The sequence below is a fragment of the Lissotriton helveticus genome, chromosome 9 (assembly GCF_964261635.1).
Source record: "Lissotriton helveticus chromosome 9, aLisHel1.1, whole genome shotgun sequence".
Lineage (NCBI taxonomy): Eukaryota > Metazoa > Chordata > Amphibia > Caudata > Salamandridae > Lissotriton > Lissotriton helveticus.
In genome coordinates this window covers 1,033,085-1,177,263 of record NC_136070.1, presented here as the reverse complement: position 1 = coordinate 1,177,263, position 144,179 = coordinate 1,033,085, and the positions used below count along the sequence as shown (strand labels likewise).

The window sequence follows — 144,179 nt, the reverse complement described above, 5'->3', positions numbered from 1 at the left end:
TTTGGTACTCTCCCTAGGTTAGGGAGGATCCCAAAATCATCACATCTCCCACTGCTTGCCAATTTTTCAGTTTCACCATTGTGAAAGTACTGTATGCCCTTTAGCATATAAATGTAGAAAAACTAATTTTCTCATATCTGGTCATGTACAGGAATCTTTTTGCAATTTTAGCACAGTACAGACAAGTACGTAGTATCTTTACGCAGACAACGTGCATGAATATTCTTAATGAAATTGTGTGATTTATGGTTTTACCTAATGTTTGTTATTGTAATGCTCCATCCTATGTAGCACACAAGGTAGCATTGAGGAAAGCGAAGATTAGTTATGTTTTCTAATATTGACACTAATTTATGTGTTATCAATTTTCTTATTTTAAAGGTTATAGCTAAAAGACTTTTTTTGAAAAACAGTTTTTGTACTTTGATATTTTGCGAATTTGTTTTGTTGTGTTTGGTATTACGTGTGTACAATTTACGTTACCATAATGTTATTTTATGTTATGAATTAATAACCCACCCCAAAGATCTGACCAGAGAAGATGTAGCAGCGAGTGAATTGAAAGGTACGTTTCTTTTTATGTATTGCGAAAAAGGAATCCCATTGCATGCCTATATCACAAACAGGAGTAATAAAGACATAGCAACAAGAGATGAGGAAGGAAAGATTTGGTTTTGAACGTTGGTTGTACTTTGAGTTTACTGTAATGTATTGACTATTTTATATCTCTGTATTGTATATGTGCACCTCTTTGTACAGAGTTGAGAAGACTGGACAGCATATGACCAGAAAGGTACGCTTTTATATTTATTGTTGCTTCTATTTTATGTATTTCATCACATTCTATTGTATGTGTCAAGTCTTTCATAAGGCGGTGACATCAGAGGACAGCATGCAACCAGAAAGGTATGCTTTGATATTGATGTAGTTTATCTTTTTGTTTTATATATGTTTACCTGTTTCTTTACCACTAGGAAGAGAGGATGGCATGGGAGCAGAAAGGTATGCTTCGATATTTAATGTTACCTCCACTTGAATGTGGTTGTATATTATTGTAACAATTTATTTATGGTACTATGAAGATCCATCCCTCTATCGCTCTCTTCCATCCCTCCTATCTCTTCTATCCCTCCATCCCTCTATCTTCTGCAATTGTTGGTGTGTGCATGCTTTCGTAGAGGTAGTATTTTCTCTAATTCTGGTTCTTGCGATTTACTGCAAGTTATACATTTGTCTATAAATGTAATGACTTGTGGTAACTTTGCTATTCCATATAATGGTGCATTTTCAATACATAATAATGTGGTGAAACTCTTTGTCGGAATTCAACCCTGTAAAACAAGTCTTGTAATTTTCCAATAGGGTTTGTTTTGTCCATTATCACGCAATTAAATCATTTTCTTACTTGAAAGTCAAAATGCCTTCCACAGGTGATTGGATCTTCAAGTATTAATTTACATTTTGTTTCCCAGGAAATTTCTTTAAATTGTTCTTCAGTGCAATCATGTAGATTTTGCACTCGTAATAATATATTAATTAAGTGTTGCCATTTAGTTTCTGCGGCAGATACAGTGAGGAAAAATGTTCGTATTCCAAGTTGCCTTATCATTGCAAAGAGATCTTTTTTGCAGTGCTCTCAATATGGTGGTGAACTGCAAATAGTTTTTAATATTTTGTACCCTTCATTATATTTAAAGATGCTTTCTAAGTTATGTTTTGTTTTTTGGCAGTAATACATTCACCATTGTTGAAAAATGTCATTAAAGAAATATTTACTTTCCCTTGTATTTGTTTTAAGTGCAATCATGTAAATTTTGCACTCGTAATAATATATTAATTAAGTGTTGCTATTTAGTTTCTGCGGCAGATACAGTGAGGAAAAATGTTCGTATTCCAAGTTGCCTTATCATTGCAAAGAGATCTTTTTTGCAGTGCTCTCAATATGGTGGTGAACTGCAAATAGTTTTTTAATATTTTGTACCCTTCATTATATTTAAAGATGCTTTCTAAGTTATGTTTTGTCTTTGGCAGTAATACATTCACCATTGTTGAAAAATGTCATTAAAGAAATATTTACTTTCCCTTGTATTTGTTTTAAGTGCAAATTTTTTAGTTGAATGAAAATATTTGTAATAGATTTGGACACTCTTCTATCATAGCTCCTTAATTCCCCTTGGCATATTGTACTATAATGTACAGGTACATGTCTTTCATTATTATTAGGTCTTCGAGGGCCAAAAAATATGGTTGGAAAAGCTAAAAATTCTGAATCTTTGTCTTCATATAAACCTCTAGGTGTGTTTTGTTCAGCAGGTGCTAAACATAATACATTTTATTTATTATTTTATATATATTCTTACATAGCGCTTGACTCGACCCCCGAAGGGGTATCTCCGCGCTTGTGCCTCTAGAAGAATATAACTTATGCTGGTCCATGGTCAGAGGGATTTATTAGACTTCTGATTTAAGTTAGTTACATATTATTGAATAGATGAGTTTTAAGAGACTTTCGGAAGGTTAAATGGTTGGTGATTTGTCTCAGCATATGAGGCAGTGAGTTCCAGAGGACAAGTCCCGTGTGGGCGAGGGCACGGCCTCCCTGTCTAGATCTTTTAATTCTGGGTACCTGTATTAACTGCAAATTGCTGGAACGTAAAGAACGTCCAGGAACATAGGGTAAGAAATTTTTTGTCAGATACTTGGGGCCAGTACCTGTCAGACATTTGTGAATTGTACATAGGATTTGAAACTTAATGCGTTGCCGCACTGGAAGCCAGTGAAGTCTAGTCAGCAAAGGGCGGGAGGGAGTCCTACGTGGAGCATTCAGGACAAGCCTCGCCGCAGTATTTTGGACTATCTGCAATTTGTTAAGATGTTTTTCATTCGCTGACAAGAGAAGACCGTTGCAATAGTCCAATCTACTGATGACTAACGCCTGGACCAATGTCTTCCTATGACTGTCAGGTAAGTATGGAAAGACCCTTCTCAGCAGACCAATGACACGAAAACAGGTGCCGGCCACTTGGTCCACATGATCTTTAAGTGTTAGTGCTTGATCTAGTAGCACCCCCAAGTTTTTAACTGTCTGTTTAGGGCTGGGGACAGGTCCCAGTTCCAGAGGCCACCACTCGGGGGACCACAATATCGTTGCTTCCCCAAACAACATAACTTCAGTTTTTCCTACATTACATTGTAGGCAGTTCTTAGCCATCCATTCTGATACTGCCCTCATTCCATCTGCAAACGATTTTTTTAGTGCAGGCGTGAAGGTCTTAAGAGGGAACAGGAGTTGTGTGTCGTCAGCATACGACACCGGGGTGAACCCAAAAGATCTTACTAGGTCATCCAAGGGGGCCACATACACATTAAATAATGTGGGGCTTAGGCATGAGCCCTGTGGCACTCCCTTGGTGAGCTCCCTGGAGATGGATTTGTGGGAGCCCAACCTGACTTCTTGAGAGCGGCCTGAGAGAAAACTCTCCATCCAGGACAGGGCCACACCCCCCAGTCCCACCTCCCTCAGACGACCGAGAAGCACCTTGTGTGACACCGTATCGAAAGCAGCGGATAGATCCAACAGCACCAGAATCATAGACTCCCCTCCATCCAGCGTCATCCTGATGTTGTCGATCACTGTTAGGAGGGCTGATTCGGTGGTGTGATTGGGCCTGAACCCAGATTGTGAACAGTCCAGGCCCCCCGTTTCTTCGATATGTTTGGATAGGTGGGTGTTCACGTGCTTCTCGGTCATTTTACCGATGTATGGCAGGAGGGAGATGGGCCGAAGATGCGAAAGATCTGTCCATGGGAATGCCGTTTTTTTCCTTATTGGGTTCACCACCGCTTTCTTCCATTCCATAGGGACCTGTCCTTCTCTAAGTGAGATGTGTATCACAGACTGAATAGGAGGTCCTAAAAGGGTGATCAAAGGGGAAACCATTTTGGCAGGAAGGAAGTCATTGGGGGATCCAGATTTTATATGGCTGATAAGAAGGGGAAGATCTATGTCACGGATTGCCGGGAAGGATAACAATTGGTTTTCGTTTCGTATGGATGAATTAGATGGGAGCAGGTTCTTGTTCCCAGCACTACTAGAGGCCATTATTTTATTATAGATGAGATTTATTTTGTTTTCAAAGAACACTGAGATCTCATCACAGAGGGTCTAAGAGAATTCTTTCTGAGAGATTATTTATATTATTTATTCATTCATTGGGACTATCGGTTGTGATTGTTTCATTTATTAATAAAGTATCTAAATGTCCTGCTTGTATGTTGTCTGAGGAGCTTGTTGAATTATGATCTTCAGATGTTTCACTGCAATAGTTTATTTCTTGTGGTATATATTCCCAATCCGGATTAACAGTGACTCCATATTCTTTAAACATGTCAATGTTTGTTGCTAGCCATAGTGCTGCTCTTTTCACTATGTTTGGTCTAACATTTTCAAAATGGGTAAATGATTCGAAAGCTAACTTTCTTTTTAGTTTGATTGGATTTGTCATTTCATCATTGATTTGCCTTGGTAAAATTGTGACTGTTGTCATATCATCTGCAGGTACATTAACAACAGCCCCTGATGACTTTTGAGAGCCATGAGGTAATGTTCAAATTTGCGCAAAAGGAATTCGTGGAGAAAGTCATCTTTCTTCTAAATTATGCAATTGTAATTGTATTGGTATAAGTTCAAGTTTCATTCCATTTATATATGAGCATGGTGGTATTTTATCTTTGTTAATGTCTATAGCAAGTGCTACATATATAGTTTGTTTTATTTAGACTAATGTTACATTGGATAAATCTTGGATTTTCAGCAAAACTGTTGGTATTTTTTAGTGATTGCTTATGGAATAATTGGTAGCAAATAGTATTTTTTTTGTTACAGCTATCTTTGTTAACTGTTTTTTCTATTGTAAATGTTATTGCTTAAGAAAACATATAGATTTAAGTATTTATTTATGCAGTATTTTAGTGTGTTGCGAATCTGGTCGGTAGTGATTGATAATTTTCGCGTGTTATTTAGCATAACTTTTGATGCTGATGTCATTGTTCTGATGCTTCACTTGACAGACCGGAGCTGAAAAGCGAGGAAAGAGAGAGGTAAGAGTTTTTTTAACGTTGCCTGTACTTGTGTATTACCTATGTGAATACTGTTAATGTTAATGGTTGATTTACAGTTTTATTGAATGTTTGTTATTGTTGTTATGCTCCATACCATGCACCTCACGTGGTAGCAGCGACCAAAGCGAAAGTAAATTGTGTTTGTGATATTGACAGTACTTTATGTGTTATCCGTTTTTCTATTGTAAATGCTATAGTTAAAAGAATTCTTTGTCTTACATATTTCAAAATATTTTGGTATTTTAATATGTTGCGAATCTGTTTTGTTGTGTTTGGGATTACGCGTGTATGATTTACATAAAAAAAAGTTATGCTGTGTTTGTGATGCCCTATAGCATGGATTGGATGTGATAAGACTGCACCCTTAGGGATATAAAAGTTAAAAATGTATTATGTAGATTTCTTTGTGTTAACTAGGTTTGTATTGTAAATATTAGTGTTTGAAAAAATATTTGATGTAACTATTTATTAAAAATGTTTTTTTATTTTGTTTCGAATGTGCTCTGTATTTTTTGTTAATGCGTTTGTGTAGTTGGCGGTACCTGCTAATGTTTATGCTATTTTTGTAATCTTTTCTTTACTGCGTGGACGTCAGAAGATGGAACAGCAAGGTAAGTAATAATGTAATATTGTATTCTATTTTTGCATTACTTTGTGTTTATATTTTTCGTAAAATAAGTATTTGTGTTTAAATAGTTGTTTTGGCAACTATTTATTAATAATGCATATATTACTATGTTGCAAATCTGCTGTGTAATGTTTCATAATGCGCACGTGTACTGTACAGGGATTTCCAATGTTTATGCTAATTTTGTGATACTCCACCTCCGTAACCGGTCGTGAGAAAGAAGGCACAGCGAGCGAAGCAAAAGGTAAGGTTCGTTTTCTTTTGTGGTTACATCTTTTTGTGTTTACTGTTTTTCCTATTGTAAATGTTATGGCTAGAAAAAACATAGATTTTATTATTTATGTAGCATTTTAGTGTGTTGCGAAACTACTGGATAGTGTTTGATAATACGCGTGTGTTATTTAGCATAACTATTAATACTGATATCATTGTTCTAATGCTTCATTAGACAGACCGTAGCTGAAAAGAAGAGAGAGCAGCGAGGAAAGAGAAAGATAATATATGTATATTAACCCTGGACCTAAAACTTTGCTAGGTAGCGTAGCATCTAAATGAACAATATTCTCAGATGCTTTGGAAAAACAATTCTACATGCTTAACATCATATAACCAATTCACAAAAATGACCTTCTACAATGAAAACATTAGGTAATGAGAGAGCTGATGATTTTGGGCCCCCCCTAACCTAGGGGGAGCACCAAGCAGATGCCTTGAACACAAAGAGCATAAACAAAAAGCACATTTTGTTGAACTTCAGTGGTGATCCCATCATTTTTGGACCACCCCAAGCACAGTTATTGGCAAAAAACAATCCCAACCAAAGGCCCTGCAAAGCATTATGGGACAAGATTAGCAGTGAATATTATAGTATCCAATATCAAAATAATTCTACAAAGAGCTGCAGTTCTACTGGTCGTCCCTAGATGTCCCTCACAAGTGAGATGCAAAGCATTGAAATTATCCTTACATCAAGCTGCAGTTCCACTGGTCGTACCTAGATGTCCCTCACGAGTGAAATGCAAAACCATTGAAACCCTTTCATCAAGCATTTGCATTTGACTCGTGAGGGACATCTAGGGACGACCAGTGGAACTGCAGCTCTTTGTAGAATTTTTTTGATATTGTATACTATATAATATTCACTGCCCACTGCTAATTTCATCCCATAATGCTTTGCAGGGCCTTTTTTCCAATAACTGTGTTTGGGTTTGTCCTAGTAGGATGGGACCACAACTAAATCGTTCAATAAGGTGTGCTTTTTTATTTTCAAGGCATCTATTTGGTACTCTCCCTAGGTTAGGGAGGATCCCAAAATCATCACATCTCCAACTGCTTGCCAATTTTTCAGTTTCACCATTGTGAAAGTACTATATGCACTTTAGCATATAAAGATAGAAAAACTAATTTTCTCATATCTGGTCATGTACAGGAAGTTTTTTGCGATTTTAGCACAGTACAGACAAGTACACAGTGTCTTCAGCTACGCTACGCAAACTACTGGTTTTACATAATGTTTGTTATTGTTATGCTCCATCCTATGTAGCGCACAAGTTAGCATTGAGGAAAGCGTAGATTAGTTGTGTTTTCTAATATTGACACTAATTTATGTGTTATCCATTTTCTTATTTTAAAGGATTTAGCTCAAAGACTTTTTTTGCAAAACAGTTTTTATACTTTGATATTTTGCAAATTTGTTTTGTTGTGTTTGGTATTATGTGTGTATAATTTACGTTACCATAATGTTATTTTATGTTATGAATTAATAACCCACCCCAAAGACCTGACCAGAGAAGATATAGCAGCAAGTGAAGTGAAAGGTACGTTTCTTTTTATGTATTGCGAAAATAGAAACCCATTGCAACTAACAATATTGATAGTGTTTTTGCGATGCCTATCTCACAAACAGGAGTAATAAAGACGTAGCAACAAGAGAAGAGGAAGGAAAGATTTGGTTTTGAACGTTGGCTGTACTTTGAGTTTACTGTAATGTATTGACTATTTTATATCTCTGTATTGTATATGTGCGCCTCTTTGTACAGAGTTGAGAAGACTGGACAGCATGTGACCAGAAAGGTACGCTTCAATATTTAATGTTGCTTCTATTTTATGTATTTCATCACATTCAATTGTATGTGTCCAGTCTTTCATAAGGCGGTGACAACAGAGGACAGCATGCAAACAGAAAGGTATGCTTTGATATTGAATGTTTTCTGTAATTGATGTAGTTTATTTATATGTTTACCTGTTTCTTTACCGCTAGGAAGAAAGGATGGCATGTGAGCAGAAAGGTATGCTTCGATATTTAATGTTACCTCTACTTGATGTGTTCATTTCAGTGTATTATATATATTTGTATGAAAAAAACTATTATTTGCTATTATTTTTAATTGTTGTGTATTTTACTAGGCTTGGCATCTCTTTTGTACTGTTTGTTACTAACTGCTTGCAATTTAGGGACCTGTCAAAGATTATGGGGCAGATTTATGAAGGCCTTGCGCCGCCGGTGCGTCACTTTTTCCCATGTTAAAAATGACGCACCGACGGCGCAAGGCCTTCATAAATCTGCCCCTATTTATTTTTCTGATGCCTTACTTTGCTGAACGGAGTGAAAAAATGGAGCAGCAACTAATAGAAAGGTAAAATGTATAGGCATTTATATAGCGCACTACTTACCCGTAGGGTCCCAAGGCGCTTCGACCGCTGCGAAACCCTTCCTGGCTTCCCTGAGAGATGGTCCCTTAATGGGTATCTCCAGGGTGAGACCAGGCATCCCCAGCGGTCTGGTGGGGCCGTTAGTGAAGATGAGGCAAGCTAATGCCCAGAGTTGCCGAGTGTGATCGCTGATCAGAGTGGGCACCGAGGCGAGAGAATTATCGAGTCCGCTGACCCTGGTCCAGAAACCTGCCGCGCCGGGAATCGAACCCTGGTCCCGGGCCGTCCTCTGCTCTCGGGTCTGCCGCCTCTAACCAGTGAGCCACACTACTTCTCTAGTGTGTGTAATAGTTAGTGTACTTATATGTGATCGTGGTTATATATTATTGTAACAATTTATGTACGGTACTATGAAGATCCATCCCTCTATCCCTCCCTTCCATCCCTCCCATCCCTCTCTTCCATCCCTCTATCCCTCCCTTCCATCCCTCCCTCCATCCCTCCCAACAGGGCTGGAACAGAGTGTTACCTTCCCTCCTTTCCCTTCCATGTGTTAGGTACATAGCTTCAGGGTTAGGTACATAGCTTCAGACTTAGGTATATAGCTTTAGGCTTAGGTATATAGCTTTAGGCTTAGGTATATAGCTTTAGGCTTAGGTATATAGCTTCAGGGTTAGGTATATAGCTAAATGGTTAGGTATAACCCTATACACATCCCTCTATCCCTCACTCCCTCCCTTCCATTTCTCCCACCAGGGCTGGAACAGAGTGTTACCTTCCGTCCTATCTCTTCCATCCCTCCATCCCTCTATCTTCTGTAAATTTTATAGCTAAAAGACTTTTTGCAAATCAATTTTTATACTTTGATATTTCGCGAATTTGTTTTGTTGTGTTTGGTATTACCTGTGTATAATTTACGTTACCATAGTGTTATTTTATGTTATGAACTAATAACCCTCCCCAAAGTCCTGATCGGAGAAGATGTAGCAGCGAGTGAAGTGAAAGGTACATTTCTTTTTATGTATTGCGAAAATAGAATCCCATTGCAACTAACAATATTGATAGTGTTTTTGCGATGCCTATATCACAAACAGGAGTAATAAAGACATAGCAACAAGAGAAGAGGAAGGAAAGATTTGGTTTTGAACGTTGGCTGTACTTTGAGTTTACTGTAATGTATTGACTATTTTATATCTCTGTATTGTATATGTGCACCTCTTTGTACAGAGTTGAGAAGACTGGACAGCATGCGACCAGAAAGGAACGCTTTAATATTTATTGTTGCTTCTATTTTATGTATTTCATCACATTCTATTGTATTTGTCAAGTCTTTAATAAGGCGGTGACAACAGAGGACAGCATGCAACCAGAAAGGTATGCTTTGATATTGATGTAGTTTATCTTTTTGTTTTATATATGTTTACCTGTTTCCTTACCGCTAGGAAGAGAGGATGGCATGGGAGCAGAAAGGTAGGCTTTGATATTTAATGTTACCTCCACTTGAATGTGGTTGTATATTATTGTAACAATTTATTTACGGTACTATGAAGATCCATCCCTCTATCGCTCTCTTCCAACCCCTTCTATCTCTTCCATTCCTCCATCCCTCTATCTTCTGCAATTGTTGGTGTGTGCATGCTTTCGTAGAGGAAGTAATTTATCTAATTCTGGTTCTTGCGATTTACTGCAAGTTATACATTTGTCTATAAATGTAATGACTTGTGGTAATTTTGCTATTCCATATAATGGTGCATTTTCAATCCATAATAATACGTGTATATGTGGTGAAACTCTGTCGGAATTCAACCCTGTAAAACAAATCTTGTAATTTTCCAATAGGGTTTGTTTTGTCCATTATCATGCAATTAAATCATTTTCTTACTTGAAAGTCAAAATGCCTTGCACAGGTGATTGGATCTTCAAGTATTAATTTACATTTTGTTTCCCAGGACATTTCTTTAAATTGTTCTTCAGTGCAATCATGTAGATTTTGCACTCGTAATAATATATTAATTAAGTGTTGCCATTTAGTTTCTGCGGCAGATACAGTGAGGAAAAATGTTCGTATTCCAAGTTGCCTTATCATTGTAAAGAGATCTTTTTTGCAGTGCTCTCAATATGGTGGTGAACTGCAAATAGTTTTAATATTTTGTACCCTTCATTATATTTAAAGATGCTTTCTAAGTTATGTTTTGTCTTTGGCAGTAATACATTCACCATTGTTGAAAAATGTCATTAAAGAAATATTTACTTTCCCTTGTATTTGTTTTAAGTGCAAATTTTTTAGTTTAAAGAAAATATTTGTAATAGATTTGGACATTCTTCTATCATAGCTCCTTAATTCCCCTTGGCATATTGTACTATATTGTACAGGTACATGTTTATCATTATTATTAGGTCTTCGAGGGCTAACAAATATGGTTGGAAAAGCTGAAAATTCTGAATCATTGTCTTCATATACACCTCTAGGTGTGTTATGTTCAGCAGGTGCTAAACATAATACATTGGGACTATCGGTTGTGATTGTTTCATTTATTAATAACGTATCTAAATTTCCTGCTTGTATGTTGTCTGAGGAGCTTGTTGAATTATGATCTTCAGATGTTTTACTGCAATAGTTTATTTCTTGTGGTATATATTCCCAATCTAGAGTAACAGTGACTCCATATTCTTTAAACATGTCACTGTTTGTTGCTAGCCATAGTGCTGCTCTTTTCACTATGTTTGGTCTAACATTTTCAAAATGGGTAAATGATTTGAAAGCTAACTTTCATTTTGGTTTGATTGGAATTGTCATTTCATCATTGATTTGCCTTGGTAAAATTGTGACTGTTGTCATATCATCTGCAGGTACATTAACAACAGCCCCTGATGACTTTTGAGAGCCATGTGGTAATGTTCAAATTTGCGCAAAAGGAATTCGTGGAGAAAGTCATCTTTCTTCTAAATTATGCAATTGTAATTGTATTGGTATATGTTCAAATTTCATTCCATTTATATATGAGCATGGTGGTATTTTATCTTTGCTAATGTCTATAGCAAGTGCTACATATATAGTTTGTTTTATTTAGACTAATGTTACATTGGATAAATTTTGGATTTTCAGCAAAACTGTTGGTATTTTTTAGTGATTGCTTATGCAATAATTGGTAGCAAATAGTACAAGGCGCAGGCAGCGATGTAAAAAGTATGTTTTTTTGTTTTTTTGTTACAGCTTTCTGTGTTAACTGTTTTTTCTATTGTAAATGTTATTGCTTAAGAAAACATATTGATTTAAGTATTTATTTATGCAGTATTTTAGTGTGTTGCGAATCTGCTCGGTAGTGATTGATAATTTTCGCGTGTTATTTAGCATAACTTTTAATGCTGATGTCATTGTTCTGATGCTTCACTTGACAGACCGGAGCTGAAAAGCGAGGAAAGAGAGAGGTAAGAGTTTTTTTAATGTTGCCTGTACTTGTGTATTACCTATGTGAATACTGTTAATGTTAATGGTTGATTTACAGTTTTATTGAATGTTTGTTATTGTTGTTATGCTCCATACCATGCATCGCACGTGGTAGCAGCGACCAAAGCGAAAGTAAATTGTGTTTGTGATATTGACAGTAATATTTTGGTATTTTAATATGTTGCGAATCTGTTTTGTTGTGTTTGGGATTACGCGTGTATGATTTACATAAAAAAATGTTATGCTGTGTTTGTGATGCCCTATAACATGGATTGGATGTGATAAGACTGCAAGCTTAGGGATATAAAAGTTAAAAATGTATCATGTAGATTTCTTTGTGTTAACTAGGTTTGTATTGTAAATATTAGTGTTTGAAAAAATATTTGATGTAACTATTTATTAAAAATGTTTTTTTATTTTGTTTCGAATGTGCTCTGTATTTTTTGTGAATGGGTTTGTGTAGTTGACGGTACCTGCTAATGTTTATGCTATTTTTTTAATATTTTCTTTACTGCGTGGGCGTCAGAAGATGGAACAGCAAGGTAAGTAATAATGTAATATTGTATTCTATTTTTGCATTACTTTGTGTTTATATTTTTCGTAAAATAAGTATTTGTGTTTAAATAGTTGTTTTGGCAACTATTTATTAATAATGCATATATTACTATGTTGCAAATCTGCTGTGTAATGTGTCATAATGCGCACGTGTACTGTACAGGGATTTCCAATGTTTATGCTAATTTTGTGATACTCCACCTCCGTAACCGGTCGCAAGAAAGAAGCCACAGCGAGCGAAGCAAAAGGTAAGTTTTGTTTTCTTTTGTGGTTACATCTTTTTGTGTTTACTGTTTTTCCTATTGTAAATGTTATGGCTAGAGAAAACATATAGATTTTATTATTTATGTAGCATTTTAGTGTGTTGCGAAACTGCGTAGCAGTGAGGAAAGAGAAAGGTAAGATGCATTTTTTTACATTTTCGAATGAACAATATTCTCAAATGCTTTGACAAAACGATTTTACATGCTAAACAGCATATTACCAATTCACAAAAATGAACTTTTACAATGAAAACATTAGGTAATGAGAGAGCTGATGATTTTGGGCCCCCCCTAACCTAGGGGGAGCACCAAGCAGATGCCTTGAACACAAAGAGCATAAACAAAAAGCAAATTTTGTTGAACTTCAGTGGTGATCCCATCATTTTAGGACCACCCCAAGCACAGTTATTGGCAAAAAACAATCCCAACCAAAGGCCTTGCAAAGCATTATGGGACAAGATTAGCAGTGGCAGTGAATATTATAGTATCCAATATCAAAATAATTCTACAAAGAGCTGCAGTTCTACTGGTCGTCCCTAGATGTCTCTCACAAGTGAGATGCAAAGCTTTGAAATTATTCTTACATCAAGCTGCAGTTCCACTGGTCGTCCCTAGATGTCCCTCACGAGTGAAATGCAAAACCATTGAAACCCTTTCATCAAGCATTTGCATTTGACTCGTGAGGGACATCTATGGACGACCAGTGGAACTGCAGCTCTTTGTAAAATTCTTTTGATATTGTATACTATATAATATTCACTGCCCACTGCTAATTTCATCCCATAATGCTTTGCAGGGCCTTTGGTTAGGTATTCTTTTCCAATAACTGTGTTTGGGTTTGTCCTAAGAGGATGGGACCACAACTAAATCCTTCAATAAGATGTGCTTTTTTATTTTCAAGGCATCTGTTTGGTACTCTCCCTAGGTTAGGGAGGATCCCAAAATCATCACATCTCCCACTGCTTGCCAATTTTTCAGTTTCACCATTGTGAAAGTACTGTATGCCCTTTAGCATATAAATGTAGAAAAACTAATTTTCTCATATCTGGTCATGTACAGGAATCTTTTTGCAATTTTAGCACAGTACAGACAAGTACGTACAACGTGCATGAATATTCTTAATGTAATTTAGTTATGTTTTCTAAAATTGACACTAATTTATGTGTTATCCATTTTCTTATTTTAAAGGTTATAGCTAAAAGACTTTTTTTGCAAAACAGTTTTTGTACTTTGATATTTTGCGAATTTGTTTTGTTGTGTTTGGTATTACGTGTGTATAATTTAAGTTACCATAATGTTATTTTATGTTATGAATTAATAACCCACCCCAAAGATCTGACCAGAGAAGATGTAGCAGCGAGTGAATTGAAAGGTAAGTTTCTTTTTATGTATTGCGAAAAAGGAATCCCATTGCAACTAACAATATTGATAGTGTTTTTGCGATGCCTATATCACAAACAGGAGTAATAAAGACATAGCAACAAGAGAAGAGGAAGGAAAGATTTGGTTTTGAACGTTGGTTGTACTTTGAGTTTACTGTAATGTATTGACTATTTTATATCTCTGTATTGTATATGTGCACCTCTTTGTACAGAGTTGAGAAGACTGGACAGCATATGACCAGAAAGGTACGCTTTTATATTTATTGTTGCTTCTATTTTATGTATTTCATCACATTCTATTGTGTGTCAAGTCTTTCATAAGGCGGTGACATCAGAGGACAGCATGCAACCAGAAAGGTATGCTTTGATATTGATGTAGTTTATCTTTTTGTTTTATATATGTTTACCTGTTTCTTTACCGCTAGGAAGAGAGGATGGCATGGGAGCAGAAAGGTATGCTTCGATATTTAATGTTACCTCCACTTGAATGTGGTTGTATATTATTGTAACAATTTATTTATGGTACTATGAAGATCCATCCCTCTATCGCTCTCTTCCATCCCTCCTATCTCTTCTATCCCTCCATCCCTCTATCTTCTGCAATTGTTGGTGTGTGCATGCTTTCGTAGAGGTAGTATTTTCTCTAATTCTGGTTCTTGCGATTTACTGCAAGTTATACATTTGTCTATAAATGTAATGACTTGTGGTAACTTTGCTATTCCATATAATGGTGCATTTTCAATACATAATAATGCGTGTATATGTGGTGAAACTCTTTGTCGGAATTCAACCCTGTAAAACAAGTCTTGTAATTTTCCAATAGGGTTTGTTTTGTCCATTATCACGCAATTAAATCATTTTCTTACTTGAAAGTCAAAATGCCTTCCACAGGTGATTGGATCTTCAAGTATTAATTTACATTTTGTTTCCCAGGAAATTTCTTTAAATTGTTCTTCAGTGCAATCATGTAGATTTTGCACTCGTAATAATATATTAATTAAGTGTTGCCATTTAGTTTCTGCGGCAGATACAGTGAGGAAAAATGTTCGTATTCCAAGTTGCCTTATCATTGCAAAGAGATCTTTTTTGCAGTGCTCTCAATATGGTGGTGAACTGCAAATAGTTTTTAATATTTTGTACCCTTCATTATATTTAAAGATGCTTTCTAAGTTATGTTTTGTTTTTGGCAGTAATACATTCACCATTGTTGAAAAATGTCATTAAAGAAATATTTACTTTCCCTTGTATTTGTTTTAAGTGCAATCATGTAAATTTTGCACTCGTAATAATATATTAATTAAGTGTTGCTATTTAGTTTCTGCGGCAGATACAGTGAGGAAAAATGTTCGTATTCCAAGTTGCCTTATCATTGCAAAGAGATCTTTTTTGCAGTGCTCTCAATATGGTGGTGAACTGCAAATAGTTTTTAATATTTTGTACCCTTCATTATATTTAAAGATGCTTTCTAAGTTATGTTTTGTCTTTGGCAGTAATACATTCACCATTGTTGAAAAATGTCATTAAAGAAATATTTACTTTCCCTTGTATTTGTTTTAAGTGCAAATTTTTTAGTTGAATGAAAATATTTGTAATAGATTTGGACACTCTTCTATCATAGCTCCTTAATTCCCCTTGGCATATTGTACTATAATGTACAGGCACATGTCTATCATTATTATTAGGTCTTCGAGGGCCAAAAAATATGGTTGGAAAAGCTAAAAATTCTGAATCTTTGTCTTCATATAAACCTCTAGGTGTGTTTTGTTCAGCAGGTGCTAAACATAATACATTTTATTTATTATTTTATATATATTCTTACATAGCGCCTGACTCGACCCCCGAAGGGGTATCTCCGCGCTTGTGCCTCTAGAAGAATATAACTTATGCTGGTCCATGGTCAGAGGGATTTATTAGACTTCTGATTTAAGTTAGTTACATATTATTGAATAGATGAGTTTTAAGAGACTTTCGGAAGGTTAAATGGTTGGTGATTTGTCTCAGCATATGAGGCAGTGAGTTCCAGAGGACAAGTCCCGTGTGGGCGAGGGCACGGCCTCCCTGTCTAGATCTTTTAATTCTGGGTACCTGTATTAACTGCAAATTGCTGGAACGTAAAGAACGTCCAGGAACATAGGGTAAGAAATTTTTTGTCAGATACTTGGGGCCAGTACCTGTCAGACATTTGTGAATTGTACATAGGATTTTAAACTTAATGCGTTGCCGCACTGGAAGCCAGTGAAGTCTAGTCAGCAAAGGGCGGGAGGGAGTCCTAGGTGGAGCATTCAGGACAAGCCTCGCTGCAGTATTTTGGACTATCTGCAATTTGTTAAGATGTTTTTCATTCGCTGACAAGAGAAGACCGTTGCAATAGTCCAATCTACTGATGACTAACGCCTGGACCAATGTCTTCCTATGACTGTCAGGTAAGTATGGAAAGACCCTTCTCAGCAGACCAATGACACGAAAACAGGTGCCGGCCACTTGGTCCACATGATCTTTAAGTGTTAGTGCTTGATCTAGTAACACCCCCAAGTTTTTAACAGTCTGTTTAGGGCTGGGGACAGGTCCCAGTTCCAGAGGCCACCACTCGGGGGACCACAATATCGTTGCTTCCCCAAACAACATAACTTCAGTTTTTCCTACATTACATTGTAGGCAGTTCTTAGCCATCCATTCTGATACTGCCCTCATTCCATCTGCAAACGATTTTTTTAGTGCAGGCGTGAAGGTCTTAAGAGGGAACAGGAGTTGTGTGTCGTCAGCATACGACACCGGGGTGAACCCAAAAGATCTTACTAGGTCATCCAAGGGGGCCACATACACATTAAATAATGTGGGGCTTAGGCATGAGCCCTGTGGCACTCCCTTGGTGAGCTCCCTGGAGATGGATTTGTGGGAGCCCAACCTGACTTCTTGAGAGCGGCCTGAGAGAAAACTCTCCATCCAGGACAGGGCCACACCCCCCTGTCCCACCTCCCTCAGACAACCGAGAAGCACCTCGCGTGACACCGTATCGAAAGCAGCGGATAGATCCAACAGCACCTGAATCATAGACCCCCCTCCATCCAGCATCATCCTGATGTTGTCGATCACTGTTAGGAGGGCTGATTCGGTGCTGTGATTGGGCCTGAACCCAGATTGTGAATAGTCCAGGCCCCCCGTTGCTTCGATATGTTTGGATAGGTGGGTGTTCACGCGCTTCTCGGTCATTTTACCGATGTATGGCAGGAGGGAGATGGGCCGAAGATTCGAAAGATCTGTCCATGGGAATGCCGCTTTTTTCCTTATTGGGTTCACCACCGCTTTCTTCCATTCCATAGGGACCTGTCCTTCTCTAAGTGAGATGTTTATCGCAGACTGAATAGGAGGTCCTAAAAGGGTGATCAAAGGGGCAACCATTTTGGCAGGAAGGAAGTCATTGGGGGATCCAGATTTTATATGGCTGATAAGAAGGGGAAGATCTATGTCATGGATTGCCGGGAAGGATAACAATTGGTTTTCGTTTCGTATGGATGAATTAGATGGGAGCAGGTTCTTGTTCCCAGCACTAGTAGAGGCCATTATTTTATCATAGATAAGATTTATTTTGTTTTCAAAGAACACTGAGATCTCATCACAGAGGGTCTAAGAGAATTCTTTCTGCGAGATTATTTATATTATTTATTCATTCATTGGGACTATCGGTTGTGATTGTTTCATTTATTAATAAAGTATCTAAATGTCCTGCTTGTATGTTGTCTGAGGTGCTTGTTGAATTATGATTAGGGCTCCCGGTTTTATGGTATTTTTTTTTTGCCATTTCCGTCTGTATTTATCCATATTTATTTTTCGGGCATTTTTTCTGTATTTATCCACATTTATTTTTGCCACAAGCAAAAGATGACGCTACAGCTAGTATTTTTCCACATTTATTTAAATTGACAATGCAACGCGAGGAGCTTGTAAATAAGCCCCAATCTGTGATCTCTGTTGAAGGCCTTGAGGCAGGCAGGACACAGGTCATGTTGGGTCATTAGATTCCTGCTTGGGGAGAAAGGAAGATTGCTGTTGGGTAGAACTTAACCCCCACTCTTTGTTCCTGTTTAAAAGATGTAAGCCTATTGGCTTGAATTCCCATGATACAAACGTGCAGAGCTGTGTTCAGTGAATAACCACAGCGTCCGTTGAGATTGATGCAGATCCAGCGCGCGTTCATTAGCCCTGGGTCTGTGTGTCATGCTGCGCCTGGGACTACTCACTGGACTGGCGCAAGCCTAGAGGGATCCTATCACTGATACGCCTTGACAAACCCCTGAATTATGGTAGCCTGCGGTGGCTCGCGGCTGAATTCATGAGCCTGCAGCCACTGCCTTGCAGACAGATGCTGCTTTAGTAATTAATTGAATTGAATTGTGTGTCTTGTAAAGCGCACTGCTACCCGCACCGCAGGCCTCGTAGCGCTATAGACCGCTGGGGAACCCGTCCTGGCTTTCCCTGTGAATGGAGCCGTCCTCGCCACACTCCAAGTTGGGACTCTGCTTCCGGCCCCGGACCAAGTAAGTACCAGCTTCTGTAAGCTTCCCTTCCTCCCATTCCCTCACTCCCCTTCCCTCACTCCCCTTCTCTCCCTCCCCTCACTCCCCTTCCCTCTCTCCCTCCGTCACTCGTCTTCTTTCACTACCTCCCTCACATTGCCTCACTCCTTCCCTCACTCCCTCCCTCACTCCCCTTCCCTCACTCCCCTCCCCTCACTCCCCTTCCCTCACTCCCTCCCTCACTCCCATTCTCTCCCTCCCCTCCCCTCACTCCCCTTCCCTCACTCCCTCCCTCACTCCCCTTCTCTCACTCCCTCCCTCACCTTGCCTCACTCCCTCCTTAACTCCCCTTCTCTCACTCCTTCCCTCACTCCCCTTCCCTCACTCCCCTCCCCTCACTCTCCTTGCCTCACTCCCTCCCTCACTCACCTTCTCTTCCTCCCCTCCCCTCACTCCCCTTCTCTCACTCCCTCCCTCACCTTGCCTCACTCCTTCCCTCATTCCCTCCCTCACTTCCCTTCCCTCACTCCCCTCACTCCCCTCACTCCCTTTCCCTCTGTCTCCCTCCCTCTGCCTCCCTCTGTCATCTCACCCTGCCTGTGTGTCAGCCCAGGCTGCTTCCCGGGCGCACACACAGCCGCCCGAGCACTTCACAGGTCTTTAAAAGACCATTTGCATGTTAATGGGGCTTTTGTATTTCACCTCTTCTTAGGCCCCCACAAAGCAGCAGAGTCTCCCAGAGTTGCGCTCCGCTCTGGTTGCAGTCTTTAAAAAAAAATGTTCAGCTCCATCCTGACATTGTTAGAATCCATTAAAAACCTTTGACAGGGCAAAATGTTCTGTGTGACACCCGATCTTATTTGTAAGATGTTAGTGTGATTATTGGAGGCGTTTAGAGCTCAATGAGGTTGTGTTATCTTTGCTGCATTGTGCGGCCAGCCAAGAATGTCACCTGGGTAAAATAACTAAAATGTGTAATATCGGTTCCAAGCTCTGCAATACTCATCCCTTTGCCACGCTCTTATCCTGCATTGCTGAAAAGCAGGAAACTTCTCAAAACTAAAATGAAAAAGCAACAAAAAAAAAGTTTTTTGTTACGGCCTGTTCAGCTGCAGCGTCTAAGGAAGGTGAGACACCAGACGGCAGCACAGCAAAATATACTAGTATTTTCCCGTTTTTTATATATAAATACAGATAAAGGAAAACTTGTTTTCCGTCTGTATTTATATGTAAAAATCCGTAAAAACGGAAAACCGGGAGCCCTAATTATGATCTTCAGATGTTTCAGTGGAGAAGTGTGGCTCACTGGTTAGAGGAGGCAGACCTGGAAGCAGAGGTCAGCCCTGGACCAGGGTTCAATTCCCGGTTCGGTGGGGTCTTGAGTCCTAAAATGTCCATGGACTTGACAATTCTCGCTCCGGTGCCTACTCGATTCACGGGTTCACACTCTGCGACTCTGGGCAATAGCTTGCTTAATCTCCACAACGGCCCCTCGCGGCGGGATCCCTGGCTTTCACCTTGCGGATACCCTGCCAGGGTTATCTCACAGGGGAATACCAGGACGGGTTCCCTAAGCAAGCGCTTAGAAACCGCTCGGTGATTTGCGCTATATAAATTCCTGTACATGTACATTTACATTTCACTGCAATAGTTTATTTCTTGTGGTATATATTCCCAATCTGGATTAACAGTGACTTCATATTCTTTAAACATGTGACTGTTTGTTGCTAGCCATAGTGCTGCTCTTTTCACTATGTTTGGTCTAACATTTTCAAAATGGGTAAATGATTTGAAAGCTAACTTTCTTTTTAGTTTGATTGGAATTGTCATTTCATCATTGATTTGCCTTGGTAAAATTGTGACTGTTGTCATATCATCTGCAGGTACATTAACAACAGCTCCTGATGACTTTTGAGAGCCATGAGGTAATGTTCAAATTTGCGCAAAAGGAATTCGTGGAGAAAGTCATCTTTCTTCGAAATTATGCAATTGTAATTGTATTGGTATATGTTCAACTGTCATTCCATTTATATATGAGTATGGTGGTATTTTATCTTTGCTAATGTCTATAGCAAGTGCTACATATATAGGGGCTCATTAGGATGGCGGACGGAAGAGCCACCGCGGCCCTGGAGTAGGCGGAAAAAGCCTTTTCCGTGTCCGCCTGCCGCGCATACTCCGTCCACCATATCAGGATAGGAAAACGTGTCAAATTTCCGTCCGCGTCGGAAAAGCACGCACCGCCGCCGAACTACACACGACCACGTGGCGGACGGAACACATCCGGAGGCCCCGCCGTACGTACTGACGTCTAAGACCATCCCCCAAATCAAGATGGCGGAAAACACACATAAAACCGCAGCGGAAAAACAACCTGTCTGAACACGGCGGAATCCCCACAGCGAACATAGGTGACATAGCAGAGATACCCACCGCAAGCTGACCACCACCATGGACCCAGCGCTACACGCTTTCCCGATGCTCTTCGCGATCCACCACGTCCTAGTCATGGCCCACTATGGACGATGACGCAGGTAAGGCACAAACCATTGGCTGTCTGGAGGGGAATACCAGCAAGGGACGTGACGTAGGGAGGGGGAGTGTCATGTTACCGAAACCACTGATGAGAAGCATATACGAATACACATTTGTAGTACGCAAGCAGGAATGGCAACGACAGACCACGAGACTTGATAGACTACCTTTATTGTACAAAATAGGGGTATAATCACAGTGTATGCGTGAGCATGGGCAAAGTGGACACCAGAGCAGCCACATCATTGGCAGTTAACGAGAGGGCAGAATGCAGTATCAGAGCTTCAACAGGGCATTGTGCAGTACAGAGCAGGTCCATCATTGGCAGTAAACGAGAGGGCAGAATGCAGTATCAGAGCATCAACAGGGCATTGTGGAGTACAGAGCAGCTACATCAGAGGCAGCACGTGAGAGGGGCTAAGTGCATCAACAGTCCATTGCACTGGACAGGTTGATCAGAGGCAGCACATGAGAGTGCAGAATGCAGTATCAGAGCATCAACAGGGCATTGTGCAGTACAGAGCAGGTACATCATAGGCAGGTAACGAGAGGGCAGTATGCAGTATCAGAGCATCAACAGGGCATTGTGGAGTACAGAGCAGGTACATCATAGGCAGGTAACGAGAGGGCAGTATGCAGTATCAGAGCATCAACAGGGCATTGTGCAGTACAGAGCAGGTACATCATAGGCAGGTAACGAGAGGGCAGTATGCAGTATCAGAGCATCAACAGGGCATTGTGCAGTACAGAGCAGGTACATCATAGGCAGGTAACGAGAGGGCAGTATGCAGTATCAGAGCATCAACAGGGCATTGTGCAGTACAGAGCAGGTACATCATAGGCAGGTAACGAGAGGGCAGTATGCAGTATCAGAGCATCAACAGGGCATTGTAGAGTACAGAGCAGGTACATCATAGGCAGGTAACGAGAGGGCAGTATGCAGTATCAGAGCATCAACAGGGCATTGTAGAGTACAGAGCAGGTACATCATAGGCAGGTAACGAGAGGGCAGTATGCAGTATCAGAGCATCAACAGGGCATTGTAGAGTACAGAGCAGGTACATCATAGGCAGGTAACGAGAGGGCAGTATGCAGTATCAGAGCATCAACAGGGCATTGTAGAGTACAGAGCAGGTACATCATAGGCTGCACAAGTACGTGTCCCTACCAACCCGTCACAGGAACCACAAGAGTGCCACGCAGTTCTCAATGGACACACCATGTGAAATAACATTTGAGTGAAGTGTTCAGCACCTCACATCACAGAATCAGGGGGACTGCGTGAACTACCTGCCTCGGACACACTGGCAGCACCAGCAACAGGAGTGTGAGACACAGCCACAGCCCGAGTGACACACACATGGGCCACGGACCCAGACATACTGGCAGCACCAGCTACAGGAGTGTGAGACACAGCCACAGCCCGAGTGACACACACATGGGCCACGGATCCAGACACACTGGCAGCACCAGCAACAGGAGTGTGAGACACAGCCACAGCCCGAGTGACACACACATGGGCCACGGACCCAGACACACTGGCAGCACCAGCAACAGGAGTGTGAGACACAGCCACAGCCCGAGTGACACACACATGGGCCACAGACCCAGACACACTGGCAGCACCAGCAACAGGAGTGTGAGACACAGCCACAGATGTAGTCACTGACACGTGAGCCACTGACCCAGACAGACTGCCAGCACCAGAAACAGGAGTGTGCAACACAGCCACAGATCTTCTAACTGACACGTGAGCCATAGACCCAGATACACTGCCAGGACCTGCAACAGGAGAGGGCACAACTGACACTGTGCCACCATCTGATACATGAGAGTCAACTGCACCAGCGCCACTGGGACAACTGAAATGATGAGCCACAGGGCTGTATGGGCCAGGAGGCAGGGTGGGCCTGGGAGCTGGGGATAGCTGACCTAGAGCCAAATCGGGGTTGGCAGGTGTCAATGGTGTGTGTCTGCGTTTCTTAGGGATGTGTGAGTGCACCCTGGACAGGACAGGACTGCCAAGTGGTGGGGACTCCAAAGAATCACCACCCACCATAGGTGGAGCATCTGCTGCCGGGGATCTGGTTTCTGGGGACGTGCTGGAGCCTGCTTGTCGTTTGCTCTGTGCCTGCCGCCTGGACTCGGAATCATGTGTAATGGGGGATGCAACTACAGGGGACACCCTCCTCTGCTTCTTACTGGCCTGGATGGGAGTGGAGGTATGGGGGGACTCCGCCGCGGAGACATCAGTTTGGCGTTTAGTAGAAAACATCAGCCTCAGTGCAGCCAGGGGTGAAGTATGCCTGTCCTTGATTGCGCCATTGTCCATGCTAGATGCCTTGTCCGTAGGATGTGCCTTATCCTTAGGTGGAGTGTTGTCTCTGGATGTAGCCTGTGCCCTGGTCGCCGCCCTGTTCCTGCCAGCAGACTTGTCGTCTGTGGTGCACCTGTCTCCAGTAGACACCTGCTCTCTGTGTGTGTCCCTGCCCTTGGGAGATGGACCTTGCTCTGCTGTGGGCCTGCCCTTGGGAGTCTCCCAGCTCTTAGTAGGTGCCTTTGTCTTGTCCCTGCCCTTGGGAGTGTCCCTTTCCTCTGCTGTGGGCCTGCCCTTGGGAGTCTCCCTGCTCTTAGTAGGTGCCTTTGTCTTGTCCCTGCCCTTGGGAGTGTCCCTTTCCTCTGCTGTGGGCCTGCCCTTGGGAGTCTCCCTGCTCTTAGTAGGTGCCTTTGTCTTCTCACTGTCCTTGGGAGTGTCCCTTTCCTCTGCTGTGGGCCTGCCCTTGGGAGTCTCCCTGCTCTTAGTAGGTGCCTTTGTCTTCTCACTGTCCTTGGGAGTGTCCCTTTCCTCTGCTGTGGGCCTGCCCTTGGGAGTCTCCCTGCTCTTAGTAGGTGCCTTTGTCTTCTCACTGTCCTTGGGAGTGTCCCTTTCCTCTGCTGTGGGCCTGCCCTTGGGAGTCTCCCTGCTCTTAGTAGGTGCCTTTGTCTTCTCACTGGCCTTGTCCAAGGTACAGTCCATGGACATGTGAGTATCCCTTGCCTTGGGAGTACCTTTTGTGTTGAATGCCTGTGTAGCTCCTGAAGGCATGTCCCCCAACAACACTTGTGGATCCTGTGTGTGTACTCCAGTGTATCTGATGTCGTCTACGTGAACAGATTTAGCTGATCTAGGGGATGGGGTCTGTGCCCTGCGTGCCCTGACGTGCTGTCTGACGCTACTTCTAGTGCAATAACCTGTATTTGAGTCCTGCTCAGAATAATCACTACCCCCTGAGACATCCAGTGGTGTAGATGGGGAAACAGAAGTAGCACCCTGTTCATGCGACTGTACTATTGCAGACGACACACTGCTTGCCAATGACTGCACTGTCCTGTGTAGACCTGCAAGATCGCCATGCATCCCTTCCATGAATGCCACCACCTGCCCCAACTTCCTATCATGGTCCTGGAAAGCATTTGTCATATTGGTCTGCCCCACACACAGCTGTCGCAGCAGATCAACGGCCTCAGCACACAGTGCATTTTGGCTCACCGTGGCAGGGGCAGCGGTGCCTGCACCGAACGCCACTCTGCTCCCCTTACTCCTCCGGCCACGAACAGTACATGGTGCAGTTGGCGGAAGTGTGGGCCCTGTGTGCTGTCTTCCGACAGAAGGTGATGAGTGCCCACTCCCAGTCTGTGACAACAGTGCAGGCTCACCAAGAGTGTCCGACGAGGAGGACGATGGTGTCTCCACATGCGAGTCCTCAGGGACGGTCCTGTCCCCCTCTCCGGCGCTGGCCTCCTCTGTGTCAGTCTGCATGTGTGCGAAGTCAGAGCCGGACTCATTTCCTCGACTACTCTCCACCGTCTGTGGCTGAGTGTCCTCTGTCATAGCTGAAATGCACATAAAAGATGTGTGAGTCATGGGCAGACTGACGTACAGAAGGAACAGGATTGCCAAATTACATAGCTGACAAAGATTTTGTAGCCCTCATCCTGCACATGGCCCACCTCTACCAGTCATCCTCACATTTCCTGCCATGGGGCCATGGACCACTAGGGGATGTGCTTCAACACTCAACTACTATGCAAGTGGCGTGTCAACATGGCGGACCTGGATGTCAAATGAGAACCACCCAATGGGACAAAAATGGCATCACAGACATACATACGCAACACGGAACTCAATAGTGTGTCTGTGCACCAATACATGCATAGCACTCACAGGTTTCCTACACAGACAGTATGCTCACCGCTAGTTTGCTGTTGATCGGCACTCAGACGTTCGGCCAGTTCAGGATACGTCACTGCAATGATACGGTGCATGAGAGGGGTCATGGAGCGCCGGGCCAGACGGGGCGTCCTTGGAATCAGGCCCAGTGTTACTTCCGCTACATTCTTGCTCAGCCTGGAAATGTCGTCCCAGCGTTTGTGGCAGTGTGTATGTCGTCTGTTGCACACCCCCAATGCCCGTACTTCCCGTGCTATGCTCCTCCACAGGTCCTTGCGAAGGTGCAGCTTGACCTACCATGATGGGAGACAAAAGGGTTTAAGTCAGTGGACAGGTGGCCTGTCACACACATAGGGGCAAGACGTAACTGTCAGCAGCCATGCACAATCAGGAACATATGTCTAGCCCACACTACACAGCTAAGATAGAAATAGGCCAGATTATTTGGCCCCCTCATGCACACCAACATGTCCCACACTGCACTTACCACCCGTCCTGGTGCGCCGTAGCAGCGTCCATAGTTGCGGAGTACACCGTCCACGAGGACATCAAGCTCCGCGGCGGTGAAGGGTCGAGACCGGATCTCTTTGCCTCTCGACATGGCAAGATCACGGAGTATGGCACTAGAGCAGCAGTCGGTGGTCAGCTCAGCAGCAGCAGCAGGTCGAGGTGATGGTCACAGGCAGCAGTCGGTGGTCAGCTCAGCAGCAGCAGCAGGTCGAGGTGATGGTCACAGGCAGCAGTCGGTGGTCAGCTCAGCAGCAGCAGCAGGTCGAGGTGAACAGGCAGCACTGGTCCCCAGGGTAGGAAGTGTCATTTTGGCCAACACACATATATAGGGCCCTCAGCACATGTCAGTGGCATACGTCGCCAGCAATTGGTCAGCCCTGGAAGCATGATCGTGAAATGGGCCAATGACTGGCCCTGTTGTTGCGGTGCACTGCTTCCGCTACTTGCGATTGGCCATATGCGGCCAGCGTCCCTCTTCCCATTGGCTGCATGTGCAGGGACCGTCACGGGCACACATCGGCAACCGCACGTGCAAGCCTCAGGCACGGATGCTTCAGTTGCAACAATGTTCTATCACTGGCGCCTCCATGGCGGTGCACGTACTCAGCGGGGGAGGTGCAGGCTTATACACCCTGTAGATGTACTCAATGGACATACCAGTTCATGACCCCCCTTACAGTCACCTTGCATCATCCACCGTACACCGGCCGGAGCGGCCGGGCCTAGGACAGCCGTGCCCGGCCATGAACACAACCGCCGTGCCAGGCCATGTACACAACCGCCGTGCCAGGCCATGTACACAACCGCCGTGCCCGGCCATGAACACAACCGCCGTGCCCGGCCATGTACACAACCGCCGTGCCCGGCCATGAACACAACCGCCGTGCCAGGCCATGTACACAACCGCCGTGCCAGGCCATGTACACAACCGCCGTGCCCGGCCATGTACACAACCGCCGTGCCCGGCCATGTACACAACCGCCGTGCCCGGCCATGTACACAACCGCCGTGCCCGGCCATGTACACAACCGCCGTGCCCGGCCATGTACACAACCGCCGTGCCCGGCCATGTACACAACCGCCGTGCCCGGCCATGTACACAACCGCCGTGCCAGGCCATGTACACAACCGCCGTGCCAGGCCATGTACACAACCACATGGCCTGGCACGGCGGTTGTGTACATGGCAAGGTGACTGTAAGGGGGGTCATGAACTGGCATGTCCATTGAGTACATCTACAGGGTGTATAGGCCTGCACCTCCCCCGCTGAGTACGTGCACCGCCATGGAGGCGCCAGTGATAGAACATTGTTGCAACTGAAGCATCCGTGCCTGAGGCTTGCACGTGCGGTTGCCGATGTGTGCCCGTGACGGTCCCTGCACATGCAGCCAATGGGAAGAGGGCCGCTGGCCGCGTATGGCCTTTGGGAAGTAGCGGAAGTTGAGCACCGCCATGGCGGCGCCAATTATGTTATCTTGTCAGACGCTGCACCGTGATGTGTTGTGTGCAGTTGCGTCATGAGGGATGTGAGCGTGATAGGGAAAGGTCATATGTCATACAATATAGCATGTGTGTCCATACAATGCCCATCGGTCGGCACACAATGGGCAACAGATGTGCATTTGTACGTGTTGACGTCGGGTGTGACCCTACAGACGTTCTTACATCTTCACAACTACACAGTAAATCACGGCTGTGTGGCCAAATTATGCATCTGTTGTCAGTGTCTTGTTCTGGCGAGGTGACTACAGTGGTGGTGGTACACCTGCATTCCGTGTATGTGTTTTGTACGTTATGTCACCATGCATGTAATTACCGTATGCACATCATTATTGGTGTTGGCATTTGTGCTTGATGACATGGCGTGTGTATAATTATCGTTTGTGTGCATGCAGTTGCATGTGTGTCTGTGATGTGGCTACTAAACATTAGGGTGAAGACTGAAGTTTTGTCAGTTAGGTTCACATGTGATGGAGTTGTACACGTATGCGTCGTTTGTAAGTTGACCTAAGTTACATCTCTCTCCCACACAGGAGGGCTCCAAATGTGCATCGGCCATACACTGTGCTGGAGGATATGGTTGACGAGGAGGTGATTCGGAAATTCCGGCTGGATCGACGTCGGTTGCTGGAGCTTGTGGCTCAATTGTCTCCTCATCTGCAGCCACGTAGGACGTATCCTGGGTCGATTACACCCACTGCAAAGGTCATGGCGGTACTACATTTCTTCGCTACTGGCACATTTCAGTACACAGTTGGACATGCCGGGGGGATGTCACAGGCCATGTTCAGCACGGTTCTTCGGGATGTCTTAACAGCTATGATGCTGTACAAGAATGACTACATACATTTCCCACGGCCGGAAGAGTTGCCAGCTGTCAAAGCTGATTTCTATGCACTGGGCCACATACCTCACGTTGTGGGCTCAATTGATGGCACACACATCGCTATCATTCCACCACGGGCACGGGAACAAGTGTTCAGGAATCGCAAACACTTCCATTCGCTGAACGTGCAGGTGGTGTGCCTGGCAAACAACATCATCTCCCATGTGTGTGCAAGATTTCCTGGATCCGCACATGACGCCCACATCATGCGGAGCAGCATTGTCCCACGACTCATGGCAAATCTGCGACCCGGTCAAGCGTGGCTTGTTGGTGAGTGTGCAGTGGGGACTCTTGTGATCTCTGTGTTGCATGGGGTACCCACCATATCTTGTTGTGATGTTTGTCTCTGTCATCCCCCTACATAGGCGACTCAGCTTACCCAAACCGGCCCTGGCTCCTCAGTCCCCTACGTAATCCGAGAACAGCGGGTGAAATGCGGTACAATGAAGCACATGGAAGGACACGGAGAGTCATCGAACGTACCTTTGGACTGCTAAAGTCTAGGTTTCGGTGCCTCGATAAGACTGGAGGGGCCCTGCCTTACTCACCAGGAAAAGTATGCAGGATCGTGATTGCCTGCTGCATGCTCCACAACCTGGCAGTACGCAATGACATTGAACTGCTGTTGGACCCTGAAGACGAAGGAGTTCCTCGGCCTCCCATCCCACCCATGTCGACTGATGAGGATAGTGGTGAGGAGGAAGGTGTGGACCAGAGGCGCCAGCTCATAGATCGCTACTTCCCTTGAATGTGAGTAACTACCTCTAGTGGCGGTTGACAATGCCTCATGTATGTTCGCTGGTGTTGTGTGGATGTGGGGTTAATCAGCTGTGTGTTGTTTGTGATGGTTGCATATGTGTGTCTTCATGTCTTTGGACATACAAGTCTCCATGATGTGTGTGCTCTCATCCCATGCTTTTGTGATGGTTGTCGTTTGTGTAATGTTGCTGTGCATTGTGTTGTGATGTGTGTGAATCTGTTTCCTGACGTGTGTTTGCTGTCTCTGATTTTCTCTAGGTCACTCCCGCAGCGCCATGATCATGTACGACTGTGATCCCTGAACCTGTTTACGTCTGTTTCTGAAGGCAATCATGTGAATAAACATGGAGGCAAAACATCATTGTGTGAGTAAGTGCAATTTATTTACAGGTTGTGCTTCTGTGCTGGTGAATATTTACAAGTAAGTGGGGTGGAGGGAGTTGGAGTTGAAGGTAATGGCAGATGAAATGTCCGTGCTGACACCACATTGGGGGGTGTCAGGGTAGTCCAGCAGACCAGTGGGAATGATTGTCTGTGGGACAGGATACTTAGCTGGGTGAATGTCTGGCACAGGCAGTGACATTGTCATGGTCGTCCCCTCTTGGAGCGTGTGGATGGCGCTCCAACACTGCTCTCAGCCACTTCCTGCCTCGGCCGGCCCCTCCGTCTCTGAGGTGGAACAGAGTCAGCTGGGAGGGCAGGTTGTTGATGGGCCACATCCGTTGCCAGGGGCACAGGTGGTGGTGGCGGCGGTGGAGGCGGAGGTGACGGTGGCGGGGGAGGCGGAGGTGGCGGTGGAGGCGGAGGTGACGGTGGCGCTACGACACTTGGTGGAGGGTGGGGGGTTGTTCCGGCCAACCCATTCCCTCCACATCGTTGCCTGCTGGCCCATGATCTGCAACATCTGGCCAAGGATGTCACAGATTTCGCGCTGGACGTTGGTGTTGTCCACTGAGTCCTGGTGTGCACGATCAGCGTTTGCCTGGGACCGGTCGTATGATGCCTGGCACCTGGCAAGGGCTTGTAGGGACTGTGCCACTGGATGGGGTAGCTGTCCTTCCTCTGCACGGCGGTGTGTGGCTCGCCTGATTGGCTGATGTCACATTGCCTGTGTTTGTGGCCCACTCACCCTGCTTGTGTGTGAGGCCGATGGACCAGCGTCGTGCGCTGGGTAATGCTGGGTGGCACCGGCAGGAGTCGTGGTGCTGGTGGTAGTGGTGGTAGTGGTGGTACTGGTGGTACTGCTGGTACTGGTGGTACTGGTGGTGGTGGGGACTGTGCAGATCACAGAGACAGGTGTCGCTGGAGTCACACATGCGACGTTGGTCGGTCCCGGGAGTCCCTGTGAGCCAGATGGCCCTGGCTGCGTGCTTGGTCCCGCTCCATCCTCCGCACCGGAGCTGCCTGTGTCCTCATCACCAGAGAGTCCTGTAGGTGTGGGAGGCGAGGCTGGCGGCCGGGTACTGGTTTCCCCAGTCAGTTGACGATCACCTGAGGGACAAGATAGAGCTGGTCAGTAATGTGGACATTACATGGTTATATAGATTTGTAGACATTTCTGTTTCCTGTCGCACACACCCCACCCTCCACCACCACCACCCTCCCCGTGAACATGGGGGCCTGTTGGGAGTTGTAGTTTGGGCCTCTCACACACCCCACCCACCCTCCACCACCACCACCACCACCCTCCCCGTGAACATGGGGGCCTGTTGGGAGTTGTAGTTTGGGCCTCTCACACACCCCACCCACCCTCCACCACCACCACCACCACCCTCCCCGTGAACATGGGGGCCTGTTGGGAGTTGTAGTTTGGGCCTCTCACACACCCCACCCACCCTCCACCACCACCACCACCACCCTCCCCGTGAACATGGGGGCCTGTTGGGAGCCATGGACATGTTAGTGAGTTGGTGTCCAACGTGCATGGGTTGGGGCGTAGGAGATGTTTCTTCTCAGTTGTGTGAGCCTGACCATGTCGTGCTGATCGTGGTGCTTGGTTTGTACTCACCAGTCTCTTCTCCTTCGTCAAGTCAGTCTAGGCTCTCTGGGTGTAGTATCACCAGCACCTTCTCCTCCCTATCGGTGTAGGGTATGGGCTCCGGGGGTGTGCCACCGCCAGTATGATTGGCTCTAGCAAAGTTTTTAGCTCGGATTCCCTTGACCCTGGTCTTCAGGTCATGCCACCGCCTCTGAATGTCATGCTTCGTCCTCGGCACAGTCCCCGACGCATTCACCCGAGTGACGATCCTGTCCCACATGTGGTTCTTTTGCGCCACGGACGTCTGCTGGACTTGGGCCCCGAAGATGTGGGGCTCAACACGGATTATTTCATCTACCATTACCCTCAACTCTGTCTCCGTGAATTTAGTTTTTTTTTTGGGTGCCATGGTGTGTGGTGCTCAGTGTGTGAGTTGAGTGAGTTGGGGGGTGCAGGTGTGTGGTGTGTGATGTGTAGGATTTGTGTGGTGGGTGTTTGTGTGGTGGGTGTGGTAGGGTGGTGGGTGGGTGTCTTCTATGTGAGTTTGCAGTATCTCGAATTGGGCCTCTTGCTGGCAGCAATGCTGTGATGCAAAGGATTGTGGTAGCGTGTGGGTGTCATTTTATAGTCGTGTCTCAATGGTTGTTGGCAGTCAGGTGGTAGGTGGGCGTGTTGACTAGTGTGCATTATTGGATAATTGGGACGTGTCATGGTGGCTTGTGCTTGGTGTTGGTGTGGGGGGGGGCGTTGACAATGTTCGTATGTTTGCTTTGGACTTGCGGTACACTTTCTAACATTTGTTTGCCGCTAGGGATGTTGTGCGTGTTGGCCTTCCGCAGTGATGCTGTGGTTATCGTAGGATTCTTTCCGCCGCGGACGTGGATGGCTGTGAGTTCCGTGGTACGGGCGGATTTATCCTAATTGCTGCCACGGAGTATTCACAGGTATGGCGGTACATGTGTTATTTTCCGCAGTCATTTACGTCCGCGGCAGTGGTTGTTCATTGGACTCCGTCCGCCGCGGACGGAGTTGGATGTGTTCCGTCCACCGCGGACGGTGTTGGTTATGATCCGTCCGCCGCGGTCGGAGTTTCGTGACATGATTATCCTAATCCCAACCGCGGAATCTCCGCGGCGCAGCCGGGAGTAAAATTTCCCCCACCATGGCGGACAGTACCCATTTCCGTCCGCCATCCTAATCGACCCCATAGTTTGTTTTATTTAGACTAATGTTACATTGGATAAAGCTTGGATTTTCAGCAAAACTGTTGGTATTTTTTAGTGATTGCTTGTGCAATAATTGGTAGCAAATAGTACAAGGCGCAGCGAGCGATGTAAAAGGTAAGTTTTATTGGTTTTTTTGTTACAGCTTTCTTTGTTAACTGTTTTTTCTATTGTAAATGTTATTGCTGAAGAAAACATATAGATGTAAGTATTTATTTATGCAGTATTTTAGTGTGTTGCAAATCTGCTCGGTAGTGATTGATAATTTTCGCGTGTTATTTAGCATAACTTTTAATGCTGATGTTATTGTTCTGTTGCTTCACTTGACAGACCGGAGCTGAAAAGCGAGGAAAGAGAGAGGTAAGAGTTTTTTTTAACGTTGCCTGTACTTGTGTATTACCTATGTGAATACTGTTAATGTTAATGGTTGATTTACAGTTTTATTGAATGTTTGTTACTGTTGTTATGCTCCATGGATCACTGAAATAATATCGAGGGACAGAATATCGACCAACAAAAATATCGTTGACAAAATATCGAGAGACAAAATATCGAGTTTCTATCTACAAACAGGTAAGTACAAAAATATCGAGTTAAAAATATCGTTTACAAAAATATAGTTGTAAAAAATATCGACTTTAATAAAAACAATGTTTAATTACATTAATATAAAAAATTAATTACTAAAATATACTTAACAATACTTAAAATAACTTTTAATAATTAAATAATTAATGAAAGTTAAAAAATAATATTTTTTTAATCATATTTCTTAAAACATATATATATATAGTAACAAAATTTAATTAAATAATAGCCAATATTATTAACGTACAAATACAAAAGAGTAAAAATTGCTATTCCCACTCCAGTGGGTGCAACAGTAGGGAAAGCGTTGGATAGCGTAGGGGTTAAAATTACTATTCCCACTCCAAAGAGTGCAACAGTGGATATATGACGTTATAACGCAACTTTTACAACGCACTACCATTACAACGTAAGTATTGGTAAGTATATAATAATTTTTTTAATTTAAATTATTTAAAATTATTTTAATATAATTTAATTTAATTTCATTAAATTAAATTAATGTAAATTTAATTTTACTTTATTTTTACACTGTACCCCTGTACCCCAAAAACACAAAACTGACCCTGAACCCTAAGAAAAACCCTTTACCCAAAAACCCAAAACTGACCCTGAACCCTAAAAATACCCCTTTAATTTAACATAATTAGCAATTAATTAATTAATTAAATTAAATTAATTACCAATTACATTTTAATTAATTAACAAATATTTTTAATTAACAATTAATTAAATATTACTACCAATTAATACATTTACATATTTAATTAATTATAATTAAATTACTTCCCACCCTATTCCCCTATAAACCCACAACCCGCTACAGGAAATAAATTATTTTAATTTACATAATTAGCAATTAATTAATTTAATTAAATTAATTACCAATTACATTTTAATTATTTAACAAATATTTTTTAATTAACAATTAATTACATATTACTACCAATTATTAAATTTACATATTTAATTAATTATAATTAAATTACTTCCCACCCTATTCCCCTATAAACCCACAACCCGCTACAGGAAATACATTATTTTAATTTACATAATTAGCAATTAATCAATGAAATTAAATTAATTACCAATTAAATTTTAAATAATTAACAAATATTATTTAATTACCAATTAATTAATTATTACTACCAATTAATAAATTTACATATTTAATTAATTATAATTAAATTACTTCCCACCCTATTCCCCTATAAACCCACAACCCGCTACAGAATCAAATTACACAATAATTTAAAAAAAAACATTAATTAAAAATAATTATAACATAAAATGACACTTTTCACACATATTATAACATAAAAACACTATAAATAATTAAATATTATTTAAAAAACGATCTTTTTTACTATCTAGATTATATACTTGGATATTTTCACTTTCTATATTATTTACAGTCGATATTACTTCACTTACCCTAAAAACGATATTTTGGCTGTCTATATTCTGTCCTGTCGATATTTTGTCCAAACGATATTTACAACTCGATATACTGTCCAAACGATATTTTGGAGTCGATATTATGTCTGTGCACCATGCTCCATACCATGCACCGCACGTGGAATCAGCGACCAAAGCGAAAGTAAATTGTGTTTGTCAGTCAGTCATAAGCTTTTATTCGATACACAGAGATATCTTATAAGCACATACATAATACAATCAATACAGTATACAAAAAAGTTTATGCCATAAGAAGTCAGTAAGAAATATTGGAATATTAAAAGTGATAAAAGGATATAAAGTCCGTTAATAAATTAGCTAAAACAAGGATTAAACAGCTACTGACAATCTCTTACATCGAATATGCCAAAACTGCTTTAAAAATGTTGCTATTCCACAGACTATGGGGGGGGGAAGTGTCCGTGCTTAGGATACGCAAGGCTACTAAATGACTACGTGTGCCCATGTTACGGCAGAGTGGTTTCAGCCAAGAGCTCCTAGGCCTTGCATAATCCGGACATTCAAATAAGACGTGTGCAATAGACTCAATCTTACTCGGGCAACATGCACAGTTGGGAGAGGTGCGATCCGCAGATGACCATTTCGATACCAATGCACCTAACGGGAGGGAGCCAACTCTAAATTTAAAATAAAGAGCACGGTCAAAGGGGAGAGTGATCAAGTCCAAGTAAGGTTCGATGGCCACAATGTTTTTAATTTGTAAAAAGGTGGCAGTGGACCTGCAGTGATTTGGGCTAGAGATTAGACGCTCAGCAGTCCATTTCCAAAAATACGCCTTGACAACTTCTTTTGGAGGGGCTGAGCGGGATGACCAACAATCCCCTAGTCCTATATTCTCCAACAGCTTTTTGGTGTCCTTTAACCATTTTATCTTGGCCCAACCCCCCTGGCTCATTATGTCTCTCAGGGCATCAGCATAGGATTTTAATTCTTCGCACCTCCAGATCCGTGTCCACAACAGGAGCGGGCGAAGCTGGGCCTGATCTTTAATGTTTTTACATCCCGTGTCCATCCTCACAGGTACTGACGGTGTGCTCAGAGGAACAGCGATGAGGGATTTTAATAGCTTGCTCTCAGCAGTAACTAGGGCATCCAGACGGCAGTGACCCCACAGTTCTGCCCCATACAAGGCTGATGTCGCTACTTTGGCCTTGTAGATGTCAAGTACTGGGGTAAGTGATCTCCTAGTTGAGGCCCTGTATTCCCTCATGAGAGCTCCTCCTACTCTCCTGTGGTTAAGGACCATTTTTTCAATGTGGTTTGCCCAAGTCATCCTTTCCGTAATCCGAATGCCAAGGTAGTCGAATTCGGCTACTTTCTCCAGGGGAATAGAGTTAAGTGTAGGTAGGCGACCCAATTTTTTAGGTGGGTTAACAACTAGGTATTTTGTTTTGTCCACATTTATTGTTAGCCCTTTTGCAACACAGAACTCCTGGAATCGTGTTAGAAGTTTCTGTAGACCTTGTGGGGTCTTCGAAATCAGGAGCGTGTCGTCCGCAAAAAGCAGGGTTGGGATGCGGACACCTCCAAGACAGGGGGCGTCAGCTGGTTCTTGTTGAAGGTGTTTTACCACCCCATTCAGATATAACGAGAATAGGGTGGGTGCCAGGACGCAACCCTGTCTTACGCCCCTAGACACTGGTATTTTTTCCGTAAGCTCTCCGTTATTACCCCAGCGGACCTGTGCAAAAGTGTGGGCATGAAGGCTTATAAGAAGGGACAAGATGTAAGGTGGTAGCCCCAACTCACAAAGGACCCTCCAGAGCTCTTCCCGGGGAACTAGATCAAAGGCAGTCTTCAAGTCTATAAAGGCTAAGTAAAGACTACCCTTGCCTAGTTCCACCACCTTCCACCCCAAGAGGGACAACCTAAACACCTGCTCTATAGTCCCCATACCAGCCCGGAAACCTGCCTGAAAGTCTGATAGGATTTTATTCTCCTCCACCCAATGGAGGATCCTACCAAGGATAGCTTTGCCAGCTATCTTTTGGGTGGAGTCTATCAGACTTATTGGGCGATAGTTTCCCGGGGTTTCCCTGCACCCTTTTTTATAGATAGGGACAACCACCGCCCCTTTCCAGGATTCTGGTACTACTCCTCCCCTCATAATATCATTTAATAGAGCTGCTATGATCCTTCCCCATTCCGCTGGATAAGCCCTCATCAAATCACCCGGAAGGCCGTCGGGGCCCGGTGCCTTGCGTGGTGCCACCCAGCCTATAACCCCCTCAATCTCTAAGGGAGTGAAAAGGTCATAGGCATGAGGTTCGGTTGCTAGTGTGAGTTCCATCCCCGCAGACAGTTCCCCGTCTGGTGGGAGGTATAAAGACCCAAAGTGTTTTGCCCAACTTTGAGGCGGGATACTGCAGGGTCTGATGGCTACATCGGATTTGCTCCGTTTCCTTATAAGATTCCAAAACACCCCTGAATCCCTAATTTTGCTAGCCTGGAGCAGGTCTTCCCAGTAATTTTCTTCCCACTCCCTTCTAGCCAAACTAAGGGTCTTTTTGTAAGCCCTCCTAGCTTCCTGGATCACACTTTGGGATTTAGATTTAACTGCCTCAACTAGCTTTGCCTTATGGGTCCTACATGCTTGGGTATACCACCCCTCAACAGATTTTTTAGTTCCTGTATTGCCCGTTTTTTTAGGGTACAGGGTAAACACGTTGGTTAGGGCTTCAATCAGGGAGAGAAATAACCCACTCACTTTACCCACCCCTTCTAGCGAGGATTCCAGAGATATTACCGCGCGGTTTAAATGGGATTGAATTTCCCCAACCTTCGCCTCGGATAGGACCAGTTTCGCCCATTTAATTCTTCTACCACATGGGGAGACTTCAGATTCATCTAGTGGTACGAGTGCCTCTTTAATGTTGGCCTTCCTTAGGGGTTGCCACCAATGTTCCATTTCTAGGGAGAGAGGGTTGTGATCGCTTTCTATCGAAGGGACCACCTGCATGTCCTTTACATAAGGCCATAAGCACATGTCTATTAGGGCATAATCCAGCCTAGAGGTGTGCCCTGGTCTGTTGTAGGTATGTGCACCCCCCCTATCCAAGGAAGTCCTCCCATTCGCTGCCCTTAAATTAAATTCAAGAGTAAGGGAGTATATTTGGAGCGCCACTTCTGTCCACCTTTTAATCGGTGCGATGTCTAGAGCCGGGATCCCCCACCTGGCATCCTCCTCATCCTGGTCGAGGGAAACGTCCGAGCCCAAAGGCTCGAACGTACAGTTCATATCACCTACAACCAGGGTGCGGGTCTTATGGGGGGTGTTGTTTAACAGGGTCTCGAGAAGAGCTATCACAGGAGACTTTCTCCCACCCTTTGTACCCCGAGCATACACATTAAAGATGTTTAGAACAATTCTTCCCCTTTGATCTATGAGGGTAATATTTTGTATATCCGGGGAACCTGTGGGATAGTCCACTACTCTACAGTTTAGAGAAGCCGCGACCCAAATAAGAAGGCCGCCCGCTGGGCGGCCTCTCCCGGATTCCGAGACCCGCGCAGGAGAGGAGTATGAGGAAAAACCCACCCTGTGGACCGGTGTCAGGCTCCAAGTTTCCTGGAAGAGGCACAAGGAGTGCTTATCAACCCATGCAGTAAAGTCTGGGAGGGCCAGTTTTCCAGCAATCCCTGCGATGTTCCAGCTGAGAACCTTAAAGACTAGGTCCGTCACAGCTGGATGGTCGCTGGGCGCTTGAAATCCCATATCTATAGGGTTTCCCCTGTATATCCGAGGAGAACAGGGATCTTGTGGAGTTATTATAGGATCTCCTATTCCACTTACAAAGTTTATTTGGGTGGGTGGTGCTTCTACTTGTTCTGCTCTGCTCGCTGATTCCAGTCAGCAGGGGCCAATTGCCCACATTTGCTTCTCCCTATCGCCTCCTACAACCCCGGCCCAGTTTTGGCCAGAATTAAGAGAACTTTCACTTCCTCCATTTGGGCTAACAAGGTGCCTAGGGTAAAAATATGAGAGGTCTACCAATTTAACCCCCGGAGCCCCCATATTTTTAATAGGAGTACAAATGGATGGCACCACTCTGTAATCTTGAAAGTTTATAATTACACAGTCACCCTCCAGCAATTTTTTCCCTTGCCCTACCCATCCCACTCTACGGACACTTAGGATAATGCCGTCCATACCCGGGGGGATTGGTTTATTTGCCTTCAGCCAGTGTATACACTTGTTCTTGTGATATTGACAGTACTTTGGGCCAGATGTAGGAGCCAAAATACCAGTCGGTAACGGCCGATTTCGGCCGTTACCGACCGGTATCTCAGAATTGGCATGTAGGGACATAATTTTACATAATCGGTAAATTTACCGATTCGGTAAATTTACCGATTCTCTAAAATACCGAATCGTTTTTTTTACCGATTCGGTAAATCCCAGATGTAGGTGGGACTCTTCTGAGTCCCAAAGGCCCTACAAATTCGGTATTTTACCACCCAATCCAATTGGGTGTTAAAATACCGAATTCAGGTGTGCATGCACATGTGTGCATGCACACCTAGCCATGTGACAGACAGACATGCCCTTAGGGCATGTCTGTGTGCCACATGGCGCACATGCCTATTTGTGGGGTGCCAGAGGGTGTCAAAGTGACACCCCCTGCACCCTTGCAAAAATCGGTATTTACCGAATCGGTAAATACCGATTCGGTATTGCCCATTGATTCATATGGGCTTCAAGGCCGATTCGGTAAATACCGATTTTTACCGAATCGGTAATTCAATTACCGAATCTTCCTACATCTCATACCTTCATATTTACCGATTCATAAATACCGAGGGGCAGATTTATGTTAACTGGCGCATCCCCAGGGATGCGCCAGTTAATGTGCGCCACAGTGCGCCACAGCTCCGCCACCCATGGTGCGCCGCATTTACCATGCGGCGCACCATGGGGCAAAAACGGCACAGTTGCGTGACGCATCTGTGCCGTAAAGGCGGCGCATTGCTGGAGTTGCGATGCAGCTCCAGCAAGGCTCGGGGGTGCCCTATCTAACCAATGCTGCATCAAGACCTATGCCTGCTTCAAGCAGGCGCAGGCTTTTGACGCAGCATTGGCCTGAAAGTGACTGAGTGAAATCTTATAGATTTCACTCAGCCACTTTTGCGAGGCGCACCTGCCCCGGAACGCCCACCCTGCGCCGGAACGCCCACAAGCGGCGCAGGGCTTTACAACCTGCCTAGATGCGTCACGTTGTAAATCGTTCGTAGGGATGCACCACTTTTACGCCGCCTTGCGTGACGCAACAGCAGCATAAACGTGGCGCAAGGGCCTCATAAATCTGCCCCCGAATCGGTAAAATTCGGTATTTATGAATCGGTAAATAGGCTTTTCCTACATCTGGCCCCTAATGTGTTATCCGTTTTTCTATTGTAAATGCTATAGTTAAAAGAATTCTTTGTCTTACATATTTCAAAATATTTTGGTATTTTAATATGTCGCAAATCTGTTTTGTTGTGTTTGGGATTACGCGTGTATGATTTACATAAAAAAAAGTTATGCTGTGTTTGTGATGCCCTATAATATGGATTGGATGTGATAAGGCTGCACCCTTAGGGATATAAAAGTTAAAAATGTATTATGTAGATTTCTTTGTGTTAACTCTGGGAATGTGGTCTTCGCGGAACGGTGTGGAACTGGCTTAAATCTTTTCTGGCCGACCGCCGGCAAACGATCTGGGCGCCTCCTTTTTCCGCTGATATGGCTCCTCTAGTGGTGGGAGTCCCTCAGGGCTCCATCCTCAGCCCTATGCTTTTTAACATCTTTATGGCCCCTCTGGCGGTAGTCGCGGAATCGTTTGGCGCCCAGATCGTGTCATTCGCTGATGACACCCAGCTCCTGTTCACATGTGATAGGGGCGGGTCATTTAATGGCATACAGATCAGGGATTGTCTTGGTGCGGTATTTGAGTGGTTTAGATGTCATGGCTTAAAATGCAACTCCGATAAGTCGGAGCTCATCTTTTTTGGCTGCGCTCCCGAACCCAATTGGAAATCTTGGTGGCCACAAGATATGTTTCCCCCTGATAATGTGTCCTCTAAGGCCAAAAATTTGGGAGTGATAGTGGATTGTGAATTATCTTTTGGGCCTCACATCTCGTGCCTCTCAGGAAAATGCTTTGGCATTTTGCGGATGTTGAGGAAATTTCTTCCCTTACTATCACTCAATCATAGGAAAACAGTTGTCCAGGCCTTGGTCGGTTCTCGACTGGACTACGCAAACGTTCTTTTTTTGGGTTTACCGAAATATCTTTTGACCCGTTTGCAAGTAGTCCAGAACTCGGCAGCCCGAGCCATCTATGGACTCCCGAGGAGAGCTGGTGCCACTGTTTTATTGAACACCTTACACTGGCTACCTATCTCTAAGAGAATTCTTTTCAAAAGCCTGACCATGGCCTTTAAAGCTCTACACGGTACCGGCCCCAAGAATATTGGGAAGCGTCTTTCCCGGTACCTACCTAGCAGGACCCTGAGGTCATCTGGTCTGTCCATGATGACAGTTCCTGCAATTCGGCGTGCAAGAATGGGAGGTCGGTCATTCCGCTACCTAGTACCAAAGGCTTGGAACGATTTACCCTTGTCCCTGAGACAGGCTCCCTGTCTTTTTGCTTTTAGGAAAGACCTGAAAACATGGCTCTTTACGAAATAGATTTCTTCTCCTTCTGCTTCTGTTTTTTGCTGTTGTGGTTGTTTTTATCTGCTGATATTCTTCGCAAAAGCGCCGGGATGCTCCACGGAGTAGCCGTGCGCTATAGAAGAAATAAATTAACATAACATAACATAACTAGGTTTGTATTGTAAATATTAGTGTTTGAAAAATATTTGATGTAACTATTTATTAAAAATGTTTTTTTATTTTATTTTGTTTCGAATGTGCTCTGTATTTTTTGTTAATGCTTTTGTGTAGTTGACGGTACCTGCTAATGTTTATGCTATTTTTTTAATCTTTTCTTTACTATGTGGACGTCAGAAGATGGAACAGCAAGGTAAGTAATAATTTAATATTGTATTCTATTTTTGCATTACTTTGTGTTTATATTTTTCGTAAAATAAGTATTTGTGTTTAAATAGTTGTTTTGGCAACTATTTATTAATAATGCATATACTACTATGTTGCAAATCTGCTGTTTAATGTTTCATAATGCGCACATGTACTGTACAGGGATTTCCAATGTTTATGCTAATTTTGTGATACTCCACCTCCGTAACCGGTCGCGAGAAAGAAGGCACAGCGAGCGAAGCAAAAGGTAAGTTTCGTTTTCTTTTGTGGTTACATCTTTTTGTGTTTACTGTTTTTCCTATTGTAAATGTTATGGCTAGAGAAAACATATAGGGGCAGATTTTTGAAGGCCTTGCGTCGCCGTGTGCGTCACTTTTTCCCATGTTAAAAGTGACGCACCGGCGGCGCAAGGCCTCCATAAATCTGCCCCATAGATTCTATTATTTATGTAGCATTTTACTGTGTTGCGAAACTGCTGGATAGTGTTTGATAATATGCGTGTCGCAGCGAGGAAAGAGAAAGTTAAGATGCATCTTTTTACATTGCCATCATATATGTATATTTACCCTGGACTTAAAACTTAGCATCTAAATGAACAATATTCTCAGATGCTTTGGAAAAAACAATTTTACATGCTTAACAGCATATAACCAATTCACAAAAATGAACTTTTACAATGAAAACATTAGGTAATGAGAGAGCTGATGATTTTGCCCCCCCCCCCCCCCCCCCAACCTAGGGGGAGTACCAAGCAGATGCCTTGAACACAAAGAGCATAAACAAAAAGCACATTTTGTTGAACTTCAGTGGTGATGTGGTGATCCCATCATTTTAGGACCACCCCAAGCACAGTTATTGGCAAAAAACAATCCCAACCAAAGGCCCTGCAAAGCATTATGGGACAAGATTAGCAGTGGCAGTGAATATTATAGTATCCAATATCAAAAGATGTGAGATGCAAAGCATTGAAATTATTCTTACATCAAGCTGCAGTTCCACTGGTCGTCCCTAGATGTCCCTCACGAGTGAAATGCAAAACCATTGAAACCCTTTCATCAAGCATTTGTATTTGACTTGTGAGGGACATCTAGGGACGACCAGTGGAACTGCAGCTCTTTGTAGAATTCTTTTGATATTGTGTACTATATAATATTCACTGCCCACTGCTAATTTCATCCCATAATGCTTTGCAGGGCCTTTGGTTGGGTATTTCTTTTTTCCAATAACTGTGTTTGGGTTTGTCCTAAGAGGATGGGACCACAACTAAATTGTTCAATAAGATGTGCTTTTTTATTTTCAAGGCATCTGTTTGGTACTCTCCCTAGGTTAGGGAGGATCCCAAAATCATCACATCTCCCACTGCTTGCAAATTTTTCAGTTTCACCATTGTGAAAGTACTATATGCACTTTAGCATATAAAGAGAGAAAAACTAATTTTTGCCCCGCAGTGTCTTCAGCTATGCATGAATATTCTTAATGTAAATGTGTGATTTATGGTTTTACCTAATGTTTGTTAATGTTATGCTCCATCCTATGTAGCCCACAAGGTAGTATTGAGGAAAGCGCAGATTAGTTGTGTATTCTAATATTGACACTAATTTATGTGTTATTCATTTTCTTATTTTAAAGGTTATAGCTAAAAGACATTTTTTGCAAATATTTTTTTTATATTTTGATATTTTGCGAATTTGTTGCGGCGAGTGAAGTGAAAGGTACGTTTCTTTTTATGTATTGCGAAAATAGAATCCCATTGCAACTAACAATATTGATAGTGTTTTTGCGATGCCTATATCACAAACAGGAGTAATAAAGACATAGCAACAAGAGAAGAGGAATTAAAGATTTGGTTTTGAACGTTGGCTGTACTTTGAATTTACTGTAATGTGTTGACTATTTTATATCTCTGTATTGTATATGTGCACCTCTTTGTACAGAGTTGAGAAGACTGGACAGCATGCGACCAGAAAGGTACGCTTTAATATTTATTGTTGCTTCTATTTTATGTATTTCATCACATTTGTGATATGTGTCAAGTCTTTCATAAAACGGTGACAACAGAGGACAGCATGCAACCAGAAAGGTATGCTTTGATATTGATGTAGTTTATCTTTTTGTTTTATATATGTTTACCTGTTTCCTTACCGCTAGGAAGAAAGGATGGCATGGGAGCAGAAAGGTATGCTTCGATATTTAATGCTACCTCCACTTGAATGTGGTTGTATATTATTGTAACAATTTATTTACGGTACTATGAAGATCCATCCCTTTATCGCTCTCTTCCATCCCTCCTATCTCTTCCATCCCTCTATCTTCTGGAATTGTTGGTGTGTGCTTGCTTTCGTACAGGTAGTAATTTCTCTAATTCTGGTTCTTGCGATTTACTGCAAGTTATACATTTGTCTATAAATGTAATGACTTGTGGTAACTTTGCTATTCCATATAATGGTGCATTTTCAATCCATAATAATGCGTGTATATGTGGTGAAATTCTTTGTCGGAATTCAACCCTGTAAAACAAGTCTTGTAATTTTCCAATAGGGTTTGTTTTGTCCATTATCACGCAATTAAATCATTTTCTTACTTGAAAGTCAAAATGCCTTGCACAGGAGAGTGGATCTTCAAGTATTAATGTACATTTTGTTTCCCAGGACATTTCTTTAAATTGTTCTTCAGTGCAATCATGTAGATTTTGCACTCGTAATAATATATTAATTAAGTGTTGCCATTTAGTTTCTGCGGCAGATACAGTGAGGAAAAATGTTCGTATTCCAAGTTGCCAAATCATTGCAAAGAGATCTTTTTTGCAGTGCTCTCAATATGGTGGTGAACTGCATATAGGGGCAGATTTATGAAGGCCTTGCGCCGCCGGTGCGTCACTTTTTCCCATGTTAAAAATGACGCACCGGCGGCGCAAGGCCTTCATAAATCTACTCCATAGTTTTTAATATTTTGTACCCTTCATTATATATATATATATATATATTTTTTTTTTATATTGCTTTTTATTGTGCGCACAGCTACTCCAGCTAAGGAGCGTCCTGGCGCATTTGACAAGGGAGTGTGTAAAAGAACATAACACAGCAGGAAGGGAAACCAGGAAGGACCACTCTAATTTAAAAATACTTAAACGGACTGGAGCTAAGGGAGGGAACTAGAACAAGAATGTTTTCAAGGCTTTCCGAAAAGCCATGAGATCCTACAACAGGCGAATTTCCACCGGGAGAGAGTTCCAAGCTGATGCCGCTTTTACACCGAAGGAACGTCCCCCCATACGGCAGAGCCTGTATCTAGGGACTACAGCCAAGGCCTGGCCCTGGGAGCGAAGAGTGCGAGTAGGGACATAGAGAGAAAGAGAGCACGCCAGGATTTCAGGGCCAATGCCTTTCAGGATCTTAAAGGCCAGGCAAAGGATCTTGAACAGAATACGTTTCCTCACTGGAAGCCAGTGTAAGAAGCGCAGGACATTCGCCACCGAACAAAATCTAGGCAGGCCGACAATCGCCCTGGCTGCGGCATTTTGTACCCGCTGCAGTCGAGTAAGCTCAGCCTGATTCGCCCCAGCGAGAAGAGAGCTCGCGTAATCCAGGCGAGAGATGACAGTGGCCTGGATTACTAACTGTCTGGTTGGGGCGTCGAAGTACTTGAGGACAGGTCTTAAGCCTCTCAACAGACCAAAGCAACATGCAGCTGTTCTTTTAGTATGTCCTACAAAAGTAAGACCCGAGTCTAGCCAGACTCCTAGATTTTTCAGCTCCAACACCGGCGTCGGGGATGGTCCCAACTCTGATGGCCACCATTGGTCACCCCAAAGTTCCGCTCCCCTTCCGACAATCATGACCTCTGTCTTAGTGGCATTCAGCTGGAGACAGTTCCCCATCAACCAGCTAGCCACCGCCTTCAGTCCATCCTGAAACCTGGGGGCATCAACTTCCGCATCCCCGCTGAGAGTAACCGCCAGCTGTGTGTCGTCGGCATATGAGACCAAAGTTAGGCCCCACTGCCTAGCGACATCAGCCAGCGGTCTCACGTACAGATTAAACAACGTGGGGCTCAGCGAGGATCCCTGCGGAACCCCCATGGCCAGTGGCTGGAAGTTGGATTTGAAGGGAGGGATGGAAACACAGAAGGAACGATTGCCGAGGTAGGAGCGGAACCACTGCAGGGCCTGTCCGCCGACACCTATCTCCTCGAGCCGATGCAGGAGGATGCTGTGAGAGACGGTGTCAAAGGCGGCGCTCAGATCTAACAATATCAGCGCCGCCGTCTGACCAGCATCCAACACCGCACGTGCAGATGCTTTCTAAGTTATGTTTTGTCTTTGGCAGTAATTCATTCACCATTGTTGAAAAATGTAATTAAAGAAATATTTACTTTCCCTTGTATTTGTTTTAAGTGCACATTTTCTAGTTTAAAGAAAATATTTGTAATAGATTTGGACACTCTTCTATCATAGCTCCTTAATTCCCCATGGCATATTGTACTATAATGTACAGGCACATGTCTATCATTATTATTAGGTCTTCGAGGGCCAACAAATATGGTTGGAAAAGCTAAAAATTCTGAATCTTTGTCTTCATATAAACCTCTAGGTGTGTTATGTTCAGCAGGTGCTAAACATAATACATTGGGACTATCGGTTGTGATTGTTTCATTTATTAATAAAGTATCTAAATTTCCTGCTTGTATGTTGTCTGAGGAGCTTGTTGAATTATGATCTTCAGATGTTTCACTGCAATAGTTTATTTCTTGTGGTATATATTCCCAATCTGGATTAACAGTGACTCCATATTCTTTAAACATGTCACTGTTTGTTGCTAGCCATAGTGCTGCTCTTTTCACTATGTTTGGTCTAACATTTTCAAAATGGGTAAATGATTTGAAAGCTAACTTTCTTTTTAGTTTGATTGGAATTGTCATTTCATCATTGATTTGCCTTGGTAAAATTGTGACTGTTGTCATATCATCTGCGGGTACATTAACAACAGCCCCTGATGACTTTTGAGAGCCATGAGGTAATGTTCAAATTTGCGCAAAAGGAATTCGTGGAGAAAGTCATCTTTCTTCTAAATTATGCAATTGTAATTGTATTTGTATATGTTCAAATTTCATTCCATTTATATATGAGCATGGTGGTATTTTATCTTTGTTAATGTCTATAGCAAGTGCTACATATAAAGTTTGTTTTATTTAGACTAATGTTACATTGGATAAATCTTGGATTTTCAGCAAAACTGTTGGTATTTTTTAGTGATTGCTTATGCAATAATTGGTAGCAAATAGTACAAGGCGCAGCGAGCGATGTAAAAGGTACGTTTTTTTTGTTTTTTTGTTACAGCTTTCTGTGTTAACTGTTTTTTCTATTGTAAATGTTATTGCTTAAGAAAACATATAGATTTAAGTATTTATTTATGCAGTATTTTAGTGTGTTGCGAATCTGCTCGGTAGTAATTGATCATTTTCGCGTGTTATTTAGCATAACTTTTAATGCTGATGTCATTGTTCTGATGCTTCACTTGACAGACCGAAGCTGAAAAGCGAGGAAAGAGAGAGGTAAGAGTTTTTTTAACGTTGCCTGTACTGTTGTATTACCTATGTGAATACTGTTAATGTTAATGGTTGATTTACAGTTTTATTGAATGTTTGGTATTGTTGTTATGCTCCATACCATGCACCGCACGTGGTAGCAGCGACCAAAGCGAAAGTAAATTGTGTTTGTGATATTGACAGTACTTAATGAGTTATCCGTTTTTCTATTGTAAATGCTATAGTTAAAAGAATTCTTTGTCTTACATATTTCAAAATATTTTGGTATTTTAATATGTTGCGAATCTGTTTTTTTGTGTTTGGGATTACACGTGTATGATTTACATTAAAAAAATGTTATGCTGTGTTTGTGATGCCCTATAACATGGATTTGATGCGATAAGACTGCGCCCATTAGGGATATAAAAGTTAAAAATTTATTATGTAGATTTCTTTGTGTTTACTAGGTTTGTATTGTAAATATTAGTGTTTGAAAAAATATTTGATGTAACTATTTATTAAAAATGTTTTTTTATTTTGTTTCGAATGTGCTCTGTATTTTTTGTTAATGCGTTTGTGTAGTTGACGGTACCTGCTAATGTTTATGCTATTGTTTTTTATCTTTTCTTTACTGCGTGGACGTAAGAAGATGGAACAGCAAGGTAAGTAATAATGTAATATTGTATTCTATTTTTGCATTACTTTGTGTTTATATTTTTCGTAAAATAAGTATTTGTGTTTAAATAGTTGTTTTGGCGACTATTTATTAATAATGCATATATTACTATGTTGCAAATCTGCTGTGTAATTTTTCATAATGCGCACGTGTACTGTACAGGGATTTCCAATGTTTATGCTAATTTTGTGATACTCCACCTCCGTAACCGGTTGCGAGAAAGAAGGCACAGCGAGCGAAGCAAAAGGTAAGTTTCGTTTTCTTTTGTGGTTACATCTTTTTGTGTTAACTGTTTTTCCTATTGTAAATGTTATGGCTAGAGAAAACATATAGGGGCAGATTTATGAGGCCATTGCGCCACGTTTACGCCGCTGTTGCGTCACGCAAGGCGGCGTAAACGTGGCTCATCCCTACGAACGATTTACAACGTGACGCATCTAGGCAGATGCGTCACGTTGTAAAGCCCTGCGCCGCTTGTGGGCGTTCCGGCGCAGGGTGGGCGTTCCGGGGCAGGTGCGCCTCGCAAAAGTGACTGAGTGAAATCTATAAGATTGAAGCAGGCGTAGGTCTTGATGCAGCATTGGTCAGATAGGGCACCCCCGAGCCTTGCTGGAGCTGCGTCGCGCTTGCGACGCAACTCCAGCAATGCGCCGCCTTTACGGCACAGATGCGTCACGCATCTGTGCCGTTTTTGCCCCATGGTGCGCCGCATTGTAAATGCAAAAAGGGGGTGGTGATGGACAGAGTATCTGAGTTAATCAGAACACTCCTACACCCCCTTTTCTGAATCATTTTGTCCACCATAAGCGTGGAAGGGTATACTCAGATGTGAGTCCCTTGCTCATTGCACCATCAGGATTCAAGCAAGCCGGGCCGACGACGCCTGAAATGGCAGAAACCGGTCCCCGGAAGCTTGTTTCCTTCCCAGTATAAGATTTGGCTTGGTAGTTTGGTTTGCCCTGTTCCCATCATGCACTGGGACAGGAACAGACTAATTTGCATATAGCCAAGTTCTGAGCTGGGATGGTGCAGTGAGCTAAAAAACGGTGATGGATCAAGCCCTGATCTTTGGACTGGGTAAGAGTGGTCTGCTTAATTCAGGCACTCTGTTCATCACCACCCCCTTTTCTGAATCATTTTGTCCACCATAAGCGTGGAAGGGTATACTCAGATGTGAGTCCCTTGCTCATTGCACCATCAGGATTCAAGCAAGCTGGGCCGACGACGCCTGAAATGGCAGAAACCGGTCCCCGGAAGCTTGTTTCCTTCCCAGTATAAGAATTGGCTTGGTAGTTTGGTTTGCCCTGTTCCCATCATGCACTGGGACAGGAACAGACTAATTTGCATATAGCCAAGTTCTGAGCTGGGATGGTGCAGTGAGCTAAAAAACGGTGATGGATCAAGCCCTGATCTTTGGACTGGGTAAGAGTGGTCTGCTTAATTCAGGCACTCTGTTCATCACCACCCCCTTTTCTGAATCATTTTGTCCACCATAAGCGTGGAAGGGTATACTCAGATATGAGTCCCTTGCTCATTGCACCATCAGGATTCAAGCAAGCCGGGCTGACGACGCCTGAAATGGCAGAAACCGGTCCCCGGAAGCTTGTTTCCTTCCCAGTATAAGAATTGGCTTGGTAGTTTGGTTTGCCCTGTTCCCATCATGCACTGGGACAGGAACAGGCTAATTTGCATATAGCCAAGTTCTGAGCTGGGATGGTGCAGTGAGCTAAAAAACGGTGATGGATCAAGCCCTGATCTTTGGACTGGGTAAGAGTGGTCTGCTTAATTCAGGCACTCTGTTCATCACCACCCCCTTTTCTGAATCATTTTGTCCACCATAAGCGTGGAAGGGTATACTCAGATGTGAGTCCCTTGCTCATTGCACCATCAGGATTCAAGCAAGCCGGGCCGACGACGCCTGAAATGGCAGAAACCGGTCCCCGGAAGCTTGTTTCCTTCCCGGTATAAGAATTGGCTTGGTAGTTTGGTTTGCCCTGTTCCCATCATGCACTGGGACAGGAACAGACTAATTTGCATATAGCCAAGTTCTGAGCTGGGATGGTGCAGTGAGCTATAAAACGGTGATGGATCAAGCCCTGATCTTTGGACTGGGTAAGAGTGGTCTGCTTAATTCAGGCACTCTGTTCATCACCACCCCCTTTTCTGAATCATTTTGTCCACCATAAGCGTGGAAGGGTATACTCAGATGTGAGTCCCTTGCTCATTGCACCATCAGGATTCAAGCAAGCCGGGCCGACGATGCCTGAAATGGCAGAAACCGGTCCCCGGAAGCTTGTTTCCTTCCCAGTATAAGAATTGGCTTGGTAGTTTGGTTTGCCCTGTTCCCATCATGCACTGGGACAGGAACAGACTAATTTGCATATAGCCAAGTTCTGAGCTGGGATGGTGCAGTGAGCTAAAAAACGGTGATGGATCAAGCCCTGATCTTTGGACTGGGTAAGAGTGGTCTGCTTAATTCAGGCACTCTGTTCATCACCACCCCCTTTTCTGAATCATTTTGTCCACCATAAGCGTGGAAGGGTATACTCAGATATGAGTCCCTTGCTCATTGCACCATCAGGATTCAAGCAAGCCGGGCTGACGACGCCTGAAATGGCAGAAACCGGTCCCCGGAAGCTTGTTTCCTTCCCAGTATAAGAAATGGCTTGGTAGTTTGGTTTGCCCGGTTCCCATCATGCACTGGGACAGGAACAGACTAATTTGCATATAGCCAAGTTCTGAGCTGGGATGGTGCAGTGAGCTAAAAAACGGTGATGGATCAAGCCCTGATCTTTGGACTGGGTAAGAGTGGTCTGCTTAATTCAGGCACTCTGTTCATCACCACCCCCTTTTCTGAAGCATTGTAAATGCGGCGCACCATGGGTGGCGGAGCTGTGGCGCACATTAACTGGCGCATCCCTGGGGATGTGCCAGTTAACTTAATAGATTTTATTATTTATGTAGCCTTTTAGTGTGTTGCGAATCTGCAGGATAGTGTTTGATAATACGTGTGTGTTATTTAGCATAACTATTAATGCCGATGTCATTGTTCTAAAGCTTCATTAGACAGACCGTAGCTGAAAAGAAGAGGGAGCAGCGAGGAAAGAGAAAGATACGATGCATGTTTTTTGCGTTGCCATTATATATGTATATTGTATGTGAATATTAACCCTGGGCTTAAAACTTCACTACGCTTGCACGTAGTGTAGCATCTAAATGAACAATATTCTCAGATGCTTTGAAAAAGCAATTTTACATACTTATTTATTTTTTTTTGTGGAAAAATATACTTTATTTAAAATTATTTGTCAGGTTTACATTTTAAGCTGTCCCTTATATTTGGGTGCTGTATATTTAACCATTCTCAAAGAAGCGCACTCAGGCTATCTTTGGTGGTTTTCCATCAAGATTTCTCATTTTACCCATCCAGACCAACTCCTGATTTTCCAGGTTTCCTTTGCCCACTCTTGTCCAAATCTATGGGTGTCTATGCACATGTAAGAGAACATTTGAGTGAAAACAAGTTTTTGGCATTCTTTTTCCGTGATTGCTTGGTGTTTGTACAAGGAAAGGTTCCTGTTTTCCCACATCGCCTCTTTCACGCAGTTTATTATTCTCCATAGCGTCCTTTCTTTATTTGCATTGCAATTCATGCCCAAAGCATAGAGAACCAGTTCATAGGACAGGGATGCCTGTCCTGTTAATTCTTTAATGAGCTGTCCCATTGCCTTCCACATGCTTTGTGCTCCGCCGCAGTTCCAAATGAAGTGCATCAGGGATTCATCTGCTGCACAGCCTGGTGTTGGGCATCTTGCTGTTTTTGCCAGTTTCCTTGCATGTTGGAATTGCTTCACTGGTAGGCATTTGGATACCATCATCCATGCCAAGTCTTTCTGGGAGTTTGTCAAGTCTTTGTGGTTCACCATCTCCCAAACCTTCCCTGATTGCTTCTCTGATAAGTAGTTTACCATTGTCACTGAGTCCGTTTCTTTCAGTTCTTTGCTTAAGGCCATCTGGGGTGTGATGTCCTTCGCTTGAATTTGCCTCTCTTCCAGCTTCTTGAAGAAAGGTTTGATGCCTTTGTACGCAGGGGGTGGTTCTAGTAAAAAAGGCTTTGTATTGTCCAGTTTACATACAAGGATTGTGGCGAACAACACAGAGCACAGGCAAACCCTCTCCAAGTATAGGCTGATTAGAGGTGAGTGTGAAAGGTTTGGGAACAGGCCAAACCGCAAACAGAGGACAGAGTTTGGCAACAATTAGACATGTGAAAAGCAAGGGAGAAAGACTAGCCCCAAGATGCATCAACAACCCAATTTGCGATTCCTTAATAGCGAAAAATACCGATTCACTATTAGGGAATAGCAAAATGGAATGCATCAAGAAATCACTTAAAAAATAGCGATTTCTTAGAATTCCTTAATTGCGACTTGCAAGTTGCAAGTCGCAATTAAGAAATACCTCCCCATTCATATTCATTCCTATGGGCCTAGAGGCCCATAGGAATGAATGGGAAGACAATCTCAATTTGCGAATCGCAATTAGCGATTCGCAAATTGAGATTGCGATTTCCAGGGTGCAGGGGTGTCCAAAGGACACCCTGTTGCACCCCTGAAATTGATATGTGCACATATGTTGAGCACACACATGCCCTTAGGGCATGTGTGTGCGCAACATGAAACTTTGACAAATGCACTTTAGTGCATTTTTCAAAGTTTTTGCAAATGACCATGAAGTTGTACTTCATGGTAATTTGCGTGCCCTATTAGCAAATTCGCAATTTTAAAAACTTTCATGCATTGCATTTAAGGAATCTCAATTTGAGATTCCTTAAATGCAAATAATCGCAATTTAGCGATTTCTAAAATTGCGATTTTTGCATTTGGGATGATGCATCCCAAATGCAAAAATACCGCTCGCAAAGGGGCAGATTCTGAGAATCTGCCCCTTTGCGAGCGGATTTTTGTTTGATGAATCTGGGCCATGGTCTCCTAAACTATCCACATCACAATACTACAATATGGGCACTTCTTTCCTTACATCTGTAAAACGAAGGAAGGCTGTAAAACTAAGGTAGAACAACTTTTCACTTGGGAACACGCAGAGGCAGGAACCCTCCTCCTTGTAGGTAAGAAAAGAAGCAGGCGCAAAAAACACAGGTTTGACCTCAGACGGAAAATTATTGACCGCTTGTCGGAAGGTGGAATCTGACTACATGGTTGTCCCTCTTTTTTTCCTGGTGTTTTAATGGTTTTAGACTTAGTTTGGCTGGGAACCTGCTATTCAGGGCCCCAGCCTATCTGCTTTATCTTCTAAAATCATTCCATATACTATAAGTACACTCCAGTTTGGTTCCTGGGGTACCCTTATGAGTCCCTAGTATATGGTCCACTAGGTACTAAGGGGCAGATTTACAACTTCTGGTGCATCGCTGCTAATCAGCAGGGCTGCGCCAGAGGAGTTGCGATGCATCTTCCCACTGTGCGCCACCACTGATGCGTCATATTTACAATGTGCCACAGCACAGCGCACAGATGGCCAGATGTGTGTCGCATCCCCCTGCGGAAATGCGGCGCATTGCTGGAGTCGCGTCACAAATGCGAAGTGGCTCCAGAAAGGCTAGGGGGTGCCCTATGCCTATTATGCTACGTCGATTGTGGAGTTGGGGAGTTGAAATATGTTATTTTGGTGTGTATTGGAAATATGTGGAGAATTGTGTGGCCTGGAATGGCATGTTGAGTGAAATTATGCTTAGTGAAATCGAGTCATGGAGTGGGGTTCATTTATGTTGATTGGTGGTATGTGGTATAGAGTGCATTTATGTTGCATTCAGTACAGTGTAAATCAGCGGCGTAACGAAGCATGAGGGGGCCCCCCTGCAAACTACATGGAAGGGGCCCCCCTCCCATTCTCCGTGCCAGTCTACAGCTCTCAGGCCAGCGGCCCGCCATACTGCAGGGAATGAGGGGCTATTGTTACACCACTGTCATCAATACAGTCGTTATAAGTAACACTTGGAAAGCCCACAATCTGTTCCAAAACCTGTAATTGGCTCCATTAAGATCAGGGTTGATGAGGCAGGACTATCAGAGGTTACACCTCTCAGAGTTCTAGTGAGTCCGCCAAGGGTGGCTTCTTCTCGTAACACAGTTGGGCCAAGGGGAGGTATGGTACTGTCCCCTGCTGCACCAGCACGAATGATCCCTCTGGTAGTTCCATCACTGGATACTTTTAACATAATGTCTTGGAATGTTGCAGGGGTCAGGGGAAGCATGAAATCAGAAGATTGGTTGGAGTTGATGGATAGTTTTGATATCATCCTGCTACAGGAAACTTGGGCACCCGACCCAGTCCATAGAGTAGGTTTTGTAAATTTTTTTAAACCAGCTATTAAAGGTGCTAAAGGGCGTGCCTCCGGGGGGCTCCTGATTTGGGTGAAGCAGTCATCAGGATATCACCCATCGGAGATACCTGTAGACAACCCGGACATCCTGGCAATCAAATTGAGTAAAGAGGGTCATCGGGATATGATTATTATTAATGTATATGCAAGAGGGCTCCCAGGGGGCCGCTGCCCTGCTGTGTTGGATGTATTGGATCACCTTCTCATAGGACAGGCCAGAGAAGACTTTATCCTCCCGGCAGGCGATCTTAACTGCACCTTCGAGCCGCTACTTGCAGCCGGAGACAGCTGGGGTTCTGCAGAAGATGCAGTCTGGAACATTCCAAACTTACTGTTAAACAAAGCTGTTAAAGCTACTGAGGCCGCTCTGAACTGGATGGCTTTGTGCCTTACTCAAGGGCTCAGGGCAATAAATGGCCGGTCAAGATCGGACTTGGGTGCCAACTACACCTTTGATAATGGTATGAGGAAAAGCAGGATTGATTATTTCCTGCTGAAGTTGGAATATTGGCCGCAGCTGGTTGATATGGAAGTTGTACCCCGCCCAGAAAGCGACCATAATCCCCTTGCACTTAAATTGAGGTTGCCAGGTATGAAGAGATTAAAAGAACCCAATATCACTCAGACAGGGGATGTTTTCCTGACTAATGACCGTAGAAGGTTAAAATGGTCTAGGCTAGCGGGGGAGGAGACCTTCCATGAGAGCGTCGAGATCGTGGTTTCAAACACGTTTAGCGAAATTATGCGCGGGGAACTGCAGGGGGGTGGATCTGCAAATACTGCTATTGACCTTCATGAGCGTTGTTTTAATGAGCTCAAATCCCTTCTCTCCCTTCCAGGTCAGAAGGGTATTGTTAAACGGAATGTAATTCGCCAGAAACGGTACAACAAAAAGTGCAGGGAGGCCCACAGACATCTTGTCAGAGAGGTTAAGTCCCGGAACATGTGTGCGGTTAAGGCAGCCAGGGAGCAATACAAGAAAGCTCAGTGGGAAGCCAAACGGGAGTGGGAGGACATGTACTGGTCCGATCTTCTGGACGCCTCCACCTCAAATAACCAGCTTAAGTTCTGGAATATAGTGAAATGGGGTAGGGACACTGACTCACACACCCCTACAAACTATGTATCCCCTGAAGTTTGGGTGACCCATTATTCGGCCCAATTTTGTGCCGAAACATCCGACCCTCCCTTTGAATTGGATGAGGTATTTCCGCCACTCATTCGAGGGGAGAAACTCATATTCACAGAAACCGAGGTGGAGCTAGCACTTGGCCTGTCCCAGCGGGGTAAAGCACCAGGTATGGACCTAATCCCTGTTGACCTGTTTAAAGCCAACCCCGCTCTTTGGGTGCCCTACATAACAAAGATCGCTAATGCAATAACCAATGGTGCAAGAATTCCTAGGTCGTGGAAGGGTGCTGAGATACTCCCTATCCACAAAAAAGGCGATAGGTCTAATCCGGGCAACTATCGCCCGATTAGCCTTATCGACTCCCTCCAAAAAATTATTGCACGCATGGTTTTGAGCAGAGTTCAAGGCTGGATTGAACTACAGGATATTCTATCTCCCATGCAAGCGGGCTTCAGATCTGGAACGAGCACCATCGATCAGGTGTTCAGATTTTGTCTGATCTACTGGAAGGTGGTTTTGCTCGGCGGCGGTACCATCTTTGCCGCTTTTATTGATCTGAAGTCCGCTTTCGATCTCGTGCCGAGGGTAAAACTGTGGTGCGTCCTGAGGGATTTGGGATTACCAAGGGAACTTCTTGACCTGATAGTCAAAATGCATGAGAATAATTATGCTAGGGTGAGGTGGGGAGGCCAGGGCCAAGTATCAAAACCTTTTCCCGTGACCCGTGGCGTTCGTCAGGGATGTGTCCTGGCCCCAACACTCTTCCTGCTATTCATCGATCAAGTAGTCAAATTTTTCGCGGACACCCCCACTGATGCCCCCTTGTTGGCAGGGACGAGGTTTCCAATGCTTATCTTCGCTGATGACACTTTGCTCCTCTCAAAAACCCGTTGCGGTCTGCAGCTGGCGCTGGATCGCTTCGAGGAGTTTTGTGCCATCAATGATCTTAAGGTAAACATTGGTAAAACCAAGTTTATGGTTTTCAGCAGGAGGCATCTTGTCCGTAGCTCCGTAAGTTTGAGTGGAGTCGACTTGGAACAAGTCGAAACCATGACGTACTTGGGGGTTACCTTGGACCGTCGCCTGGGTTGGAGGGATCAGGTTGGTGCCCAACAACTTAAACTTGCCCGACTCACTGGTTGCCTTCTGAGTGAGCAAAGGAGATCAATTACCAAACGGGTTTCCCCAGCGCTAAAAATTTATGACACCAAGATCAATACCGCAATCTTGTATGGTGCTGATCTCTGGGGTCATACTGATCTCTCCAGCCTATTCAGAACCCAGTGCAAGTTTTTAAGGGGCTTGATTGGGTTACCCCAAACGTCACCCTCTATACCACTATGTTTGGACATGGGATGCAACCCTATCAATAAGATGGCTAGATTTAGACTGGTGGCCTTCTGGAGGCACATATGGACATCCCCTGATCTCTCCCTTTTTGCCAGGGAACTGGCCGAAGTTAGGTCAATTGGGGGATCTGGGAGAATCCCCTGGTTAAAAAGTGTAAAATCTATCCTGATTGAAATGGGACTTGAACATCTGTGGATCTCTCCAAGCACCAACGCTTTCCCATCCAAGCTGGATTTTAAGGCATTGTACTGGGCTTCGGTCCGTTCATTGTTGGTAACGGCTTCCAGCTCTGTTGGTCTCACGGGGAGGTTCCTGACCATTAATTTGGATCCCTCCCGTGAGACCTACTGGGACATCATTACTAAACCGTTGGACAAGAAGCTCTATCATCAGTTTCGTGTAGGATCACTGCCTTTGAATTCCTTTACAAAAAAATGGGCCAAAGGAGTATCTGAATTCTGTAGTTGCTGCACAAGTTATAAAGAAACTGAGGGTCATTTCCTGTTTGCCTGCCCGATCTATTCTGTACCCCGCACAAAATGGCTAAAACCCTTGTTCCAGCACCTCCCTTTCAGAAGGTCCTCGGAGGCTATTCAGGTTTTAAAAACCAATACCTCAGAGCTGATTGTGGTGAGTACAGCCAAATTCCTAGGGTGGGCATGGGCCATTAGGGCAAGAAGTAGATAATTTATTAAGGCCTCTTAATTTCTTCATAAAGGCCCCCACACCACTCTTAAACTAAATGTTGGAAAAATTGTATATAGCATGAGGTATGTTTCCCGCATCTTTTGTTTGCCTCACAAATTTTAATATGTTATGGTCAGGTTTGTCTTGTATTTCTGTATGTTTAATAACTTTTAAAGATATTGGTGTTGTTGTTTTTTAAGGAATAATGTAATCATAATGAAATGTGTTTAAATATTGTCTTTTATGATTTTGATATCGAAATAAAGACCTTAAAACCTGAAACCTGAAGTTACACTGGATGGTGGAGTCAAAGGTTGGGCTTAGACTGCCAGCAGGCTATCATAGGTGGTGGTCCATTCATTACAGGGTCCCTGCCATCAGTACGCCAGGGAAGTTTGCCCAAGTTTAGGTGGGTTTCCTGATGCAGACTCCTGTCATGATATACAACATCGGGCCCACTCATCGTTTAGTTTTGACAAAAGTGCACCCACTGCTCCTTCTCGTTTCCGTTTTATAACATTGGACAATGCTTCAATGCAGTATTTCAATAGCAGATGTAACCACAAAGAGCACATTTTGATAATACATTTTTATTTTTATTAGACAATAGCAATCTTAAGAGGCATTGCATAGCTTCATACACACTTTGACCCCAATTCTATCACAGTCTCTCTCTCTCTCTGTCAGTCAGTATCTCTCTTTCAGTCAGTCAGTCTATCTCTCTCTGTCATTCAGTCTCTCTTAGTCAGTCTCTCTCTCTCTCTCTCTCTCTGTCAGTCTGTCAGTCAGTCAGTCTCTCTCTGTCAGTCAGTCTATCACTCTCTGTCATTCAGTCTCTCTCAGTCAGTCAGTCAGTCTCTCGCTCTCTCTCTGTCAATCAGTCTCCCTCTGTCAGTCTCTCTCAGTCAGTCTCTCTCAGTCAGTATCTCTTAGTCAGTCTCTCTCTCTCTGTCAGTCAGTCTCTCTCTCTCTGTCAGAGTCTCAGTCTCTCTCTCTCTGTCAGTCAGTCTCTCTCTCTGTCAGTCTCTCTCTCTCTCTCAATCAGTCTCTCTCAGTCAGTCAGTCTCTCTCTCAGTCAGTCAGTCAGTCTCTCTTAGTCAGTTTCTCTCTCTGTCAGTCAGTCTCTCTCTCTGTCAGTCAGTCTCTCTCTGTGAGTCTCTCTCTCTCAGTCAGTCTCTGTCAGTCAGTCTCTCTCTCTCAGTCAGTCAGTCAGTCTCTCTCTCTCAGTCAGTTTCTCTCTCTGTCAGTCAGTCTCTCTCTCTGTCAGTCAGTCTCTCTCTGTGAGTCTCTCTCTCTCAGTCTCTCTCTGTCAGTCAGTCTATCACTCTCTGTCATTCAGTCTCTCTCAGTCAGTCTCTCCCAGTCAGTCAGTCAGTCAGTCTCTCGCTCTCTCTCTGTCCGTCAGTCTCTCTCTGTCAGTCTCTCTCAGTCAGTCTCTCTCAGTCAGTCTCTCTCTCTCTCAGTCAGTCTCTCTCTCTCTCAATCAGTCTCTCTCAGTCAGTCAGTCAGTCTCTCTCTCTCAGTCAGCCAGTCAGTCTCTGTGAGTCAGTCTCTCTCTGTGAGTCTCTCTCTCTCAGTCAGTCTCAGTCAGTCTCTCTCTCTCTCTCTCTCTCTCTCTGTTGGTCAGTCTCTCTTTCTCTGTCAGTCTGTCAGTCTCTTTCTCTCTCTGTCAGTCTTTGTCAGTCAGTCTCTCTCTCAGTCAGCCAGTCTCTCTCTCAGTCAGTCAGTCTCTCTCTCTCCCAGTCAGTCTCTCTCTCTCCCAGTCAGTCAATCTCTCTCAGTCAGTCATTCATTCTCTCTCTACCCCAGTCAGTCTGTCTCTCTCTCTGTCAATCAGTCTCTGTCAGTCAGACTCTCTCACTCAGTCAGTCTCTCTCTCTCTCTCTGTCAGTCTCTCTCTCAGTCAGTCTCTTTCTGTCAGTCTCTCTCTCAGTCGGTCTCTCTCTCAGTCAGTCCCTCTCTCAGTCAGTCTCTCTCTGTCAGTCAGTCTCTCTCACAGTCAATCAGTCTATCTCTCTGTCAGTCAGTCTCTGCCTCTCTCTGTCAGTCAGTCTCTGTCTCTCTCTCTCAGTCTCTCTCTCAGTCAGTTTCTCTCTACCTCAGTCAGTCTCTGTCAGTCAGTCAGTCTCACTCTCAATCAGTCTCTCTCTCTCTGTCAGTCACTCTCTCTCTCAGTGACCACTGCGCCTCTCACCAGGCCGGGTCACCCCCTTGCTCCTGCCGCTTCCTGCTCCTGCCTATGCCAGTTTTCCTGCCTGCCAAGCTCCTGACCGCCGCCGCCGCCGCCCTCCCTGCCCCCCGAGCGGCCCAGCCACAGCTGAGCCGCCCGCCCGACAGGTTTTCCCGTCGCTGACCCCCTGCGGCCCCACCCACCACCGGCCCATTGGCCGCCCGCTCCCGCCGCCCAGCTGACCCGCCCTCCCGTCCCCCTTCTTATGACGCCCCCAGAGCGACCGCGCAGCGTACGTGCGCAGCAGGAGCACCGAATGAGCGTCGAAGGTGCGCCAAAGGTAAGCCCGTCTGCGCCCGTCCGCGCCTGGACCGCGCCCAGTGCCACGACCCCTGGCTCCCGCAGACACCAGCCCACCCGCCGGATCTACGACGCCACCGAACTCTATGCACTCAACGCCGGCCGAACCCTGGGATGCTATCGAGCCACCCCGAGACGCACTCACGGACCCTTCTGCTGCCACTCCTGCAAGTTCGCCTGCACCCGGACCTGCACTACACCAGCATCGACCAAGCCGAACACCAGCAGCAACCACCTCAAGTGCATCCTGCTCAACACCCGCTCCATCCACAGACACGCCATCGAGCTCTGGAACCTACTCGACACCACATCTCCAGACGTCGCCTTCCTCACGGAAACCTGGATGAACACCTCCTCAGCGCCCGACATCGCCATCGCCATCCCGGACGGCTACAAGATCATCCGGAGGGACCGCGTCAACCAGACAGGAGGAGGCATCGCCATCATCCACAGGAACACCATCTGCATCACGACCAACACCGACGACACCCTCGCACCCGCCGAACACCTTCACTTCCAGATCCACATCGACCCCAAGACCACCCTCAGAGGCACCCTCATCTACAGACCCCCGGGACCACGCACATAATTCAGCGAAGACATCGCCGACTTCATCAGCCCGCACGCCCTCACCTCCGCTGACTACATCCTCCTCGGGGACCTCAACTTCCACCTGGAGAACAACAACGACCGCAACACCACCACCCTGCTGGACAACCTCGCCAACCTCAGACTCAAGCAGCTGGTGACCACCCCCACCCACTACGCCGAACACGCACTCGACCCCGTCTTCTCATCCAGCAAGGACATCGCTGTCAGCCACGCCACCGGACTCCACTGGACGGACCACAGCTGCATCCACTTCAGCTTCAGTAGGACCATGATCCACCACCACCAGCAACAGGTTGCACGCAGAAACTGGAACAAGATCACAGCCGACCAGCTCGCGACTTCCCTGAGCATGAACCCTCCCACCAGCGCAATGAACCCAAGCCAGGCGGCCACCAACCTCACGAAGTGGATCAGCAACTGCGCAGATGACCTTGCCCCTCTGAAGACCCCGCCCAGCAGACCCGGCAGCAAGAAAGCCCCATGGTTCAATGACGAACTCAAGAGCTCCAAGAAGAACTGCCGAGCACTCGAGAAAGCCTGGCGCAGAGACCCAACACCGAACAACATGACTGCCCTCAAGATCGCCACCCAAAAACACCACCAACTGATCCACGCCACCAAGAAAACCACATTCAAGGAACGACTGGACAGCAACGCACATAACAGCAAGGAACTCTTCAACATCGTTAAATAACTCTCCAACCCCAACGCCGGAAACAACGACATCACCCCTTCGCAAGACCTCTGCAACTCCCTCGCCTCCTACTTCCACAACAAGATCACGGACATACACAACAGCTTCAGCACTCAACCAACGCACGCCACGACTGAACCACCGCCCCCCACCACCACCCTCCGCGCCTGGACCCCGATCAGCACCGAAGATACCATCCGCACCATGAACTCCATCCACTCCGGATCTCCGACCGACCCCTGCCCTCACCACGTCTTCAACAAGGCCGACGCTGTCATCGCACCCCACCTGCGGGACATCATCAACACCTCCTTCGACACCGCTACCTTCCCGGAGAGCTGGAAGCATGCCGAACTCAGCGCTCTACTAAAGAAGCCATCAGCCGACCCCACCGACCTCAAGAACTACCGCCCCATCTCGCTGCTCCCGTTTCCTGCAAAAGTCATCGAGAAGACCATCAACAAGCAGCTGGCCGCCTTCCTCGAGACGAACGGATCCCTCGACCTCTCGCAGTCTGGCTTCCGGGCCAACCACAGCACCGAGACCGCCCTGATCGCAGCCACCGATGACATCCGAGCCCTGCTTGACAACGGAGAAACAGCGGCCCTCATCCTCCTAGACCTCTCCGCGGCCTTCGACACTGTCTGCCACCGTACCCTAGTGCGGCGCCTCAGCAACGTCGGAATCCAGGAGAAGGCACTGGAATGGATCATCTCGTTCCTCGCCGGAAGGACACAGAGAGTCCGCCCCCCCGTTCAGGTCAGAAGCCACCGAAGTCATCTGCGGCGTTCCTCAAGGCTCCTCGCTCAGCCCAACCCTCTTCAATGTCTACATGAGCCCCCTCGCAGCCATCGCACGCCAACACAACCTCAACATCATCTCCTACGCCGACGACACCCAGCTGATCCTCTCCCTCACCAACGACCCCGCCACCGCCAGAGCCAACCTACACGAAAGCATGACAGACGTAGCCAAGTGGATGACGAACAGCCGCCTGAAACTGAACTCGGACAAGACGGAAGTCCTCATCCTGGGATCTTCACCCTCCGCCTGGGACGACTCCTGGTGGCCCCCCGCCCTGGGCAGCGCACCCAAACCAACAGACCACGCACGCAACCTGGGCTTCATCCTGGACTCCTCCCTCTCCATGACCAGACAAGTCAACGCCGTCTCCTCGTCGTGCTTCAACATCCTGCGCATGCTACTTAAGATCTTCAGGTGGATGCCCACCGAGACCAGGAAAACGGTCACCCAGGCCCTAGTCACCAGCCGTCTGGACTACGGCAACTCCCTCTACGCCGGAACCACCGCCAAACTCCAGAAGAGACTACAGCGGATTCAGAACACCTCAGCACGACTCATCCTGGACATCCCCCGCCGCAGCCACATCTCCGGACACCTGAGAGACCTGCACTGGCTCCCGGTCAACAAGAGAATCACCTTCCGTCTCCTCACCCACGCACACAAAGCCCTACACAACCAAGGCCCAGGATACCTCAACAGCCGCCTCAACTTCTACGCTCCCACACGCCAGCTTCAATCGACCGGCCACGCCCTCGCCGCCGTCCCCCGCATCCGAAGAGCCACCACAGGAGGAAGGTCCTTCTCCTACCTGGCCGCCAAGACTTGGAACTCCCTCCCGACCCACCTCCGCCTGACCCAGGACCACCTTGCCTTCAGGAAGCAGCTCAAGACCAGGCTGTTCGAGCAGTAGCGGACCCCCCCTCCCCTAGCGCCTTGAGACCCTCCGGGTGAGTAGTGCGCTATATAAATGCTTTGATTGATTGATTGATTGATTGAGTCAGTTTCTCAGTCAGTCAGTCTCTCGGTCAGACAGTATTCAGTCTCTGAGTCAGTCAGTCAGTCTCTACTCTCTCTCCACTCTCTCCATTCTCTCTCTCAACTCTGTCCACTCTATCTCTACTGTCTCTCTCTCCACGGTCTCTCCTCTGTCTCTCTCTCCACTTTCTCACTATCTCTCGCTCTCCACTGTCTCCCTCCACTGTCTCCCTCCACTGTCTCCCTCCACGGTCTCCCTCTACTCTCTCTCTCTCCACCCTGTCTCCCTTCTCTCTCTCTACTCTCTCTCCACTCTCTCTCCACTCTCTCTCTCCACTCTCTCTCTCCACTCTCTCTCTCCACGCTCTCCACTCACTCTCTCTCCACTCACTCTCTCTCCACTCACTCTCTCTCCACTCTCTCTTTCCACTGTCTCTCTTTCCACTGTCTCTCTCTCCACTGTCTCTCTCTACTCTCCACTCTCTCTCTGCACTCTCCACTCTCTCTCCACTCTCTCTCTCTCTCCACTCTCTCTCTCCACTCTCTCTCCACTCGCTCTCTCCACACGCTCTCTCCACTGTCTCTCTCCACTGTCTCTCTCTCCACTGTCTCTCTCTCCACTCTCTCTCCACTCTCTCTCCCTCTCTCCACTCTCTCTCTCCACTCTCTCTCTCTCAACTCTCTCTCTCCACTCTCTCCAGTGTCTCTCCATGCTCTCTCCACTCTCTCTCCACTCTCTTTCTCTCCACTGTCTATCTCCACTCTCTCTCCACTGTCTACTCTCTCGCCACTGTCTCTCTCCACTCTCTCTCTCTCTCTAGCCACTCTCTCTCTCCACTGTTTCTCTCCACTGTTTCTCTCCACTCTCTCTCTCTCCACTCTCTCCCACTCTCCCTCACAAAGTAGTGTGCGTTCCATGGGCGTCCGCAGAAATGTTTCCAGGGGGGGCACATTTTTAACTTCATCACCATCCCCCTTGCACCCTTCTCCCCTCTGCCTTGCACCCTTCTTGGCCTCCCACTTGCACCTTTCTCCCCCTCCACCTTGCACCCTTCTCCCCTTCCCCTTGTACCCTAGTCCACCTCCGCCTTGCACCCTTTTCTACCTTGCACCATTCTCCCTATGCCTTGCACCCTTCTCCCCTCTGCCGTGCACCCTTCTCCCCTCTGCCTTGCACCCTTCTCCCCCTCTGCCTTGCACCCTTCTCTACCTTGCACCCTTCTCCTCCACCTTGCACCCTTCTCTACCTTTCACCCTTCTCCTCTCTGTCTTGCACCCCTTCCCCCCTCCGCCTTGCACCCTTATCTACCTTGCACCCTTCTCTACCTTGCACCCTTCTCCCCTTTGCCTTGCACCCTTCTCCCCTCTGCCTTGCACCCTTTTCCCCTCTGCCTTGCACCCTTCTCCCCTCCACCTTGCACCCTTCTCTACCTTGCATCCTTCTCCCCCTCTGCCTTGCACGTTTCTCCCCCTCTGCCTTGCACCCTTCTCTGCCCCCCTTTCCCTCTTCCTGCGGATGCCGAAGGTGTGTTCTAACTAGAGTGCTTACCTGAGGGCACCATTTTGCTGCCTCGTCCCTTCTCATGTGAGCTTTGCCCTGAAGAATGCTCTTTCTGGGGGCCCCCACTCCTACCCTTGTCAGGGTCCCGAGCACTGCTCTGTGCTGTCTCCTGCTCTTGCTCTCTGAGGCCCCCACCCCATGCTTGTCCCTGTCTCTTCTCTTCTCTTGTGGGATGGGCTTTGCTTCTGGAGAGGAGAGAGTGGGGGCCGGGCTCTGAGCTGCCTCAGAGGAGCAGTCGAGAGTGCTGTCTCTGGGGCCCCCACCCCATCCTTGTCCCTGTCTCTTCTCTTGTGGGGTGGGGCCCCCACCCCTTCCTTGTCCCTGTCTCTTCTTTTCTCTTGTGGGGTGCAGGGCCGGCCTTAGGCATGTGCAAGCTGTGCACCTGCACAGGGCCACCAAATCCCAGGGGCCACCACGCCAATATATATCCTTAATATATTAATCCTCTGCAGATGGATACATATTTGCGTGGTGGCCCCTGGCAGGGATTTGGCGGCCTCCGGCTCTGTTCCACTTCCAAACACCTTGACCCCCTCCCCTCTTTACTGGCCTGCGCGCTCCGCCCCGCCCGGACCCCCTCTTCCGGGCCCCCTACCTACGCTCCCTGCCCAGGGCCACCATGAGCCTAGAGCCGCCCCTGTGGGGTGGCCCCCACCCCACCCTTGTCCCTGTCTCTTCTCTTGTGGGGTGGGCTTTGCTTATGAGAGGAGGGAGTAGGGGCCGGGCTCAGGCAGCAGCCGGGGAGACTGCTGTCTCTGGGCCCCCACCCCCACCGTCTTTCCGGGCCTGCCTCCGGCTCTGACTGAAGAGAAACAATGTTGCTGATACTTTGTTTCTCTTGAGTCAGAGGGAGGGGGGTGAGGGGCTCCGAGCAGGCTGCAGACAGCCTGCACCTGCTTCAGATGCAGAGGGAGAGAGGCTTGCTTCAGCGCAAGCCTCTCTCACAGCTCCTAGAAGAGCTGAAGGGGCCGAGGCTAAGCATGGGCGTAAAATCCGTTACGCTCGCGGATTTTTCGTATTTTCGGAGAATCCGCAATCCGCGAACTCTCGCGGATGTGGCGAGAATACGCAAATCCGCGCAAAGCGGATTTTTTGTTTGTGTTCGCACTGCTCGCGGTCAATCTCGCAACAATCTCGCACTCGCGAAAGTACAAAAATTACAAGGGGAGGGGTAAAGGAAGTGGCCCAGTCTCCAACTTCCTGTTCCTGTCCAGCAAGCTCCTGCCATAGGGGTGGGGTGAAGGAAGTGCCCCAGTCTCCAACTTCCTGTTCCTGTCCAGCAAGCTCCTCCATTTCCTGGCCACTTTGATTTCGATCTTGACTGGGAAGGATTACTTTTTGTGGTTGCTGCTGGATATTTGGATTTGAGGCCTTTTGGATTACTTTTGGATTCGAAATTTGATTTCACAAACAAGTAAGTTGATGTTGTTTGTTTGTGGTGATTTTTGTGTGTGTTGCTTTTTTTTCGACTTTTTTGGGGGGAAAATCTGCAAGTTCGCGAGCTGAGGATGTTTTTGCTTGTGTTCGCACTGCTCGTGTCCCGCGCAGCAACAATCTCGCACTCGCGAAATTGTAAAAATTACAATTCTGCACATGAATTGAAAACCACCAGGCTTAGTTATGGGTGCATGCATGATACAACTGTTTTGTTGAATTTTTTTTTTTAAAAGGTGATTCTGGCCAGGGCATGGATGGCATTGGATTGTGGTGATCTTTGTGTGTTTTACGACTTTTTGGGGTGGTGTTGGGGGCTTGCTATGTGGGTGGGGGCCATTTTATTGCCTGGTCCCGTGTGGGTGGGGGTCTAGGGGCCATTTTTAAGCCAGTTTGTGTGCTTTGTGCCATAGGCCTGCACCCAGTGTGCTCTGATGTCATCCATTATGCCCAGGGGGCCCAGAATCGGTCTGTTCGCGGATTTTGCTGGTTTTTCGCCACGTTCGCGCCGTGAAGCAACAATCTCGCACTCGCGAAATTGTAAAAATTGCAATTTTGCACCGGAAAACCACCAGCAGGCAGCATAAGCCTTCTGAAACTTGATGGATGGCATTGGATTGTGGTGATTTGATTTGTGTTGTGTTTTTTCACTTTTTGGAGTAGGGGTTGGGGGCTGGCTATGTTGGTGGTGGCCATTTTGAGGCATGGTCCTGGCCATGTGGATGGGGGGGTCAAGCGGCCATTTTGAAGGCAGGCAGTGAGCTTTGAGACATAGGCCTGCACCCATTGTGCCTTGCTTTCACCCATTGTGCCCAGGCGGAGTCAGGGGTACATGAAAGTACAACCCTCTCTGTGTGTGCTCTCTTGGATCAAATTTAAATTCCTGTTTCCCAAAAAATTAGCAAATCCTAATTTAGAAATTTCCATATTGTGTGGTGTGCACGTGTGTATTCATAAATGCCTACTTGCAAACTGTTTATTCAAGCGCTACATATGCAACATAAATTTACTGATGTTCCTCTGTCTTCGTTTGCTTTTAGGTGCACAAAACTCCGCATCATCGTTGAGCATCAGTGCCAGGAAGAAGTGCTGCTGCGGCCTGTTGTTCCGACATCTGAAGAAGATGGCTCCAAAAAGAGGTGCCCATAGGTCCTCTTGCAATAAAGATGTCTCTACTAAGGAGAAGAAGAAGCAAGTGGCACCACTTACCAAGGAGACTGGTGGCTCAACCAATACATTTTTTGGGCAACAACAACAAAAAAAACAAAGGCCCACCATGAGTGCTGCACAGGTAGCCTGTTTAGTTGTTGAATCACCAACGACCAGTGATGTTGGTTCCTCGCAAGAAAGTAGCAGCATGCCATCAACACAGGTTGTAACTCATCTCACAAGTACTATTCAACAACCAAAGCCGCAACAACAACTGCATGGGCTACTAGTACAAGCAGAAGTACATGCGCAAGGAGCTGTCCAAGAAGGAGCTGTCCGAGAAGGAGCTTTCCGAGAAGGAGCTTTCCGAGAAGGAGCTGTCCGAGAAGGAGCTGTCCGAGAAGGAGCTGTCCGAGAAGGAGCTGGCCGAGAAGGAGCTGGCCGAGAAGGAGAAGGCCGAGAAGGAGAAGGCCGAGAAGGAGAAGGCCGAGAAGGAGCTGGCCGAGAAGGAGCTGTCCGAGAAGGAGCTGTCCGAGAAGGAGCTGTCCGAGAAGGAGCTGTCCGAGAAGGAGCTGTCCGAGAAGGAGAAGGCCGAGAAGGAGAAGGCCGAGAAGGAGAAGGCCGAGAAGGAGAAGGCCGAGAAGGAGAAGGCCGAGAAGGAGAAGGCCGAGAAGGAGAAGACCGAGAAGGAGAGGTCCATGGAGACTTGCAAGTAGAGGTCAGTGAAGATGCCCATGTAGCGGCGCATGGAGCGGTGCAAGTGCCCACAATGGTTGTTCTTCCAGAAGTAGGGGCACAGGAGGCAATTGACTTTGGAGCCGGGGTATCATGTCAGGAAGACAAAGCCACTCCTCCTGATGATTCATTTTCTCCCAGCTCCCCAGCAAGGAAAAGATCAAGGAGGGTGTGTAGAAGTTCCTCTTCAAGCCCCGCTCCATCAGATGATGATCTGGATCTAGATTGGCAACCATCTCCGACGTCTGAGAGGGAGGCACACCATGAGCTGCGAAAGGTATCAAATGTTAAAAGGAAGGGCCCCGGAAAGCTCATACTTATGGATCCGAACATCGGACTTGATGAAGTGGTGCATTCTGATGTTGTTGAACAGGATGACAACAATGACCTAGTCATCACACATGTCAGTCCAGCCACACCGGCCATGCAGCAGACAGACATTTATACCCTATCCCGACGTCATGCTGAGCGTGACCCTGGCGACGTGCCACTGGTAGCACCACCAACGCAGTCAAGTAGTACAACAAGTTCAACAAAACCTACAGCTCCCATATTTTCTCCCCAGAGGGGGACTCCATCCAGCTCGACTCCCTCAAGTAAGGTTGCTGCAATAATTGCACAACCCAGTAGATGTCTGCAAGGCTCATCCACCACTGCTTCATCTGGCATTGGCAGCAGTATCACCTCGTGCGGCAAAACCAGAAGTTTCCAGTCCCCAGTTTGGAACTTTTTTAGTGTCCATGAAAAGTATGATAACATAGCCGTTTGTTGCATTTGTAAGACTAGCGTTAGCCGTGGTAAGACTGGTACCAACTATGGAACCGGAGGCCAGATAGGTCATCTTGAAAGAAAGCACGCTGTCGAATGGTTTCCGCACCTAGCAAACGTCAAGGGAAAGCGATCCCAAAGGGCAAGTGGCCAAAATATACCCATACTAGGTGTTTCATCTGAAGATGACGGGGAGGTAGAAGAAGCGTCAGACATGTGTCCGGTTGCACCCAGTACCCCTGGCAGCACCACACCCTCCGGAACACATAGAAGGCACACTGAGAGTCTGGGAGACACACCAATGCGGAAAATGTCAACACTGATCAGAAGTGGGTCGAAGAAGGCATCAGCATCATCCCGTAAATTTGTCCAGCGCACCATTTCAGCCATGTTCTCCTCAGATGTGCAATTTCAACGCAACCACCCAACTGTACGCCTGTATAACACTAAGCTGGCTAAAATGCTAGCGGTGGACCTTCTCCCTTTTTCGTTTGTCGCAAGTGTGGGTTTCCTTGAACTCGTGGCAACACTGGCCCCTAAATGGAAGGTTCCTAGCCGGTTCTATTTTGCCAGGGTTGCTGTTCCAGCACTACACAAAGAGGTGCTTGAGTTGGTGGGGGCAGCTTTGCAGAAGAGTGCTGTTCACACTATACACCTGACAACAGACATGTGGACCAGTTGCCAAGCCCTTGATTACATGTGCATCACTGCACACTGGGTCTCTTTTTCAGGGGTTATAAAACAGATAAATGCAGGTGGTGACTTGGTCGAGATTTTTAAGGGTGCTCGTAAACATGCAACATTAGCCATGTTTGGCATGGAGAAAAGTCATACTGCAGTCAACATTTTGGCTGACTTTAACAAAAAGGTCTCGCAATGGCTGCCCCCAAGAAATTGCAAGGTTGGTTATGTTTCTACAGATAATGGTAGCAATGTAGTTAGGGCCATGGAGGACGGTTTCTATTTCAGAGTGCCGTGTTTGGCGCACTGTATCAACCTTGTTGTGCAAAATGTTTTGAAAAAAGAACTTGCAGTCGACAAAACACTGACCATCTGCAGAAGAATATGCACACATTTCAACCATTCTTTTAAGGCCCGGAAGGAGCTGAGGCGCAAGCAAAATGAACGTAGAATGCCAGTGAAAGCACTTATCCAGGAGGTGGCAACACGTTGGAACTCAACCTTCTACATGCTTGAGCGTCTGCATGAGCTGTTTCCAGTAGTCAATGAGTATTTCTACAACCTGGGTGGTGATACAACAGAAATGATGCTAGCGGTGGAGCAATGGCAGCTAGTTAAAAGCCTGACAGACATGCTTCGTCCTTTTGAGGTCTTCACGCGTGACGTCAGCAGGGAGGACTGTTCTTTGAGCAAAGCTATCCCATTGTTGCTGAAGCTCGAGCACCAAGTCAAGGTGGTGTCTTCAGAATTAAAGGACGTTGGAAAGAACGAAGCACATGAGTTGGCGCAGAGATTATTACAACGCCTAGTTAGCAATGAACGGCTTGTAAAAATCAAGAAACAACAGCACTACATTTGTGCTACTATTCTGGATCCACGTTACAAAAAGCCATTGTTTGGCAAAGTAATAATTCCTTTTGAAACATCGGATGTTACAGAGTACAAAGGTTGGCTAGCTCAGTCAGCCATTCGTTTTGAAAGAGAGCGGAAGGAAACTGTAGGAGAAGACAGTACTACTAGTGAATCAGCAGGCCATCAGGCGTCCCAAAAAAGCACTTCTGCATCTGTGCCTGTGGCAGAAGTGAGTGTCTTTTCCTCTGAGCCGTTAACCACACCAGCAACCGTATCATCTGCACCAGGCCCAGGCGATATGTCTGAAGCGGGTTGGCTAACTCAGCTAGGGTTTCCTTGTCCTAGAAAGGACACAGAAGTGCAAAGTACAGGAATCCGGGAGGACATTCTTTCAATGGTGCAGGCCTATCTGGATGACTCAACAGAGGTCAATATTACTGAGGACCCATTGGCGTATTGGCATGGGAAAATAAAAATATGGCGAGAGCTCACCAACCTGGCTATCAATTACTTGTCTTGCCCACTCGCAAGCGTGTCCTCAGAACGTGTTTTTAGTTCTGCTGGTGGCATTGTGACTTCCAAAAGGTCCCGCCTCTTGCCCGCAAATGTGGAGCGGCTCACCGTGATAAAGATGAACCAGCACTTCATACCACCAGATTACAGAGTACGAGAATCCACGCAGGAAGAAGAGGACACCGACCTACCTGAGGAAAGTTCTCCTCAGTTACCAGAAGTAACCCCGACTGATGATTTAGCAGAGTATGAGGACGAGTTCTGCTTCCCTGACAGCGAGTTCTGAAAACGACTCAATCATTCATTAATTGTAAATTTAGTCCTCCTTATTCACTTTTATTCCTGTGTGTCTGTCTTTCTTTAGCAAGTGCTTCATCACATTCCCAACAAAACTGTAATAAACCAATAAAACAACAAGCCCATCAACAGAACTGTCTTGATTTTGATGCCGCAGCATTCCTCAGGTTCACAACAGTTAGTTGACAAGAACTCAGTCCTGGTCGTCTATCCTGAGTCCTCCTCCTCCAGACTCACCCTATCCATTACCCATAATGCTGATGCCTGGATTCTGCACAATGAAGAAACTTACGTTGACGAGTCCCCCACTGTGAATTCCAGGTGGAGCCAGCCCTCAAACACAAATTACAGGTAAGATAAGCGTTTGGATGGGAGGTAGTATAATGGAGTATTCGGAGAGGCGAGAGAGTGACAGTGGTACTAGCAGCAAAGTCCTAGGGCTCTTGAATTAACAAAGTCTGTGACAGGCATTTACTTCGGAAAACATTTGGCCTATTACACGTGAACCAACACGATGACAGTGTTCAGTAAAACGAACTTACTGCAAAACCACCACCCACCAGGCTCAAAAGTAGTAAAAAAACAGGTATGCTCAGATAAAGTTTGAAAAAGTATATTTATATCCCTAACAAAATAATCTCCCGCAAGACCCTCCCTAACCCCAAATAAATAGTCCATCACAAGTCCCCAAAAAACCCAACTCCCAATTCCCACCCCCCAAAAGTCTCTAAAAAAGGGGCAAGGGACACTCTACGGATGCAGGTTGTTCACTTTGGCCTCCAGGGCATCATGCCTTAGGGCCAGGGCATCGTACTCCTCCCGGAGCATGGCGTGATCTAAGCGGAGGCCCTCCATCACCTTTTTGTACTCCTCCCATTTCTTGACCTCCGCCTCCAGGTTGGACACTCTGCGGAGTGCACGGCGCAAGCGAGCCTTTACAGTACTGTGAGGAGGTGCAGCCTTTGCTGCTCGGCGGTGGCGTCTTCCAGCACGGCTCTGGTTGGCTGGAGCACTGCGCTTACCGGCAGAACGTGGGGTCACGGAGGAGGATGCAGAAGATGTAACATTTGATGCACTTGAGTGCGTGTCGTCCCCCTCCATTTCCACCAGCCGGCGATATTGCGCAACAGTGGCATCCAGCCTCCGTTGCCGGGCCAGTACAGCCAGCATACTCCTGCTCGGTTTTGCAGTTTTAGTATTACCAACTATATGAAGAAAGAAAGACATAATCTGTAACGAATGCTCTTTAAAAATATGATTAACACAAAATGATTCAGCAGGAAGTTGTGTCACAGTACAACTAGCAACTAGCCAGCGCAGTACAAATCTATTCAGGCCAGTATCATGGGCGTCTGCATGGAGGGGCAAGGTGGGGCGCTTATGGTTTGGTGCTCTTTCATATGAAAGAGATCTGGCAGAAGTGAGTGACTTTTCCTCTGAGCCGTTAACCACACCAGCAACCGTATCATCTGCACCAGGCCCAGGCGATATGTCTGTTTCCCTCTCTCTCTCTCTCTCTCTGTCTCCCTCTTTCTGTCTCCCTGTGTCTCCCTCTACCTCGCTGTCTCTCTCTCTCTGTCTCCCTCCCTCACCCTCCCTCTGGCTCCCTCCCTCTCTCTCTCTCCTTCTGTCTTCCTCTCTCTCTGTCTCTGACTCTATCTGTCTGTCGGTCCCAGCCTGCTGTAATTACCATATTGTAATTTGTCACTGGGCCAGCACTGGATACACATCATATCCTATCTAAGAGTCAGATAGTACCATGATCCAGCTTACCTGTACTCGCCACCGCCACTGCCTGCTTCCTCACAGTCTGATTGTCCGCTGGCGCCGCATCCTCCACAGAGTACTCCTCAGACTCGGAGTCGATCACGATCACGTCCGAGCTGGCCCCGCCACCAGATGTTCCACCTAAAAAATATATTTAAGACTGTTAGATTACACCACTCACTAGTATTTGGTTTAGGAAGGAAGAAATTTGAAAACAACAGAAAAAATAATTGACTGTCTACTCTAGTCTAAAGTAAAAATGTCCCTCCTTCCAGGGAAGGCTGTTGTCTTGCTGCTTTTTTTTGTCACAATTGATGAATGCTTGCTTAATTTTAACACACACCATTTTTCTCTGAACAGACAGACGCTGGACTTCTACGGACAAGAGCAACATCAACTAAACCAGGTGAAAGCTCGGCTCGACCACAAGAAATGTGTTCCAACTTCCATTACTTATCAACTCAGCACCAAGTACTTTTCCTTTTCCAGCTAACTTTATTTTAATATATGTGTTTACTTTTACTTTTAATAAAGCTTTTAAACTTGAATAGACTCTGTGGTTTTTGGTCCTCCAGACTAGAGTGACTGAGCGAAAGGTTTTGTAATTTTTGCAAGGAGGAGTCCATGCCGCTGACACTACCAGGTTTATACAGTGTGCCAAACACGCCACTCTGAAATATTATTACTCTGGTCTTTGGTGTCCATAGTTTGGTTTGTGGAGAATTGTCCCTGCAACAGTAGTATTATTGATTTTGCTCCTATCTAAACACTGTTTAGAAAAAATTAAATTAGGAACGCTTGGACAACAATAGGTCCTCTATATTTAAATGAAAACTTACTGGGGCCAGCAAAGGAGCACTCGCCGCCCTGGCCTGCATCCTCCTCCTTTGGAGCCACTGCATCCGCTGTTTCTGTCCGCTTGCCCCTGGGCGGACCTGACGTACAACATGAAAGAAAGAACAGAAAAAATTGATGATTGCTGCGTGTCGATGTCCTTGTCAACCAAATCAAACATTTAGAAAGAACAAGAACCAACTATTTCAGCCAAAAAGAGGGCTACAAAGGAAGGACTGCACCTGAGCCTCTACTCTAGGGGCAGATTTACAAGCCCCTTGCAGCTCTTTTGCTCCGTTGTTGCGTCACTTTTGTGACGCAGCGCCACAACAAGAGAGGCGCCATGGTGTGGCGTATATTAACAACGTGACGCATATGGGAGATGCATCCCATTCTAAAGCCCTGCGCCATAAGGGAGCGTTCCAGCGCAAGGGAGGGCGTTCCTGCGCAGGAACGCATGCTAAAAGTGGCTATGGGGAATATATAAAATTTCAATCAGTCATTTAGGACAATGATGCGTCACTGAAACCCTGCGCCTGCATGAAGCAGACTTACGGCTTGACGCAGCATTGCTGGAGCTGCGCCATCGTTGGTAGGGTAGGCAGATGCGTGACGCATCTCGTGACGAAAGAGGGGTGCATCTCTAGAGTCGCGTCGCAGGCTATATATGTATATGCAACTATAGCAATGCTCAGGGCTGCCCAATACTCAACATACCGCATCAGTCCTTACGCCTGCTTCAAGCAAGCAGGCATAAAGAATTGACGTAGCAGCGTCGCGGAAGTGCCTGCGTTAAATCTTGTAGATTTCACGCAGGCACTTTTGCGAGGCACACATCTGCCTGACCGGCACCCCCCCCTCCCCCTGCGTGGGAACGCTCCCATTGTGGCGCAGGCCCAGGCCTTAACGTGGCGCATCTCCCTAGATGCATCACGTTGTACATGACTCGCAGGGATGCGCCACGTTTACGTCGCTGTGCGTCAGGTAAGGCAGCGTAAATGTGGCGCAAGGGGCTTGTAAATCTGCCCCTTTGTGTCTAGCATTACGCAGTTCTGTAAAGTACACTCATACATTACTCAGCCCAAATAAATGAACACAAAATAGAAAACAAATAAGCAGTGGCACCGGCACAGAGAAGGAGAGCAGTGCACCTGAAATGCACAGAAGATTTTGAAATATTAATTTACCTCTCCTATCAATGTAATCAGCAGCATTATTGCTCTTTGTAAAAAAGTTAAAGCAAACATTTGCAATATTATATAACACACAGAGCAGGAGAAAAAACAGAGTAGTGACGAGTGATGAAAAAATTGCTACTACTACTCACCAAGCCCGGGGACCTCCACTCCCAGCAGGTCGAGCAGGTCGTGCTCCCGGTCCAGGATATCGGTCCAGCGGTGGGTCACCTGATTATAGGTGCGCTGGACCCCCGTGATGTTAAAAAGGGCCCGGCACACCTGCCCCCACCGCTTCCGTCGCTCCTGGCTGTTGGTGTAACCGGCAGCGATCCTGCCGCCTGCCGCGATGGTCCTGGGGAGACGGCGCTGCACATAATAAACCAGTGAGCCCACCTCCTCAGGACTGAAGATCTCCCGGGGCACCACCATTTCCGCCCTCAAGCGGCCACACGGGAGCCGGGCACGGGCTGCGGCGCCCGTCTTGGGCAGCTTGACTGCTGTCTTCACCATGTTCTGGGCAGGTAAGGAGACAAAATGAAAAAGAATAAGAGTAGAAAAGAAGGAAATAAAAGTTTAAAAAAGTAGTTGAAAAGTAAACAAAAGTAGACTAAAACACAAAAATATAGACCTAGAAAACAAGAGGGATAGAAAAAAAGTTTAATAGATCAAAAAAAAAATAAAACAAGCAAAGGATGGCAGAGATATACAGAGGATAGAAACACCATGCCCAGACACATAGGAATGAATGAAAAACAAGATGGCCGCCCGAACACGTGCGTGTAAGTAAGTTCGCACGCGATTTCTCTCGCGAACTCGTGCGAACTTGTATTCGCAAGGCGCTCATCGCGCGAGATTACACATAGCGGGCGGAAACGGAAATACGTCACGCAAACAAAATGGCGGCGCCCATAGTCAACCTTGTGGTAACTCGCACGAGTTCGCGGCTTCCACGGTCAATTTCGCACGACGCCGCGCCTCGCGAATAGGGCGAAATTACCGAAAAACGAGTTTTGCAAAAGCAAAACCAACAAGCAGGTGCAAAAGTTCGAGCTCATCATTTGTAACCATTTCCCTGTAGTGCTTCCTGAAGGGGCCCTCCAGAATCCGGTTGCCTACTTGCAACTATTGTGTGACCCTGCTCTGACAGTCACAGAATAGTTACAAGTATGCCATTGCATCCTGTTAAAAATTTTTTACATTGCAACAAAAAGGAAAGGGAGCAGACAAGCAGGTGCCAGCCTTCATTAATGTCAGTTGGGGCAGGGCAGGTGTTGTTGTTTGCAAAACTTAAAGCACTTAGCAGGTGTGCTTTGCTTTGCCTCAATAATGTACACTCACTGGTCAATCAGAGGGTGCTGTGATGACACCGAGGGCGGCATGGGTGTGCCAGGCAGAGGGTGGCATGGGTGAACCAGAGTGCCAGTGTTGACAGGATGGCAGTGCTTTGCTTTGCCTCAATCATGTACACTGGTGAACCAGAGGGTGCTGTGATGACACAGAGGGTAACATGGGTGAGCCAGAGGGTGGCATGGGTGACCAAAGAGGGTGGCAGTGATGAAGAAAGCCTTGCAAACAGGCTGGGCACGTAGAAACAACAAGTTCGCAAAACTGGTGACCCGACAAGTAAGTTCGCAATTTGCGAAATTGTACAAAACCCTCGCGAACTTGCAGAAACCCGTGCGAACACACCCCCCCCACAAAAATACGCAAATCCGCGAGAATTAGCGGATTTTGCGGATTTTCGCAATCCGCAAATACGCAAATACGCAAATTCGCGGATTGCGAATCCGCAAAATACGCCCATGCTTACAAAGAAAGCGCTAAAGGAAGACAGTAACTGAACCTTTCACAAAGAACAGTCATCCAAGGTCGGGCCTGTGTCTCCTCGATTACCCTGGACTTCCCCTCCCACTCGGTGGCAAATGCTCCTCCATCTCGCCAGGCTCGCCCGCTGGAACACCCGGCCAATTTGGAGTTCGCAGCCTGCATTCCCCCAGACTCTTCCCCGCCTGACGTGACCACGAGCTGGGAGTCCGGGGTGACTGTCGCATTGGTGGGGAAGAGCCTGTGAAACCCCTGCAGCGCAACCAAGCCTGATTCGCACAGCTTTACAAAGACGCGTTTTAATGTAAACTGCGTGCAGTCGGCGTGTGGAGAATGTACCAGGCATGAACGGCAGCATGATACGATGCCGAGGTATGTATGGGACATCACACGCCCTCTGTTCATTGACTACATCTCAGGGTTAAACCCTTGTTTTGTTGTCTACCCCTCTCCAGCCTACTGTTTGGTGTGCAGTGGCTAGCAAATGTAAGGCGTCGAAACTACGGAAAGTGGACGGGCTCCCAGAGCCTTGATTACTTGCTGTGGACGTTCTGGATCACGATCCCGGAGACCAGGGCCTTTCCTGGGGTAGATCAGGGAAAGAAAGGCCTAGCAGCGGATGCTCCTGGGCAAGTCCAATTGATAATCATCTCTCAAGGGTGTCATGCCTTGGGAAATGCGACCTTTGGATTGTACTGACACCGACCTAATACTTGGACTGTGCAACTTAAGGTCTGTGCTCTGCCTAACCACTCCTTTATGTTATGTGCAATGCAAAGTGAAGAGTAAGTCTCACTGATGGGCCGCCGCTACCAGCATCTGGAGAAAGATTGAACGTTAAGGAAGTGGTCTGGTGTTGATGGAGGGGTGGGTACAGGGGCGGCTCTAGGCTCATGGCGGCCCTGGGCAGGGAGGGTAGGTAGCGGGCCCCGGAAGAGGGGGTCCGGGCGAGGGGGAGCCCCCCGGAGCTCAGGAAAGTCTTTTAATAAAATGTCCAGAAAAGGCGTTAGATGACCAGTACCTGCGGCTGCTCCTACCCTTCCAAATCCATCTCAGAACGATAAAATTTAGGAGGAGGAGCAGGGTATTGTGACACACGACGTGAGGGACTGGCACAGACGGCTGCAGTGCCAGGGCCATGACAGGTGCCCCGGACCCACAGCCCCCCCCCCCCCCATTCCCCCCAGAAAGAATCGGTGGCCTCATTATTTATTATTATTTATTATGCAATTTATACCGCGCAAACTAAACCCGAAGGTATCAAGGCGCCTACCAAAAAGATCAAAATGCAGGGCACAACTACAAGTACGCGCGTACAAAGAGATGGGTCTTCAGGGCAGATCTAAATGATTGTAGGGAGGAGAGAGACCTTAGTTCAAGCGGAAGAGCGTTCCACCACTTTGGAGCCAAATAAGAAAAAGCCTTCCCACCCAGTTTTCCGAATACGCGGAACACAGAGAAGAAGTCTGTTTGAGGAGCGGAGGCTCCTGCCAGGATTATAATGAGACAGAATGGATCCGATGCCCGTAGGGCTACTTTTAGCCAGAGCCTTATAGACCATACACATGGTTTTAAAGACTATCCGATCCTCCATCGGAAGCCAATGAAGCTGCTTTCTAGCCGAGGTGGCAGAGGCGCGTCGAGGAAGATCGAGGACAAATCTGGCTGCTGCATTCTGGACTACCTGCAAGCGCTGCAGCTGACTTTTATTCAGTCCTGCATACAGCGCATTGTAATAGTCCAGGCGGGAGCCCAGGAGAGCAACCGCAAGTTGCTTTCTTGCCTGCAAGGAGAGATAGTGCCTGGTTTTCCTTAATATGTGGATGATACCCCAACAGGTTGATACAGTCCTGTTGACCTGTTGGCACATACCAAGGGTGGGATCAATCATGACCCCAAGATTCTTAGCCAGAGAAGTAGGATCAGGGCAGGCACCCAGTGAGTCTGGCCACCACTCCACTGACCAGATCTCTTCCTTTCCTCCAAACACCATCACCTCGGTCTTCTCCCCGTTCAGTTTCAGTGAATTGTAAATCATCCACTGGCCGACTGCCTCCATACAGGATCTAAAATTGGAGGCAGTCGACGTGACTGACTGGGAGAAAGAGACGAGGATCTGGGTGTCATCCGCATAGGAAACTATCTCCATCCCAAAAGATCTAATAAGTCTGGCAAGGGGGAGTCACATAAATGTTAAAAAGGGTGGGGCTGAGCGCCGACCCCTGAGGGACCCCACATTGCACAGACAGGGATGGAGATAGGAATTTACCCAGCATTACCCTTTGCTCTCTGTGGTCGAGAAAAGAGGAGAGGAGCCCCAGGGCCGCCCCCTGAACCCCAATCTCACCCAGTCGAGATATTAGGACTAGGGGGAAAGGGTATCGAAGGCAGCCGTGAGGTCTAGAAGGATTAGGAGGGAGGTCTGACCCCATTCACACACGTGCGGATAGAATCAAGCACCAAGGTGAGGGCAGACTCGGTGCTATGTTCCCTCCTAAACCCATGCTGGGAAGGATCCAGACAACCCGAACTCTCCACAAAGGCAGCAAGGTGTTTATTTAAATGAGCTTCTAACATCTTCGCGGGAGCCGAAGCAGTGAGATGGGGCGAAAGTTTTTTAATACCCCAGGATCAAGGGAGGGTTTCTTAAGCAGTGGTTTTACAACAGCATTTTTCCACTGCTGCGGAAAAGTACCCTCCCTCATCAACCTATTCATGATGTCAACCAAAGGGGGTAGGAGGGATTATCTACACTGCTTCAGGATCTTTAGAGGACAGGCGTCAAGCGGAGAACCAGATTTAGTTTTATTAAGCAGAGTCTCTAGATCTTGTAGAGAAAGAGGAGGGAAGGATTCCAGACATCCGGCCCGGGGTGGCTCTGCAGAAGTAGCGTCCAAAACAACGGGAACCGGGGGCTCAACAGTAGATGATCTCTGCGACTCCAAAGCAGTATAAATGTCTGATATTTTGGACTGAAAGAAGAAGGCTATGCCATTGCAGAGCTCCTGAGATGCAATAACAGGGTCGGGGACCTGGAGGGATGTAAGAGAGTCCACAATCCTGAAGAGCTCTTTAGGAGACGAAAGTGAAGCTGTGAGGGCCGTAAAATATTCTTGTTTGGTCCTAATCACTTCCAGCTTGTATCTTTTTAACAGGGTCTTGTGGGCTTCCCTATCCCTTTGGTCCCAGCTAGCATGCCATAGACGCTCCTGTCTCCTTACTTTCTGTCTAAGGAGTCTTAGATGTTCAGAGAACTAAGGGGCTGAAGGTCTTTTCCTGGCTGAATAGCTGGACCGGGCGGGGGCCAGTTCATCCAATGCCTCTATGAGGATCTTTTCATATTGAGACAACGCCAAAGGGAGATCCATCTCCTGGGTTGAGGACAAACTGGGAATCCACGGATCGAAAGAATTTTCCCTGATGTTTTTAAGATTCCTACGTACTTCAATCGTACTCGGAACTTTTCTAGAGGTGTCCTGGCTCAGGTGGGCCAGATTGAAGGGGACGGCCAGGTGATCCGACCAAGACAGAGGAAAGGGATCCGTTACTGTCAGCCTCGGATCATTAGAAAAAATCCCATCGAGCGTATGCCCCGCTCGGTGGGTGGGTCCTTTCACCAATTGGGTGAGCCCACAAGCTGACATAGCTTCTAGCAGGGCGAGGGTGTCGTGAGCCTCCAGCAGTTCTAAGTGAAAATTAAAATCACCCATTGCCCGGAAACATTAATATCGATAGCTAATCGAATATGGTGTCTTACGCATGGTGGATGGCCACGTCCGTTGCGGACACTGCATAGCCACCTCGTGCTCATGACACAAGAGTGTTAGTGTGAGTGGCCTCATGCATGTGGTGATGACTAGAAAGGACAAAAGACCCACTCTCTGTAATGGCTGGTCATGGAGTGCCAGTTGGGGCTCAACGTGAAAGGCTGAGTGTGGCCTAAAATACGTGCGCCTACTCACAATTATTACTGGTACTGGCAAAGGTGAAAATGGCTAGGTAGGGGCAACAATTCATGGTTACCAAAATCCTAGCAGAGACTATGAATATCGTCGACCTACTAGGGATAAAAGTTACTTCGAATAATTCCTGTCTCATCATTCTAACAGTCTACTGTCCACCCCAAAGTACTCCTATGTTCAACGATCTCTTTATCCCCATTATTTCTGATCTATGCACACGTTATAAAAACATCTTGGTAACGGGTGACTTTAATATTCATTGGGATAAAAGTGATCAATCTCCGGCTGTCCAGACATTACAGACCACCATAACTGCCCTTGGATTAATACAACTTGTGGAAACTCCAACCCACATAAAAGGCCATATCCTAGATCTCATTTGGTCTTCGATACCAAGAACAGTCATTACAAGTATTTCACCTTGTATTTGGTCGGATCACTATCTTATTTCATATGATCTACCGGACAATAACTACCAGGCCAAACTGCCGTTAAAAACTAAAAGAGTACGCCAATGGAAGAAAGTAACTTCTGAGACCTTAACTAAAGCCCTGCCTAAATACAAACAGAACTCCTTTATCCTTGCTGATAGCTCCGACTTAGACTCAAAGTATGGTGCAATAATAACCACCCTTAGGCAATCAATCGATGAGCTAGCCCCTGAAAAAACACAAAAAGTAAAAGGTGCAGGGAAAGGAGCCCCCTGGTTCACCGAAGGCTTACGTGAACAAAAAAGGAAACTTCGTTACCTCGAAAGATGTTGGAGGAAATCCAAAATGGATACTGACAGGGAATCATTTAGATTATTGTTTCAATCTTACAAAAAGCTCATTATATCAGCCAAGAAGGATTACTATGAGACACGCATCAATAAGGCTACCAACATCCAGAGAGAGACCTTCCAAATCCTAAAAGAGCTGAGTAAGAAGGAAGGAAAGGCTGATATTCTGATTGAGTGTGAGACCTTTCAGGGTTATTTCCTGGAAAAAGTAGCGACCATCTTGTCCGATATCAAGAAGGACAACCCAGCCTCCTCTACCGAACTTCCTTCACACCCTCCATCCCCTGTCCTCACTAGCTTCCCTGAAATCGATTCCACCACCCTGAGACAACTTGTATCATCCACCAAATCTGGCTCCCCCGCCGACCCCTGCCCACCTGACATCCTTCGGCTGGCAATACCGCTCCTAGAAGATCAAATCTTAGACCTTCTAAATACCTCATTAGCCACGGGAACTTTGCCATCCTCCTTCAAAGAAGCACGCGTCAGACCCCTGTTGAAGAAGCCCGGAGCAGATCCCACTAACTTAAAGAACTACAGGCCAATCTCCCAGCTGCCATTTCTGTCAAAAGTACTAGAACAGCATGTACTAAAATCACTGTCATCCCTCCTGGAATCTCACCATCTTCTCCAGGAGCGGCAAGCTGGTTTTCGTGCCCACCATAGCACAGAACTAGTAATGCTGTCGGTACTAGACGAGCTAAGATGCATGGCTGACGGTAAAAAGCCAAGCGCCCTGATTTTATTAGATCTCTCAGCGGCGTTTGATACCGTCAGCCATGCATTGCTCCTGGACAGATTGGCTAGATGTGGGATAGGAGAGCAAGCCTTTAAATGGCTAACAGCTTTTCTGACAGGAAGGACGCAGAAGATCCAGTTGGCAGACCAGGTCTCAGATGTGGGCATGCTGGCCTGTGGAGTCCCGCAGGGATCGGCACTCTCTCCGCTTTTATTTAACATGTACTTACAACCATTGATTGAGTCCCTGGCAAACATGAATTGCAAAGTCTTTAACTACGCCGACGACACTCAGCTGCTGCTGAGCATCGACAATACTCCATCGGCTCAGTCCCTGGCCCAAGACATTCTACGATTTACAGTGAATTGGATGTCGTCCAATTTGCTGAAAATCAATCCAGACAAGACGGAAGTGCTTGTAGTTTCCACCTCTACTTCCCCCTGGAATGATTTGTTTTGGCCACAAGAGTTAGGACCTACCCCAAAGCCCTGCCCCAGTGTTAAGAGCCTTGGCATGAAAATTGACCAGGAACTCTCGATGGTCAACCAAGTATCCACCGTAGTTGGCTCCTGCACCAACCTGATCAGACAACTACGAAAACTTGCCCCCTTGCTCTCGAGAAACATGCTGCGAACCATTGTATCAGCCACCATAGTGTCTAGAATAGACTATGGCAACGCTTTGTACCTCGGCCTCCCAAAGAGTTCCATCAACCGTATTCAGGTTATCCTGAATGATGCAGCACGCTTGATCTTTGGATTGCCGAGGAGGTCTCATGCCTCCCCTCTGCTCTATAGGCTACACTGGCTGCCTATAGCGCAGAGAGTTGAATTCAAGAGTATGTGTATCTGTCACAAAGCAGTCCACGGACAGGCGCCAGCCTATGTAAAAGAAAGGCTCAAGCTATACGAACCAAAGCGTGCCCTGCGATCGTCCGGATCTTTCCTGTTATCCTGTCCACGCTTCAAGTTAACAACTAAAGGAGGCAGATCTTTCTCAGTTCAGGCACCAACCATCTGGAACAAGTTACCGGAGGCGTTGCGCTTGGAACCTAACCTCCTTCACTTTAGAAAGTCCCTGAAAACCTTACTCTTCAGGGACGCTTTTCCATCCCAATAATCGGCTATAAGATCAGACACCCCCGTATTTATTTATTTTTTTATTCCATCTTTGTTGCTGTACTTGGTCAGTAGCGCTTTGAGACCTGTCGGTGAGTTGGCGCGATACAAAACACAGTTACAAACATGATTTAAATCAAACGCGGAGCGTGCTCGCGTTTCATAAATGCTGACAATGGTAACACAGTCAAACATGGTCACTGTATGCGGGGAAGGGGCCTCCTGAGTTAGAGAAAGTTCCTCGCCCGGCAAAGGTTTACATAAATGGGCACATGCTGTTGCGGTATTATTTAAAGGCTGGGGGGGGGAGGTCGGGTTGGCCGAACTCCTACTGATAAGTGAAAGAGGTGGGGGCGGTAGGCCATCGTCTAATCCTCAGATGGGACACGCAGGGTGTCGTGCAGCAAAAAGAATCGGTAAAAAGCCAGTTCAGCTATGGGTGTGTGCCTTGTCTGGCGCAGCGTAGGACAAATGAAGAAGAGGGGTATCGAGCAGCAAGCTCGCTTACCTTACAATGCCGGCCGTAGCACAGGATTTAGAAAACGCCGGTGCCGGTTGAGGAGCCGAAATATAATTGGTGTGTGCGCAAGGACGCATGAATGTGCGACGTCATAATTTCTCACACTTAGGCAGAGTCAGCACAAGACAACAGTATTGGCGTGGCAGCCCCTGCAGTTTGGCGGCCCTGTGCAGGTGCACAGCTTGCACATGCCTAAGGCCGCCCCTGGTGGGTAGGAGGCGGACAGGATACCGATTTGGGTACAGAATTTAATGATGTTGATGGTAAGAAGGAGAAAGATCCATTGTTTTGTATTGTAATTACCGTTCATTAGCTCTAGCTATCTATGATAAGGTGTTGAATTATCTTTTTGGCAAGTAGCGCGGTGTCTGTTTCTCAGGATGATGAGGGATAGTGTCAGATTTATCTCTGGGCAAAGCTGGACAACATTTGAGTTTGCCATTTGTGTTTTGCTAGTTTTTATTAACTAGACTTTACTTTATTTATTCGATCAATAGCATGATCATGCACAACAAAAAATCACTTAGCATACAGTATTCAAAAAATTAACCATGAAATTCAGCCTTTAAGCTTTTTAAAGGGAAGCTTTATTTTCATGGGTCTAAAGGTACACAGGAAAAAAAGGGGTGCGCAATACATTCTTCCTAGTATGCCTCATTTTAGAGTTGTGCCCTTGCTTGTTTTCTTCCTGTCGCTAGGTGATGCTACCTCATGTCCTATCAGGTAGCTGATCATGAGGTACATGTCTCTGAAAATGATGCGTGTGGCCAGTAAGGCGGAGGGTAAGTTAGTCTTTGAATAAAAGAAAGACCCCCACCACAAAACTCATCTACAGATCACTTTGGAACTTACAGGAGGCTGAAAACAGACTTTTTGTCCTGGTCGGTTTGGAAGGCAGGAGGCTGAAAAATCCACAAAAGAACAAGTATGAAGTTAATTGGCAATTGATGTTAAGAGTTTGTCTGCCCATAGTAAGGGTCAATGCAAAAAACATGAGTATTTAGGGAATTTGTACAAGTCAAAACATGTTGACACAAAGTTGATCACTCTCTAAAAGAAAAATAAGCATTGTAAAGTCAATAGGCCTAGCCTGAATCATTGCCTGATGCTGTAGCCAGTGATGGGCAGGAGCAAAACGTGAATGACAGTGGAACAGACCAATGGATGAAAAAGACTGACCAAAAGACACTATCTCGATATCAATGTACGTCGTTTTATTGTAAGTTTATTGGAAAACATGATTCTGGCGAGCCAGCTAAAACTCCTACTGGGTCAAACATTACAAGCAACGAAAAGTCAATAGGTCTGGAGTTGGTTTAGAGTCTTAGTTTTGATAATCCTCCGTTTGGCTTGGTCGCTGTTTTTGCAAAACCTTTTTTGCCATGGAGCTGCGGGACCTTCACGAATGGTAAATAAAACAATGGCAAAAAGCAAAAGATTAATTTTGGTCTAAAAGCACACACACATTGTCCTAGTAGTGGCACTGAATGGAACTAACTTGTGTGAGGAAGTACTCCTGTGGAAAGCAGAATGCCATCACTCACAGTGAAGTTAGCTAATAGCTGAAAGGACTGGCCCTTTGCCTCAGGCTGTATGCTGATGGGGGCAGAAGAAAAATGTAAATGGCACAACAACAGACCAATGGATTAAGAGGACTGGCTGAACGCCCCTATAAGAAAGTATATTAGCCATGCAATTTTAATAAAATGAAAAGGTCTCGGCTAACAATAGACCTAAAAACGAAAAGGAGACTGCAGACTGAGAAGAAATATGAACTAAACTTGGGGTCTTACAAATGTATCACATGAATCCGACTCACCTCTTCATCAAGAGGAGCACAGAGAGCTTCAGCCAACTATATTCATGCAGACACTTGATACTTTGAAAGGAGCCAGAACAATGATAAATGAGGCAAGGATCTTGAAATGTCACACACACTGATTGCCACTTGCGCCATATACATTACCTTGCACTTTAATACACGCACATCAATCACACAATAAGAGTTAATCTTGCTCGGATGCCTTCAAGATCAGCACATTTTAGCCAGAAATTCAGTCTAAAAATGTGTGTTGTGACCACAATCTGGAGAAAAGGCATTTTTCCAAAGGTGCACAAGTACACAATTGAGTTGATTTCAAATAGAGAGGGAATGACAGTGCGGATGAGCAGAGGAAGGCAGCAAAAAACAAAAGCTGGAGAGAGGCAGACTTCGCATTGCACAAGCAACGATTGCGCTCTGTAGTTATGGTTAACTTGATTAGTCCACAGGGAAATCAAATTAGTTTTGATGCCATTTTTGTATACTAATAAACGCTGCAATACACTTTCCATCAAAGGGTAATCCACTTTCAGTAATTACAGGAACATTTGGCACCAATGGGAGTGTGGGGGTTCAAACTGATAAAAGAGGGTTACAAAACATGCTAAAAGTTTGTAATCCCTATGGGAAACAGGCACGAATAAAGAAAACAATCTGCGTGGAATTCCATAAAAATTGGCATGCACACTAAGTCGATGAAGCTCTGCATGCTTTATTTGCTTTGATGCAAATCCGGTGAGTGGTTTCTGATATTTTTGCCAAAAATGAGGACAAAGCACTTATAGGTCCTGACAACTGGAACATTTTTCATGTCCATGAGGGTTCAGTGGTCTCTCATTTTGAATATGAACTGGAAATCTAATTGGCTGTGAAAAAAACAATCACCGTGTTCCTTGTTTTAGCTTCCGAAGGACACAGACCTGTGTCAAGTTTGCGGTGGCAGAACTATTGTTAGTGGGGTAACAGAGGCTCAGAGCAGAGTCACCCCCTTCCTACAGACAGCTGGGGCTATCCCAAGGTGGGTGCAAATACAACTTTCTCTCTAGAAAAATAACTCATTTTAGCAAGAGAGTTTGCAGATTTAGCTTTGCATCTGTGGACAATATGTAGGAAGGGTGATTTTATTTAGATCTTTGTCCATTAAACATACCAAAATATTTACAATTAAAAACAAAAACAAGAAGATTCATCCCCATGGCAACCATAAAACCTCAACTAAACTGTCCCTTCTTATAAAAAAAAAAGACCTCTAACAATTCTATCGGGTGAATCCCCTCTGTCCTGTAACTTTACGCTTGATTGACAATAAAAACCACCCAACTGAGCACACCACGTGGAGGAACTGAATATTAAGTAATCATTTCAAGGCTACCCTTCAAATAAACACCCCATGTTTACAAAAATTGGCGTCTGTCCAGCTTAGAATAAAACAGTCCAATATAATACGAGCATTTGTACATTTCACCTGCAAACCACAATTACAAAGCCCGCCATTTTATTTCAAATCTTTGCCTTCACTGTGCTAAGATAAAAGAGGTTGAGTCCAATCCTAAATCTAAAACGTTCCTGTTTTATTTCATAACTAGTCAAAGTGCTTAAGTAAGGAAATCGAGGACGATTACGCCAAGCGACCCAAAAATAAATAGTGGACTTTTCGGATAACATGTACCAAAGATTCCTGACTCTTGAATTTTTGTCCATTATCAGACACTTCATTTCTTGGGAGGTTAAAGGTTTGGAGATAATAAGAGTGCCAGAAAAAAATGTTCTTCGACATTTAGGACATATCTACTTATATTCACAGACCATCTTAATTTAATTTTCTCAATCGCATCTTTACAATAAAATGCGACATGTCTGCACCTGAACTTGATGAGAGTGGCTCTCTCGGAAACTTTAAACCACGACGTCAACCTGGTCTCTAACCTTATCACTTGGACATAGCTGATTTTGGTAAATTCAATTCAAGTTTTAGAAACTGCGCCCTTTAATATTTCCCAATTCCACATGTCATTCAAAACAAAAATTACAGTTCCATATAAAAAACTTAGTCTGAACCAATGCTTAAATGTAGTTAGGACAGGACGAATATCTAACCGTCCATACTCTTTACCTGAATTTTCATAGTCCTTTTATTGTCGGAAGGGCATTCACTTTTACCATTCCTCTGTGGGTTTGCCAGCTTAGATGTGAGTAGAAGAGCATATCTAGATATCTACAATGGACAAGATGCAAATGTATTTAAACCTGCTGGGACCCCTTGCTTGTGGCGACCTAGTGAGTGATTGCGGTGCTGGGCAGCAGATGTGACGGGCGCTATATCCTGGCGGCGCGAAGAGATCAGTCGAAGCAGATGGAGGCTCAGCTGGGGTGAGGCGGTCACCTGATAGTGGCGGAGGGCACCGCACCAAATACCCCTTGCTGGATGGGGTCCCCTCGCGGCCCGGACGGCACAGCATTGCAACCACCTGAGAGGTAGTGAATTCAGAGATTGCCTGACTTCAACATGGTGCCCGCGGCAGAAGCCATGCCTCGTATGGGCACTGTGGCCTCTCATACAGCGACAGATCTGCACCAGGGGAGGAGTGGCACCCGATCTCCACATCACTAGAGAGCCTTACATAACATAGCTCCAGCAAGTTGATAGGGCCTACTGAATATGTTGAGACTACTAAGCATTTTAACCTGTCCTCTAGAATCATCAGGAGGCAGCGGTCGAGGGATCTCAAAATACCCAGGTGCCTGACCTCAACATGGCCACCACACAATCGGACTAAACAACTAGGCTCCTACCTACTATTCCTCAGTCTCGAAGGCCTTCCTCCACCCACCCCCTTCTCGCTCCACCGACTACAGCACATAGAGAAGCCCCTCCACCCACACCAGACTCCATGGACAGGCTCATTGAACTTTCACCAGCGAGGCTAGGGGTGCTCTCCCACCATCCTCCCCCTCCTGGCTCACCCATCATGACATAAATTATGGGATCTTCCTCCGACCGTTGAGACCTAGCTAGCTGACCGATGTTCGGTGGAGCTACCTGTTAGCTAAAGAGGAGATGGGTTGTGGACTTCCCCCTAGGCCGTCACCTACCCAGCCGGACTTTGGGCAGACTTTCCTTCGTCTCTCCGTCGTATCTCCCCCCTACCCTTTTGCCCTTCCCCCACTCTTCTACGCTCCATTTTATATCTAGTCTTCCTATGCTATTTAAATGTTTTTTAACCAAGACCTTGCTATTTGACCGATGCCCGGTGAAGCTACCTGATAGCTAAAGATGAGATGTGCCGTGGACTTCCCCATAGCCCGTCACCTACCCAGCCGGACTTGAGGCAGACTTCCTTTGTCTTGCCGTCATATCTCCCTCCTTCCCCTTCACCCTACCCTTCTATGCTCCATTTATCTCATCTCCATTTATCTCATTTCCTATGCTCTTTAAATGTTTTACTAGTAACTTATGTAACCTGTTAACTGATGTCATTTTGTGGAAACTCATGTAAAGCGCTCTGATACCTTCAGGTCTAGCCGGCTCTATATAAAACTCATTAAATAAATAAAATAAAAAAATTAATTTTACCATCCAACCTTATTGAAACCCCGTTACAGGTTATAAGATTAAAGTGAACTCTGCACTGCCATCAGGATATATCCCATGCTGTGCATGGCCAAGGACTTCAGGTTTAATCAGTACCATTTCCTACTGGTACATATTGGCACTGAAAGCATCTATGGAAGACGAGATTTATCTGACTGTTTATGAGTTTCTCTGCTTGACAAATCTAAACAATAACCTTTCAAAATACAAAATAGGTGTCTCTCCGTATGTTCTTGGAAGATTGCTTATTGGTGGAGGTTTAAGGATGGTCTTAAAAGTTGCATTAAAATTGTTACTGAGAATTTCTTCACAATCGAGAGCACATGGTCAGTCATCGAAAACCACAGTATATTCTGGTTCATGGGAACTCCAGAAATACATATAGAAACATGGCTGTATTTCCTCTATCAGGAAAACAATGCCATGAAGACGAAACATCTGTGACTTTGGTGATGTCAGCAGTGAGTATATATAACCCACCCACCAGTTGTATGTGTTGCTTCTGCCTTTTCACACCCCATTGTCCGTGCAGCTTATTCTCCAACACCTCCCACCCCCCATTGTTTGTGTTTTTATTACCCTCTCACCTCTCCTTTGTCCATGTTGCTTTAATATTCTCTCACACCCGCTTGTCTGTGTTGCATTAAACCCCTGCCACTGAGTTATCCGTGCAGCTTTAAGCCCACCCACTCCTGTTGTCCAACTTAAACCCTTTCCACCCCACCATTTTGCATGTTGCTTTAAAACCCTCTCACCCCGTTGTCTGTGTTGCTTTAAACCCGCTCCTGCCCCCAATATCTGTGATGGCTGAAACCCCTCCTGTCCACCGCGGTCAGCATTGCTTCTTTCCTGTCACCCTCCTGTTGTCAGTGTTGACCCCCCCCCACCCCACCATTAGAAAAAAAAAGTGTGAGACACAGCCAGCATCGTAGCACTCATCTTTAACCGCCTCAATGCCTGCCACCATCCCTTCCATCGTCTGCTGCACTGAAGTCAAGCTCCTGTAAAACCTGGCTAGGAGACATTGGCAACGGCAATAGTTCACATCGGCAAGACTTATTGGCTTTGTCAATGCCTGTTTAAAGTCACAGAGCCCCTCTCTATCACTTTACCACAGCAGTCACAGTGGAGGCATAAACCAAGAGAAAGAGGAGAAGCAGCAAAATCATGGACAAAGGGAGAAGAGAGCGGACAGACGGAAAGAGACGTCAAATTGATGGACAGAAAGAAAGAGTGGCGAAGAAGGGAGCGGGTTTGGTTTGGATATATTTGCCAGTGTTGGTTTTAGTTCCCAGTCCAGCCCTGGGCCCTAAAAAATATACAGTTAATCTGAATGTGGGAGGATATTCTATGATTTCCCTTGAATAAATAGGCAATGGTTTATGTAAATATTACGAGATTTCACCTGTAATTCTTAAAACCGCTATTTTGCTTTAAAACCCCCACGCGGTCACGCTCTAAATATTAGGATGCAGTAGCCACAGAGGGGGGTGCGCATCAGGCATTTTTAACAATGGGGCGGCCGGTGCTCTCAGCACCGCTCGCCATCATGCTAAAAATTCATGTATGCATTTGCATACACAAAGCCGCAGTCACAGCGTGGTGTGTGCGGATTGTGTATGAAAATGCCCGACATCCTAATGGGCCCCATAGTGTGGATGCAAAAACATATACCCCTAAGGAAGATTGTGTAGTGATCAAAAAGAGGGCGTAAAAAAATGTATCTTAGAGAACTGCTAAATTGTGATAATATAAGCAACGTGTGAGTAGGAGCATCGAGTACAAAACACACGGTGCATGGATTACAAGGCGGGGAAACATTGCCAAAACCAGCAGTCCTCCAAGTAAAGGGGGCCCTGATACAGGACAAAAAAATATGGATGTTTATGACAGCCTTCGAAATTCATAAAAACATGAATGCAAAAAATGACAAACATTGTAATGCTGATAATTAAAACAATACCCTTAAGGTTTGAATTTAGTTTCCAACTGGCTAATGGGCTCCTTAGTCACATTAAAAGCAAGCGGGAACAATCAAGTATTTCTCAATAAAAGAGCCAAAATCCCAATTCAAAACTCAAACTGTAAAGCTGATATGTTGGTCAGTAAATCTTCAAGTAGCATTCAGAGGCTTAACACCTGACATTGTACTAATGCCCATAATATTAATTTACAGTATGAATATAATGTAATTGTATTTAAAGTACTTCACCCATTTAAACCAGCCAAATCCCAACAGGGTCATAAAAACAACTATATAAAAGAGAGGAAATGATAAATTAAACTTAAGTATTATCAAGGATAATTTAAGATTAAATATAAACATGAATTAATACTGAAAACATATATATAAAGGAACTAACATGTCAGCCTTCTAAACACAAAAATGAAAAACAATGTTAACTAATCAAAATATTATTGGAAAAAAAGAATAATGCTAGTAAATATTATACAATACAAACATTTTTAATAATAATTTTGATAAAGTAACAAAGATCCTTTTAAATAATTGTATGAAAAGTAACTTATAGAAAAAAATATTTTTTAAACTATATACATGTTTAGGGGAACATTAATATGTAAGAGGGATTTTTTCTAATCGCCAGCCATACCTGTCGGAAATATTACCGACCGGTAAGGGTGCGGCGTTCTTGTACATCCCATTCGGATGAACACACAAAAGTGGCTGGAGCATCAGACATTAATAAGATTGCGGCGGGTGGTGCTGTTAGCTGTTAGAATGTAATTTTGATGATTTATGGGAATATTAACAAAACATAATTTTTAAAAAAAAGAGTGGAATTAAAAATGTATTTTTGTTTTGTAGAAACAAAGTATATGATTCGAGATTGATGGCAATAAATTCTTAGAATTTGTTTAAAATGTATATGACTGGTTATGTATGTTCTTTCGTAGATGTATGGTTTATATTGACTAGTAAAGTATTTAAAATACAAAATAACATGTAGCAAAACACAAAAAGAGTGCAGGGGATAGTAACTTAATAACTGCCCAGCAAAACCCTATGAAGGATACAGGCCAGTAAAGTTCCAATCTTGTTGTATTAAAAAAAAATGGACAAAAGCTCACTACAAAAAGAGGTATTAGAACAGTTTACGAAAATAAAAAATTGTAGAACACAATAGTATACAGAATAGCAAATGTCAATGCAAAACATAGTAACATTTTTAGGTCTTTGAAATTATATTGCAATTTCATGACATAAACAATAGAGTTGTGAAAATGAAATCATGGGTAAGAGACTATTTTATAAATTACAAGAGCTATGAACAGTGCAGCAGATATCTATGTGATGTAAAAAAGCACGCTGTACCACCATGCAGAACAAATAACAAAGTATGCACTCCTTAACCAAATACAACAGAGTGCAATACAGTGGCAAGCAAAGTCTAACAATGAATCGCCAAATGCGCCAAAAGAATCACCAAAAATCAAGCAGAACAAGAGACAACAAACCATGCAAGCATTATGGTTCACAATGGATCTAGAGGAATCCAAGAACTCATGCTAAACAATGGAGAAAAAGATCAGAAACGGAAAAACACCAGAGTGACACCACGCCTAAAAATAAGCTATCACAGCCCACCACCAAGACATTACTCATCAGAAAGCACCAAAAAAAGACATCCAAGATATAATAGTCTGAAAACGCCAAGTAATCAAAGTAAATGTTCGGCATCGTAAATGACTACAAAAAAAAATATCGAACGATCACAGGTCAAACCATGACTGGTGTAAAAAAAATTTTTATTTAATTCCCAACAATATAAAAATTCTCTAATACAAAATTGAGAACAAAAAAGAGAACACCTACTAAACCAACATGAACAACAAAGCCATCCAACAAACCCTTCTAACCTGAAGAGTTGTCACACCAGAAAACCCCTTAAACTGTATAAAGATAATTCAATCCGTAGCACCTACTGAGCCCTGCAAGATGCACATTTTACACAGAGCCGACAATGCCTTCAAACCAGAACTTTGCAGAAATATGAACTTATTCAAGAAGACTGCCAAAAATTCACTGACAACAGGAAGAACGACAAAGTAAACACCTTACTAAAAGATGCCCACCACAGAAAAAAATCAGAAAAAAATGATGACAGAGTTTATGCTTCCTTTTCACCATAAAACTAATCGAACATGACTTCGACTACGAGATAGCAAATTACATAGAAAAAAGAACAGAGACACGACTCAAATCAGATTCAGCAAAAACCACAGCAACGAGAACAGACTGATCACTGATGCAAATAACATACGCAGGCTCCTTGACAAAAGCCACACGGCAGCTCTCATCATTCTGGAGGCTTAAAGACCATCTCGGACAACACCATCGTCAACAGGCTCCATTACGTCGGCATGTGAGAAATAGCATTAGACTGGATAAGATCTTTCCTCCCATGCAGAACACAGAGATTCCGACACCTGCCCTTTGTCTCAGAAACAACAGATATCAGATGAAGAGTACAAGAATGAGCCTCCATCACCACCACACTCATCAACGTCTACATTGCGAAACCTCACAAGCATGGTCTCAAAAAACAAGGAAGACAACATAAGAAGGAGCAATGGACAAGAAGTGATGAAAGATATTGCAACCTGGATGAGCAACAGGTGGCTGACAGTCAACGCTGAGAAAACAAAACTCGTCATACTCTGCTGCACCTCATACACATGGGAAAAAACCTGGTGGCCTTCTGCCTTTAAAACAAAAAAACACCCCAACAGAGCACAAAAACAAGAAAGAAAGGCATCATACTACATGCCTCAATTACAATAAATGGATGTATGACATTACAACGCATGCTTTTACCACACATGCCTTTACAACGCGGTTTTTACAACGCAAACCTTTACAACGCATAGCGCTTTGGGGTGCTGGATAGTGAATAGTTTAATTTACTATTCCAACTCCAGTCCCAGTGGACACTAGGGAAGGTGTTGGATAGTAAATTAAACTTATTCCCTATCCAAGAGCGCCCCCCAGCGCAATGCGTTGTAATGGTTTGCGTTGTAAAAGTTGCGTCGTAAAGGCACTGCATGGTAAAAGTTGCGTTGTAAAGGATGTTTCCCACAATGAATAGCTAGATCAACACCATATCATCGAAATGCTTCAAACACATCAGTATAATTTTCAAAACATTAAAGTGGATCCAAGTAACTCATAAAAAAACCTAACCCATGCACTCATCACTAACTGAGTGGACTACAGCAACACTGTGTAAGCCAGTAATAAAGTGAAAACTCTTCCAGAAACGACAGACTGTCTAAAACGCCAAAGCTTGAGTCAACACCAAAAATTCACAACACAACCACATTACCAAACAACTACACTACATACACTGGGTACACACTGAAAGAAGAATAACATTCTATGTGATGACACATGCATACAAAGCCCTCTATAGGAACGGACCACAATAGCTACATAACCGGACCTCCATCAACACCTCACACAAAAACATCCCCTCAAATGACCTGGAAGTAGCAACCGTCCCTCGTTACCACAGGAAAAGACCAAGGGGAAGATGATTCTCCTGCCTCGAAGCCAGTAATTGGGATGAACTCTAAGTCCCCAATGCAACAAAGGTTGAAGAAAGAAAATAAACAACTTGCAATTCAAAAAATCAGATAAGAAATGCTCACAGCTGCTGACAACCACCACCCTAAAACATAAATCACACTCAGCCAAATGGCAGACAGTGTGATCTTAGGCACACAGCAAGTTGTGTCGTTGGTATATTTAGTGAACACAAAGGCCCTCATTGGGATGGCGGGCGTACTTTGCCAGCCCTCAATCCTCACGGTACTTGGGACAGCCTGCAATAACGGAGGAGACGAGTGAGAGAGCGATCATAGGAGCAGGAGAACGAGAGTCGGAGGCGTGTGAGGAGCGGAGTAGGAGAGAGGAGGCGACCATCGAAGGAGGAGGCGAGGCGTGTAAGGAGCGGAGTAGGAGAGAGGAGGCGACCATCGAAGGAGGAGGCGAGGCGTGTAAGGAGCGGAGTAGGAGAGAGGAGGCGACCATCAGAGGAGGAGACGAGCCGGATGAGGAGCGGAGTGCATAGTAGGAGGTGTGGCAGATCCAATGCAGCGTAACGGCTGGAGGACCCACCGTACACTGTGCACACCCGGTCGGCAGAAGGAGGTGAAAGACGACCCGGCTCCAGACGCCACGGCCATGATGAGGCGTAGTGGGTCAAGGAAAGTACCGCTTGGGGGATCTTTTTGGTGGGGGTGGTGGGGAGGGATATATGACGTTAAAACGCATACTTTTACAACGCATACCGTTACAACGGGACTTTTACAACGCAAATACTATTACAACGCATGTATTTACAACGCATTTTTTTACAACGCAGGTACCTTTACAACGCATACCATTACAACGTAAGTATTGGTAAGTATATATATTTTTTTTAATTGTATATTATTTAAAATTAATATAATTTAATGTAATTGTATTTAATTTAATTTAATTTAATTTAATTTCATTTAATTAATTTAATTTAAATTTAATTTTATTTTATTTTTACCCTGTACCCCTTTACCCAAAAAACCAAAACTGACCCTGAACCCTAAAAATACCCCTTTACCCAAAAACTGAAAACTGACCCTGAACCCTAAAAATACCCCTTTACCCAAAAACTGAAAACTGACCCTGAACCCTAAAAATACCCCTTTACCCAAAAACCCAAAACTGACCCTGAACCCTAAAAATACCCCTTTACCCAAAAACCCAAAACTGACCCTGAACCCTAAAAATACCCTTTTACCCAAAAACCCAAAACTGACCCTGAACCCAAAAAATACCCCTTTACCCAAAAACTGAAAACTGACCCTAAACCCTAAAAATACCCCTTTACCCAAAAACTAAAAACTGACCCTGAACCCTAAAAATACCCCTTTACCCAAAAACTGAAAACTGACCCTGAACCCTAAAAATACCCCTTTACCCAAAAACTGAAAACTGACCCTAAACCCTAAAAATACCCCTTTACCCAAAAACTGAAAACTGACCCTAAACCCTAAAAATACCCCTTTACCCAAAAACTGAAAACTGACCCTGAACCCTAAAAATACCCCTTTACCCAAAAACTGAAAACTGACCCTGAACCCTAAAAATACCCCTTTACTCAAAAACTGAAAACTGACCCTGAACCCTAAAAATACCCCTTTACCCAAAAACCCAAAACTGACCCTGAACCCTAAAAATACCCCTTTACCCAAAAACCCAAAACTGACCCTGAACCCTAAAAATACCCCTTTACCCAAAAACCCAAAACTGACCCTGAACCCTAAAAATACCCCTTTACCCAAAAACCCAAAACTGACCCTGAACCCTAAAAATACCCCTTTAAAAAAAACCTAACATATAACATTTTAAATATAATTATATACTTACCAATACTTACGTTGTAATGGTATGCGTTGTAAAAGTACCTGCGTTGTAAAAACATGCGTTGTAAATAAATGCGTTGTAATAGTATTTGCGTTGTAAAAGTTCCGTTGTAATGGTAGTGCGTTGTAAAAAATGCGTTGTAATGGGTGTATACCGTGGGGAGGTCAGTGAAAGTAGGGCGGCTGGGTACACGGGAGTTGAAAATTTGGATTTTTTTCATTTTCAGATCCCAACACGCTCCTTTTACCTAAACACTCCCCACCTTGGTGACGGTTGCACTGCCTTACAGTTTAAGTTCCCGATACTGACCCCATCATCGCATTTTGTTTGCTACCCTTACCCGTCGGATGAAAGAACGAGAGAAGTCTCAAAAGACCCTGATAGCAGCAGCAACGCAGGACCGAGACGGCGGGGATCCCTGACTGCTTAGGTGCTTGTAACTGATTCAACGCCACACAATCTGGAACGGACATAGAGACTGGTGTTTTTGAACAATTGTATCTCCAATAAAGGAGTCACTAGAAATCATCCATGGTCCTTGTCTTCCCTCTCAACATCGTGACTGCACTGGCGGTCACAAATATTCTTCCCCGGACGTGGTAGACGCACTAGCGCTGAACTATGCGGCCGTTTATCGAAAGATTTTATAAAGACCAACTGAAGGCTGAGATTCGTTGAGCAGAAATCATCTAAGGGGCTAAAGTTCTGGGGGCAAAATTTTCCTAACAGACCATCTGTCGAGTCTTCCAGATAGTGTACTGCCCCCCACAAAAGTCGCACAGACTCATTGAGCTCTTTACAGAACTACTATCTAATATCCAATCACGGTACAAATGTATTTTGGTGATGGGGGATTTCACTTTCCACTAGGATCACGTACACAATGACTGTCAGGCAAAACAGTTGGAGGAGGCACTGATGGCTCTATGACTTTCCCAGCTAGTAAATGTTCCCACTCATGGCAAGGGAAATACACTCAATCTAGTGTGGAGATCTCATACACTTACAAGCCCTATAGTCGCCATTCCTTGCTCTTGGTCTGAACACTATGTAATTATTGGTTGTCCCTCGCTAAATAAAAAGAGAGACGACGACTTGGTGACCCCCCTAGATAACTCTGCCACATCTACACAGTGTGATATCGATGTTAAAGCATTTATCTGTTATCTACATTGACGAACACCATTGATATGGTGGCCCCGAAAATAAGAAAAAGAATAAGGGATAAAGGGAGAGGGTGCTACCTGGGTCAGCGACATTTTAAGAAACATAAATCAAACCCTTCGCCACTGCGAGAGAGCCGGGCAGAACGTGTACGACCCAAAGGCCAGGGCAGATTACGTGTCAAACATTCACAAGCTATGAAAAAAAAAAAACCAACAGGACAAAAAATAGAGATTTTGATGAAGCAAAAATTGTGGCTGCTGATAAAAAAACAAAAGAGAACTTTCGAATCCTGAAAGAGCTGAAACAAGAGAAGAAATTGAAGTATTAATTTTGTAAGGAGGACTGTCATAAGTTCCAGTCCTTCTTCACGACGAAAGTGAAGGATGACCTGCTGGAAATTTAGCGCATGACAAAATTCCAGTTAACCCTTAGCATTAGCTCCCACACTAAGTGTTTTTAAAACACGACTAAGTGCCTTCGCCAGGATCAACCATGATTCTCTTCTTTTAATAGAGAGGGTACCAAGAGATGCCTGTCCACCAAGTATCTTTGAGATGGCACTCCCTGGGATAAAAAGCAAAGTTCTCTTGCTTCGCAATCATTCAATGGAAGTAGGGCAAGTCACCACTAATTTCAAAGGGGGCCCCTGTCATCCCACTCCTGAAAAAAACCAGGGAAAACACAAACATTCAAAAAAACTTAAGCCAAATTTCGCAGAGCCCATTCCAGGCAAAGGTGGTGGAACAGCACTTATTAAGCTCTCCGTCACAACATCTAGAGGACAACATCCTCCTACAATTCAATCTGGTGGGATTAAGGCCCACTATAGAGCAGAGTTAGACATGCTGTCTGTGCTGGACGAATAAGAGTGAGGGCCGAAAAGAAGAAGCAAAGTGCCCTGATGCTGTTGGAGCTATCAGCAGCATTTCACATGGACAATCATTACCAACTCTTGTCGCGGGTTACGGAACTTTGCATCAAGGGCATGGCCCTTGCGTGGCTTAAATCTTTTCCACTAGACAAATTTCTGATCTCTCTCTAGGAAGAACATTAATCACCAGAGTCATCATGACATTTTTATTGTTGTCGAAAATTGGTGGAGGCCAGGAAGGAGGCAGCAATCGTTTTCAAAACCATAATATACTTGCTAACATGATGCCTCCACCTAAAGTCAGCACCCGGTGCGGTCATACTGGTTGCAGCGCCCTAGCGCTGGCCCTTCTTAAGGTTCCTGTGACGTCAGTGACTGTTGTTCTAGGGTGTGCTGCTTCATAGGCCTGCCCACAAGACTGGAGTTGAACTTCAGTATAGATAGTGGGGGACAAGCCTTGAAGGTTAACCTACACTTGTCATGCTAGGGTCCTCCTGCTGGTGCGAAGACACCAGGACTTCTAAGGTGTTGTGAAGCCTTCAAAGATCTAGCATGTGATTGTGCTCTCGCCGGAGAGTGGTCTGGTGGACTCGTTATTAAGGCTGAACCAGGTTCCCAGTTCCAAATTCAGCAGCTCTGACCATAGTGCAACATCCTCTCCCCCACTGAGAAAAACTCCCACTGTCTTGAACTACAACCCAATTGTTGCCCGCTATAAGCACCTGGATGCGGCTCAATTAAAATTAAGCACTAGACAAGAGCAATATGAGGCCTACAAAAAATAAAGTAACAACATCCGGGAAAAAGCTAACACTTATAGGGAATGCAAATTTCCCCCGCTGTGTGCTCAGTGTCGGATAAGGTATTTGGGCAGAGGAGACGTTCTGGGCCTTCACTCAGGCCCGGAGCAGGATCCGATAGTCAGTATTAAGCCTCAGCCTATCAAGAATCCTCACCTCCCGGCGTCAGGAAACTCAAGGACCACTCGGAGCCAGCCCCCTCATTACCCAGTCAGAGTTCTCTCGCCAGGCTCAATCTACACGGACAGCTTCACACTTGCGTGTATCTGCACCTACTATCGTCCGGAGCCTCAGGCAGTGTCCCGGCCGCAGTCCACCAGTCCTCAGCCCCGCAAGGCCCCGGAGTCAGATCCAGCCCACGCCTCTACTATGTCGCCGCGGGTCAACACAGCTCCAGTTAGCCCCTCAGCTGGCAGCCCTTGGTGTCAGCAGTCCGCTCCGTATCGATATACGGGCAGTGGTCACAGGTAAGGGGAGGATACTGAAGGATATTTCACGGTGGCCGGCAGAGCAGCACTACAGCGCTGCCATCTTGCTGCGTGCCAAGCCACGCCCCTGCTACTGCTGAACTTGGAACAAGAAATTCGATTTTTTTTATTTTTGGCATGCCAGTTTACTGCTTTGTATGGAAAAAACCGAGCATACAAGTGCAACCAATGTAAGAGCAATACATGGGGCTGGGAATGGCTGAGAGGGTGTGAGATGGCGCAGAGGGCAGTGAGGGTGGGAGGCCGGGGGCCATGTACTTATTTTTAGGTGTCGGCTAGCGTAGGCTGCGCTTGCGCAGTCTCGCTGACGAGATTTTATGTTTTCTAGTAGTGGGGCTTGAACCCGCCACTCTTTTCCATTGGCTGGCCTCATAAATGCTGGCCAGCCATTGGAGAAGAGGTTTGTCTTTCCAATTAAGCCCCGTCTTTTTCAGATTTGGGTGTGTGTTTTTTAGGTTCTTTCACTCTGTGACGTCTCAAGTATTTAAAAAAAACAGGCCCACCAGTCTGAAAAGGACGTGGCTTACAGACTCCTGCTGCTGTGTTGAGTCCTCTCCTGGTACGCTGCGAACATTACACGCTGCTGTGTGCGCATTGAGTAGTTCAGTTCACTTGGTGCCAATAAACAGCTGTTTGTGGGCGCATGTCCAAGACCAGTCTGCACTCTGCACACCCAGAAGCTTTCACAGCAGCAGCATTCGGAGGCACAGAGCAGAGAAAAAAATTGCAAGTGGATAAAGGGCCTACAAGAAGGCAGGGAGTCACAGTCATACCCGTGCCCAGGGAACCACTCACAGCAGCAGCGGCACAGTATAGGGCGGGACGCAGAGCGGAAGAGACCATAGGACCGGAGGTCGGTAGCCACGGGAGGGAAACAGGAGGTGACGCGTTAGTGACGAACGTACTGTCTGACCGGCTCTCTGGTGGAGGAGCGCGCCACAGACGCTTCTGCGTGGATAAGCTAGAGTCCAGTAAGACTAAGCCTGTTGTGGTGACGAGCCTAGTTACCTGCACTGTTCACATTTGCACGAGGGGAAGGTGTCTCTCAGATGGTCTCACATACGGGTGCTGGCTGTTTCACACCGGTAGGCTCAGTGGGCCTGGCACATAGGTTTTCTCACACAACAGTAAGTCACTCAGTAAAAGGCCAGGATCTCAGCCCTCGCGTCGGTGAAGCCCGCCCACTGACGAATGGAGGGACGTGCAGCATCTCTCTCCGGGGTCCCACAGCCAATGGAAAACTGACAGACGGTCCACAAGCCAATGCGAGGGATGATGCAGTCTTCATGGCCCCATAGCCAATAAATAAACGATAGCAGCTGTGCTAACCAATTTTTGACCGCTGTGTACTTTCTGGAACCCTATAGCCAGTAACTAACTAACAGAAGTTCAAACAGCCAATACGGTCACCCGCATTCTTGCAAGCAATATCCTTTCACTACACTGTTCCTGGTGCTAACAGAGTACGTTTCCTCTTAACTCATTGCCTTGGAGCACTTGGTTGTCCAAGCTCTGGCGCTGCGGCTCCCTTAATTACTGTAAGGGACAATAGCCGTCAGTAAGGGTACCCTGGTGACCCAACTGGTTTAAATCTCAGCTGAGGACTGCGCAAGGAAACTGAACACAAATGATCATGTTCTTTAATATGGGAAATCAGACTCAGCTTAAACTTTCAAGATAGATGAATGGAAGTAGATGAATATTTTGGAGGGGTGGACTCATAATTGTTTGCCCAATTATAGAAATAATCTGGGATTTTACCCATTACTGGGAGTCTTGTGTCTAAACACTTACATAGACAGTCGATGACTTGACTGATTAATTGGCAGCGCTGCACATGACTGTGAGGAATTCACTGACCCAGTATGTTTTGGGCAGTGCCTACAGCATCATGGCTTGTCAAAAATATTTGTGGGGGGCAAATATCATATGTGAGAGGGCCTCTCACATTTTCTCGTAGCACAAGCACCTCAAAAGAGAAGCAATATCTGACGAAACATTTGGAGCACACGGCGCAACCTCTCACCCCCTCACAACCCCTCACCTTCACACCCTCACCCTCACACACCCTCAACTTCACCCCCTCACCCTCATACCCTCACTAACCCTCACACCCCCTCACCCTCTCACCATCACCCCCGGCGCATCTGTGTGTGTGTCGCTGTATGTGTGTGTGGCACTGTGTGTGTGTGTGTGTGTGTGTGATGCTCTGTGTGTGTGTGTGGCTCTGTGCGTGTGTGGCTCTGTGTGTGTGTGGCTATGTGTGTGTGTTGGGGGCTCTGTGTGTGTGTGGGGCTCTGTGTGTGTGCAGGGCTGTGCGTGTGTGGGGGGGGCTGTGTGTGTGTGTGCGTGTGGGGCTCTGTGTGTGTGTGTGTGGGGCTCAGTGTGTGTGTGTGGCTCTGTGTGTGTGTGTGGCTCTGTGTGATTGTGGCTCTGTGTGTGGGGCTCTGTGTGTGTGTTGCTCTGTGTGTGGCTCTGTGTGTGGTTCTGCGTGTGTGTGTGTGTGGCTCTGTGTGTGTGTGGCTCTATTAATCAACTAGTCACTCTCTACTAACTATTAATCACTGCTAATACTCGCTACTACTCTCTAATGCTTACCTAGTGCCATTGTAAATGACAATACCATATATTTATCGGTTTAAAAAAAACAATAAATGAAAAAAATTACATTTGCAATGCCAATAGCTCTAACTTTAAAAAAGACAAGACCATTGCATTGTAAATGCTTGTTTAGTTTGGGCCGTGAGGATCTGCAAGAGAATGGTGGGTGGCTGCGGGGCGACTATTTTTATTCCACTGTAAGTGGGCATGGAGGGTTTCATGCAGAGGGTGGTGCAGATGGGTGGCAGGATTCGAGATTGGCGGTGAGAGTTTTTTCAGAGGGTGGTGGGTGGCAAGAGGCCAGGTATTCATTTTTCAATTTTGGTTGGGGATATATGTTGAAGGTGGTGGGAATGGGTGGCACAAAGGCAGGTTAAAAAAAATGTATGTTATATATAGCTCCTCCATCATTCACTCCTCTGCCTCTGCGTACATGCTGGAAACCGGAGCAGATGATTTGGATTGCCATATGCAACAATAGGTATTGTTTTGTATTGTAATTGCATGTCTGTAGCGTGGGGCACTCGGATTCAGTTGTTCATGCAACTGGCTCTTATGGAGTTTTTGCTTTGTTTCAGAAACCCATTGACTTCAGGGCTCTCCTGGATCCCATCGATCGACTATTGGTAGTTAATGGGTAGTTAATGGGTCCATTAATAATCATACATTCTGCTGATAAGAATTAGTGGACTTAAAACAGACAGCCCGGGTTTCTACAACTCATTTCTAAAGTTGTGCCACAATTTACTTGAGACATAGGCCAATGGTAGTGCTTTTAATATGGTTTGGGGTATTCATTTGCCTAGGGCAATGCGAGAGTTAAACAAATGGCTAGGGCAGCTGTTCAGGTGTGGAATGCAAAAAGAACTTTTGATGGACAGAATGCAGAACAATGTCATACATTCACTCCAGTACTGAGATCTGGGCATAAATCCATCGTTTTTTTGCTCACCATGCCATTCCAGTTTGAACCCAGCCATATGCAAGTCAGTCTTGACCCTGTGCCTCATGGGAACAGTCCATCACGAACTGCCAAGCCAGGTCTTCCCTGGACTGGAAACAAGCATCCTAGGACCGGTTTTGGGGTTTCACCCCTCTTCAGCCAGGATAGCTGGGGGTGAGTGCTTGCTATGTTCAACACTCCATCCATCATCCCTTTGGTTTTGCTTTGTTCGCCCTAAGTTGGCAGGGTATGCCCAGAGGTGGGCCCCTTGCTCACTTTTCCACTGGATTTAATCTAGCCTGGCTGATGACGGCTGATTAGCCAGAAACTGGTCGAAGGATGCATGTTTCCGGTCTCACTCACATGCCCGCTGGGTGTATTCTTGCCACCTTGCACTCACACACCCATCGCAGGTACATGTCATGACCTGGGCCCCCTCGGCCTCGTACTCACATGTCCTTGGCGGGCAGGTTCTTCCCCTCCACGATTCGGATGGTGAGGGAGCTTCTCTTCGCCATGCTCCGGCGGGTCGGGTCGCCGCAGCCCCCCGGCTGCTGTCTGGGGCGAGCTCGGCGTGTGCCGCCTGTGCCTGCCGATGACAGTGCTGACGCGTAAATGCCTGGTGAAACCCTGCTACTGCCGAAGGGGGGCGTGTGAGCCTGCGGGGGCGCCGTCCCCTGCTTGCTGTGCATCAGGGGCTAACCCTTCAGGTGTGCTTGTTGTCTCTCCTGTTCTTATGCACCTGCTACACACTTATAAACTGCTTGCTCTGGTGGATTCGGGTCCTTGTGTGCTCATGCTTTATCTGCAGGTGTCTTTCGTTTTTGTGTGTTTGTTGTGGACTCTGGGGCTAGTTGTTTCCGTGGCCGCCGCCGGCCAGCGTGTCCTCTTTCAGTACGTGTCTCCTCGGGCTCTTTCCCTGTTTGCTGTGCCTGTGGGTGCTTGTTATGTCCACGCCTGCTTAATTTGTGGTTGTCGTGCCTGCAGGTGTTTGTCGTTCTGTGCTCTATGCCCGTTAGCTGTTTCAGTGCTTTCTATGTCCGATAGCTGTTCAGTGATTGCTATTAATCTGTCTTTGCGCTAGCGGTACGTGTCGCTAGCTGTAGGTGTATACGCCGGGTGTTCGAGCTTTTCTACCCATAACTGGAGATGGACTGAACTTGAACTGGAGATGGACAGCCCAGGTTAAATCCCAAATTCGGAGATTATCGCGATCACACTGTAGTTTGAGGACTCCAAAGCTGAGCTTCAGCCACAGCTCGGCGCCCGGTGCAGACGATCGCTGCCCAGGCGGAGGTCACAGTTCAAACTTCCACAGCTTCGGTTCTGGCATCACTACCTGGTCTGGATTCAGATCAACGAGTGCCTTGCTCAGAACTTCACAGCCTCCTATCAGTTTTTACTCTGCACGGCTAACGCAGCACGGTCGTGCTCTTCCTCGTCTGTTTGAACAGGACTTCCGCAGCTTTAGACTCCCGGGCGCAGGCTCCTCACAACTCCAGCACACAAACTAGGCTGGACCGGGGCACCCACCGCTGGAGGTAGCAGACAGATCACCACTCCAGGCACCCGCAGCCAGGGGAAAACAAAGAGCACTCAAACGATTGTCCAATCACAGCCCAGGGTTCTACAGAGGGTGTGACGGACGTCTCTGCTGGCGCTGTGGTTGGTCAGTGCCTGGATCCGTCAGCCGACAGTCACGTGCAGCCGTCCCCGGACAGGGTTCACGGTTATCTCTCTGACTGAGCGCGCGCGCGAGAGCCCAGCGGAGGCTGCAAGTAATGGCGGTAAGTGGGGATTGGGGGGTGGGGGCGCTTGTATGTATGCGGCGGCGGCGGTGGCGGCGGCCGGGGGATGGGGCGCGCTTGTATGTATGCGGGGGCGCTTGTATGTATGCGGCGGTGTCGGCGGCCGGGGGGGTCTCTGTATGTGTGTGTGCGTGCTTTTGCAAGAATGACACCTTCAATCGCGCACTGAAAAGAAGGAACTAAACACTTTAACGCCTTTAAGTAAAGTCTGCACTATATAAAAATGCCTAATGATGCATTCGTGCAAAGTCTGTGCTATATAAAAATGCCCATATAATAAAATGAGTACTTCATTAAAGCCTAAAAAGCGAAAGCAATGAACGAAAGCGATCGCGCTCTAAGAAACGAAACAGAAAGCACGCTCACACAGACAAAGAAACATACTGAAGGAAAAGCCCGTGCACGCAGTGACATCCAGCCGAAGAGAAGCGCGTGGCACCCTCTTGTCCCTCCTTCCCCCGAGACAGGCAACATGAAGTCTCCAGCTGGACGCATCCTTTGGATGCAGTACCAGCGAGACCTAAAAAAGTGTATTTCTACAACATGTGGAAGCTTTGACTTGAATACATCCTATAGTTCTTGGGAATCTATATTCCCTGTATGAATACACATCTCTAATTTCTTTATAATCAGCGACATTTGATGCACCCATTAACCGGTTATAAAGAAAAGGCATCAGAACTCGACTATTACAAGTTAGTATTACAGTCGTGTTCTGACATCACAATTCCTGCTGCCAGAGCCAGCAGCCAAGGAGAAAGAAAGGGAGCTCATATTAAAGAGCAACATTGAAGCAGCTGTTTAAAGCAATGAAAACTGAATGTTGCTTGCTTTTATTTCTTCTGCTCTTTTTTCCTATCTTAACATGACAAGCAGAGAGAACATGTTCATTTTTTGCGTTCCTTAGGTAGAGCTAAGCAAGAATATTTTTGCATGCTTTTAACCATTCCGAGCTACTGCAGCTTTTTTTTTTAAACTTGTATTAATCTGTTTCAAGAATCTGTTTGTGAGAAATATCAAACAGGTTTTTGATGTGATTAGTTTTGCACCAGAGGTTTCATTTGTTTTCCTCATGTTTGAAAATGTGCTCCCACTTTCATATTGAAGAGCTACGCATACGCACCAAGGTTTAAGTGGTTTGTTGGAAAGGTGATGGTGTGACTATGTGTTATATGGGAGTTTCATACCCTTATAAAGGAACTGGGTCTTCGACCTTGTTCCACCGTATGGGTATGGCACTCCTCGGTGACCCTCAATATCCTTATAAGTACCGCAGGGGATATTTTATCTCCTATAATATAGCAGTGCAATGAGAAGTACTTATTAAATTAAAAGTGATCATCTTTAAACACATACTTTTAAATATTGTGGTGCTCTCAGTGGGTAGTAGGCAGGTTGAAATTATTACAAGCCTTCTGAGGGCTGCAGGCATGGTCATGAGTCTGGCTGCAAGCTATGTCAGGAGTAGACACAAGCTAGATCCTCCTTCATGCAGCCAGGGCTCGAGCCGGGGTACACGCGGGTGGATGGCGTCCCCCACTTATTTTACCGGGGGGACGCCGTCCCCCCTGACAAACAGCGGGACTTCACTCTTTGGCCTCACTGGGACGAGGATCTCGGCACCTTTCGTGATGTCACTTCCTGCGGTGACGTCACTTCCGGTGACAGCGTCCCCCCCCTTCTTTTTTTACGACTTGTGCCCTGCATGCAGCCTCATGCCTGTGGGAGTAGCAAGGGTTGGTGTGGCATTGCCAACCGGGACAGAGGCATAAGCACCAGTCTGCATGGGCTGAATAATCTAACAGGAGTGTCTATGTGTGCAGTTACTAGCTGCGGGAGGACTCTCGACTCCTGCAGGTGAGGTCTCGGAGAGGAGTCCTCAAGCCCAGCAGTAGAGAAGAGGAGAAAGTAGTTGCATCACTAATTGATTTTCATGTGAATAGTAACATAATGGTCTTATTACAACCATGTTCTCATGTCAGACCACATTTCCAATCAAACAGTAAAGGCCAGGAGTGTATAGGGAGATGCAGCGCCCACTTTCTATAAGCAAAGAAGCATACAGCACATTCAGCTGATATATGACTTGAAGAGATTACAGCCAAAGGTCCCACAAACCAACCATGAGCAATGCAGCTGATAAGTGCCTATCAGTGGCCCATAGAATTAAATGCATCTGTGGCAACTGCTGCATCTCCACTTTTGAAGCAGTCAGTGCCAGAGGAGCACCTTTCTCCTGAGACCACTGCCAGCAGCTGCTGTACACAGCCACCATTAGAAGCAGCAAGAAGGAAGCTGATTTCAATAAATGGCTCTAAACATGCCTGGTTTGTTGAGGAAAAGGACCTACTGAACTGCAAAATCCTTTCTCTAGAGACATTGCCTTCTCTCCTTTGGCAACACCGCTCATGTCAAACGTAGGCTTGGGATGACTTTGCTTGAGATAGTGTGTCTACAGGCGAAGCAGCGGGTGTGGAGGGGGGCAAGGGGAGGTTAATACAGAGGGATTTTCAAAAGGGAAGGGTCTTTAAAGTGTGCCTTCTTTGTCCTTATCCTTGCCTCTCTCAATGACTCTCTACCTGTCACTGCTGTATTCTTTCTTGACTTGGTCGCTGCTTCTGTTGTATTCCCATTTCTGTCTCTTGTGAAGTAGCTTGTTCCCACTACTGTCTATTGTGATTAACCTACCACTAGTTCTGCTTTCCCATGCTGCCCTCTGTCCAGTGGCGGCTGGTGACATTTGAAAGTAGTGAGGCGTAAAAGTTCAGGATGATGGTCACCAATTTTATATTGTGTCCATGGTTTGAACTGGCCACTCTATTGTCCTCTGTACTGGTTGGAAAGGCCTACAGTCAATAGCAGCCACCCCTAATCGTGCATACTAGCCATGCGAGGCCAAGCACCCACTTAAATCTTTCTCACTAGATACTAGTGTCAGACAAAGCAACTCATGAAAGTAACTCACCTGAGTCCTATGTACACACTTCCTAATACATGTCCGTTATCATGAATAACGATGTACAAGGCAATGTTGCTTTAACCCTTTGAACGAGGCAGTCAGACATGGTTAATCAGTGCTGGCTTTTTTTCAGACCTCTGCATACACATCAGGCACGTCTGCACAATTCTTGCAGGTTCTGTGAGCAGGAGCACACCATGTGTCATGCAGGGAGAAGGTGCCGATGCGGCAGCTGAAGGCAGGGTCCAAGTATAAGGATACATTAAGAAATACAGACTAATGAATGTGATTTTTTTTTATCCTTGGCCATGCGATAGATGAAACATTGAACCTCTGTAAGATCTGATGTACACTTGGGAACCTTCTAATGTGACCTTGTTGGCCGCTGTTTGGTCTTAACTTCAATAAAAAGAATTTAAAAAAAGAACAAAAAGAAATACAAACTAAAGTACAACTCGAGCCTTTGCAGTGCCAAGAAGCAGCTAGCATGTGCGCCTTCTGGATGCATGCCAGCCGGCGGAATGTGCAAAAGCGCCGCTGCACCAACTGCTGCTTGTCGTGTGCGGCTCCCATGTTGGCCCAAACTCGCCAATTTAGCAAACTCCATTAAACAGGCACTCCAAACAGTGATTTAAGACAGGCAGGAAATACGCATTCCCAATCCAAGTCAATGATGTGATGATGAAGCAAGATATCCGCTTCCACCACAAAGTACCTGCGGGCAGATTTGCGTTGCCTGACGCATCTCTGCAAATCGGCAGAGATGCGCCAGGAAAGATGCGGCAGGCAAGTTCATCCCTGCGCCACCCATGATGCGCCGCCTTTACAAAGCGGCGCATCATGGCGCAGGAATGAACAGATGCGTGTCGCATCTAGGGCGTGAAGTTGGCGCAGTGCTGAAGGTGTGTTGCGTGCGGCACTCAACTCCAGCACTGTTCCAACTTGCCCCATCTCTAACGTGGTGCGTCAAGCCTTACGCCTGCTTCAAGCAGGCGCAGGGTTTTGACGCATCAGCGTTGGGAAAGTGACTGAGTGAAATCTTGTAGATTTCGCTGAGTCACTCTTCAGGGGCGTTCCTGCGACGGAACGCCCCCCTCTGCGTGGAAACGCCCACATGAAACCTGACGCAGGGTTCATGTGGCGCAGGGCCATGCACCACGACGCATCTCCATAGATGCGTCACGATGTAAGTATGTCGCATTGTGGCGCAGGGTTTACGCCGCCGATGCGTCACAGAAGTGACGCAACGGCGGCGCAAAAGTGCCGCAAGTCCGACGTAAATCTGCCCCATGGAGTCCAGCGAAGTGCGAGTAGTGGAAGGAGTGAGGGGTTCTTATATCTTATGAAGACAGTTCACAGACACAATTGTAGTACAAATGCTCTGTAAAACAAACAGCTGCGGTCGGCATGCTCATGGGAGGGAGGGGGGAGTGCGGGGGGAATAAAAATAAACAAATAATAAAACGTAACCAATCAGACCGGGGGTCCCCGCTGGTGCCCACCCGGTCGCTGCTGCAGCTTCAGCTGGTTCCCGTCACTGGTGGTAGCAGTGAACACAAGGTGTGTCTGCCTCGATAAGGAGGCTCTGATGTCACACTCGCTCCTGGCTGGCTGGCAAGTACCGCCTACGTTTCAGCCAATTCAGACGCTGCTCCAGCAGCAGCGCCAGGATTGGCTTGAGCAGGAGTGAGCATGTTCTGCTTAGGGCTTAAAAGTTTTTTTGCGACCAGACCGGACATGCGCACTAGGCTGCTGATTAGAAGCAGCCTAGTTCATGTTCAGTCCGGTCCCCAAATTTTTAAGTCCTAAACAGAACATGCGCACTTTTGCTGTGCGCTCCACCGACCACCTGATACATATTATCGTCAATGCACTTGCACTGAACTTCTGCTGCCCCGCCCCCTTCTGAGCCAACTGCCTCCGGCAGCCTGGGATTGTAATTTGCAAATGTGAGTGAGACTGAGAGTGACGGCACACACACTTGTTACTCAACTCGACTCGTGCCTCAAATGAATTAGTGGGGCAACGCCCAAGTGCCCTAGTGGACGCACCGCCCCTGCCTCTGTCCCTGGTTCTGTCTCTGGTTCTGTCACACTTTTATGCAGTCAGTCACTCGTTGCCTCTTCTGGACAGCAGACTGTGCTATGTCTACTTCCTTTTCCCTCCTCTTACTTTACGCCTGTCTCTGAAGTATCAAGGCACCCTCCTTCAAAATCCTTACATTCTCTTTGAAGCAGACATTTGATGTAATTTTACAAGATTAGTTTTACAATGTTATCAGTTAAGACTTGGTGACCTCCTTCTTGAAGACTAATTGCCAGCTCTTTGACAAGGGGTAGTCAGTTAATGGGACTGCTTCTAAGTAGTCAGTGCTCATTAATGCTAAAGTGTCTTGTAATTTGTGCACATTTGGAAATGTTAATAAATGATTGAGATAAGGTTGGAATCAATGTTTCCATCTTAGCTGATGAAATGGCTCAGAGCAGATGAATAGATGGAAGACAGCATTCCTTCGGGGCTGGACATCCTGTGAAATCTGCTAGACTATTAGTAAGAATTGTTCAATGTGAAAATGTGTTTTTGGACTAATATTCCCAAGGCAGGTATGTTACCATTATTTTGTTGCCAATATATCACTTGACATAAATATTGTTCTCTATATATCTTCTACAAAACAATTCTCCACTGGAGTTATTAATAGACACTCTACACCCAATTGGATGATGTTTTTGTACACCGTATTTAGGACAGGATATTTATGTCAGGTGATATCACATGAAACCTAAACTTTGTAAGCTATTTGATTCTCATTTAGAAACTCCTGTACAGCAATTACTCAGCTGTTGACCCTGGATGCACAAGATGCACTGTTTCAATCTCTATCCAGTGACCTATAATCATACACTCCAGTGGGGCCTGTTGAGTTTTGTGAATGCTACTGACTGTCAGTAGATGCATTACCACTGCTCTCAAGGCGCGTGAAACATCTGTGGTGCAGTCATGGGTCGACAGAATCGAGTGCTAACAAAGAGCCCACAGGATTTAATAGACAAGTGTCATGTCTAGCCATAGTTGCCAACTGTCCCGTTTTTGCAAGGACAGTCCCAGCAAGTTGAAGATTGTCCCTGCTAACAGAAACTGTTCCTCTTTAGTACACACAGGTATGCAAACAAGAACTTTCTATCTGCAGAAAGCCCTGTGCTGCAAAGCGTCCCGGATTTGTTTTCAAATGTTGGAACTATGGTCTAGCCCAGTGGTGGAACCTCGTCCCTAACAGACATTCCGCACAAGAGCTGGTCAAACATCATGAGACGACAGGTCCGCTCCATTTCGTATGAATTGGATCTAACTGCACTTCGCCATAATACTCTTACTAATGCATTGAATGAATCGTACATTATGGGGAAAGCTCAACCATACCTAAGTGAAGCACTAGGGGCCCAGGCCCGCAGGAAAATCCTATTTATGAAGCTAACGGTCCTCAGAACTGCGGACTTCAATCCAGCATGGGGACGTGCAGATGTTGCCACCTCTTGCCGCCTATGCAACTACCAGAAGGAATCCTGGCTCCACTTACTATGCTGCTGCCCCAAATTGACCAGTGAGCGACAAAGGATGCTCCGTCCTATCTTAAGAGACCTTGGCATTAGAACATGCAGGGAGGCATCGGATTGGTGCTTCTCGGAAATAAAAACCCACCTCCTCGCAAGAGCGCAAAATTCACTCACCATATTGGACTGGCCCTAGAAGTAAGTGCTATAATTTTTTTTACCATAAGCACTTAAACACAGAGACTGATTAACGGGCATACAAGGTGCTTCAGTAACATTTATGGGCAGAGAAGAGCTGGCCCGTCATCCCACGCACTTTGATTGAAACATTGCCGAAATACAATAAAGTTCCCGGAGGGACTTGGCAATACAAGATTGACTGTCTGAAATAGGGTTTTAAAAACTCGCAGGTCAGCGGGGGAGAGGGGTGGTAGGGGTGGGTGGGCAAGGGGGGATGGGCTTCAATTTCAGCTTTTTTACTGTAATGATTTTAAATAATTGAACGGTAAACAATAAATAAATCAAATCAAATCAGTGGTGGAACTCTATCTCTCTAGCAACCTGTGACTTGAGCAGTAAAACTAGTTAGTTTGTTGCACTAGTGTTCAGCTGACGTCCCTGTGTGTATTGAAGTCCAGAGGTACAGGCAGACGGCACACTGTTTCAACATCTCAAAATACACAGACTGCTTATGAACATTACATGAATTAGTTCAAATTTTCACAATATGTAATTATGCCAGTTGCAGGAAAAGGCTTCGGGTACATTAATGATGTGCCTATTGGTAATGTCTCCAAATGGATTCCAAACCTTCATGTTTGTGTACTAAAGTTAATTTTAAGACAGAGGATTTGTGCTGCCCACAGAGCCCAGATTCATCCCCTGTGTCCAGCTGCTCCTTATGCACTTCCACATGTGTCTGGAAAGAATCCATAGTCTCTTCCAGAGCAGCCCCTAGATGGCGTACCTTGGACTCTGCGTGTAAGCAGAGACTGCTGCAGTGAGTGAGGGAGAGGACATTCACAGACTTTTCTTTGAGGAAGGAAGACTGATCTAGCCTAATCTAATTGGCTGGTCATTTGGATTGAAAGGTTGCACTGGACGCTGATTGACATCTCTCCTATTGCTTTATTTTGGAATCATAAATTGGAGCTGAATTAGTTTTCAGAATTGGACCTGCAGGAGCTGTGTGCTATTGCTGTAGCCAGACTGTGGAGCTGTGGGCTGCCACTTTCCTCCTGGCTATGACCTAGGGCCTGATTCAGAGTTTGGCAGACGGGTTACTCCGAAACAACCATGATGGATAGACTGCACGCCGTATTACAAGTGTACTTGGATGTAATGCACTTGTAATACGGTGGATGAAGATCCTTCACTTTGTGACAGAGTAACCTGTCCGCCAAACTCTAAATCACGCCCTTAGTCTGAAATCTCTTCTGAAGCTTGGTTGGTTTGCTCTTTTGCTTCTGCTGCTTCCATTGACCTGCATGGAAGCCTCCAGTCAGTCAAGGAGATCTGAGACAGTGAAAAGCCTGCAAGCACACTCTGACCATCAACAAATGAGGTGGACTGGTGAAGAATCAACATCAATGACAGCAGATTTTTACCAACATCCACTGAGCTCCCAGAAACCCCCCAACAGAAACAAGGTGTGCACACTGATAGATCAACTGCTTTGACATGAGGGCGAATGGGGTGTCTACCAATTGAGCACACCCATCGCTGCACCTGCCTTTATTATTTGTATTCATTGCATTGGTCCGTATTTAACATTCTACATGCGGTAGCATGGAACTTCTTGACTCACTAGATCTAGACACCTCGGGCCCGATTCACAGAACTAACTTAAGACAAAATCCTAAACTTACTACTTTTGATATTCACAGAAGTTAGGATTTTGTCTTAAGTTTGTCTTAAGACAGATTTAAGACAGACTTAAGACCGACTTAAGTTAGGATTTTGTCTTAAGTCTGTCTTAAGTCTGTTTTAAGACAAACTTAAGACAAAATCCTAACTTCTGTGAATACCAAAAGTAGTAAGTTTAGGATTTTGTCTTAAGTTAGTTCTGTGAATCGGGCCCCTCTTGTAGTTTGTTCTAAGACCCATCTACTCTTCAGCTTGTATGGCCAGGTTCATCTCAACCCACTAAGGTTAGTATATTGCCTTGTGTCTGAAAACCCAATGCACACCAACTTCAGGGCACTGCCCTTTCTTTCATAGGGGCCCCTGATACAACAAGTGTCCTTGCGTTTCCTTTGTTTTTTCTTTTTATGTCTTCATGAAACTTAAGGGTCGGAAACCGTTGTCAATTTTGAAGACATATATTTGGTAGGAAAATTGTAATCTTCAGTTTAGCTACAATATCATTTAAAATTTTGAGAAGATTAGACATTTGCAAACCTTGTGCTTCAGAATCCATACTCCACTAGTTTGGTTCTGTGTCTTTCCTTTCCGGGTCATCTTCTGATTGTCGCAAACATCAGAGTTCCTCAAGCGATACTTAGAGTGTTTAACCAGGAGCTCTGGTTTCATCACTACAATGGAATTTCAATTTTTATTTTGAGATTACAGTAAACCTTTCATTGCCTCAAATAATTGATATTAACATAGATCTCTGTAATTTGAAAGTGTGTGATATTCAGGCAGAGTTTATAGTTCCCACAAAGAAGGGACCACAGTAGCAGAGATTTTAAACACCCCTGAATGAAAGTTCTTTTGTAGCTGCTGCATGGTGGTGGGTACAAAATAAGAGTGAAGGAACACGTGGAGGGCACTGTCATATATTATATTTACATTATTAACCCCCACTAGCTGTGAGGGACGATGTAATGCATATAAAGAAGAAAATAACTTGACATTCCCTCAAAGAGATGAGTGGACCCTTTTAAATATTCCATTTAGAAACATATGAGAGGGGCAAAATCAGTAAGCAAATCTTGACAAAATGGCGGTGGCTAAGAGAGATGTCAATTGTCGACAAATCCCCTTTGGCTTGTACTAGAGGGGTGAGGATAAAAGATGAGGTGAATGCCAGGATAAAGGGTGAGATATCTCCAGAAGGTGGAGGTGACCAGGCAATTAGATAAAGGTGCGAAACTAAATGACCACAATCTTTTTTCAGCACTGGGAAGCATAACCCACAAGAGTTCTGTATTTTCTATGTGGGTTCCTTGTTTATTCTCAAGAGGAGTTGCATCATTGAGAGGCGTTGCATCATTGCTTGAATATTTGGTCGCTTTTCATTTTTAATTGGCTAGTATCATCTGACACCTGCTTCATGAAATGCTGCTGATCTACCCAATTATGTAAAGACCGAAATGTGTACCTGTTGGTTCTTTGCTATATAATGGGACCTTCTTTCATGCTTAGTGGCAACATCTGCAAAATTTGAAAAAGAGTAAGGTAAAATGGGGATAATGCGGTCAGGATTATAGTTTATCTGATTTTGGTGGCGTTGTTATTATTCTTCTCGAGCTGCAAAATGATTTCTCCTTCTTGCGGAAATCTCTTTATCCGCGGCTCAATCGCAGGCGTAAGTTGTGTCGTCATGAACTGAGAATAGATTTGCCATGGGAACATTCAGATGGGAATGAATAAATATAGCTTGGATTTTAGAATAAGAGGTAGCACTGAAAAAATACCAAGCATTTTAAATATTTCAGTTTGCAGGGGTGTGTGGAAGCAGAAATTATTCCTATGGATTGGGGGAAAATTCACTTAGCTTTCTGGAGTCATGATTTTACTAAATCTTGATCACTAGCAACGAAGAAGAAAGATCAGTACCATTACAGATATCAATATCGTGATATGATAATATGAATTTTACCAATAGAAATCAAATCAACATTAGGTAAAATATAATTACTCAGATTGATCCCTATCAGGTGCCTCGTATCATCCCACCTCTTATGTAGAAAGTCCAGAGAATGTGACTTCAAGAGATGTCATACTTTGTTTTCCAAATCACAGATAGGGTATTGAATGTCCTCTCGTTCCTATTTTTATTTGGCTGGGGATGTCTTTAATGCATACATTTGTAGTACTCCCTGGTGTAGTTGGAATATCATTGGGAGAAGTTCATTCTTCATTGGTTGCCATGCTGAAGTGTTCACCTCTGTATATCTCAGGTCTCAGGATACAAGGGAATTGTGTCAAATGTTTTCTCTACCCTCTTAGATGAAAGTGCAAAGACATAGAATCCTCAAATACCTTCGCCCCTCAGTTTTGGCAGAGACACCACCATTTTAGTTAGTGCCCAGGAGCATGTATATTCACCCATCATCTGAGACGATAAAACCAGAACATTTGGTAGCACAAAGTATTTGCAAGGTTAAATGGTGGTTGATAAAGCAGGTGTGTTCATTCAATGACTCACTAAGGATCATCTGAAATGCTTCTTTCCACAGCGTTTATATCAGCCGTTTCTTCATGTTCTGAAATAGGGAAGGAGTACCAGGCGGTATTAGAGAAGAGGCTTTCTTCACTCTCAACTGGGCAAGGACACTGACAACCTTTTTTGCTCTTTGTTGATTGTGCTATTGAATAAAGAAAACAGGAAAATACCTCAATGTCACCAATAACTTCTTCTGGTGCTCACTGAGTACTGGGAGAATATAGTCCAGGTTTGCAGTAGCAGGACCACTTCATATGGCAGTATCCCAGTCACTGTCTTGAGTTTGTGGTGCCTCCAGGCCAGTGTATACGGTCACAGGAGTACAACTGTTTGAGATAAGGATTCTAGGGAAACTTGAGAGAAGAAATCTTGAGGTATACTGATCTGAGTTGTAAAATTGTTTTGCAGCTTGGATCCTTCAGGAATGAGGCACTTATGACAAACAATGTCTGAGCACATAAATGCTGAAGAATCCTGACCTCATAAAAGAAAGACAACTGAATGTCACAGCAAGACCCGGTGTGGGTTTAATAATTCCTAAACCTCAATGTGACCCAAGATGGAGGCCAAAGAGGGAACTCACGTGTCTCCTGACATTCTCAAAGCACAGGGAGGGTGCATGATCCTCACAAGGAGGAAGGGCACATTCTAATCTATTCTGCAGTTCATGTACAGCGCATGGCTACCCGCTGGCCTCCCAGTGCTTACATGTATTGCTATAGAATCTCTGGTGATAGTCAGAGGCATGAAGAAGTCTATTGTTGATGCCAGGGAGCAGACACAAAAGGAACTGTCACTACTCCTCCACTGCTCACAAACACTTGGGAAATCACTAGCATCCTTCTGTTCTGATCCATCCACTTCTCTGCCTCAGCTTCTGGTGGGCCTCTCTTAAACTAGCAGGACAGTGTCTGAGGCAGAGTGGGCATGCTATCCAGATTCCGGTGATTGGTTCCTCCTATTCATGAGGGTTTTCTGGTCCTTACCAGAAACAGTCAGGCAGGGAGGTCAGGTCAGTTCAGTCAGACCTCCTCAAGATTGATCCGGGCAACATTCAGTCCATCACCAGAATGCACCAGTCATGTCTAGGTAGATCTTCTCAAGTATGCTCATTGATATATTGGCCCATCTTGTCCAAAATGTAAAAACCTCTTTGAGGACTGGACAGGGATCCACTTACAAACAGCTTTTCAAGTTAATAGTCCAATGAATCCAGTATATTTTAACATTCATATGGAGCTGGACGGTGCTCCAATCAGCTTCTCAATATATTGGTCCATATGGTCCAGTATATATTAGAGTTTCAACTCAGTCACCAGAGGAACATGTTTCACTGCTTTTACTGTCAGCTTCTTGGAATAAAAACATCTTTGCCACTTCTCTGTCATCAGAATCTGCTTGAGTCTTCTCTTTACTGAAACATAATGTATATTTCATGTCTCATGACAGATATCTTGAAAACAACTTCATATTTTGACATACAGGATATTGCATGTCTAATAGGAAGGAAGTCAGTTCCCACAGGAGAACCACACTATGCACTCATACATTTCTTTATCCAAAATCGCAGCCAATGACTGCACAATCTCAGCCTGCACATTTTTGTGAAAGAAAGAGTGGTAATATGGAGGGCCTACCCAGATTTCAATGTGGTGGCAGAGTTCACCTTGATGGCTACAATAATAATCGCCATAAATTGGATCACATAAAATGCCACCAGGCAGACGGTTATTCCAAAGTCACACCTTTAGGTTGTTCTCAAAGAGGAAAACCAAGGATTGCTTTTGGAGCTCTTCACCGAGGCAGCAGAATCTATGACTGTTCCTTGTAGGTCGCAAACGCTGAGGCTTGAGTGTCCTCTGGCATCAAAGACCAGCTATTGAAAACAAACAGGGACAATTTCTTGAGGGAAAAGCAAAGCAAATAAATACAGAGTTTGAGATGCTCAGTCTGGCATACTCTTCAAATTTCAGTCAATATAAAGATGCTGGTTGGTATGTAAATAAACCTGTGAATCCATCAACACATATATATCCTTCATAAATTGTCTGTGGTTCATCAGCAGAGAGATCCAACATACCCTTCAAGCATGTGACAATTCCACATTCATTTCAGTCAAATCTGTCCACTTATGTTGTCTTCTCTGGGTCGGCACACGTGACTCTGGAAGTACTAATATGGGCCTGATAGTGTGATCTCTAGTGAGTAAAGATTAGGGGCCAGATTTAAAAATGGATTGTGTTGCCCTTGCTTCACACAAGGTGAAAAAATTGCAAAGCAACTCTTAAGTGAGATTTACTACTCCACGCAGAGCCACCGTACATTTGCCTTGCGTGGCTTAGTACATCCCAAGTAAAGGAACGCAGTGCAAGCCACTGCCTTGCAAAACACTGCCCTGGGAAGGCATTCCATGGTTGGGGTTTGGGAGTTCTTACTCATCCAACCATGGATTTTTCTGCAATCCCAGATTTACTACCAGTAGCAAATCTGGAAATGCATCAAAAAGGTACGCCTTCTCAGTGGAGGTGCAACAAGAAGAAATAACTTTATTCCTTGGTGTTTTTTTCTCTTTCTAGTGTACTGCAGAAGAGGAAAAAGCCTCAAAGGATTGTTTTCGTGCAGTAAAGTGCCCCTTCCTGCAGATAAAAATGACCCTGCCTGCCATGGTGCAAGGGTGCCTGGTTTGGTGCAAGGCTGCACTGTGTGCACCAGCCCAGACAGAGGGCAGGAATGTCTCATATCTCAGTAGATATGGCGCATTCTTGGCCATGATACAGCAAAGCAAGTTGTCTAGCTGCATTGCACTGCTTCACATCTTTCCAATTTGTTTGACTTTCCACTAAAATTAATAATTTATTTTATGCATTTTTAATGCAGAGTTTTATATAAGCGCAAACTTGACCCAAACTGAATCAGGTATCAGAGCGCTTTCCATAGCACCAGTTACGTTACATGAGGACACTCATTCATTTTTGTTAGGCACGGGGAGATTAAGCGATTTGCCCAGAATCACAGGAGGTTTGGCGTTGTTACCAAGACTCGAACCCAGGTCCTCAGGTCTGAGGTCGAGCGCTCCAGCCGTCAGGCCAACCCCTCTCCCCACTGCTCCCATAATCTCTTTCTCCCACTCTATTCCCTCTTCTTCTCTGGTATTCATTAACTGGGGAAGGGAGAGGCGATATTCCCTGCCCAATCCTCCCAGGAGTTGATGATGTGTCTAGCAGCTCTTACTAGCATGGCCATCAGCCTAGTCTGTTTCCACTCAGTGACCTGGAGAGACCTGTGCAGGAGTCTGCCAGTTGAGTTTAACCACAACATTTCCTTCTGCAGTTTTTTCTCAATTATCTTCCTTTCCCCGTGCAAGTAGCTGGATATAAGCCTCGTAGATTTCTTTATATCATAGGAAACGTGTCTCAATTTATAGCATTTTCTGCCAACTCTACACAAGCATTCTAGAATCATCCACTGGAGTTTGGAACGGCTGACATTTTGTGCTTTTAAGGGTAAAATCTGAGAACAACATAACGCAGGCGCTTGAAGTCAGCAGCTGATGCTATTTCTCTAAATTCTGTACAGATGTGCTTTGGAACTAGATAGCATCCCCGTGGTTGAGCTAGCTGTCAGACTATAGATGAGAGGCGGGAGAGGGTGCAATACTGGTTATGACAAGACCACCGCTGACACTTCTACATGGCCTAAACACCTATCCGGGCTGGATATGGCATGAGTGTGCCTCTACCCAGACCATTTTTAAGAAAAGTAGGGGAGTAAGGCTGGTTGGGCACTGATCAGAGAGTTGATAGAACTGTACCTTGCGGTATAAACTGGCTGCTTATAGTGCATCGTAGTCAGCCATATATGCTCGTTTAATATATTGAGGGGCATATATGTATAAACCTCTATCGACCATGGGAAAGTCACTTTTTCTGACGTTCCTGTGGCGATAGGGCCCTTATTTTCAAGACAGCGTTAAGCCACTTAATGTGGCTGAACGCTGCCTTGTAAGTAAGGCCCCCTGTCATGCAATGCTTTGTGTGAAAGGGGTGGGCAACGGGTGTTGCTCTTGATCCAGCGCTCTCACCAAAATATTGCACAAATGACACTATCTACTACCACCAAACTTACAATACAACACTAGGCCCATATCAACAATAGAGCGACTGAATCATGAGGCGATAAGATCTAAATATGTTGTTTAAACTATCTACAATAATCAAGACCAGCTTGTCATTTTAGAAAGTTTATTTAAACACATCTAGAAAAACTCAGGTTTTGGTATTTTATTAAGCAAGCATTAGAAAATGTCATAAAGAGAGGTTTATTCAGAATTAATAAAAAGAGCATAAATCAAGAATTATTATTCATTAGCAGGAATAAGTAAAATTAAGCATTTCCAAAATCCTAACTATCTCTCTGTCTCTACCCTCATCACCTAGAAATAAAGTAATTAATAAAAAACTCCTTTCCTCACGTGTAAAGTCCATCAGCATAACACGTCCTCCAGAATTCTCGAGCGTAAGCCAACTATCTGTTCTCTGAACCCATTCTTATACCCTAAATTAAGCTGAGCTAACTATTTTTCACATTCCAGCAGACGAATTCTAGTTCTCCATTGGCTGAGCCACCTCGTACCACAGTAAACTGTGACACCTCCTTCTTACATGCCCGGGCAAATTCACTAGTTCATTGTTCATGTAGAAGTCTTGGCAGCTCTTCCTTAGGCTGCTACATTTTGTAGCAAAAGATTGTTCAAGCAAAGCAAATCTATCACGATTCTTCCTTTCAGCCTTGAGCCTGTCCTAAACTCCCGTGGCACGTTAGCAAATTTCTCCAAAGAGTCATCTTTTTAGCAGTTCATTCCAAAACCTTTCAAAATAAAAGCTCAGAGGCTTTTTCCATCCTTTCAGAATTATTTTCACTTGAGCCATTTTCATCAATAGGCCTCTTTTCAAAGAGCGTCAATTTTCTGCGCCACCTCTCCTGCGCCACTTTTAAAAGGGTACTATTTTCCTGCAGCCATCTCTAAGCTTCATTTGTAAAACTATTATATAAACAAACACAAAGAATAATTAATGAAAGAAATACAGTTTGTTCTGTTATCACCCATTATTACTAATAATTAACCCATTAGTCTTAATTACCTAGCTATAAAGCACAAATAAAGCAGCATTTTATATCTACCATTCTTCATTGAATCCATCTTTATGCACCTATAGAGAATATAGTGACACCACATAGACAAGGAAAGCAAAATAAGCACACGCCATTATTTAAAAACAGCTGCTATTAGTCATGACATGACAATAGACAAATTAATTTATTATTTTCCACATACATGAGAATGCAACATAATGCACATTTATGAGCACACATGTTAGTTTCCCGCGTGTTCTGTGAAAACGCAACTTTAAACTAGATTGAATTAGTACACACACAGTACAAATTATTAGCATTATTAATTTATTTATGGAAGTGTGACTTCACGAGTTGAAATAAAAATTATTTCTGAATCTCGCTTCATCACTCTGGGCGTTCCACCACAACACTGATTGATTTTGATGCTCCCCCCTATTGACAAGGGTGGCATAAATAGGAGGCAGCGTCAAAATTAACATGAGGGAAAACCTGGTCTTACCTTAGTGAAACGAGGAGAAATGCTTTATTTCTCCTCGTTTTTGCTTTTTCCATGTGTTCTGCCTTGTGCGACACACATGGAAAAAGCAAAACGCCTTAGATTGGTTATGTTCAGGGAGGCGACCCTTCCTGCACATAAACAATCTTTAAAAATAAAAAAAATTGTAACTTACATGTGTGCTGCATTAAGCAGCACACCTAGAAGTGACAAAATGACATTTAAAGATTGTTTATGTGCAGGAATGGACACCTTCCTACACATGGACAATCCTCCCCCGCACAAAGACAACCCTGCACTACGGTGCAAGGGTGCCTGCGTTGGCGCTAGGCTGCTAAGAGTAGCGTCAACACAGGGGGAAATGCAAGGCTGCACCAACATCTTGTACAGAAGGGCAGCCTTGTGCTTCTGAAGTGGGTGAGTGAGGCGTCAAGCCATGACAGCTAACGCCGCGCTCCGCCACTTCTTTGTACATGTGCCCCTGAACGTACAAGAAGTAGATTCGGGAACTGTTGCGCATTGTAATGCATATGGATGAGACTATGAATACAACTATTCCTAAGTCCGATTACATGAGAAGGCAAAATGGACCACAGGATTACTTACAGAGTATTGCGATTTTGGGGGGGACTTATTGAATTGGAAGGTTTATGAAACCTGTTTCATCAAAGATGATCGATTGGTACCAGATATACTTATTACTATATTGCTGAAAATCGAATGAAGAATTATTACAATTGTTTTTGTGTGATCATGATCTTCCCCAAATGGATGATGTTTTTGGTAAAGAGACTCCATATTTCACTGCAGGTCAATTTCATGTCTATGATGCGAGCAAGAAAGGTTGTCCACAACGCTCCATCACTGTTCAATACATTTTAAACACTCTTTCCAGCCTCACTCACAGGGTTTACAGAAAGCCCCTTCTCTTTAATAAAGTAATCACTGTAGTTTGTCATCTGAAAAAGTTTCAAGCTGAGTGTGGACCTAGCTGCAATGAGTTAGCATTGGCACTGATAGTCAGGTCTTTAGAATGAACAAACAAGGTCTTGGGCCTGATTCAGAAGTGGCCTATAACAAGACTACAATGTCAGGAGGAAGCCACATGTGTAGTGTGTGCTAATGAAGGACCAAATAAGACTATAGGTCCATGAAGGCAAAACACGCAAAGAGATCACGACGAGTCAGATATTTGAGGTCTGTTCCATCTAAAAATTGTGGTTGTCTTTTCTACTTCCTTGTGACTTGTCTGTCTTTAAAAAAATCAATCCACTCCTCTATCAGGAATTCCTTCCCTAGAAAATGTATGTCAACTGTGTGTAAATCAGTTCTTGGTCTTGGTTTTCTGTGGATCTATTCTAGTTGAATGTATAAACTGGGGAATTCAGTTTACCGTGATACAAGACCACTGCTTTGGTAGAATGTGGTAAACATACTATCATTGCTTTACAAAAACATCAGCTTATTGTTTTTAATGCTCTGCCTGAACGCCCACCCACTACTCACCCACACATGACAACTGATTGACTCTGATGTTCAGCGTACACCTACTAAGTGCTAAATTCAGTAGCGGTCCTGGAAGGGTTGCTGCGGGCAGTGGGGTGGCGGGGTAGTAAACTCCGGCATACAGCCGAACAGAGTTAAGTACATAAATAAAATGAATTACATCGTGCACGCTGCATCGCCATTGAGTGCATAGTGTGTGCCTTGTGAAGTGCCACCGTGCTAGTCATGCACTCCTCATGCATGGTTTTGTAGACTATTTAATGGAATTGTCAGGTATGTTTCTGCAGACCACAGTGTCGGTAAGGTGAATGTACCTGTTTTATTGGAGACATGTCTACCTACTGGCACCAGGTTCTATCAACAAGGCTGCAAAGTTCAAGCAGGACATTTGGGCTTCCTTGGTTTTCCAATATCAGATATGATCAATCAATCAATACTTCACCAATGCTGTCAGGGCATGTTTTATCCTGGTTCCTAGATCAATGTCTCTCTAACATCCGGTTCATCCTGGGACCTCCCTCCCCCCTGAGCAGCAAGCAGTTTCTTATCACCACCTCCTCTTCCACTGTATTTCCTTTGTCTAACCGTGTGTGCTGCTGCAAAGTTCCACCCTTCCATTGTATTGTAGAACTGAAAGCAGACATATTTTCATCAAGTACACCTTTCCTCCTCTTGCCAGTTTCTGAGAATTGTCTGTCAGTGATGCATCAGAAAAATAAAGAAGAAAACATTGCAATATCTTTTGCAACCTTATTTCATAGACGGAAGAAAGAATATTACCTTCTGTCCCCAAATGTCACGAATAGATGAAACCAGTTCCAGCCCTTTCTTCTCAGCAGCCGTCAATGCCAGGTCTCCCTAAGGACTCATCCACTCTGACCTTAAAAATATTAATAGTTACTGCACCTCTGAAAGGAATCCATTCTGTGACACGTTTGTGTGACGTAGAAATATCCTTCCTTTCACAATAAATAAGTTAATGACTGTTCCTCTAGTGATATGGGAATAAACAGCATCTGTCCCTTATCAGAACATTAGAATGTTGGGAGCTCCATTGAAAACAATAGCATGCTCAGGGCTTCTAATGGCTGGTAGAAGCCCAGACCATCAACATTCCAATGTTCGTACAGTGCAACAGGGATTTCAACCCCCTCGGGCTCGGTGAGGCCTTTGTTTTACAAATTAAAACATTCCGCCCTCCAGGGGCGGCATGTTCTAATAGCCTTTGATCCCTATGTACCAGGCTCTACTGACCATAAAAGGCCTTCTCCCTTGATAAAGGCCCTCACCTTCGTCTCGGGCCCTTAACGCTGGAGCAGGACTTTAATGGCCAAATTGCAGCACTGATTGTGCCACCCACATGAGGAGCCCTGAAAAGAGGTCTCAGGCCTGCAACTTCAGTGCCTGTGCACAGTTTGTTAACTGACATGATGACTTGACAATTGCACCTACTTGCCAGGCCTTACCCTTATCTTTTCTTACACATAGGACACCCCTATGGTAGGCCCAATGTACCCCCCTGGGCAGGGTGCAGCTTATGTGAAAGGTAGGACATGTACTGGTGTGTGTAACATTTCCTGATAGTGAAATACTGCCAATTTTGTTTTTCACTATTAAAAGGCTATCATGACAATAGGACAGAATGAGGAATGCTTTGTAACATTTTACAAGCATATTTGTCCATAGGTATAAGATAGAAACATTGAGTTTAGTACCCCTGAACTCAGAATTTAATAACACATCTTTTAGTAAAGATGTTTTTAAATTGTGTGATTGAAAATAACCTTTTTCGAAAGTGACTATTTTCCTGTGTGCCTCTACCTGTTTGTGAATTGACTGTCTGGCTTTGGAGGGACAGTGGCTGGCGAGGTGCAGTGGCTCCTGGAATCTGGATGAGTTAGTACTAGGCTGAATATGCCTGATCTGCAATTGGAATGGTGGGAGGAGTAGCACCTGTACCTGAATAGGGCTGTGCCTGCCTTCCACAATGCTGGCTCTGCCCCCTTGTAGTGTGTCTGGGACCAATGCCCACACTGACAAAGGATGATTTTGTGCACTGGCAGAGTGCCCCAGGACTGGTTTGAACTGGCCTTAGAGCCTCTTCCACAAAGAGAACAAAGACATTTTGGGGTATAAGTATTCCTGCAATTCAAGAAGAACCTTTGCCAAGGAGAAGAGCTGGAGAGACTGAGGAGAAGTGCTGCTCTTGCTGTGTGTCTGGGGTTAGCCTGCAGTTGCTGTTTCTACCAAGGAAAGGAGAATAACGTTGCTGTGTGCTGTGTCCCCTGCTTGAAGGAGATCTACAAGGGCCTGAAGTGAGCTGGCCTCCTGTTCAGAAGTCTAAGGGACACAAAGACTTCACCACCAGCTCTCCTGAACTCTGCTGTTGTGTGTTCTGACCTGCCTTGATGTGCCTGTGCCAGTTCGGGGCTTTGGAGGTTGTTGCTGCTGTTTGGGAGCAGGAAGAGAGAGCAAACTTAAAGAACTACAGAAACTGATGCATGGCTCTTCTTGCAGCTGTTTTTCCGACGCATCTTCACGGCGTGAGAAAAATCTCTGTGTATCGCTGCGCAGCTGTGAAAACAGCACCTGTCATACCTGCAAGAATCGAGGCATTAAGGAATTGCGGCTGAGGAGTTCAAGTTCAAGTTCAAGAATTTATATAGCGCACTACTCACCCAGAGGGTCTCAAGGCGCTTGGGGAGGGGGTTCGTTATTAATCGAATAGCCAGGTTTTAAGTTCTTTTCTGAAGGAGATGTGGTTCTGTGTAAGGCGGAGGTGGGTGGGGAGTGAGTTCCAGGTCTTGGCCGCCAAGGAGGAGAAGGATCGACCTCCCATGGTGGATCTCTGGATACCTGGGACAGCGGCGAGGCCTTGATTGGATGATCTTAGTTGGCGAGTGGGTGTGTAGAAGGATAGTCGAGTGTTGAGGCATTCTGGCCCTAGTTTGTAGAGGGCCTTGTGTGCGTGGGTGAGAAGACGGAACGTTATTCTCTTGTTGACGGGAAGCCAGTGGAGGTCTTTCAGGTGGCCGGTGATGTGATCTGGGCGAGGGATGTCCAAAATGAGTCTTGCTGATGCGTTTTGGATGGGTTGGAGTTTTTTCTGTAATTTGGCTGTAATTCCGGCGTAGAGGGTGTTTCCGTAGTCTAGTCGACTCGTGACCAGTGCGTGGGTGACAGTCTTTCTTGTCTCGGTGAGGATCCAGCGGAAGATTTTTTTGAGCATACGATGTACGTTGAAGCAGGAGGACGAGACGGCGTTGACTTGATTGGTCATCGAGAGTGAAGAGTCTAGGATGAAGCCAAGGTTACGTGCATGGTCCGTGGGTATGGGCGCTTGCCCCAGATCCGAAGGCCACCATGAGTCGTCCCAGGCAGAGGGGGATGATCCTAGGATGAGCACTTCCGTTTTGTCTGAGTTAAGTTTAAGGCGGCTGTCTTTCATCCATACGGCTACTTCTTTCATGCCTTCGTGAAGATTGGTTTTGGCGGTGTTGGGGTCTTTGGTGAGAGAAAGGATCAGTTGGGTGTCGTCAGCATAGGAGATGATGTTTAGGTTGTGTTGACGCGCGATGGAGGCGAGTGGGCTCATGTAAACGTTGAAGAGGGTGGGACTGAGTGATGATCCTTGAGGTACACCGCAGATGACTTCGGTGGCTTCTGATTTGAAGGGGGGAAGTCGGACTCTCTGCCTTTCTCCCGGCTAGGAACGAGATGATCCAGTCCAAGGCTTTTCCTTTTATGCCGACGTTGCTGAGGCGTTGTATGAGTGTGCTGTGACAAACAGTGTCGAAGGCGGCGGAGAGGTCGAGTAGAATGAGGGCCACTGTTTCTCCGTTGTCCAGTAGTGCTCGGATGTCATCTGTTGCTGCGATGAGGGCAGTTTCAGTGCTGTGTTTGGCTCGAAAGCCGGACTGTGAGGGATCGAGGGAGTTGTTGGATTCGAGGAAGGCGGCGAGTTGGCTGTTGACGGCTTTCTCAATGACTTTGGCCGGGAAAGGGAGGAGGGATATGGGGCGGTAGTTTTTAAGTTCGGAGGGGTCTGCTGTGGGTTTCTTCAGGAGGGCGCTGACTTCGGCATGTTTCCAGCTTTCGGGGAAGGTAGCAGAGATGAAGGAGCAATTGATGACATTACGGAGATGGGGTGCGATGATGGAGTCTGCTTTGTTGAAGATGTGGTGGGGACATGGATGGAATTCATGAGGCGGATGGTGTCTTCAGTGGTGATTGTGTTCCATGCGCTGAGGTTGTTAGAGGGCGGTGTAGGTTCTGAGGGGGGTGGAGAGGAATGTTTGTTGGAACTGTTTTCGAAGCTGTTATGTATGTCGGCAATTTTGTTGTAGAAGAAGGAGGATAACGAATCTCAGAGGTTTTGGGAGGGAGTAATGTCATTTGAGGCAGCGGTGGGGTTGGTGAATTCTTTGACGATTTTGAATAGTTCCTTGCTGTTATGGGCGTTGTTGTCGAGTCGATTCTTGAGTGCTGACTTCTTGGTGGCTCGGATCAGCTGGTGGTGTTTACGGGTGGCTGCCTTGAGGGTGGACATGTTGTCGGTGGTCGGGTTTTTTCTCCATGTTTTCTCGAGAGTGCGGCATAACTTTTTGGATTTCTTAAGGTCGTCGTTGAACCAGGGGGCCTTATTGTTGTCTTGTTTGGTGTGATGGTTTTTCAAGGGTGCTAATTCGTCAGCGCTGTGAGTGATCCATTGTTTGAATTTGATGGCAGCTTGGTTTGGGTCCGGTGAGAGGGCGGGTGGGTTTTGGTTGAGCGAAGAGAGGAGTTGGTCGGTGGTGATTTTGTTCCATTTTCTTCGGGGGATAGGTTGTGGGGGGTTGTGGGTCGAGGTGGTTTTGTAGCTGAAGTGAACACAACTGTGGTCCGTCCAGTGGAGAGCTGTGGTGCGATCGAAGGAGATGTGTTTGCTGGAGGTGAAGATTGGGTCGAGCGTATGTCCTGCTACATGGGTGGGGGTGTCAACAAGTTGTTTGAGGCTGAGATTGGCCAGGTTGTCGAGAAGGGTGGTGGTGTTGCTGTCGTTTTTCTTGTCCAGGTGGAAGTTGAGGTCTCCTAATAGAATGTAGTTCTCTGAGGCGAGGGCATGTGGATTGATGAAGTCAGTGATGTCTTCGCTGAATTGTTTACGGGTTCCTGGAGGCCTGTAGATGAGGGTGCCTCTGAGTGTGGTTCTAGGGTTGGTGTGGACCTGGAAGTGAAGGTGTTCGGCGGTTGTGAGGTTATCGTTGGAGTTGGTCGTGATTTTGATGGTGTTCTTATGGACGATGGCGAGGCCTCCTCCAGTTTGGTTGGTGCGGTCTCTTCGGATAATTTTGTAGTTGTCCGGGATGGCTATGGCGATGTCGGGTGTTGATGATGCGTGTCCTCGGGTTCACATAATGATTGAGTGGGTGTCCTCCGGTTCAAATAATGATTCAGTGGATGTCCTCGGGTTCAAATAATGATTCAGTGGATGTCGTCGGGTTCAAATAATGATTGAGTGGGTGTCCTCAGGTTCACATAATGATTGAGTGGGTGTCCTCGGGTTCAAATAATGATTGAGTGGGTGTCCTCAGGTTCACATAATGATTCAGTGGGTGTCCTCTGGTTCAAATAATGATTGAGTGGGTGTCCTCAGGTTCACATAATGATTCAGTGAGTGTCCTCTGGTTCAAATAATGATTGAGTGGGTGTCCTCAGGTTCACATAATGATTGAGTGGATGTCCTCGGGTTCAAATAATGATTCAGTGGATGTCCTCGGGTTCAAATAATGATTCAGTGGATGTCCACGGGTTCAAATAATGATTTGGTGGGTGTCCTCTGGTTCAAATAATGATTGAGTGGGTGTCCTCAGGTTCACATAATGATTGAGTGGGTGTCCTCGGGTTCCAATAATGATTGAGTGGGTGTCCTCAGGTTCACATAATGATTCAGTGGGGGTCCTCTGGTTCAAATAATGATAGAGTGGGTGTCCTCAGGTTCACATAATGATTCAGTGGGTGTCCTCTGGTTCAAATAATGATTGAGTGGGTGTCCTCAGGTTCACATAATGATTGAGTGGGTGTCCTCAGGTTCACATAATGATTCAGTGGATGTCCTCGGGTTCAAATAATGATTCAGTGGATGTCCTCGGGTTCAAATAATGATTGAGTGGGTGTCCTCGGGTTCAAATAATGATTCAGTGGGTGTCCTAGGGTTCAAATAATGATTCAGTGGGTGTCCTCTGGTTCAAATAATGATTGAGTGGGTGTCCTCAGGTTCACATAATGATTGAGTGGGTGTCCTCTGGTTCAAATAATGATTGAGTGGATGTCCTCGGGTTCAAATAATGATTCAGTGGGTGTCCTCTGGTTCAAATAATGATTCAGTGGGTGTCCTCGGGTTCAAATAATGATTCAGTGGGTGTCCTCTGGTTCAAATAATGATTCAGTGGGTGTCCTCTAGTTCAAATAATGATTGAGTGGGTGTCCTCGGGTTCAAATAATGATTGAGTGGGTGTCCTCGGGTTCAAATAATGATTGAGTGGGTGTCCTCAGGTTCACATAATGATTGAGTGGGTGTCCTCTGGTTCAAATAATGATTGAGTGGATGTCCTCGGGTTCAAATAATGATTCAGTGGGTGTCCTCTGGTTCAAATAATGATTCAGTGGGTGTCCTCGGGTTCAAATAATGATTCAGTGGGTGTCCTCTGGTTCAAATAATGATTCAGTGGGTGTCCTCGGGTTCAAATAATGATTGAGTGGGTGTCCTCGGGTTCAAATAATGATTGAGTGGGTGTCCTCTGGTTCAAATAATGATTCAGTGGGTGTCCTCGAGTTCAAATAATGATTGAGTGGGTGTCCTCGGGTTCAAATAATGATTGAGTGGGTGTCCTCGGGTTCAAATAATGATTCAGTGGGTGTCCTCGGTTTCACATAATGATTCAGTGGATGTCCTCGGGTTCAAATAATGATTCAGTGGATGTCCTCGGGTTCAAATAATGATTCAGTGGATGTCCTCGAGTTCAAATAATGATTGAGTGGGTGTCCTCGGGTTCAAATAATGATTGAGTGGGTGTCCTCGGGTTCAAATAATGATTCAGTGGGTGTCCTCGGGTTCAAATAATGATTCAGTGGATGTCCTCGGGTTCAAATAATGATTGAGTGGGTGTCCTCTGGTTCACATAATGATTCAGTGGATGTCCTCTGGTTCAAATAATGATTCAGTGGGTGTCCTCAGGTTCACATAATGATTGAGGGTCAGAAATTAGCAGGTGCAATCAATTTCACCTGTCCAAGTTTTGGGGAATAACATGTGAACTTTGTTGCACCAAAATCCACATGCAACAGTAAATGCTGGACTCTTCCACCCTTTCAATTTCCAGCAGGTTTGAACTACTGAAATGTAACAAAGGATGAAAACTTTATTGCAGCCAGTAATTATCAAGTGAGGTAAATTCCACACTACTTGGAATTTTGACTCACTCAGAATCAGGAACTAAGCCTCAAAGTTTCTCCATGTCTTGACTAAACTTTTAGAGTCTATTGTTCTGATATTGCTGTAAATATAAAGCAACCCTGGCCTTTGATTTCTAAGGCTACCCTCTCATGTACCGAGATGAAGATGTCTTGAGTAAGGACGATAGACAGAGAAACATTTTTGTTTTCTTGAATATGGGAGGAAATTTCCTAGATGGTTGCGACTATTGCTCTTTTAAATTAGACGCACTCTGAGGAGATGATTTGTGACTTCTACTAGTTGATTATTCATTCAAATTTGGAGAGTATTTAGCACACATTATGTGTAACTTTTGTTCCCTTTGAAAAAGAGGATGTAGAGACTAGCCAGTCATCTTGGTACGAGAAAAGTTAATTGAGGTGAATGTAAAATTCCCACCAAGGGAACGAAAAATGAAGTAAATATCCTTGATGCTAATGACAGGCCTAACAGCCGAACTGAAAGTAGTAAAGGCCACAGACAGAAATGTCTGGAATAAAGTAGGCTACGCACATAGGTATCCTCTAAGTCAAAGAATGCCAGAAAACCCTCTGGAGAAATTAGAGAAAGTATGGGTGGTATGGTAACCATTTCGAATGGTACATGAGGTATACATGTGCTGATGCACTTTAGGGTGGATACAGATTGGAAAAGCTTCTGAACCAGAAACAGGACTAAACAAAAGTCCTACCTGACTTCTGCCCTGACCTCGACCCCCGAGTCAAAAGGGCCGACTTTGACCCTTAGCTTAAGAAGAAAGCCAAGAGCTCCTCTGGAACCAAGCTCCCTTGCTTTGAAGAATGGAGGAATAGGAGCTATTGGTTGTCGATATTTTGCTGATTTCCTTATCATCTTCTCAAGTTCCAATGAAAGGGAGTTTCAGATATAGAGAGGTGCATTACCAATGACTTTGGTGAGTTATCAGCTCTTCTCTCCAGGAGTACATACACAATTGCCTGTGAGCAGTATTGAAGAACCTGCAGCACTGTGGCAGCGTCTAACAAATCAACTGAGATATCTGAGAAAAATCTCTATTATTTCTCTATAACTAACATTATCGGGGTACATTCATTTTCTGGCTGCATGCAGGCCCATTACAGGGACCGAACATAGGTTGCATTGGTGTGAGGGTAAATGGTGATGTTGGAACCCACATAAGACCACTTAAGTGGCACTTTTAGCATCTTATCTACAGGGTCTGAAGGGGAGCATCCTCACAGGTTATGGAGTCTTGAGAGGACAAGTTGACCATGAGAGTGTCTACTTTCCAAATGGTTAAATACTTCTTGCTGAATCCTTGGAAAAGATACCTACAAGACAAAAGTCTTGAGAAGTTTGACTTATTTAATATTTATTTTATTTTCGGATTCATACCGTGCATGGCTGCCTCAGCAACGAGGCTTCCCAGCTCAACCAGAAGCAAGAAGATGAGAGCCAGACGGTGCGGCAGGGTGTTAAGCAGCAACAGGGAAAAGCCAGGTTTTTAAGGCCTTACAAAATGCCAGATGGTTCGGCATGGCTCTAATAGCAGCCGGGAGCGAGTTCCACAGTTTTGCCGCCCCCAGCCCTCGCTCTCCAAACTCGAGGAATGCAGAGTTGGCCGATCTCAGCATACGCCCAGGGCTCCAGCAAGTGAGATAGCCCCAATGGAGCCTGGTGAGTCAAGATCTCATGAGATAAGCACAGCGCCTTGAACTGAATGCGCTGTTCAACAGGCAACCAGTGGAGTTTAGGGAGCACATGTACCACTGAGCAAGATCTAGGCGGAGGAACCAGAATCCGGGCTGCCGCATTTTGGCCCCTCTGCAGGCGCCTAACGCTAGCCCTGTTGGCGCCCAAGTAAAGGGAATTGCCATAATACATTCTGGACAAGATGGACGCCTGGACGATTCTCTGTCGCACCTTGGGGGGCAAGAAACCAGGCAGAGGCTTCAGGCCACGCAGAAGCCCGAAACAGACCCCAGCGACCGCTTTCAATTGTTTATCAAAGGTCAAGCCATTGTCGAACCACGCCCCCAGGTTCTTCACAACCACCTTTGGAAGTGGGGCGGGTTTGAGGCGGTCCAGCCAGCACTGCTCAGACCATAGCTCCCGGTCCCTTCCAAACAGAAGAATCTCCGATTTACTGGCGTTCAACTGTAAGCAGTTTGCCGCCATCCAGTCAGAGACTGCTAGGAGATCCTCTTTGAATTTACCCAAATTGGTGTTACATTTCTTTGAAAAGGCAAACACCAATTGGTTGTCGTCGGCATACAGCACCAGGGACATCCCCCGGCCCTTTGCCACCTCCACCAGGGGTCTAACATAGATATTAAACAAAAGAGGGCTCAATGTTGAGCCCTGCTGCATCCCCTGGTGCAAGGCAACCTCCTGAGAGTGGAAAGGTGGAACTGACACCTGGAAGGACCTCTCCTCCAGGAAAGACCGGAACCAGTCCAGGGCTACATCCCTGACCCCAATTACCTGAAGGCGTTTGAGAGTATCTCATGGGAGACAGTATCAAACGTGGCACTTAAGTCCAAAAGGACCAAGGCCTCAGAGTCCCCACCATCCAAGCTGCTACGAATGACTTCCGCCACCACCAGCAGCGCGGACTCGCTACTATGCCGAGATCGAAAACCATGCTGAGATGGGTCCCGAATATCATTCTGCTCAATGAATTGAGACAGAGTGGAATTCACATGTGATTCCACCGACTTGGCCAAAAAGGCAGCTGGGAGATAGGCCGATAGTTTCCAGGTTCGGCCGCGTCTAGGGATGTTTTTTTTAACAATGGAATGACTTTGGCGTGTTTCCGCGCCCGAGGAACAGAAGCTAAGACCAAAGATAGATTAGCCAGATCAAGGCTTGCATGAGAGATCAGGGAGTGAAACTGGCGAAAGTGGGCAGGTCTCCACCTCCTTTTACCATCTTAATGCTAATTTCCAGAAAGTAGTATGAAGAGGAAACTCTTCTGCTTCCTTTGACTGATAGTGCTAAAGAAGTCTTCCTCATTTATTCAACGCTGCATCTGAAAAGGACAGGTTCTGTTAAACGTGCTGCAGAACTTCCTTCAGAACAGCACCCTGGTGACTGAGCCCTCTGGCATCCTACTCCTCATTAGGGCCATCAACATGACTGTCAGGTGGCCACTTTGGAGACAGACCCTGCATTTGATTTCAAATCAGCTCCTACAGTAGTATTAATCATTGAATGCAGATTATTAATAGATGATAAATTAGAAGAAAAATTGGCAGAACTCTCCCCATTGCAGCTGCTGAAGGGTATTCCTGCGAGGTCTCCTGGTGTTCCACTTTACAGAGCCTTTTTCCCTCAATCCTGTCCCAAACTCAGACACATTAGCTTCTACCACTGGCCAAGCACAGCAGCTCTTACCTTTCCTGTGAATGTAATATGAGCGCTGATCACTAGCAGATCTATTTCAACAAATATAAATACATATAAAAATAAATTGTAAAAACAGACTTACATTTGAGGAGGCATCCCACATGGATGAAATAGGAGGTGTTAGATACAGGTAAACCCATGTTATTCTTGTGTCAGCAGAGGAAGGTATGCCAGAAATCAAACATGAGTTAACATTTATTTTCTCCTTGTTAATAATCTCTGTCTGTGACCGAGGGCAGACCTCAGTTGGTAAGAAAGACAGGTGAGGAGATAATGGACACAAGGGAGAGGTGTGGCGCAGCAGCCAGAGCGGCTGATTCCTGAGGGCGTACTCACAGTTTAATCCCCGGCAGCAGCTCAGCATCATGTGAATCTGGGCAATAGCTCACTTATTCTCCCCAGGTGGCCCCCAGCTCCTTGAAACCCTTAAGGGGGTGATATGTTTGCGCTTTACAAGTAGGAATTATTATTATTAATAATTTTAGTGCAGCATGTCAATGGAAATAAGTGAGGCAGTCACACAATGGCACTTGCAACATTGTCGTGTATTTCTATAGGTTCTGAATCGATCCCCCTATTCCTGACCCTATTCTGGTTAAACTACCTAGCTAGTTAACTAACAGTCAGCCCATGAGGCAAGAAAACCCCCATGATGCAGATACCGTTATCTGACGCAGTCACACTACGGCACAGGAACGTGTTATCTGATTAGGTCATAACGCTTGAGATCTAATTAGACAAGCGACATTCCTCCAGCCCCTGATAAGGCATACGACGTTCTCATAACAAATCAAACCTATGACAACCTGGATAATCCGTGCGGCCATTGTTTTGATTTCACAGAGAACTTTAGTAAAGAATGTGCTAACGAGCAAGTCGTATGACATCTTTATTGACGTACCTATGTCCATCCTTACGTCAATCCCGGCACCTTTAAGGTATAAATATTGCCGACCTTGCCCTATGCAAACACACGCGTGGTGACAAGACGGAGCAGCCATACTTGCCGAAGCCGAGAGCAGAAGCAGACCCCGCTGGCAGCAGCCCCGCCTTCCTGACGCGCTGAGAGACGCGCTGCTATCTCAAGCCGAGAGACCCAGCACCGGCGCTTCCGGGTAGCCCTCGCAGGCAGCCTGGAATATCGAGAGCAGAGAAAGAGATACCATTCCTCATTCATCCTAAATTCCAGGTACAGAACTGAATAACCCCTCACAGAGAATTCTTTAGTTATTCACTTGGCAAAAACAAACTTAACTTAAACTGTAACTTTCTATTCCCGCCCACGCATTAGACTTAGGTCAGGTACACGGGGTAGGCGTATTTAGAAACACCAGTTGAGTACGTTTAGTCAAATGTATATGTGTATGTAAATATATTTTAATCATTTTAAACATCATATGGCTCAGAAACCATATCAATGTTTTTACAGTATTATTTTATACTATTGCTTTTAATGTATGCACTTTACTTAACTATAAGTATTGCAATAATATCGATCCATTTCTCTTGTACGAGAAAAGAGACTGATCAATAAATAACATCTTTTATTGAACACGCCCGTCTCTTCCTTTTCTCTACATTCTGATGAGACTAAGAATGCACGTACTGACTGAGTAAAATAATTGCCTTGTGCTCACACGACTCTTGAGATTGACTCTTGATTAGGGGAGAGCAAAGTTGTCATGTTCTATGGTTGTCAGAAACTAAATCCCTTCTTGTCTAATCAGGGGAGTTAATCCTTCCTTGAACATTCGAGAAAGTTTCTAGCGAACTCTGAGCTTAGCTGGCAAACCCAAAAATTAAGTCTAGTTTCGACAGTAGTAGACCTAGTTAACGTCTGGCCTAGGCCTTTACTGCTGTAGGTACTATTCCAATGCGCAGAGCCTATTGGGAAAATAGGAGCTACACTACATGGCGCCCAACGTGTTTGGAAAGGGCGATAAAACTAACGTAAGACATTTAGAGTAACTCAGTCGTGCTTTCTCACTCAGACCCCTTTTCCCAAATACTCCAAAGACGTCTGGAGTGGGTGAAAGGTTATAATATCCTCCAAAACCTCGCAGGAGGGAACTCCTATGTATGGTTCTTGGTCTAGTCAACGTTGAAGGATAAAACAGTTCCAGAATATTGTGCATCTAATCTCTGTTTCCATAAAGAAACCTGATCTGCAAATAAAAATAATACCATCCTGTCAGTAAAATGGGAGACAGTGATGGAGAAAGAGAGGCAATTAGATTAGCTACTGAAATAGCAGATGCTGATGCTACCATGCAAACAGCAGACCCGGATATAATACTCATCCAGGTCGCCAAAAGGAGATCTATAACCTTAAAACTTATAGAAAATGGACTGACACCTAGAGGTGGCACAGTCATATTCGTAATTGAGGCACACGAATATCGGCAGACAGAGGTATACTATACATGGATACATTTTCCAGCAGCCAATGCTGTAACAAAGTACTTCCACTATTACAAAGTAGAGGAACCTCCTGACATTTACACTCCTTTCGAGGAGGTGGAAGTACCACTCAAATTCCAAGAGCATTTGCTCTTATTTGATGGCGCCCTAATACATAACAATCACATTACAAGGCTCGGTCTTTTAGGAAGACCAGGAGCAACGTGGCCGGTCCTAGCCGGATACACACCACATCCAGACATCGAAAGAATGCCTGCAGCAGAGCTGTTAATACAGCTAAAACAACTACTAAAAATTCACAGACAATTAGTTCAGTATGTAATGCGGACTTCAACAATTCAGCCAGCGATTAAACTTCCACAGCTGACCCCTCACCAGGGGAACACAAATAAAATTACACCACAGAACATCCAATCCTGCCTAGGTAAAGTTCCAGCTAAACGGGAACAAATACCATTCTGGTTGGCACAGAAAATTACCCAAATAGAGGCGGTGTTTCCTGACACCACCCCGCTGGAAAAACACAGGATTCTGACTATATGTCTCCCAATGGGAATCGCACCACACATTGAGGACTGTGACACTTGGGGTACAGTCTTTGCTTCCATCTATACAAAAACGCACGGTGTTCCATCCATTTCGGTAATACCAGATGTGCTAAAACAAATTCAAGATGAATACGGTCCAGAACCTGCTTTAACTCTTGGTATGAAATTACTGAAAGACTTCAAGCAGGTCTCGGCTATATTATTAGCCAACATAAAAGGTGAAGCAGCAAACGTGGCGATCCGCCAGAGGTTAAAAGAGACAGATATAGCAGACCAACCAGCTGAAATTGCCAGAATCATAGAAAAATCCTATGAAGAACTAGGCAGAGATAGTCTAGGTGGAATACCAGTAAAACCGCAACTGACTACAAGTCCAGAAAAAATATTTTTTAATAATAATAATTCACCAAAAAAGAACTGGGATGGGAACAAACAATCCAATCCTAAAGAAAAGAAATTCCAGTCCAGAGGAAGGTCTCCTAGGCGAAGAGAGAAATCTCCAAACCCGAGACAAAGGTCACCCCAGAGTGACCCCTCTGGGAATAGATATAACCTTAGAAATAGGGATAATATTAAAAAACCTGATAGATATCAAGACATTGATACACGTCCCTCTCAATCTTTTCAGAATTCCTCGCAGAAATCGGAAAGAAGAGGACGATCAGAAGAGCACGCCAAGTCCAAAGACAAGGAACCTGCTCAACTGAAAAAGAAATTACAATTTCCAAAAAAGAAGGTAGCCAGTATCAAGGTAGTTAACAATGCCGAGAATACTGAGGACACAACTGAAAAACGGAGAGTGGGCTCAGACAATGCTAGACAGCGCAGCAGAGGTGAGCATAGCTCGCAAAGTCCTTATGAATCATCTGGAGACAGTGGACACGAATGAATACCTTCAAGTGGAAACTGCAGATACCAGAGTTAGCAAGCCCCACAAAATATACGAGATAACATTACGTATAGAGGGAGATAAGACTAGGAAAATTAGGGGACTATTTTGGGATAACCTCTCCAAAGGCTATGACATCCTTCTAGCTGAAAAAGACTGGCCACCAGAGTTTGTCAGGGAGTGCCCTCATGGCGAAGAAGTAATTATGCCTGCCTTCTCGAATCAAATACCGATTCATAAAAAATATACACTTGCTAGAAAGTGGGCAGTGGCCTTAGCACCTGCTTTATATAAAAATCATGTAGGATGGGATGAGGATTCTCCTCCTCACAAAGTCCAGTTAAAATCACAACCAACTGCACAAAGGCAGTACCCAATTAAGCAAGAAGCTAAAAAACAAGTAAATGAAATACTAGATCAGCTAGAATACCAGGGGGTGATTGAAACTTGCACCTCACAAATGAACAATCCTTTGTTTCCGGTCTCCAAACCAGACAATTCATACCGTCTAGTTTTGGATTACCGACACCTTAACACATGTTGCAAAACTTTTGCAGTGCAAAACTCACACAGTGCTGCACTAATGAATAACATAGTGCGCAAAAAATACAAAACAACCTTGGACATCTCCAATGGATTCTTTTGTCAAAACATAGCACCAGAGAGCAGATATTTAACTGCATTCTCAGTAAATGGCACTCAAAAGCAATTCTGTCGGTTAGCCCAGGGGTACAAGAACAGCCCGGGGGTATTCTCAGCGAGAGTAACAGAATTACTACAACTATATGATGATGAAGCATTATCTTATGTCGATGACATTTACTTAACAGATGATGACTTGGAGACTCACTTGAAAAGAGTGAACACCATAATACTTGGTTTCTCTGCAGAGGGTTACAAATTCAACTTCAAAAAATCCAGAATTGCCCATCTGAAAATCCAGTACGGAGGATATGAATTATCAAGTATTGCCTGGTTGACAGTCTTTTAAGAAGTAGAAGAATTAAAAAATCTAAAATATGAAAAGACGTATCCTCTGCCAATCGACATTCTGCCTCTACGACATTACGCCTGTGTAATCTATACAGACGGACATGCTCAACCCTCCGTTTGGGGAGAACATGCATACAATCCCACATGTGAGATCACAAAAGAAGTGTGGCGCGGAGGTATATTAAAACCTCTATTAACAAAATCACACTCAGTAGAAACTAATTCAGAATTACAAACTGAAATAATAGCTTTGAAAATGGCGCTAGATAATGCGGATCGCGAATTCCCGACACTTATAGTGTCAGATTCATATTTCTGCGTCAAAGCATATAACCAGGATTTGCAGACATGGATTCAGAACGGTTACAAAGATGACACAGATGCACCAATAAAGCAGAGACTTCTCTGGGAACAAGTAGCTCTTTTGAAGAAAGAACTACCAAAGACTCACGTGACTCACTCACTGAGTCATCAGCGTGATGGCGTTCACGTTGTAGGGAATTCATTGGCTGAAGCAGCCGCAGCGGCAGCCACTAAACCGGCTCCCGTAGATCGAAAAAAGCGTACATTAAAATACATTGACGGTGAAACATTGCTGGCGGTGAAAACGTCATCAAAAGGCGACTGCTCAGCGTTACCGATCAACTATCCACTCAATTATACATACATAATCGATGCAAACTCCGTCCCTTTTGCTCGAATCCCTGGAGTGGGGGATAGAGTGATTCCAAACATGGACAGGAGAAACTTGTTAATCGCAGACGCACACATGGGCGAGGGTCACAGATACCTTAAATTAAAAGATTCTCTGGAAGAATTACAATCACGGTACTGGTGGCCAGGCATGAGCCTGCACTACACCATGTTTGTAAAAAACTGCCCAAACTGCAACAGAGATCGCAGTGGGGAGAGAAGCAGTTTAATACCTCGTCTTATCAAGGCAGATAATATTACCAGCAAAAAGAATGGCTTGCGATTAACATATACAGGCTAGTTTCCACTTATAATGTAGATCCACAGCGAACGGCTGACGCCAGAACTGTTACAAAAGATTTGCGGGTCTTTATCGGCACATACGCAATTGGCATTCTGCATTCGGACAATGGTCCTGCTTTTAGCTCTCGGGCTTATAAGGAGGCCATGGTCAGCATGGGCGTGCAATTGCGGTACTCTTGTCCATTTCACCCTGAGGGGAACGGAATTGTTGAAAGAAAAAACCGTGACATAAAGCAATCTATAACGGCAAAGGTATTAGGTTCGGGAGCTGGGTGGGTCAAACATCTAATAAGTGTCCAACGTAGTCTAAATAACTTGCCAAGAAATTCTCTGAAGGGATTCAGTCCGTACGAATTATTATTCGGAACTAGGATGTTGATCTCTGACCTTGATAGTCAGACTTCAGTGGTAATAGAAAAAACCTTTGATGTCAAAGACCGTTTGGCTATTTTGCAGGACTTAAACAAAACAAGAAAAGACCTGAGCAACATACAGTTGAAACAACAGCCAACGACCACTGAAGAATCACCACCTGTCCCAGCAAGACCTGTCTGGATTCCAAAAGTCGGGGATCTAGTCAGGGAGAAGATCGCGGTAAAGAAGGAATTTGGGCCTTCTTACAGAAAAGCAGTTCCTGTCTTGTCTGTCAACGGGACAAGATCAGTTGTACTACCGCCACTTGCTGGAAAAAAGGAGAACCGAGTTGTATCCATCGACCTGGTAAAACCACAACATGTGGCCGATAACAAACAGTAGGCCAAGTGGACTCCCAATAAGTAGCAGAACACCAAGGTTTGCTACCAGTACAGAGGTCCTATCAAAGAGGCTCATCACATTCGAAACGCCTACAGAAGAACAACAAGGACTATGCAACAATGCAATAGAACTCAGACCTCTGAAAACCCAAATAAAAACATTTAGCAGAGACACACCAATCTACAATGAAGTTCCAAGTGAAAATGCAAGAAACAAAAATCCTGAACCAATTGGAACAATTGACAGAACTGCATCTGGTTACTTCATCAACTTCGATGATTCCTCTGAAGGTTTCAGCGAACAAAAAACACAGCCATCATCAAAATCCTTTAAAGACAAAGCTAAGGAACTTTTGAAACAACTGAAAGAAACATATCTGGTTTCTCCATGGATTGAATTTTGGGTGGGTTTTGGTGCATTTATCCTCATACTTTGGCTCATCATGGTATTTACTTTGGGACGCTTCATTGAGGGAAAATATGCTAAAATGGACACAGCAAGTCAGAACATCAACTTGGTCCTCAAACCACACACATCTTCACACGTCGAGAAAAGAGAACTTTCTCCAGAACTTTCTTCAGCCAACTTCAAAGCGATTCCAATACCTGGGGGGGTAGCCTGGGACAACACTGACTATGAAATTTATGGTCCGGTCGAGATCCTGAAATATCCACACCAAATCAAGATCTCTTTGAGTGATTTTTCAAAACCAAACTCATTTGCTGATGATTGGGACTTTGAAAGTATAAACAATATGATGTCTGACTTAGTAATGTCTGCTAAATTTACAAAACATGATTATTTGCAAGGTTCTACAAATTATGATAGTATGTATTGCTATAACCATTATGGTAACCATTTCTTGCATAAATCTGCACAACCTAGAAATGTTTTAAATTATAATCAATGGGAACATTGTGCTACACCTCCAAAAGGGAGCTCTAGAACCGTTTATGACAAATATTCATATTTTTCAGGTTTTAACATAACTAATGCTGAAACATTTTATTACAAATTGTCAAACAAGACAGGGATGAAAACCATGATAACCAACACAAAATTGATATATTCAGATTCATTCTTTGAAAAAATGAATACTTTTGGATTTGATTATTGGGACAAAAATGTTGATTTGAAAAGTGTTTGGGGTACAAAAGAATGGCAAGTACAGGGTTTAGAAGCTTTGTTTAGAGCCTGCATGATCCCAGAACAAATGATATTTTTAAATGACACTGTTCAACAAACCACCTGTCTTGGCTTAGCCAAAATCAAAGATTTAAATAACCTGTCTATCCCAAAGCCAACAATGTTTAGCAATAACTCTGATACAGATGAAGAAATAGACATAAACCATATACTTAACCAAAACAGAACACATCCTGATTGGAAACAATGGTTGATCTGGCCCACAGATACAAATAACTGTCAAGATAGATTCCTGAATAAAACACAGGGTTTCAAAATGACCAGGCCAGACCCTAGATATGCCCAAAGACATCACCCAGGGATAATAACAACCTACAGTGTGGGCAAATTATGCCTTCAATGGCTACAGACTTCCACACTGCCTGAAATTAAGCAACACCTAACTTTACTTACTGATGGTGCTGACTTGCGTGATTTCATACTGGGACCACGCAAACAGCGTCAAAAGCGTTTCATAGCAGCCTCTGTATATGCAGCATACAATGAGGCCTGGAAGGTTACTCAAATCGAAACAGCAGAAAGAATACGGGAAATTGACCGTATCAATTTGGAAAAATCACTTTCTGTAGTGGACAATGGGTTAATGACTCTGTCCTCCAGAATATTTTCATTGGACAGCATTGTGTCTTCAGCAATCGATATATTATCGCAAGACTTACTGTTATTACAACATGGTCAGTCACAATTGCGCTCTATTGTACAGCTTGGCTGGACGTTACAAAATCTGCGTTCAGGCTATGTGCCTTGGCGTTTAATCAACACAACGTCACTATTCCAAATCTTTAACCTTACTGATAGACAAATCGGTATGGCGCAGAAGGGTGCTGATTATACAATCTTGAGCATTGAAAAACTAGAAAGATTACCAATGACAATGTCAGAACGACCTGTCAGTGAATGGATAATCCACGGAATCATAAACATTCCAATCTCAACCTTCAGGTTTCAATACTGCCAAAAATATATACAGGCTGGCATGTACGAGAAATTGGGGAAGGGGTACCTTAAAACAACTTGGAACCTGCCCTATTCACATGCATGTGTCAGTAACAAAGGACAGAAAGTGTTTCTTAGTGGCAACAATTGTGCTATGTCACTAAGCGGCACGCTTCTGTGTAACGGTATTAGTTTGCACGGAGCCTGTGAAGGGAATTCATACAACCTTTCATGTCACCAGCAAGGCGCACCTGCAACTGAAATAGAACCATTCTTTCAAAGACTCTATAATGGGAGTTACATTCTTATTGTAGACCGCAGATGTTGTAGTCTTATGCCCGGGACTCCTTATCTCGTCACAACGACGGCGAAGGTCAAGTGCTGTGGACGTTCTTTATTCCCCAGCTCCTTTCCAGACAGGGAGGCAGGGCATGGCCCGGTTTGAAAATTACTTCTATTCGAATAGATACTTTAAGCAGAATGAAAACAGTGCTTCTTCAGACGCCTACAAGGCTCACGTCATCTAAAGAAACGTATGATCTACAAGTCGCAAGGACGACTGCAGAGATACATACATTATTATCAACTAATTCCCCCGTACATTTCGCGGAAATCCTGAGCGAAATCTTAAATATTTCTGATACCACTGGGGTCTCAAAGGTATTTAAGACAGTATTTTCGATGGCATTAACACCATTCAAAGCCATACTGGGTATTTTTCCAGATTTCGTCCATTCGATTTTTGGCGGACTTCCCCTGATCCTGGGACTAATTGCAGGAATCCTATTCCTAGTCCTTATTTTCCGTTATGGCAACCCATGTCACAGATCAAACTCTCGCGACAATGGAAGATACGATCCTAGCCATTGGATACCGGGACCGGATATCAAAAATCCTGGGACTCTCCCGGCTTAGAGACCTAAACATGACTTGGTTTCTATCATTTCGACCAATGTGGCAAAGGTGTGTTTTACCTGTACTAAGGTGTCTGCTATGCGGAGAAGAATGCGTGTTAGACACCTGTCTGACGCTACAATCGGATGCGCCGGTGGATGCAGATACACTGTTGGTTCCTACCAAGGTTCACGCTTTGTGCTGCCCTCAAAGGCTGCCAATTCTGATGACGGCATTCCTGGAATCTTCACCACTACGATTGAGGAGTAGTGAAGTTCAAGATGAAAGCAGCATCGAACAGGTACGACCTTCTGTCAGCAATGCAAATCAGAATGTCAATGGAGACAATCATGCGCATGAATGCATGGTTACCCCTATTTCCGACTTAGTGGAACTTTCCCATGAAGCTGTTGACAGTTTTTTCGAAAGCCTGAATGATATGATGTTCTCTCCGGAACAGAAATAGAGACTTTTGAGTAAACTCGCACACGGCGTTCCCTGAATTCGGCCTTCAACATTAAAAATAAAGTCACATGAACAATTACAATCCAGTTCACGGACAGAAACTTTTTTCAGCAAGCCCTTAAAATATTTTTCTATATATTTTTTCCCCGGGACACTGATCTTCTGCTTAAAGTAGGAAACTATTCCTAGAGAACTAAGATTTCTATTTTAGATACTTTATATAGACTTTAGCTGCCCGCTGGTATGTTCACAAATATTTTATTATGTGATGAAATGGTCTCGACCTTCCTTTCTGTATAGCTAT

At 45.1% G+C, this 144,179-nt stretch overlaps 1 protein-coding gene across 1 annotated transcript; it reads right to left on the bottom strand.

The window, feature by feature from the left end:
* Positions 1 to 71,321: 71,321 nt before the first annotated feature.
* On the bottom strand, positions 71,322 to 132,652 carry LOC144782581 (uncharacterized). Its single transcript, XM_078661954.1, has 4 exons — positions 132,246 to 132,652; positions 131,603 to 131,694; positions 72,402 to 72,536; positions 71,322 to 71,833 (listed from the first exon to the last, which is right to left on the bottom strand). Exons 1-4 carry the CDS (start codon positions 132,650 to 132,652, stop codon positions 71,379 to 71,381), a joined length of 1,089 nt encoding a protein of 362 aa, XP_078518080.1. The 3' UTR covers positions 71,322 to 71,378.
* Positions 132,653 to 144,179: the final 11,527 nt, after the last annotated feature.

Excerpts from the sequence above, each read along its gene's own strand:
- LOC144782581 (XM_078661954.1), bottom strand. The coding sequence starts at position 132,652 with ATGTCCCTGGTGCTGTATGCCGACGACAACCAATTGGTGTTTGCCTTT. Across the intron at positions 72,537-131,602 it reads CTCTCAAGACTCCATAACCT|GTGGAACATCTGGTGGCGGG; the intron begins GTGAGGATGCTC and ends TATATTTTTTAG. Across the intron at positions 71,834-72,401 it reads AGTGGCGGTGGCGAGTACAG|TTGGTAATACTAAAACTGCA; the intron begins GTAAGCTGGATC and ends TTCTTCATATAG.